The sequence below is a fragment of the Elephas maximus genome, chromosome 5 (assembly GCF_024166365.1).
Source record: "Elephas maximus indicus isolate mEleMax1 chromosome 5, mEleMax1 primary haplotype, whole genome shotgun sequence".
Taxonomy (NCBI): Eukaryota; Metazoa; Chordata; class Mammalia; order Proboscidea; family Elephantidae; genus Elephas; species Elephas maximus.
Window position 1 is genome coordinate 165064951 of NC_064823.1, and position 144179 is coordinate 165209129.

The following is a 144179-nucleotide window of genomic DNA, read 5'->3' on the forward strand; positions in this document are numbered from 1 at the left end:
CAACTCGTCTGGTCTTCGGTCACTAGTGTTCAATGCATAAAATCCATTCTTGAGATGGTCTCTAAATTCAGGTGGGATATACTCAAGGTCGTATTTTGGCTCTCGTGGACTAGTGGTGCATTTATAGAGTTATCTTCTCACAGCCGTCGTCAGGTGCCATCGAGTCAGTTCTGACGCATAACAACCTCATGTACAACTGAACGAGATACTGCCCTGAACAACTCCATGTACAACAGAACCAAAAACCACCCAGTCCTGCGCCATCCTGACGATTGTCGTTATGCTTGAGCCCATTGTTGCAACCACTGTGTCAATCCATCTCATTGAGGGTCTTCCTCTATCTTGCTGACCCTCTACTCTACCAAGCATGATGTCCTTCTCCAGGGACTGGTCCCTCCTGATAACATCTCCAAAGTACTTGAGACAAAGTTTCGCCATCCTCGTTTCTAAGAAGCATTTTGGCTGTACTTCTTCCAAGACGGATTTGTGCATTCTTCTGGCAGTCCATGGTACATATTTAATACCATAAGTCAAAGGCATGAATTCTTCACTCTTCCTTATTCATTGTCCAGCTTTCACATGCATATGAAGTGACTGAAAATACAGATTGGGCCAGGCACACCTTAGTCCTCAAAATGACATCTTTGCTTTCAACACTTTAAACATCTGTTACAGCAGATTTGCCCAATGCAATGTCCTTTGATCTCCTGACTGCTGCTCATACGAGCATTGCTTATAGATCCAAGTGTGATCGTTAAGGTTGTGTGTCAACTTGGCGGGCCATAATCCTCAGAGGTGTGCCAGTTATGATGTCTGGCAGCTGTTGTATGATGATGTGATCACCTCTATGATGGGATCTGCTGTGAGTAGCTAATCAGTGGAAAGGGAGTTTCCTTGGGGGTGTGGCCTGCATCCAATATAGATGGACTCTGGCAAGGCTTGTGGGCTTTTGTTCGCTCTGGACCCTGCAGCTGGCTCCTGTTCATCTGACCTTCCGTCCTTGGGACTTGAGCTAGCAGCTGACCTGCCATCTTGCCTACTGATACTCGCACTCATTGGTCTTTGATGCCTGTGAGCAAGAGCTTGGCACACATCTTTCCAGTCTTTAAAATAGGGCCATGACCCATGGAACTGTAGGGAAGGGAGGAAATCCCAGGACATCATCTTTAACAGCTACAAATGTTCTAGCGACATCTTGGCTCTTTATCAGCTGATTCTTATGTCCCAATCCACCACTCACCATGCCCTGCTCCCAGCCCTGTCTGCCCCCTGCTGCCTCCAATTGAGACACAGACTCGTTCACCACCTCTGAAGCTCCATAAGCTGGTAGCCACCAACGCTCTATCCCACCTCTTCCGATGTACCCATCCCCACCCTGATGAACAAGCTGGGGCCTTCTGAAAGGGCTTGGCTGCCTGGCTTTGGAGGGTGGTCCAAAAAAAAAAAAAAAGCCAAACCTGTTGCTGTGGCATGGAGTCAATTCAGAGTGACCCTATGGGACAGTTCTACTCGTCCTATTGGGTTACTATGAGTCGAGTTAGTTCTCAAGGCTGCAAATCTAAGATCTGCCACACTGGGGCGGAAGGATCCCCAGGAGGGAACCACACCGCCCACGGGGCTGTCTGTAGGGTCTCCTCCAGATAAGAAGTGCAGCTCGCTCCAGTGTAAAATTGCTCATCAGACACTCCTCACCCCAACCTTGGCATGACCTCACCACAGACCAGGCCAGAGCGGGGCCAGCACCTCACCTGCACCATGTCTAAGGAGAAAGGGTATGCACCGTGTGGGCCTCAGTCGTCCCTTCCAATCCCTGAAAGTGAAAATGGCCATAAGGCAGTCTGCAGCAGAGATCCCCAACGTTCATCTAAAGAGATCCCAGGGGAAATTCCTTGTGACATCACGCTGTGTGGGCCTGCCCTAGGGGGAGGGGCCACTTTAGAGGGGGTGCGGTGCTACGGTGAGGGTGGGGTCACTGAGGGCTGGGGGCCTGGTAAAAAGGCTAAGCTTCGTCTGCCATCTAGGGACCAGAAAGGCCGTGTTCTCTGCAAAACTTGGGTAGTAGTTCCAGCATTCGGGTGCGATGTGTGCGTGGTACGTGTGTGTACGTGTTGTGCGTGTACTGGAGGGGTCCACCCATTCTCAGGAGCACCTGCCCGTGAGGAGAGCTGAAGGACCCACGTTTCTATCTTCTGCTCATGCACATGTAAGAGGTGGACATGGTTTTGTAATAAAAGAATACTCTGCTATAATAAGTAAGAACAGACTGCTTTTTAAATTTTTTATTTGGTGTTAACTCCACAAGAAAACAAAAAATCAGTTCCTCTGGTGAAGGTGAAATCGGAAGGACACAGCCTGCTCTGGGCCCGAGGGGGAGCGGGCTCAGGGCTCAGGGCGTGCGATCCCATCATACCACAGCGCAGCTCAGCGTTCTGCCAACTTTTTATAACGCTTTTGCTTTGTGATCATCCATTCACCAAACTAAAAACCACACTTCCAACTCTGTTGCCGAAATCCTCTGAGTTTCAGCCAATGAACTATGAAAACAAATAAATACATTGCGTGTGACTCCCCATCACGCTTACCCCCACCCCCGGAGAGGCGCAGACCCCCCACCCCCCAGGGAGGTGGAGACCTCCCAGCTCCCGTGGGAGTCGCAGATCCCCCCCAGCTCTCGTGGGAGGTGCAGACCCCACAGCCCACCCCCAGGGAGGAGGCTGCCCGGCCCCGGAGCCTCTCTGTGCTGAAGGCCGGTCTGCGTTGAGTTTTGGTCTCTGCTACACAAGCAATGGTTTCCAGGACAGAGTCACTGCAGTGACTTTGGGGACTCACACTCCCGATTCTTTTTTGCTTTGCTGTTAAATTATATTTCAGTGCAGATGCTAGTCAATTTTTAGGAAGCTCCAGAAGAAAGAAAAATACATAGAACTTATCTGAAATCTGTAAATAAATAACAGCAACACAAAACCTCGCACGCACACGTGCACGCGCGCACGCACGCACACACACACACACACAGCCCACTTTAAAGTGTCGAAAGATGTGCTGCACAGAAGCAGCCCCTCACGCGCGGACCCCACAACGCCATAGCCTCTGCTGCCATTTTCTGTGTCGTCAGTGAAGGAAGGGCAACAAAGCCCCATGCTCGCAGCAGATGGTCCATCTCGGGCCAGCCGGCTCCCAGCTGGCGGGCTGCGCCACACGCCCACGGCCCACCAGAGGCCATGTGACGCTGTCAGGTCCAAACTGACTTCCTGTCGTCACTGCCACCCTCAGTCGGCCTCACAGAGCAGGGGGTCTCAGACGAGTTGTTACAACAGGAAAACAAGCTAAAATGTCTAGGTTTCGCAAATACACCCCAGCTCCACCCTGCTGCCCCGTGTCGTGAAGCGCACCCAGGAGCTGGAAGCCCGTCTGCATGGCCTCACACACACGCACGCACGCACAGTCACGGGCCACCCACCCAGCCCCCCACCACACGCAGAACTCACTCACTCTCTCTAACACAAAACGAGACACGAGAGAGACTGTCAGGGCCGCAAGCGCGGCGGCTGCAGCAGCCAGAAGGGCTGAGGGTGGTGAGCACTGCGCGTCAGACACTTCCAGTCACGAGTCTGGGGGTCACAAGAAAAAAATAATTCGCAATCAAGGTCCTCAGCATGTACTGCTCAAATCACCACCCCCAAGGGGGGCTTTGGGGCAGCGGCCCCCTCTCCACTCTGCTGCACGCACTGCCCCACAGCCCATCCTTGGCTTCTTCAGTGAGCGAGAAAGTCACAAGCCACGTATCATCCACGATACTTTAGGGGAAACCCTACAAGAGAAAACGCAGCAGCAGTAAGTCTCCAAAGCATACGCCGTGGCTCCCGCATCCAATGTACATGAGAGCTGGCTGGACGGAGACCGTGGACGAGCCCCACAGTCCCCGAGGCCCGGCCCCGAGAACAGAGCCTGCGTGTTCCGCAGCACAGTGAGTCTTGAACAGCAGGAGTGGCCGCCGCGGCCGCCGCGGGCTAAGAGGCAGAGAGCTGCAGATGCGGAAAGCAGCGATGCTCCTAAGACAAGCACATGCACACCCACTCCGGAGCGGACAACACAGTCTAGTCTACTTCAAATAGCCAAGAATTAACAGCTTGAAAAAAATCTTCAACAGGATAGCTGTCCTCAACTCTAAAACAAGCAAGAAGAGAAAGAGAATTACTGATGGGGACCAGTGACTCCAAGAAGAAACCTAAGTGCTGCTCTAGATAACAGGTCTCATAAAAGGTAATTTCCCTTCGCGCATGGTTTTCAGAACACCACGTGCACTACTCGCAGGTTCAGAGATGAGTTCGAGAAAAGAGCTCCTCTTCGCCGGGGCCCGCCCATCCGCCCCCGCCCTCCGAGCCGCTGTCCTGGGAGCCGGTGTCGTCCGCGGCCGAGCTGGTGCCGGAGCCCACCTTTCTGCGGAAGCTGTGTGCCTGTGCTCCCGAGAGCCTCTCCCCGGTGCACCTGGCTTCGTACACTGAGGACACCTGGGGCAGAAGAGACAACCCCTGACAGGTCAGGAACAGCTCTGTGAGACTTCACACAGACCAACAGCGGGGCTGGTCTCCTGTGGAGAGCCACAGAGACGCAGCCTCGCTGTCTCAGCAAAGCAAGACCACCTGCCCCGTCGGGAGGGACCCCACCCCAATTCTACATGCTCAGTCTCTTGGAGGACACTGGCTGTGGTAGGGTTGGGAAAAATACTGCTTTCACTTTCAATGAATCTGAGTGGCGGTCGAGGGGGCCGGGCAGGGCAGAGCAGACTGGCTGTACCCTCCTGTGGCTCGGTTCCTAGGAGCAAAGTTTCTGGTTGCAGGGACAAATGGGGAGGGAGAGCGCCCCAGCCACACCCCAGAGGCTGAGGAGCTTGTGTGAGTACAAGACCATTAGCCAACCCTTCTGTCCTGGATTGGGTCCCCGGCTCAGTGCTTCCGAGAACACATTTGTTGTGTGGGGTGACTCCACACCACAGGAGCCCTGGTGGCACAGAGGTTAAGTGCTTGGCTGCTAACTAAAAACTTGGCACCTTGAACCTATCCAGCAGCTCTGTGGGAGAAAGGCCTAGTGATCTGCTCTGGGAAAGACTACAGCCAAGAAAACCCTACAAGCAGTTCCACTCTGTCCTACAGGGTCACCATGAATCGGAATTGACTTGATGGCACCCAAAAACAAGCTAGGCAAAGGCATCATAGACGGACCCAGGCCAGGGGCAGACGAGCCCAGCATGCAGGCCCAGCAGGGGTGTAGGTTCTACAGCAGCACAACCGTGAGAGGACCTTGTGGTCAAGGGTGTAGGTCCTGGATCCCACAGCTGCCCACCCAGCAGGGTCTGCACTCAGGGAGCATGGCCCTGAGACACACATCTCTCTCCAAGTCCCTGTGTGCACCTGCAGTCTGTACTGGGAGGGGAGCAGCAGCAGGGCTCTCTCTCGGCCACAGGAGGATCACAGAAGGAGATACTATAGGGCCAGCCCTTGTGGAGAGGAGACTGGGGTCGGGGGAGGGTGGTGGAAGGAGAAGACCCAAAGATCACGCTGCCCATGAGGATGGATGCCAACCTACGGGCATGGGGCTGTAGGTGGGCAGCAGGTACCACTGACTGAGACAGGTGCCTGCTGGGGTCCAGCTGGGGTCCACCAGGTGCTGTGTCTCGGCATCAGTACATGGGTATCAGCACCCCAGGATGTGAATAAGCCTGGCAGCCTCTCCTGGGCAGGACAGCAGTGGGGCAGGCACGGGGGCGGGGCAGCAGGGGGGCAGGCACCAGGGAAGGGCAGCAGGGGAGGGGACACGGCCCCGGGGAGGAGCAGCAAGGGCGCAAGGGCAGGGGGCGCAGAACAAGGCCCAGCCTGCAGGTCCAAGGGAAGTGAAGGAGCCCCGGCCCACATACAGAGCTCTCCTCTAGCAGCAGCTTGAAGGGGGAGGTCATCCAGAAAGCTTCCATGGAACGTGGGAAAGAGAACATGCCCAGAACTGGGGAGCCACAGGAGGGGACGGATGCACTGGCATTTTTGAGTATCAAGGGCTAGGGGCCATTCAGCACGTGAAGGAGGACAGACCACTCACCCTATTGAAGTCCAGCAGGTGCTCGTCGCTGGGCATGTCTTTAATATCTGGGTATTCTTCTAGACCGTTCTCTCCCTTGGCATTCGTGTAACACTCTTAATCATCATGAACAGAGAAAATAAGAGAGGGAGGGAAAGTCCATTATGACACAGCTTTGAAGCAAACATCTGTGTCTCATTCTCTCTGAAAGACTCTATCCATCAACCCCCGGCCCTCAGAAATGAAGGGATCACTGACAGTGGGAAGCCGTGTGTCACAGCCAGGTACATGCCAGCTCGGAGAGCCCTGCAACAGACTTTTTATCTGTTTTTAAAAAACAAAGAAGCACAGCCCTTCACCCGTAACCCCACAAGATGCCCACTCAGCAGACCAGGTGTTGACACTGCAGTGACAGGCCACGCCCACAGAGCCGACACCGTGCAGACCAGGTGTTGACACAGCAGTGACAGGCCACGCCCACAGAGCCGACACCGTGCAGACCAGGTGTTGACACTGCAGCGACAGGCCACGCCCACAGAGCCGACACCGTGCAGACCAGGTGTTGACACTGCAGCGACAGGCCACGCCCACAGAGCCGACACCGTGCAGACCGGGTGTTGACACTGCAGTGACAGGCCACGCCCACAGAGCCGACACCGTGCAGACCGGGTGTTGACACTGCAGCGACAGGCCACGCCCACAGAGCCGACACCGTGCAGACCGGGTGTTGACACTGCAGCGACAGGCCACGCCCACAGAGCCGACACCGTGCAGACCGGGTGTTGACACTGCAGTGACAGGCCACGCCCACACAGCCGACACCGTGCAGACCGGGTGTTGACACTGCAGTGACAGGCCACGCCCACAGAGCCGACACCGTGCAGACCGGGTGTTGACACTGCAGTGACAGGCCACGCCCACAGCTGACACTGTGCAGACCAGGTGTTGACACTGCAGCGACAGGCCACGCCCACACAGCCGACACCGTGCAGACCGGGTGTTGACACTGCAGTGACAGGCCACGCCCACAGAGCCGACACCGTGCAGACCGGGTGTTGACACTGCAGTGACAGGCCACGCCCACAGCTGACACTGTGCAGACCAGGTGTTGACACTGCAGCGACAGGCCACGCCCACAGAGCCGACACTGTGCAGACCAGGTGTTCACATTGCAGTGTGACAGACATGTCCACAAGAGCTGACACTGTGCACAGACCAGGTGTTCACACTGCCGTGTGACAGGCCACACCCACAAGAGCTGACATTTGTGGGTATACACAAATAGGGGGTCCCTCACAAAGAGAGAAAACTGTGCCTGTCCTTCCTCAACTCTAAGGCAAGCCACACCGCACACTGTGTTGTTGAGCAGGGACAAGAAGGGGGGCCGTTTTGGCTGGGTGAGTGCCCACAGAGCAGATGGGGCTGAGTCGAGAGTGGAAGCAGCTGAAAATCCTCAGCCCAGGGTGCCCAGGAGCACAGGGCAGGAGCCCAGACCCACCACAGCCTGCCTGTGCCGCTCGAAGGCAAGGCTACCGAAAAAGGCCCCGAAGCCACTCTCGGGCACAGCCGGGCCTGAGAACAGCGGGCGGCGGGAAGTCAAGAAGAGGTCCTAGGTGGCCGGCATGAGGGCTGGCTCGTACGGCTGCTTCACTTCTTTGAGTGGCTTTTTCCTCAAAGCGGGTGCCACCCCTGCCCCTACCTAATACAGGCACCCTGAGGGCTTGATGAGCTGATGGGCCAGGTGACAGATGGGACAAGGCCGGCGCTCAGTGAACGCAACAGGAAGCAATGGCAGCTGAGCCTGCTCTGCTGGACACAACTGAGGAAGCATCACAGCTGTCCCTTTTCCTTGCTGTGCACTAGGCCCAGCTCTGGGAGTGGACAGACCTGAGTTCAATTCCTTGCTCTGCTATTTATCACATTTTTACACAAATAACGCATTTTTGCCAAACACGCCAACCTCCCCCCCCACTACTTTCATAAGTGAGCTATGCCATATGTTGTGTGCAGGTGCACTGTGAAAAATACTGTACTTGAGATGTAACTTGAGACAAACTATATAACCTCTGAGCCCCAGCTCTTTGTCTTAGGGGTTATCAGCCCTGCCCTCAGGGTTCTGTGCTAGAGGGGGGAAGGGGCACTCAAAACACCTGCTATGACCACAAGAGGCCAGAGCAGTCGACTGGCATCTCAGCTGACCATTACAGGCCAGAGCTGCAAGCTCAGCTGACCAGGACAAGCCAGAGCTGTGGACTGGGGGCTTGGCTGACCAGGACAGGCCAGAGCTGTGGACTGGGGTCTCACCTGACCAGGACAGGCCAGAGCTGTGGACTGGGGTTTCACCTGACCGTGACAGGCCAGAGCTGCGGGCTCAGCTGACCAGGACAGGCCAGAGTTGTGGGCTGGGGGCTCACCTGACCAGGACAGGCCAGAGTTGTGGACTGGGGTCTCACCTGACCGTGACAGGCCAGAGCTGTGGGCTCAGCTGACCAGGACAGGCCAGAGCTGTGGACTGGGGTCTCACCTGACCATGACAGGCCAGAGCTGTGGACTGGGGTTTCACCTGACCGTGACAGGCCAGAGCTGCAAGCTCAGCTGACCAGGACAGGCCAGAGTTGTGGGCTGGGGGCTCAGCTGACCAGGACAGGCCAGAGCTGTGGACTGGGGTCTCACCTGACCAGGACAGGCCAGAGTTGTGGACTGGGATCTCACCTGACCGTGACAGGCCAGAGCTGTGGGCTCAGCTGACGAGGACAGGCCAGAGCTGTGGGCTAGGGGCTCAGCTGGGAGGACGATCTGCCCCACTGAGGCCGGGGAGACCTCTGTTCATCTCTCCTGGTGGTCACTCCCTCCACCAGCCCCTGCCAGGTTACTACTTATCCCAGGTGAGGCAGGCGGGGACCCACAGTGGCTTCCTTCACAAGCTATGCTCACAAGCTGAGGTCAAGCCTGTGCCTCCTCACGCTCTGGGGTCCTGCAAGGGTGCCAGGCCAGGCTTGGGAAGGACTGTGAGCACAGCTCCCATGTCCAATTCTGACAGGCCACTGGCTGCTGTCTCCACAACCACCCGTGAAGGGTGCTACCTTCGCCCCACTACTCAGGTAAAGGAAGCAGACCCCATGGCCCAGTGCCGGTAGTGCCACCCGACTCCCGTGGGCTCTGGGAGATGGCATCTGGATTCTTGTTTCTCGGCTGACCTTCTCCTGAGACCAGACGCCCCAACCTGTCAGCTCAGAAATGATGCTTCAGGACATCACTGCAAAGGCCACCATGTGGGGACTTAGCTCAAAGACTGGTTCGCGGGGCTCTTTCTGCACCCACCACGGGCTATGCAGGTTACAGGGATCTGGGCCAGGGTCAGGATTCCTCACTAACTAGTGCCAGGTGCCAATCAAGAGTACCTTCAACACAGCGAGCATGAACTCGATGTCTGAAAGTCTTACCGGGTTTACCGATGCCTGGCCCCGTGGCCCCAGGTGGCTCTCAGCTGCACAGCCCATGGGCACATGGCACGGCCATCTGGCACTCCCTCTAACTGTGTCCCCAACCCAAACTGAGCAGCCTGGACGGCGACATCAGAGCTGCTGTCACCAGGCGTCCATCCATGCCTGGCAGGCACCTGCTGTAGACCACGAAGAAGATGGACAGACAGACAACCTCACTCACACCCCAGCTCACCTGCTACTGCGTGATTTGGGGCAAATGACTAAAGTCAAGGTTTTGCTTCCTCACCTGAAAACCAGGGGTGGCGCCTCACAGGGTTTTGTGAAGGTTTGTGAAGGGAACGATGACGAGGACTAGCGAGTCACAGCTCAGCCACGCAGCACCGACTGCCCAGGCTGCCCTCGCTCTGCCCAGGCTGCCCGTCTCACAGTACCCTCTGCGACACACGGCCCAGGCCCCCGGTTCCTTTCCAGCCTCAGCCACCTGTAGCCGAGTCAGTGAGCCCGTCTCCCTTGGCTGAGGACACTCTTCTGAGAAGCCCCTCCCCTGCCCTACCCTCTTGGTCCCGCCCTCACTTAAGCCCAGCTTTCATGTCTTTCACACCTGCCTTCCCCCTCCCTGGCCAGGTTCAGCCCATGTTCCTCTGGGTCCCCAGACATGACACTGTGCCAGCCACACGGAAACCTCTCAGTAAATTCTTCCTAGACTGCTACTCCCAGCAGGACGATCATTGCTCTTCATGAGAATGAACGAATGAGTGAGCGAGTGACTGAATGAGTGGACCAATGTGGTGTCCTTACCTTCACACTCGGACGCAGGAAAGAGAGGAGAGAACAGGGCTTTTCCCCACCAGGTCGGCTTCTCCTGATGTCTCCTCGTTCCCTGCATGTCCGCGTTCAACACAGGAAACTGGATTAAAGCAAACACAGGGAGGGTTAACAGGTGACCAAGGTAAGCATCCAACCACTATGAATTACATACTACAAAACAGGACTTTAAGCTAACGCGTTTTTTCGCTGTTCTGGGTAAGGTGAATTAAAAAACTTTACGTGCTCAGAGCACAAAGGAAGTGTCCCTGAAAAGTACTTACACTGGAACTGGAATGAAAATGTTAAAAACAAATGAACAAAAAACACCATCCTTACAAGGCAAAAACTATAATAAGAAACCTGCCAGGTGATGGAAATGCTAGATTTCCAACGTCCAGAGAGACGAGAGGTCTATGGTGTGGGGGCTCTGGGGTGCTACCTCTAGGGCTCAGGCAGGAGGAGAAGCAGGGAAGAGAAAGACATTCTCACAGGTGAAGTTACCACCCACATATGACACACATGACACAAATATAACAGAATTCTGTGAGGTTAGAAGAGGAAAGAGCAGCCTGGGGGAGTGGAAGGATGAGATGACGCCTTGGGGTAACACTCGCGTGGGTCACCCAGCACGGGCCCACAGGCTCAAGGTGACACGTGTGAATACAGGGCCGCCGTCCGCTCACAGCAGGGACCCCAACAGAACCATGCTGCCTTAATGTGTCCCCACGGACACACACTGGTGGTCACGTGTGGTTGTAGGTGTGTCCCCTGGACTGGGGTCAGGGCAGCCCCTTTGCACACCTCCACCAGGCTACGGTGGCCCCAGCCCCTACCCACACTCAGCAGTCTGCTCCACGGCAGCCTCTCAACACCACACATGCCTTACTTCTTTAGAAGACATTTCTTCCTGTGTTCAAGTTTAAAACCTGAATTGTTCTGGCAACTAGTGACCGTCAATTCCCTAACAGGATCTTTTCTTCTTTAGTTTTTATTGTACTTTAAGTTTACAAATCAAGTCAGTCTCTAACACAAAAACTTATATAGACCTTGCTATATACCCCTAGTTGCCCTCCCCCTAATGAGACAGCGCACTTCTCCTCTCCACCCTGTATTCCCATGTCCATTCAGCCAGCTCCTGTCCCCTCTGCCTTCTCATCTCCCCTCCAGACAGAAGCTGCCCACAGTCTCATGTGTCTACTTGAGTCAAGAAGCTCACTCCTCATCAGTATCATTTTCTATCTTATAGGTCAGTCCAATCCCTGTCTGAAGAGCTGGCTTTGGGAATGGTTCCAGTCTTGGGCTAACAGAAGGTCTGGGGACCATGACCTCTGGAGTCCTTCTAGTCTTAGTCAGACCATTAAGTCTAGTCTTTTTACGGGAATTTGGGGTCTGCACCCCACCACTCTCCTGCTCCCTCAGGGGTTCTCTGTTGTGTTCCCTGTCAGGGCAGTCATCGGTTGTAGCCGAGTACCACCTAGTTCTTCTGGTCTCAGGCTGATGTAGTCTCTGGCTTATGTGCCCCTTCTGTCTCCTGGGCTCATGATTACCTTGTGTCTTTGGTGTCCTTCTTTCTCCTTTGCTCCAGGTGGGTTGAGACTAATTGATGCATCTTAGATGGCCACTTGCTAGCATTTAAGACCCCAGATGCCACTCTCAAAAGTGGGATACAGAATGTTATCTTAATAGATTTTATTATGCCAATTGACTTAGATGTCCCCTGAAACGATGATCCCGAAACCCCTACCCCTGCTACACTGGTCTTCGAAGCATTGTTTATTCAGGAAACTTCTCTGCTTTTGGTTTAGTCCAGTTGTGCTGACCTCTCCTGTATTGTCTTTCCCTCCAGCTAAAACAGTTTTTGTCTACTGATTAACGAAAACCCCTTTCCCTCCCTCCATCCCCACTCTCATAACCATCAAAGAATATTTTCTTCTCTGTTTAAACTATTTCTTGAGTTCTTATAATAGTGCTCTCACACCGTATTTGTCCTTTTGCAACTGACTTCATTCAGCATGTCTTCCAGATTCCTCCATGTTATGAAATGTTTCACAGATTCATCACTATTCTTTATCGATGTGTAGTATTCCACTGTGTGAATATACCATAATTTATTCACCCATTCATCCGTTGATGGGCACCTTGGTTGCTTCCATCTTTTTGCTATTGTAAACAGTGCTGCAATGAACATGGGTGTGCATATATCTGTTCGTGTAAAGGCTCTTCTCTAGGATATATTCCAAGGAGTGGGACTGCTGGATCGTATGGCAGTTCTATTTCTAGCTTTTTAAGGAAGCGCCACATCAGTTTCTGAAGTGGTTGTACCATTATACAATCCCACCAGCAGCGTCTAAGTGTTCCAGTCTCTCCACAACCTCTCCAACATTATTTTGTGTTTTTTGGATTAATGCCAGCCTTGCTGGAGTAAGACGGAATCTCATTGTAGTTCTGATTTGCATTTCTCTAATGGCTAATGATCGTGCGCATTTCCTCATGTGTGTGTCAGCTCCCTGAACGTCTTCTTTAGTGAGGTGCCTGTTCATATCCTTGCCCGTTTTTTAATCGGGTTATTTGTCCTTTTGTAGTTCAGTTTCTGCAGTATCACACAGATCTTAGAGGTCAGACGCTAATCGGAAATGTCATAGCTGAAAACTTTTTCCCAGTCCCTAACAGGATTTTTTACACATTAAACTGTACATTACTTTATGGGTCTAAAACGTGGTCATTCAGGAATGCAATTTTTTTTATTATGCCACTAAATGGGAAACCCACTTCAGACTCCCATTTCCACATAACTTTGCAGAAATACTCTAAAGTTAAAGACTGAAGGAGAACTGTACTGTCTGCCCATCTTCCCCAGAGGCTTACCCGAACAAGGAGAATCAGTGTGGACGGTTGGCAAGAGACGCCAGGCCATGGAGACGGCAAGGCTAGGCTTGACGCCAGCCTGCCAGCAGCCTGCGAGGCCGGCACAGGCTCGAGTGACCAGCAGCCCCTGGCCCTTGACTCACAGCCCTGACAATCCCCCAAAAAGACCTCGCCTCTCTCCGAGGACCCACCCTTCGGAAAATTATTAAATGCCACTTGGGGAGCAAGGAAGGCCACGCCCAGAATGCCCCTTCCCTACTGCTGCAGAGAGAATTGAGAAGAGGGGACCTGTTCCAGCTTGGGGTGGGCTGGGGAGTGACTGGCATGTGATGCGTGCAGTATACTCACACGGTGTTCCCTAGTCCTCTGCTGACGCTCTGTGGGTGGGCGGGGGGGGGACAGGGCAGGGATGCTAAGAAGCAATGGTTTGCTGTGGGGGTGGGTGTAGTGGGAAGAACAGGGTTATGTGGACAGGCACACAGAGCGTTTGGTCAGCAGGAACCAGGAGGGCCTGGGGCGTGCATGGCAGACGCTCAACATCTGCAGGAGCACTTCCCACCAGGCTTAACGTCACTTGTCGCGGGCAGGTGCTCCCTCAGATGCCACTGTGAGATGCACGCTTCATGGCCTCTTTCCTTCCTTCCATTCAGCTGGCTCCAACTTTCAGGCTACACCTCGACATGCTTCACACTCCCCTAATATCTGCATGATGCACTAACTTCTGGTTTTAATTACCAATGAAAAAAATGAAGGAAAATGGAAATAAAATAAAGCACAACGCACAGCTGAAGCCGGGGCACCGTCCCACTCAGCGCCACTGCCGGCCTCCCCTGGACCACCCCTCTCTCCTCCTCATCTGCATCCCAGAGTGCCCTGACCTACTCAGCCTACTCAGTGTACTGAGTGGCTGCGCCATGAATGAAGGGCCGTCTGCCTGTCACTCACACTAGCACTCAGTGGGCCCTGAACAGTACCTGGTGAACAGTGAAGAGAGAGAGAAGAGGGCTGACCCGGAAGTGCTGTCAGCAACACGTCGTGCCCAGGAGAGGCAGGCCTTCAGCTGAACCCACCAGGAAGTCCCACGTCTGTGTGAACGGAGGCACCTGGCCCAGCTCAAGTCAGACTCCCCAAGTCTCGCTCTGGCAACTGTTCCCCCTTGCCACAATCAACTCCCAGCTACGTGGGTCACAAAAGGATAGGACACCCTTCCGTAAGCCTTGTTCTTTACCCTTCACTCAGAGATGGGGCAGGGCTAGGGAAGAACCGTGGGCAGTCATTCTGCCCCTGAACCTATATCCTTCCCAACCAAGCAGGGGAACAAAGCTGCCCACTGAGCCAGCATTAACCCACGTGGAGCTGTGTGTGGTGGCCTCAGGGCTGGGCACCTGCTCCACACTGCTCACCAAGTCCCCTGGCGGTATCTGTGGCATGAGCCACCTCTCCTGAACTGGACTGTAGGTCCCCGAAGACATGGGCCATCTCCTGCTCTTTTCTGAACTTCTGGGCATTAACAGCCAGCAAAGAGCCAACACAGAGCCCATGTTTCCCAGCATGTGCACAGACAGGACCCTGCCTCTGCCACGTCACCCCACCTCCAACTGTGCCCGGTGACCAGCACAGAGGTGGCACCCTGCCTCCACAACGCCACCCCACCTCCACTGTACCAAGTGACCAGCACGGATGGCACCCTGCCTCCGCCACGCCACCCCACCTCCACTGTGCCTGGTGACCGGCAGACAGCACCGTGCCTCTGCCACGCCACCCCACCTCCACTGTACCTGGTAACCAGCACAGACGGGACCCTGCCTGCCTGCACATCACCCCACCTCCACTGTACTCAGTGACCATCACAGATGGCACCCTGCCTCTACCTATCACCCCACCTCCACTTGTACCTGGTGACTAGCACAGATGGCACCCTGCCTGCCTGCATGTCACCCCACCTCCACTGTACCCGGTGATCATCATAGATGGCACCCTGCCTCTACCACATCACCCCACCTCCACTGTACTGGTGACCAGCACAGACAGCAGGTACCTCCACCACGCCACCCCACCTCCACTGTACCCGGTGACTAGGGCAGACGACACCTGCCTCCACCACACCACATGACCTCCACTGTACCTGGCGACTAAAACGCCCACAACCCCTGCGCACACACGTTCTCTGACCTTGCTGAGGCTGCTCCGTCTGCCGTGGGTACTTAGGCAAGCATGGAAGCCAACTCACACAGGCTGTGGGAGTTCCCACAGCACCGGTGCTCATCCCACCCAGTTGCCAAAACCCACATTTACCCAGACTCCTTCAGAGCTGAGGGACTGGACAGGAAAATGATGCGTGTTGTACAGTAAGTGCAATGCAGGAAAAAAGGATGGGTGACAACAATAAACAGAAAACACATGTACCCGTACATACACTTATTTATCACAAGTAAGAGCAAACAAGCGGACATGTGTGAACGCGGGTCGGCTCCCATGGGCTGACAGGTCGGGGAGGCAGCACAGACAGACTAGCGTCTTTTCCCTGATCTCCATTCTCTTCTAAACCCTGAATTTTGAACCATAGTCTGTTTACACTGAAATGGGGCACTTGTCCACAGTCAAGGACCAGGACTAGTCTGCCCGGCGACGTTTGCAAAACTGTGGTGTAACTGTGGGAAAAAACACGACTCCTCCCACGCTCCTGGGTCTGCTGGCTCACTCACTGCACAGATGGGCAATGGCTGGCCTTCACAAAGGGGCTCCTGGCTGCCCTCTGTGTAGACTCCTGGGAAAAGGGGCACAAGAGCCCTCTTGTGAGCTTGCAGACACTGACCAGGCGGTGGCAGACAGGAAAACGCAGGGCTGGTCCCAACCGGCCCTACTGTGCTACCTCAGGCCATTCGCCCCTTTCGAGACCTCGGGGTTATCTGCAGAGTGAGCGCCCACGCAGCTCTAAGCTGAAAGGTAGCTGCAGACGGGAGAGATCAGAGCATGCTGCAGGCGGGACCACCAACCCCTAGACTACTAAGTAACCCCCAAAATGTCCTTGGGAATTTTACTGGACCCTCAGAGCTTTCAAGAAAACCCTGAATTCTGATAACACGTAAACACATCAACATACTAGAAGGCCAAGGAATGTGGTGCAGAATCTTGCTTCCTTCCTCTTTTTCTTTCTTCCCAATCTGGAGCCAGGTGAAATACAGAGTCCAAAAAGGGGTGCTGAAGGATGAGGTCCAGGGCAGTAAGATGCAAACAAAGGCTAACAACACCGCTGTTCAGATCTCAGACCCCCACGGGGATCCCAGCCCCGTCCCTCAGGGCCTCTGGGCTGACACAGGTGTTCTCTGGTTACCTGGGGCCGCAGCAGCTTCGCCAGGGAGTTCCCTGAACCCCAGCACTCGGCTCCACCCCAGGGCCTCTGACACGTAAGGCCAATCCAGGCAGGGAGGAAGCAGGTAAATAATGCAGGGAAAAATGGAAACACACGAAAACACACACACACACACACACACACACACAAGGGGGAGAAAAGTGTAAGAAAACTGAGAAGGGAAAAATTACCTCTGATGCCGGGCGGGGGTGGAGCAGGGTGTGAAGGGGGCGGGGGAGCCAGCACGGACAGAGGATGGAGGCACCACCACGGCGGCGTGACTTCTGAACCCTACACCTGTCTCTCCCTGAGCTGCTCCCAGGGGAAGCTGAGCACTGCTGCTCCAACCACAGCAGCAAACGGGCAACTGCACTCCCGTGTGCAACAGGGCCTCAGGTTTCACCTCTCATATAGGTGTTTAACCTCAAAACACTTCTCAGGAATACACTCAAGGGGCACAGTGACTCCCACTAATGAAAACTCACCCAACAGGCTCAACGCACAGCTCACAGGCCTCAGGGGCCAGCACTGTGTGCACGGCCAGCTGCGGCCACACAGGCTCCGCAGAGGCCACTTCCCTGCATCTGGATGGCGGGTTATTTTTCACACGTACCACCATGCATTTATAGAACCCTACGCGGATGCAACATCCTACATGTACAATCCACATCTTAATAAACTGATCCATGTTTCCAAGGCAGTGAGGTGGGCCTGGTGCTTAAGGGGACCCTGTGCTGCAATTTCTGAAAAGTAAAGGCTCCAGTGAAGAGGAAACAGCCACTCCCTGGCTCACCAACTCGGAAAGCAGGAAGGTGTATACGCTCGGTTTTCCTGAGGCACAGTACAAGTTCATTAAGACAGAACCTGAGAAATCTAAGATCCTGTGATTTATTTAAAGACGCCTTTTCTCCCCAGGGAATGTCTACTGTCTACCTTAAATTTATCAACATCAAGTCCTCTTCTAATTATTAAATGTAAAATCTCAAAAACGATCAATTTTCAGACACTTCAGATAACTCCCCCGATGCATCTATCAGTGTATTGTCCTTTGGGGACCTGGCGTGTTGCTGTGATGCTGGAAGCTATGCCACCGGTATTCAGATACCAGCAGGGTCACCCATGGAGGACAGGTTTCAGCTGAGCTTCCAGACTAAGACAGACTAGGAAGAAGGACCCGGCAGTCTACTTCTGAAAAGCATCAGCCAGTGAAAACCTTATGAATAGCAGCGGAACACTGCCTGACATAGTGCTGGAAGATGAGCCCCCCACATTGGGAGGCACTCTAAAGATGACTGGGGAAGAGCTGCCTCCTCAAAGTAGAGTCGCCCTTCATGACGTGGATGGAGTCAAGCTTTTGGGACCTTCATATGCTGATGCGGCACGACTCAAAATGAGAAGAAACAGCTGCAAACATCCATTAATAATCGGAACCTAGAATGTACAAAGTATGAATCTATGAAAGTTGGAAATCATCAAAAATGAAGTGGAATGTATAAACATTGATATCCTAGGCTTTTAGTAAGTTGAAATGGACTGGTATTGGCCATTCTCAATAAGACAATCATACGGTCTACTATGCTGGGAATGACAACTCAAAGAGGAATGGTGTTGCATTAATCATCAAAAAGAACATTTCAAGATCTATCGGGAAGTACAACGCTGTCAGTGATAGGATAATATCCATAGGCCTACAAGGAAGACCAGTTAATACGACTATTATCCAAATTAACCCACCAACCACTAAGGCCAAAGATGAAGAAATTGAAGATTTTTACCAACTTCTGCAGTCTGAAATTGATCGAACATGCAATCAGGATGCATTGATAATTACTGGCGACTAGAATGTGAGGCTGGAAACAAAGAAGAAAGATCAGCTGTTGGAAAACATGGTTTTGGTGACAGAAACCATGTCAGACATCAAATGATAGAATTTTGCAAAACCAACTACTACTTCATTGGAAATACCATTTTTCAACAACATAAATGGTGACAATACACGTGGACCTCACCAAATTGAATGAATACATAGGAATCAAACCGGCTACATCTGTAGAAAGAGACGATGGAAAAGCTCAATATCATCAGTCAGAGCAAGGCCAGAGGCTGACTGTGGAACAGACCATCAATTACATATGCAAGTTCAAGCTGAAGCTGACGGAAATTAGAACAAGTCCACAAGAGGCAAAGAACAACCTAGAGTATATTCCATCTAAATTTAAAGACCACCTCAAGAAAAGATTTGACGCTTTGAACACTAATGACTGAAGACCAGACGAGCTGTGGAACATCAAGGACGCCGTACATGAAGAAACCAAGAGGTCATTAAAAAGACAGAAAAGAAAGAAAAGTCCAAAATGGATGTCAGAAGAGACTCTGAAACTTGCTCTTCAATGTCGAGTAGCTAAACCAAATGGAAGAAATGATGAAGTCAAAAAGCTGAACAGATTTCAAAGGGTAACTTAAGGAAACAAAGTAAAGCGTTATAATGACACGTGCAAAGACCTGGAGATAGAAAACCAAAAGGGAAGAACACACTCGGCATTTCTCAAGATGAAAGACCTGAAAAAAATTCAAGCCTCAAGTTGCAATACTGAAGGATTCTACAGGGAAAATATTAAACAGAGGAAGCGTCAAAAGATGGAAGGAACACGCACAGTCACTGTACCAGAAAAGAAATGGTCTATTTTCAATCACTGAAGGAGGAAGCAGATGATCAGGAACCAACGGTTCTGAAGGGAGAAGTCCAAGCTGCACTGAAGGCACTGGTGACAAACACGGCCCAGGAGCTGACGGGACACCAACTGAGGTGTTTCGACAAACGGATGCAGCACTGGAAGTGCTCACTCATCAATGCCAGTAAATTTGGAAGACAGCTACCCGGCCAACAAACGGGAAGAGATCCATATTTATGCTTATTTCAAAGAAAGGTGAACCAACCGAACGTGGAAATCATAGAACAATACCATTGATATAACACGACAGTCAAATCCTGTTGAAGATCATTCAAAAGCAGCTGCAGCAGTGTATCCACAGGGAGCTGCCCGGAATTCAGGCCGGATCCAGAAGAGGACGTGGAGCCAGGGATGTCACTGCTGATGTCAGGTGGATCCTGGCTGAAAGCAGAGAATACCTGAAGGAGGTTTACCTGTGTTTTATCGACTATGAAAAGGTATTCGACTGTGTGGATCATAACAAATTATGGATAAGATTGGGAAAAATGGGAATTCCAGAACACTTAACTGTGCTTATGATGAATGTGTACATAGATCAAGACCCTGAAGGTGTAGCGGTTTCAAGAGCTATAGCTGCTAACCAAAAGGTTAGCAGTTCAAATCCACCAGGTGCTCCTTGGGAACCCTATGAGGCAGTTCTACTCTGTCCTATAGAGTTGCTATGAGTCGGAATCGACTCGATGGCAATGGGTAATGGGTACATAGATCAAGCGGTGGTCATTCGACCATAGTAAGGGGATACTGCGTGGTTTAAAATCAAGAAAGGTGTGTGTCAAGGCTGTATCTTTTCACCATACCTATTCAATCTGTATGCTGAGCAAATAATCCAAGAAGATGGACTATATGAAAAAGAACAGGGAACCAGGATTGGAGAAGACTCATTAACAATCTGCATTATGCAGATGACACAACCTTGCTTCCTGAAAGTGAAGAGGACTTGAAGCACTTACTGATGAAGATCAAAGACCACAGCCTTCAGTATGGATTACACCTCAACATAAAACAAAAATCCTCACAACTGGACCAATAACCAACGTCATGATAAACAGAAAAAAGAGTGAGGTTGTCAAGGATTTCATTTTACTTGGATCCACAAACAACACCCATGGAAGCCACAGTCAAGAAATCAAATGACGCGTCGCACTGGGCAAATCTGCTGCAAAAGACCTCTTAAAAGTGTTAAAAAGCAAAGATGTCACCTTGAAGACTAAGGTGCGCCTGACCCAAGCCATGGTGTTTTCAATGGCCTCACGTGCGTCCAAAAGCTGGACTATGAAAAAGGAAGACCAAAGAAGAACCGACGCCTATGAATTGTGGTGTTGGTGAAGAATATTAAATATATTATGGGCTGTCAAAATAACAAATCTGTCTTGGAAAGACATCGAGAACACTCCTTAGAAGCAAGAATGCCGGAACTTCGTCTCACATACTTTGAACATGTTATCAGGAGTGACCACTCCCTGCAGAAGGATATCAATGCTTAGTAAAGTAGAGGGTCAGTGAAAAAGAGGAAAACCCTCAACAAGATGGACTGACACAGTGGCTGCAACAACGGGCTCAAGCATGACAACGACTGCGAGGATGGCACAGGGCCGGGCAGTGTTTCGTTCTGTTGTGCATACGGTCGCTATGAGTTGGAACTGACTCGATGGCACCTAACAACAAGACAATTCCCAGTGACATACACCTATTTCTCACCGCCCAACGTTACTATTGGTGGGTTGAAGCCTGACCACATCCTTAACCAAATGTAAACACACACGTTCGCATACCTCGTCCAGCTCCCCTGAAGACACCCGATTATCTTCACAAGCAGGAAACTGACAACCTGCTTTACAACTGCAAAAATGACTAATTTCTTCTTCGCACTGTGCCATTATTTTGCAATTTGCTTCTGAGCTTCCTAAGCCTATCTGCAGGGTCTCGCTTGAGCTGCACCCCACACATGGACTCGGTTTTCCTGCTGGCAGGACACCGGCTGCCTCTTCCTGGGAATCCAGGGATGTCTGTGCACTCTTCTCCATCCCGGACTTTTTTAGCCTGGGGAGGAATTTTCCGGACTCGAGCTCCGACTTCCCGTAGTAATGGCCTTCTTTCTCTGCATCTTCTTCAAGAGGCTTGAGGTCCGCCTGTGGGTCCTGGAAGGCGTCCACCTGAGGAGGGATGGGGATACTCACTTCCTCTTTCTCAGACTCAGACTCGGACTCACTCCCCCCTCCCGGGGACAGCTCAGATGCTGATATGGGGCGAAAGTGGGTCCGGGGAGAGATGCGGATGGCCCTGTACTGAGTCCTGTCGACGCCGCACGTCCTGGGGTGGAACACCTCGCCGTCCGAGTCGGAGCAGAGGATGGACTTGGGCTTAAAACCAGGGCTGAACGAGGCAATCCCTTCGGGCTCAAAGGAGCACTCGACGTGGAGGACCTGTGAGAGCGGACTGCTCAGGCCCAAGGAGGAGAATGGACACTCCAGCCCAGGGTCCTCAACTGGAAAGTTGCCACACGCACCCAGCAAGTCTTCATGGAAGATGAAAGAAAACCCCTTATTCCACCCACTCTCCCTGCTCTTGGGAGGGTCGTTCTGTTCAAAGGACACCAAGGGCCTCCACAGCTGCCTGTGGCCTGGAGCAAAGCTGTTTCCGGGCGTCATGAAGACATCAGTGCCGGCAATGGTCACAACATCAGAGGCGGCACACTGCAGCAGGCTGCCCCTGGAGGGGCCAGGCGGCACCACGGCCCACTCCCCCTCACTGCTGAAGGTCTTGAGCTCCCCATAGACGCCCCCCAGGATGAAGGCACTCTCCTTCTCCTGGACCGCATCCCATGGCCTCGAGGGCATTGTGTAGTCACCCCCGTCCACCTCTGCTGGCTCGCTGGGGACAAACGCGCGTTTCTCCAGGCCCCCCTTCTGCCCCTCCCACAGACGGTACTCCGACCTCTGCACGGCCTTGCTGGCTTCCCGGAGGGCTTCTGTTTCTGCCTCAGCGTCCAGACAGCAGCAGTAGCTATTTACGTCTGCAGAGAACGGCTCACCGTCCATCTTTTCTGTGTCCAGCGTGGCCACTGGGGTTCCCCCCGCCACATGTGTCCAGATACCCTTCATGGCCCCTGAGTGGTAGCTGTCCACAGGTGGGCTGCCTCCGCCACACACATGTGCAGTCTCAAAGTCTCTGCCTTCCGGTTTGTGTTCTAACTGAATTCCGCAGACAGATTCTAATTTAGATTTCTTTTTGAAAAGTACTGTAGGAATTTCTCCCAAAGTTCTACTGTTTTGCTGGCAAGCTTCACCTTGCAAAAAATCTAGGAGTTCTTCATCTACGTAATTTGACGAGACTCTAGGGACGACATAATTAATATCCTCTGCACTAAACTGCGTGGACTCTTCAAACTGGACACTTAGCGTCTCATTGTCTGAACGTGTCTCTTCTGAATGGGACCAGGGACTACACGTTCTCGTTGAAAGATTGGAACAGTGTTCGTTTTCTTCAAAGGCACTATTTTTGGTCCATATTAGCAATCTAGATTGTGTTTTCCCAAGCACATTACCGCTAAAATCTGTATCTTCGTTTCCCAAGTTGAGTGTTTCAAAAGAAAAGGGTAGAACAGAATCACTGCATTGCACTTCAAACACTGAAAAACAGGAGTTGACACTAGATCCTTCATGAACGTCTGAGAAGAGCTCGTGATTGCCGGTCAGCAAGTCTGAGTTATGCATCGCGCCATCCAAGAGCGGGGAGAGCCGGATGGGAGAGTCTCCCCCGAAGCTCTCGGCGTCGGCGTCGCCAGAGCTGGACGAGCAGCCGTCCCAGAACTGAGCCAGGTTCCCAGCGCCTGCCTGCAGCAGCAGGCCCTCGGCACCCCCCGCGCTGGCGGGGTCTGTCCATATTGCACGCTCCCCTTGCAACTCCATCCCATCTAACACTATGCAACATTCTGCCTCAAAACCCGTCCTCTCACTGCCTTTCTGCCGAATCAAGTTCAAGATCCGACTTTCTCCTCGCACTGTTTCTGAGGCACCAGGATCCAACATGGATTGATCGATATCCACTTCATAGAAGTGTGTGAGTTCTGACAGATGAATGTCATCCAGGTATTTGTTGTCCTCCGGCGGAGAACAGAACGAGGTCCCAGGGAGGTCAGCAGCCTCACCAACTGCAGGCATTTCTACAAAATGACCATCGATGAAGGTGCCTGCCGTGAGGTATGTTTTGTGGGTGCTGCTGCTGACACACAGGCCATGCGCTGCTTCTGACAGCTCCCCGCCGGCTTCCGGCGTCAGCGCACTCAGCTCCGGCCTGTGGCGGTACGTGGTCTCCAGCTTGCTCTTTCTGCTCGAGGGAATGAAGTACTCGGCAATGGGCTCGGTATACCACAGTGGCTCCTCTTTGTACTCCCTGTCACTCCTGCTCTCCACACACAGGTCCTTTCCTTCTGTGCCACCAGAGTCTCTCCTCCCCGGCTCCTTGAGCGGCCTCTTCCCCCGTTTGCACAGCTGCTTGATGGAACCCCCACCGCTGCTGCTGCTGCTCCCAGTGCGGACGCCTCTCTCTGCCTTCTCGCCACTCTTTGCCGGAAACCGGCTCTGCCCGCTGCGTCCCTTCTTGTTTCGTGCCTCCCGTGCCCTGTGCCTCACTTTGACACACTTGGTGGGCACCCTCGGCTCTCCCTGGGTGCCACTGGAGCTTGAGCCAGCCTCACTGGAGCCCGAAGACCAGGAGCGAGGGCGGGCCTTCCCCTCTGGCCTGTGCCGGGCCTGCTTCTTGTAGGATGCGGGCAGCTCTTCAGGCATGCCGCCGCTGAGCTTGCTCTCCTTCTCGCTCCAACTCCTGCCTGGGGCCGTCTCATGTGCGCTGCAGGGTGCTCCCCTGCCCCTTTCCCTGGCGGCCTCACTCTCACTGTGGCCATCCTTGGGAGAGGACGTGTCTGTGCTGGCTGGTGGGGCTGTGGATGATGAAGAAGAGCTAGAGTGAGAACAGACTTTGGACTTGTTCCACACGGTCATGATTTCTTGCAGGCAAACTGGTTTCTCAGAAAGTGGTGGAAATGCTTCGTAGTACCTAGAAAACAGAATAAATGTTCAAAGGTGAGCGCTTAAACATGTCAGGTATTGCAAGACAACATCACCAATCAGACAGATGGGGTACTCATTTTAACAACAACATTTACAACACCCACAAATTATTAACTTTTAAATAACTTCTAACAGAGTAAAATACTACTGTAACAGCCCTATGTATCAGGTGCTTTTAGGCTCAGCACTGTAATAAGCACTACAGCCTCAGATTAAAAACAAGATAGAGAATATCCAGAAAATAAGATGATTGCTTTGGGCTTCAAAGTTTAAGTTTTCACTGAGAAATTAAAAATGACAACTAAAACGTAGCAGACAGAATCGAGTCTTCTGATCTAAGAAACATCTGCATGTGAATCTCAGATCAGAATCCTGGCTCAGCCACTTACTAGCTGGGTGACCTTCTGCAAGTTGCTTAACCTTTCTGCGGCACAGTCCCCATCGACAGATGGGGTGATAGCAGTCTACCTCAGAGTTGCTGTGAGGACGAAAGGGATTGGTATGTGAAAAAGAGCAGCACCTGGAGTGACGGCTACTGTCGTCGTGATTTGCCCTCAAGAGGCTTGTGCAATGCCCAGCGTGAAGCAGGCCCTAGGACGTGGCAGGGGTGATTATACCAAGTGCTTAGAAAAGAGGACACCAGTGAGGCCCAGAATAGACTGGGCTGCAGCGAGCCTTGAGGAAGCTCCAGAAATGCAGCCAATCAATGATGCCGACTGTGAGGCTGTGAGCAATCGGGCGCGCACACCGTGCTCCCAGGAGGGAGTCTGCTTGGACCCACCAGACCTGAGCATGCAGCGCAGGACAACCACTGGCTGCTCAAGGCCTCAGAGCAGGACAGACTGCCAACGGGGATCTAGAGTCAGGCTGGGAAGCTACCAGGGAGATGCCGTTCTGCTGGAGACAGTGAAGGTCTATACGCAATGGCTAAGGTCCTTGCATCAAAGGACCAGCCTTGGCTCTCCTCCTCAGTATACACAGAGCTGAGAAGCAGAGAAAACCCTGGGAGTCTCCTATGCAGTTTGAATATTCTAGTTCTGACATTAAGAGTAAAAACATTAAAAAAGAGTAAAAAATTAAGTCCAGTAATACATTTAACCCAGTGTATCAAAAACACTATTTCTAACAGTTCGTTTCAACACGTCATCAACATTTTAAGAATGATGAGTGTAGTGTTTTACATCTTCTACACTAAGTCCTGGGAATCGGTGAGTGTGCGGCACTCCTTACAGCACGTCTCCACCTGGACGGGCCGAGGCTTGGCTGCTCACCAGCACACGGCCGCCACGCCGGGCAGTGCAGGGCTGCAAAACCACTGAACACCGTCTGCTTAGTCCTCAGAGTTTCAGAAGATTCACATAACATGTACAGTGAGGGACTCTGCTTGTAATACAGCTGACTCCAATACAAACTATGCATGGAGAAGGAGCCCTGGTGGCACAGTGGTTAAAGCTCTGGGCTGCAAATCAGAAGGTCCGCAGTCCGAGCCCACCAGCGACTCTGCAGGAAGATGTGGCAGTCTGCTTCCATAAGGATTTACAGCCTTGGAGACCCCATAGGGCAGTTCTGCTCTGTTCCATGAAGTCGCTATGAGGCAGAATCAACTCGGTGGCAGCGGGTTTGGCTTGGTTTTTATTCATAAAGAATGAACTACAGGTGCTTTTAGAAGGCAGGTTTGGCAAGGGCAGGGGTTTGCCCGTGTTCCCCTGGTTGTAAGCAGTGAGAACTCAGTTTCCTTGTTTGTACGACAAGAACAACCATGCTCTGTTGCAGCTGCCTCCAAGGACAGCCTGAATTTCCAAGGTGACAGTACAGGAACAGGCCCAGTAAACACCACCCTGCCTGCTGCATAGACCGTCTCACTCAGGGGTAAGCACACCTGTGCTCAATGCGTTTCCTGAATTACAAGACACGGAAACAAGCGAGTGACCAACAGGCGCCACGAGCCGTGCCGCAGCTGTGAGCCTCACCCTCACAAGGCACGCCCTGCCGCTGCACACCGTCATACATACATTTCCACCTGATCCCTCGCTGTGGGGGACGTTTCTGCCTCCGGGGAGGGGGACCCCTCCAGCTTCTTGTGAATCTTCTCTTCTGTTACGAAACAAAAATTCAGAAAGATTTGTCTTATATCTAGTTAATTAACGCCCATGTTTTTCAAAGCTTCTCAAGTAACAATCAGAAGTCTAATAGGCTTTTGTGGCTCAAAAAGTGAACTCTATACCACTTTGTCTTTTTAATAAAAATCCATTTCTTCGTTCTGTGTGCCAGAGGGCCTCTGCCCAGCCACGTGAGCGTCTGCACAAGCAAGTCGCCTGGCTCCTCACTGACACGGAGCGCACACACTCGTACTGACAGGTAAGCATACACGCAGACATGCATGCACACACAGCACACACATGCTCACTCGTACTCACAGGTAAGCAAGCACACACATCCAGACACGTGCACATACTCATATGCACCCACGTAAGCATACACAGACACACGCACACACAAGCATACACACAGACACATCACACATGTACTCATACACGCAGTCAGTCACACACACTCAGACGTGTGCACACACACTCACATGCACAAATGCAGACACACGCCTGCATGCACACGGCCTGGTGGGCAGCAAAATGGCCATGAACAGGCAAGGGAAATCTGGATCCTGACACTGTAGCCGTAGGTCTGATTTAGGGCTGGCAGAAAAGCCAGGGAAGAAGCTTTGGGGGTCCATGAATGAGAATGACTCCATGAGCTCATCAAGTCTGCCTTTCCACAAACTCCTAGAACCAAGCAGAAGTTCCTTTCCAACTGTAAGAGTCTGTATCGACACACTTGGAGGTAGGTGTTGGTGGGGAGAGATGAGCTCCCATTTGCAGACAGTGAGAGGCCTCCAGGCCACAGGGACAGGAGTGGAGGAGGCCACCCCTGGGGAACAGGACCGCTACCACTGACAGCTGAAAACCGGGACTGAACACACAGACAGGGTCCCTTGTCGATCTCCTTCTTTTGATGGTTCTAAGATGTGCTCAGCAGGGACTCCTCGGTGGCGGGGTCCCGCGCGTGCCCAGCCCAGCCAGTGGGGCTCTCACCTTGCTCACTCTGCAGGTCCCTCAGCCTGGAGCACAGCTCCTCCACTAGAGTCTCGATGCCCGAGCTCTGCACAAGAACAAAACAGACGTCAGTCCACTGCCAGGTACACAGAGACCACGTCTCTGAACACCCGTGTCTTAAAAAGTCTGTGTTTTAAAAAGTCAGTCGCCACGGAAAGCATCAGCAGACATCTAGGCGAGCCAGGCCTCATGCCAGGCTCAGTACAGAGACATTCACAAAACTTCACACTGGTCCTCCAAGAGCTCAGCCTGAAGAAAACAGGGCAGCACCTTCCTTTATTAACTGAACCCCCAGGACTGCGACAGAGTAGCAGCCAGGACTGAGGTGGCTGTGGGCACGCCGTTCTACTCTGGGGCCAGGAGCGGTGCCTAGAGTCCCACACAAGAGTGGGGCAAACGTGAAGGACCGTGCCTGGGAGGGTCTGCAACCAGAGCCCACAAAGTAAAGAGCCAGCCTCTGGAGAAGAATCAGTGTTGGGCCTTTCAAAAGGTATCTAACATTTAATTCTTTCTTAAGGCACGAGAAAAATCTTTTACAACGGACAAAAAAGCAAACGCATGTCTTAGCAGCTCAGGTTTATTCAGTGAACTAAAGTTCCATGTAAGTAGGAGACGAGCCGTCCCGGAAGCCACAGCACAAAGCAGCCCAGAGAGGACAGGGTGCTCCGCTGGCCCTGCCCTCGCCAGGCCTTGCGGGGCTAAAAATAGAAGCCAGCCATTCACTCAACAGGAATGACTCAGCACAGAGCCGCAGACATCTCCACAAGGACCCGCGGCCACACCGTATGAGCAGCACAGGAGGACGGCGGTGCGGCCGTTAGCTGTGAACACCAACACTGACTTTCCATTCCAGCCTCTCAGGCGTTCACAGGAAGGTGGCCCGTGAGGAAAGGGGACAAACCAGACAAGGCGCCCCTCCCCAGGGACACTTCTACCGACCGTGGCAGAATCAGTCACGGACACCACTCTGACTACACAGCCCCAGGAGCAAGCGGCTGCTTACCACAACGTGCAGGGGGCGACCAGGACAGCAACTGCGCGCCATTCCCTCCGACCAGGACAGCCACACTGGGGTCAGCTGACCACTCTGTGGGCGCAGCAAGCCACCCTGCCTGCGTCCGTACACCGAGTGCTGGTCTCAGAGAGAACGCCAGCCTCTGGGGACAGCTCGCCGACTTCTCAGGACTGAAGCGGCTGCACTAAGCACACCACCTGAGTGACCACTACAACTTGGTAACTGGACGCTGCTTTCTGCGCTCTGTCTTGGAAAAGACCTCCACACAGCAGTGAAATGCAGTTGTCTGGATGGTAATGTGGCTGTAAGTGTGTGTGTATGTGTGTACACATACATGCATGTATACGTAAGTGTACACACACACATAAACAGCAGAAGGAATAATGACTGCTGAGACACATGCGGGGCGCCAGCAGTGGCCACGGCCCCCTGTTGTCCCCTGGCAGGGATTCTAATGTAAGGCCGCGGTGGCACCCACTGCCCAGGACACCATCAATAGGTACAACAACCACTGAAGTAAAAAGACAGAGCTAAAAGCGTGAAAGAGAAAGGGAGCTCACTCAGGCAACTATGATCTCAACTCTCAGACACCTGAGTGATCAGATTTTGATCACGCATCATGTTCGTAAGGGCATTCGAGAGTGTTCAAAGAGTCTACAGTGTCCGAAGGAAAGACAGACTCAGCGTTTGGTGACATTTCCAGGAGACACAGGAACATGACCCCCTTACCCGCACAGCTCGCACGCTGCCTTCCTGGATGCTGGATGAGCGGCCCACCCTCCTTGGGGGAAGCACACACATACACAAAGTGCCCCATGCACTGACAGCCTCTGAGATTCGAGTGACAGCACCCAGAGCCAAGCACGGGGACCCCACAGGGCAACCAGCAGTTTCAGGAGACGTTCCCACGGAGAGAGACGGGCAGCCTATGAACACGCAGCCCTCCCAGGCCTCGCGCTCACCCATGCCTGCAGCGGCCTCCGTGTGCAGGCAGGCTGCATGGAGAGGCCCTGCCCTAACGGAGCTTCGTTCCACTGGCTCTTCCTTCTCGGAGATGGGCCTAGGTCTGGACTCCTGCCCTGCCACCTGCCCACAAAGACGGTGTGGCCCACTGTCCCAGGGCCCCAGATGCCCCCCGCAATCAAGCATCTTGAGGGTAAGCCAGGACGACATCATGTGAGACCCTCGAGTGCCCGTCCACCCAGGATGACATCGCGTGAGGCCCCCAAGTACCCGTCTACCCAGGACAACATCGCGTGAGACTCCCGAGTGCCCATCCACCTAGGACGACATCATGAGGGCCCCCGGTGCCCGACCACCCAGGACGACATCGCATGAGGCCCCCGAGTGCCCGTCCACCCAGGACAATATCGCATGAGGCCCCCGAGTGCCCGTCCACCCAGGACGACATCACAAGGGCCCCCAGTGCCCATCCACGCAGGACGACATCGTGTGAGGCCCCCAAGTGCCCGTCCACCCAGGACAACGTTGTGTGAGGCCCCCGGATGCCCGTCCACCAAGGACGACACTGTGTGAGGCCCACAAGTGCCCATCCACCCAGGACGACATGTGTGAGGCCCCCGAGTGCCCGTCCACCAGGACATCGTGTGAGGCCCCCCAGTGCCCATCCACCCAGGATGACGTTGTGTGAGGCCCCCCAGTGCCCGTCCACCCAGGACGACGCTGTGTGAGGCCCCCAAGTGCCCGTCCACCCAGGACGACGCTGTGTGATGCCCCCAGTGCCCGTCCACCCAGGACGACGCTGTGTGAGGCCCCCAGTGCCCGTCCACCCAGGACGACGCTGTGTGAAGCCCCCAGTGCCCGTCCATGGGTCCTAGCCATGTCAGTACCCGAGCCTACCCCCACCCCAGACTCATTTAAAATGCCGCTCATGTTGCTGCGACCCAAGTATGAGGCAAGGGCTGTCAGGAAGACGGTGCAACTAGGACCACCCCTGGATCCTTGCTGCTGCCACCCCCACCTCACCGCAGCAGAGCTAGAACGGTCAGACCTGGCTGCCCACAAGGGCCTCTCGCCCCACCCTTCGCGTCTCCAGGACGCCTCCTCCCTCCCCACATTGACACCTGTTCCACCACCATCCTCCTCTTACTCGCCCTTCACCTCAAAGACAGCTCTTCCATGGCAAGCTCGCGTGGGCCGGACAGCCCTTGATGCTGGCCCTGTGGGCATGAGCCTACAGGATGCTCAGCTGCACTGGGCTGCCTGAGCCACCCACGGACACCAGGGGGTCCTAGGGACGGTCAAAGAGGCCTGCGTTTGAGTTTCATGCAGATTAGCCCCGTTACCCCACTGAACATCCAAGTCTCAGTCTCCACATCTGTGAAGTGGGAATAACACACTGACACACTTCCTGTCAGCCAGTTATAAGACTCCCAGGGTTGCCCCCAATTTCTATTCCTTCCCATCTACCATTTCTTTGTCTTTTTGCTCTACCTTCTGTGTGATTTCCTCAGCTATATCGTCCAACTGTTCTATTCAACCTGGTGTTGCAATGGTTAAGCACTTGGCTGCTAACCAAAGGATGGTGGTTTGAACCCACCAGCCACCCCATGGAAGAAAGATGTGGCAGTCTGCTCCTGTAAAGATTACAACCTTAGAAACCCTATGGGGCAGTTCTATTCTGGCCAGTAGGGTCACTATGAGTTGAAATCAACTCGACGGCAATGGATTTTTTGAGTATGTCATGCTTATAATTTTCAAGAGATATTCTTGTTCCTTAAACGTTCCTTCTTTAGAACGACCTTTTCTTTGATGAGAAATCACCCAATCTATCTTTGGACTGTAAACCCACCTGTCCACGTTTTGGTAGCCGGGTGGGATAGAGAAAGGGTGGCTCAATGATCAACCTGTTGACTTTCTGTAACTTCAGCTTTATTATGGCATCTCATGATAAACGGAGAAAAGACTGAAGTTGTCAAGGATTTCATTTGACTTGGATCCACAATCAACAGCCACGGAAGGAGCAAACAATCAAAAGACGCATCGCATTGGGTAGATCTGCTACAAAGGACCTCTTTAAAGTGCTGAAGAGCAGGGATGTCACCTTGAAGACTAAGGTGCGCCTGACCCAAGCCATGGTATTTTCAATTGCATCATATGCACGTGAAAGCTGGACAATGAATAAGGAAGACCGAAGAAGAATTGACGCCTTTGAATTGTGGTGTTGGCAAAGAACACTGAACATACCATGGACTGCCAAAAGAACGAACAAATCTGTCTTGGAAGAGGTACAACCAGAGTGCTCCTTAGAGGCAAGGATGGCGAGACTGCGTCTTACATACTTTGGACATGTTGTCAGGAGGGATCAGTCCCTGGAGAAGGACATCATGCTTGGCAGAGTACAGGGTCAGCGGAAAAGAGGAAGACCTTCAACGAGGTGGACTGACACAGTGGCTGCAACAATGAGCTCAAGCATAACAACGATTGTAAGGATGGCTCAGGACCGGGCACTGTTTCGTTCTGTGGTACACAGGGTCATTATGGGTCGTAACTGACTCAACGGCACCTAACAACAACATGCGCTGACTTTTCTAACCCCAGCTTTTATTATGGCATCTCGTGTGCCGACTTTCTGCAACCCCAGCTATTATTATGGCATCTCATGTTTTTCCTCGGGGAGGGGCTGGTGCCCCTGTGAACCATGCTTCCTGGTATCCCCCCAGTGTCAGCCCCCCAGTGCCTCTCCGCTTGTCTAGTGGGACACCAGCAATTGTGACAGAAGATGAGCCCGAGAAGCACCTGCAGATAGCCTTGTCCCCTGGGGCACCGGCTCTGGGGATCCTGCCCATTCCAGCCCATGCCAGCCCAGCCGTGTGAAGAGGACAGAGCCGCCGTCTCCCAGCCATTCCTGCGGAGGGCCAGACAAAGCAGGCAGAGCAACCCTGGTGTCCCAGCTCCAGCCACCACTGGCCGCGCCTGCATGAGACCTGCATGAAAGCAGCACCAGAAGCTCCCCTGAGCCCACACTCACTCACAGGACCCTGAGCAAGCAAGATGCCGGTGCCGAATGCCCCCCACTCTAGGGCACTTCACAGCAACAACCCAGAACCAACTTCCAACCTCTCCTCCTGCTTCCTGCTTCCCGGCAGCCTGGAGCTCCTCTGGGCTCTCTAGATCACAGACTGGAGTCAGCCCCACCAGACACGGATGAGATGACGACTAGCGATCACATACAGGAGAGCAAAGGATTACCTCCATTCCTTAAATGACTAGGTGCTTTTAAATTTTCAACTAAACTGACTTTAAACTGACAGACAAGATAGCACAAGTGACAGGCCTGAGAGCAGAGGGTAGGGCTCACAAGCAACTGCCTGCCTCCCGTCTGGCCTGGGTGCCCCCGCAGGGCTTGCAGGCCTGGCACACACACCGCCATCTACACCCAGGCACCCACTGCACAGGGGCTGCGTTCCCACGCTTGGACACGAGAGGGTGGGCAGCAATGTGCTCACCACCTGCCTCCAGCTCCTGCACTTGCTCTCTAGAATGTGAACAGAGGTGGAGAGAAGAACCCCATGTGGCGTACGATGGAGGACTCTTACGTGCCAGGAGGAAGAGGGGGCACGGAGTATGTCCTTGGAATGACAGAGAAAAGACACTGACCTGCTTTGTTAACTATCACGTAACTTGACTGATCAGAGAAGCCTTAGAGAAGGTACCTGTGCTTCCATTGCTCTAGTGGGGTGATGTAATGCACAGAAGACAACCTGGGTTCGTCACACAGGTGTGCTCAGGAAGCTGGACAAGGGACCTGACGCTCCTGGGCCTGATCTCGTCTACAAAAGAGGGGCCAGCTTCACCCTGGACTAAGCCACCAGGAGGCATGGGGACCTGCTCTAAGCCTTCTCTGATGGCCAGTTTCTTAGCTGGTCTCTCTCTTTCCTCTGTCCAGCCTCAACACAGCAACCAGCGTGATCACACTAACATCTAAGTCAGATCACATGACTCCTCTGCTTGCAATCTCCTCAGAGAAAAAGCCCAAGACCTATCTATCTATAACGGCCCACAACTTTCCGTAAATGCCTCCAGGTCCATCCACACACAGGAGACAAGGCCTGGATATCCTGGGCAGGGCGGTGGTGACAACCCAGTGGTGTGCGTATCTTCAGCTTCTTAGTCACCAGAGGCTTCTCGGGGAGCCTGACCCGGAGGACAGTGTCATCTCTCACAATGTGTATAAAGCACCTGGATCGTCACCCTGCATGTTCTCAGTGGTCAACACACATTTCCTAGCATTGTTTTGGTGTTATTACCAAGAAAGAGTCAAGTTCAGAAGTCAGTGTTCAAAGAAACAATTAATACAAATGGCCAATATTAACCTTGAAAGCAAACCACAATGAATACTGTCCATGATTTTGTACACACAACAGGTGGGCTTAGCTGGGTACAAGAAGACAACCAAATGACACGCTGAGGCCCCCACACCTGGGGCCCAAACCCTGGCCAGGTTCTCTCTCAATGACACAGTGAGGCCCCTGTACCCGGGGCCCAAATCCTCGGTGTGCTCACTCTCTCTCTCTCAGTGACCTAGAGCTGGCCAGTAACCAGGGCAAGCCCTGCTTCTTACAAAACTAACTGCACTAAACCGTTATCACTGTATTCTACTTCACTTACACCCAACCAGGGCCTCATTAAGCCTCCAATCTTCTAACCACCTCCCAAAATGGGAGATGAAATACTAGCTTTGATTCAGTTTTAAGTGGCTCAATAAAAATAAAGATGAATTATAACTAATTATCAAAAACAAAACAAATATAAAAAAAACACCTAACTCTGGGGATAGAGAAATAAGACCGGGTAAACTTGCGGATTCCAAACAACAATGGCTGGAGCAGTTCAAAATTCTGTTTCCTGTTTCTTACAGGGGGAGGGAAGAGAGGCGTGAGACCAGTGAACCTGACAGTACGTGCCGTGTCCGCCGACAACAAAACCAGACAGCTCAGGGTCTCATCACTCAATGAAAAATAGGAATATAGGGAGGGTCTGAGCCCAGGCTTCTCATTAGCCTGGCTGCCTAAGTCCCAGTGTTCTCTCCTCCTCAGCGGAGCCCTTACTAACTATAACCAAAGCAAACGCACAATATGTCACAAAAAACAGGGACCAGAGAACCGCCGTCTGTGCATCCCAGAGGCCACACCACCTGTGGGGCTATTATTTGAAGAAATATACACTAAAAGGAATAAACACAACCTAATATCAAGAGCAGATTACAGAATGTTAAATGGAAAGAAAGGATACGAAAATCTGTGTACTCTGATTACAACAACAGTACATAGAACTCTGTATACATGTTACGTTACAGTGGGAAGATGAGTAAGTTGTTACGCCTGTAAATTTCAGAAGCACCCCTTCTGCCTTTTCCTCTCAGTACCAGATGACAAATACAAACTTACCTCATCAGATGCAGATCGAAGACACTGGACAGCAGCCTGCTTTTTCATTTCTTCCAGAGTTAGGTCTGAACACTTTTTCTTGCTCTTTCCCCATTTCTTGTAAGCTCCTTTCTCCCAGCCCAGGAAGATGTCATTCTCCTACGACAAGATTGGACAAGGCTGGATGAGCACGGCAAAAACGAGCTTCACGCACAGCTATTTCCACGTGCTAACACGCACCCTCTCCCATTGAGGGCACACACTCACCAGCACTCAGAGTCAGACACCACACAACATCACGGCACTTCCGAGCTGTCCAGCTCTTTCTGGTGTAGTGAGAATTTAGATTATTATTAATATAAGTAGTCATTTAAGTTTCAATATAAATTCAACTTCATATACACAACTCAATGTCCTCCCTGCTGTACTCCCTCACTCTTTTCTGTAAAGAGTGTTCCTGCTATTATCACATTTTAACGTTTGTCAGTTAAAGCTGAGTCCCTCTCTTCCGTATCTTGTAGTCTAAAAGACAATAGATGGAATACACATAAAAGTGTTTTATGTTAGCATTTTAAGTTTATTTTCCCCAATTGCATATGCCCATTATAAAAATCTGAAGAACATTTGAAAATCAGGACAAAGGGAGGAAACAGTCAGCCACAACCCACCGCCCAGTGAAAGCTAGCAGTGTGGTTGGCATCACTAAGTCTTTTCTATAGACTTTAAAAAGCACAGCTGATTGTTCAAGGCGAGCTCATGGAAGCGCCACAGACACATTCAAACTCCCTGAGGGACCAAATGACTGAGTTGAGGGCTGTGGGGACCATGGTCTTGGGGGACATCTAGCTCAACGAGCATAACATAGCTTATAAAGAAAACGTTCTACATCCTACTTTGGTGAGCAGCGTCTGGGGTCTTAAAATCTTGTGAGTGATCATCTAAGATACAATACTGGTCTCACCCCATCTGGAGCAAGGAAGATTGAAAACCAAAGACACAAGGGAAAGATTAGTCCAGAGGACTAATGAATGGACCACAACTACCACAGCCTCCACCAGACTGAGTCCAGCACAACTAGATGGTACCCTGCCACCACCACCAACTGCAGTGACAGAGATCACAACAGAGGGTCCTGGACAGAGCTGGAGAAAAATGTAGAACAAAATTCTACCTCACACACACAAAAAAGACCAGACTTACTGGTCTGTCAGAGACTGAAGAAACCCTGAGAGTATGGCCCCTAGACACCCATCTAACTCAATAATGAAGTGATTCCTGAGGTTCACCCTTCAGACAAAGATTAGACAGGCCCATAAGACAAAACAAGACTAAATGGGCACATCAGCCCAAGGACAAGGACTAGAAGACAGAAGGGGACAGGAAAACTAGCAACAGGGAACCCAAGGTCGAGAAGGGGAGAGTGTTGACATTTCATGGGGTTGGCAACATATATATTGTCTAATGAGAAACTAGTTTGTCCTGTAAACCTTCATCTAAAGTACAATCAAAAAAAAAAAAAAAAAAAGGGCACAGGTGCATTGGTACTTCTTATTCCCCTTTGTGGAAACCCTGGTGGTATAGTGGTATAGTATACGGCTGCTACCGAAGAGGTCGGCAGTTCAAATCCACTAGGCGCTCCTTGGAAACTCTGTGGGGCAGTTTACTCTGTCCTACAGGGTCGCTATGAGTCAGAATCAACTCGATGGCAGTGGGTTTGGTTTTTTTGGTATTCCCCTTTGTATCTGCTATCATTTAGGAAGCTGTAAACATCATCTCCACGCTACTAAAAATGGCTTGGCTACAAGATATTCCAGGAGGAGGTTTATGAACGCTCTGCACTGGAACCTTAGGTTCTATTTTTAATTGCTTTGCTGCTTTTCTCTGCCTTTTGAGTCTTTTCCTTTTATAAATTATGACTTAAACCAATGGACAGACAGCAAAAATAAAAGACTAGAAAAAACTCTAATATTAAGACGACTAACTGTAAGAGCGCTTGGCCTGCAGTGGCCACTAAGGAAGCAGATAATGAATGAATGCATGAATGAACGAACGAACGAGACATGATAAAGGAAAAGCTCCATCATAGTAACACGCTTAAAATCGGTTCTACCTTGTCAACTACCTAATTTTTACTTTGATCCAACATATAAAAAGTGGGAGAAAAGATAGGAGTGAGAGAAAGATCCCTCCTGCCACACATCCTAATTAGCACATTTTAAGCTGATTTTCTTGGCTTTTTTTTTTTTCAGACCTTATGAACCTGGAAAACTTACTTTCAGCTGAGTGGTGTTACTTCCATTTTTCAAGAGAAAACGTGCCTGGCTACCCAAGAACCATCAGTAAACTTTCACAAGTCATTTTTCTACCTTCCTTGTTTTCAACACCATGAAAAACAGGATATTAGAACATTCCTCTCTGCCTTCAGAAGCTTAGACTAGCCTCCCTCCCTATAAAGAACAATCCCTATCTGCAGAAGGTGTCATTGATAAGAAATACCAGGTTTAAGGTAAGATAAATGGAAGAACATTCCCATTTAAATCTAAGAGTTCTTTATCTATTCTGGATAATGACCCTTAGTACATGATTTGCAAACATTATCTCCCCTGAATGTCCAGTAGCTAAAGGGAATGGAAGAAATGATGGAGTAAAAGAGGAGAAATGTTTCTTGTCTTTTCACTTTCTGGTTGTCCTCTGAAACACAAGTTTTTATATTCATGAAGTCCAGTTTCCTTATTTCTTCTGTGGTTGCTTGTGTTTCTGGTGTCATACCTAAGAAAAAACCAAACCTATTGCCATCGAGTCAATTACAACTCATAGCGACCCATTGGGTTTGTAACGCTGTAAATCTTTATGGTTTTCCCATCCTTGATGGAGACGATGGAAAAGCTCAATATCATCAGTCAAAACAAGGTCAGGGGCCGACTCTGGAACAGACCATCAATAGCTCATATGCAAGTTCAAGTTGAAGCTGAAGAAAATTAAAGCAAGACCACAACAGCCAAAGTGCAACCTGGAGTATAGCCCATCTGAATTTGGAGACCATCTCAAGAAAAGATTTGATGCACTGAACGCTAATGACTGAAGATCAGACGAGTTGTGGAATGACTTCAGGGACATCATACGTAAAGCAAGTAAGCAGTGGTTATAAAGACAGGAAAGAAAGAAACGACAAAAATGGATGTCAGAAGAGACTCAAACTTGCTCTTCAATGTTGAGTAGCTACAGTGAATGAAAGAAATGATGAAGTAAAAAAACTTGAACAGAAGGTTTCAAAGGGTGGCTAGAGAAAACAAAGTCAAGTGTAATAACGGCATGTGTAAAGACCTGGAGTTAGAAAAACAAAAGGAAGAACACAGTCAGTGTTTCTCAGGTTAAAAGAACTGAAAAAAAAAAAAAAAAAATTCAAGCCTTGAGTGGCAATACTGAAGTATGGGCAAAATACTGAACGACACAGGAAGCATCAAATAAAGATGAAAGGAATACAGAGTCACTACACCAAAAAGAACTGCTCCATGTTCAACCATTTCAGTAGGGAGCATACCATTTTAAGAACCAACGGTACTGAAGGAAGAAGTCCAAGTCTCACTGAAGACACTGGCGAAACACAGGTTCCAGGAAATGACGGAATATCAATGGAGATGTCTCAGCAGACGGATGCAGCACTGGACGTGCTCACTCATCTATGCCAAGAAATTTGAAAGACATCTACCTGGCCAACAGACTGGAACAGATCCATATTTATGCCTATTCCCAGGAAAGGTGATCCAACCGAATGCGGAAGCTATAGAATATCACACAGAAGTAAAATGTTGCTGAAGATCCTTCAAAAGTGGCTGCAGCAGTATATCAACAGGGAACTGCCAGAAATTCAGGCTGGATTCAAAGAGGACGTGGAACCAGGGATATCACTGCTGACATCAGATGGACCCTGACTGAAAGCAGAGAACACCAGAAAGATTATTTACCTGTGTTTTATTGACTATGCAAAGGCATTCGACTGTGTGGATCATAACAAACTATGGATAACACTGGGAAAATGGGAATTCCAGAACACTTAATTGTGCTCATGAGAAACATGTACATAGATGAAGTAGCAGTCATTCAAACGGAAAAAGGGAATACTGTGTGGTTTAAAGTCAGGAAAGGTGTGCCTCAAGATTGTATCCTTTCACTGTATTTACTCAATCTCTATGTTGAGCAAATCATCCAAGAAAATGGACTCTATGAAGAAGAACGGGGCATCAGGATTGGAGGAAGACTCATTAAGAACCTCCATCATGCAGATGACACAACCTTGCTTGCTGAAAGTGAAGAGAACCTGACGCACTTACTGATGAAGATCAGAGACCACAGCCTTAGGTGTGCATTACACCTCAACGTAAAGAAAACAAAAATCCCCACAACTGGACCAATGAGCAACATTATCCATCAAAAGTGGTGTGTTGAAGGCTCCTACTATTACTGTAGAGCTCTCTCTCTTTTCAATGCTGCTAGAGTTTGTTTTATGTATTCTGGAGCCCTGATGTTGGGTGCATGAATTTAATATAGTTATATCCTGCTGGTATATTGACAGTTTAGTCATTATATAGTATCCTTCCTTATCCTTTCTGGTGGATTTTAAAGTATATTTTGTCAGAAATTAATATTGCCACTCCTGCTCTTTTTTAATTGGTGTTTGCTTGATATATTTTTTTCCATCCTTTGACTTTTAGTTTGTTTGTGTCTTTCAGCCTAAGGTGTGTCTCTTGTAGGCTGCACATAGATGGACTGTGTTTTTTTAATCCGTTCTGCCACGCTCTCTTTATTGGTACATTTAGTCCATTTACATTCAAAATAATTATTCATAGGTATGAGTTTCCTGCTTTCATTTTCATGTCTTTTTTTTTTTGCATGGTTGACAGTTTCTTTCCTCTACTTAATTTTCTGTGCTGAGTAGTTTTTCTTTACATGTTGTCTTTTCCTCTTTTTCACTGTTGCAGCTTTTGTACCTGCTGAGTCTTGCTTTTGTATTTTGATGTGTACGTCTGTCAGTTTCCTTTGCGGTTACCTTAATATCTACCCCTATTTTTCTAACTTTAAGCCAATCTTTATTTCTTTATATCGCCTCAACGTCCTCTCCATATGGAAGATCTATGACTACATTTTTTAGTCCCTTTTTTCTGATTCAGTGTTGTGATCTTTTACATAATGACGTCTCTGTTTCCCTGTTTTCAGCCTTTTAGTTTTCATTTATTTTTGTGATCTCCCTATCCGGGTTCTTATCTGGTTGCTCTGTCCTGTGTTCTAGTCTTGGATTGTTATCTGATATTGTTACTTTTCTCTCCCTTCAGTATTTCTTTTTTTTTTTTTTAATTTTTATTGTGCTTCTAAGTGAAAGTTTACAAATCAAGTCAGTCTCTCACACAAAAACCCATATACACCTTGTTACACACTCCCACTTACTCTCCCCCTAATGAGACAGCCTGCTCTCTCCCTCCACTCTCTCTTTTCGTGTCCTTTTCACCAGCTTCTAACCTCCTCCACCCTCTCATCTCCCCTCCAGGCAGGAGAGGCCAACATAGTCTCAAGTGTCCCCCTGATCCAAGAAGCTCACTCCTCACCAGCATCCCTCTCCAACCCTTTGTACAGTCCAATCCCTGTCTGAAGAGTTGGCTTCGGGAAAGGTTCCTGTCCTGGGGCAACAGGAGGACTGGGGGCCATGCCCAATGGGGTCCTCCTAGTCTCAGTCAGAACATTAAGTCTGGTCTTATCAGAATTACGGGTCTGCATCCCACTGCTCCCCTGCTCCCTCAGGGGTTCTCTGTTGTGTTCCCTGTCAGGGCAGTCATCGGTTGTGGCCAGGCACCATCTAGTTCTTCTGATCTCAGGATGATGTAGTCTCTGGTTCATGTGGCCCTTTCTGTCTCTTGGGCTCAAAATCTCCTTGTGTCCTTGGTGTTCTTCATTCTCCTTTGATCCACGTGGGTTCAGACCAATTGATGCATCTTAGATGGCTGCTTGCTAGAGTTCAAGACCCTAGATGCCACTCTTCAAAGTGGGATGCAGAGTATTTTGTTAATAGATTTTATTATGTCAACTGACTTAGATGTCCCCTGAAACCATGGTCCCCAGGCCCCTGCCCCTGCTACGCTGGCCTTCGAAGCATTCAGTTTATTCAGGAAACTTCTTTGCTTTTGCTTTAGTCCAATTGTGCTGACCTCCCCTGTATCATGTGCTGTCTTTCCCTTCACCTAAAGTACTTCTTATCTACTATCTAATTAGTGAATGTTCCTCTCCCACCCTCCCTCCCTCCCCCCTCTCGTACCCACAAAAGAATGTTTTCTTCTCAGTTTAAACTATTTCTCAAGTTCTTATAATAGTGGTCTTATATAATATTTGTCCTTTTGCAACTGACTAATTTCACTCAGCATAATGCCTTCCAGGTTCCTCCATTTTATGAAATCTTTCACAGATTCCTCACTGTTCTTTATCGATGCATAGTATTCCATTGTGTGAATATACCATGATTTATTTATCCATTTATCCACTGATGGGCACCTTGGTTGCTTCCATCTTTTTGCTACTGTAAACAGTGCTGCACTGAACATGGATGTGCATGTATCTGTTCATGTAAAGGCTGTTATTTCTCTAGGATATATTCCAAGGACTGGGGTTGCTGAATCATATGGTAGTTCTATTTCTAGCTTTTTAAGGAAGTGCCAAATCGATTTCGGAAGTGGTTGTACCATTTGACATTCCCACCAGCAGTGTAGAAGTGTTCCAATCTCTCCACAGCCTCTCCAACATTTATTGTTTTGTGTTTTTTGGGTTAATGCCAGCCTTGTTGGAGTGCGATGAAATCTCAGTGTAGTTTTGATCTGTGTTTCTCCAATGGCTAATGATCGTGAGCATTTCCTCATGTATCTGTTAGCTACCTGAATGTCTTCTTTGGTGAAGTGTCTATTCATATCTTTTGCCCATTTTTTAATTGGGTTATTTGTCTTTTTGCAGTTGAATTTTTGCAGCGTCATGTAGATTTTAGAGATCAGGCGCTGATTAGAAATGTCATAGCTAAAAACTTTTTCCCAGTCTGTAGGTAGTCTTTTTACTCTTTTGCTGAAGTCTTTGGATGAGCATAAGTGTTTGATTTTTAGGAGCTCCCAGTTATCTAGTTTCTCTTCTATGTTCTTTATAGTGTTTTCTATACTGTTTATGCCATGTATTAGGGCTCCTAACGTTTTCCCTGTTTTTTCTTCCATGATCTTTATCGTTTTAGATTTTATATTGAGGTCTTTGATCCATTTTGAGTGAGTTTTTGAGCATGGATTGAGGTATGGGTCTTGTTTCATTGTTTTGCAGATGGATATCTAGTTATGCCAGCACCATTTGTTACAAAGACTGTCTTTTCCCTATTTAACTGTTTTGAGGCCTTTGTCAAATATCAACTGCTCATATGTGGATGGATTTATGTCTGGATTCTCAATTCTGTTCCATTGGTCCATGTATCTGTTGTTGTACCAGTACCAGGCTGTTTTGACTACTGCGGCAGTAGGCTCTAAAATCAGGTAGAGTAAGGCCTCCCACTTTGTTCTTCTTTTTCAGTAATGCCTTATTTATCCGGGGCCTCTTTCCCTTCCATATGAAATGGGTGATTTGTTTCTCCACCGCATTAAAGAATGTCCTTGGGATTTGGATAGGAATTGTGTTAAATGTATAGATCGCTTTTGGTAGAATAGACATTTTTATAATGTTAAGTCTTCCTATCCACGAGCAAGGTATGTTCTTCCACTTATGTAAGTCCCTTTTGGTTTCTTGCAGAAGTGTACTGTAGTTTTCTTTGCATAAGTCTTTTACATCTCTGGTAAGATTTATTCCTAAGTATTTTATCTTCTTGGGGGCTACTGTAAATGGCATTGATTTGGTGATTTCCTCTTTGAAGTTCTTTTTGTTGGTGTAGAGGAATCCAACTGATTTTTGTATGTTTATCTTGTATCCCGATACTCTGCTGAGCTCTTCTATTAGTTTCCTGGAGGATTCCTTAGGGTTTTCTGTGTATAAGATCATGTCATCTGCAAATACAGATACTTTTACTTCTTCCTTGCCAATCTGGATGCCCTTTATTTCTTTGTCTAGCCTAATTGCTCTGGCTAGGACCTCCAGCACAATGTTGAATAAGAGTGGTGATAAAGGGCATCCTTGTCTGGTTCCCGATCTCAGTGAGAATGTTTTCAGGCTCTCTCCATTTAGGGTGATGTCGGCTTTTTATAAATGCCCTTTATTATATTGAAAAATTTTTCCTTCTATTCCTATTTTGCTGAGAGTTTTTATCATGAATGAGTGTTGAACTCTGTCAAATGCCTTTTCTGCATCAATTGATAAAATCATGTGATTCTTGTCTTTTGTTTTATTTACGTGGTGGATTACATTAATTGTTTTTCCAATGCTGAACCATCCCTGCATACCTGGTATGAATCCCACTTGGTTGTGGTGAATTTTTTTTTTATATGTTGTTGAATTGTATTGGCTAGAATTTTGTTGAGGATTTTTGCATCTACATTCATGAGGGATATAGGTCTATAATTTTCTTTTCTTCTGGTCTCTTTACCTGGTTTTGGTATCAGGGATATGCTGGCTTCATAGAATAAGTTTGGTAGTATTCCATCCTTTTCTATGCTCTGAAATACCTTTAGTAGTAGTGGTGTTAACTCATCTCTGAAAGTTTGGTAGAACTCTGCAGTGAAGCCGTCCAGACCAGAGCTTTTTTTTGTTGGGAGTTTTTTGATTACCTTTTCAATCTCTTCTTTTGCTATGGGTCTATTTAGTTGTTCTACCTCTGTTTGTGTTAGTTTAGGTAGGTAGTGTTTCTAGGAATTCATCCATTTCTTCCAGGTTTTCAAATTTGAGTATAGTTTTTCATAGTAATCTGATATGATTCTTTTAATTTCAGTTGGGTCTGTTGTAATATCGCCCATCTCATTTCTTATTTGGGTTATTTGCTTCCTCTCCTGTTTTTCTTTTGTCAGTTTGGCCAGTGGTTTATCAATTTTGTTGAGTTTTTCAAAAAAACAGCTTTTGGTCTTGTTATTTCTTTCAATTGTTTTTCTGTTTTCTATTTCATTTAGTTCAGCTCTAATTTTTATTATTTGTTTTCTTCTGGTGCCTGAGGGTTTCTTTTGTTGCTCTCTTTCTATTTGTTCAAGTTGCAGGGATAGTTCTTTGATTTTGGCCCTTTCTTCTTTTTGGATGTGTGCATTTACTGATATAAATTGGCCTCTGAGCACCGCTTTTGCTGTGTCCCAAAGGTTCTGATAGAAGTGTTTTTGTTCTCATTGGATTCTATGAATTTCTTTACTCCATCCTTAATGTCTATAAACTAGTCTTTTTTGAGTAGGGTATTGTTCGGTTTCCAAGTGTTTGATTTCTTTTCCCTGCTTTTCCTGTTATTGATTTCCACTTTTATGGCCTTATGGTCAGAGAAGATGCTTTGTAATATTTCAGTGTCTTAGATTCTGCTAAGGCTTGCTTTATGACCTAATAATGTGGTCTATTCTACAGAATGTTCCATGTGCACTAGGAAAAAAACGTATAGTTGGCTGCTGTTGGGTGGAGTGTTCTGTATATGTCTACGAGTTGGTTGATTTTGGCATGTAGATCTTCCATGTCTTTATTGAGCTTCTTTCTGGATGTCCTGTCCTTCACCGAAAGTGGTGTGTTGAAGTCTCCTAGTAGTATTGTGTAGCTATCTATCTCACTTTTCAATGCTGATAGTTTGTTTTACGTATCTTGCAGCCCTGTCATTGGGTGCATAAATATTTAATATGGTTATATCTTCTTGGTGTATTGTCCCTTTAATCATTATATAGCGTCCTTCCTTCTCCTTTCTGATGGATTTAACTTTAAAGTCTATTTTGTCAGAAATTAATATTGCCACTCTTGCTCTTTTTTGGTTGGTGTTTGCTTGATATATTTTTTTCCATCCTTTGAGTTTTAATTTGTTTATGTCTCTAAGTCTAAGGTGTATCTCTTGCAGGCAGCATATAGACGAATCCTGTTTTTTAATCCATTCTGCCACTGTCTATTGGTGCATTTAGTCCATTTACAGTCAGGGTAATTATGGATAGGTATGAATTTAGTGCTACCATTTTGATATCTTTTTTTGTGTGTTGACAGCTTCTTTTTCCCACTTGATTTTACGTGCTGAGTAGATTTTCTTTATATATTGTCCTTTCCTCATAATTGTTGTTGATTTTGTTTCTGCCGAGTCTGAATTTTTCCCTTGTATTTTATTTTGATGAGTAGGATAGTTTGTCTCCTTTGTGGTTACCTTATTATTTACCTAATTTCTAAATTTATAACTAACTTTTATTTCTTTGTATCGCTGTATCTTCCTCTCCACATGGAAGGTGTATGATTACATTTCTTAGTCTCTCTTTACTATTTTAATGTTGTCTTCTTTTACATAATAACATTGCCGTTACCCTGTGTTGGGTTTTTTTTTGGAGGGGGGTTTCCCTGTCTGGGTTGACTTCTGGTTGCTCTGCCCAGTGTTCTAGTCTCGGGTCGATACCTGATATTATTGATTTTCTAACCAAAGAACTCCCTTTAGTATTTCTTGTAGTTTTGGTTTGGTTTTTACGAATTCCCTCAACTTGTGTTTATCTGGAAATGTCTTAATTTCACCTTCATATTTAAGAGACCGTTTTGATGGATACATGATTCTTGGCAGGCAATTTTTTTCCTTCAATTTTTTAAATATGTCATCGTATTGCCTTCTTGCCTGCATGGTTTCTGCCGAGTAGTCCGAGCTTATTCTTATTGGCTCTCCCTTGTAGGTGACTTTTCTTCTATCCCTTGCTGCTCTTATAATTGTCTCTTTATCTTTGGTTTTGTTAAGCTTGATTATAATATGTCTTGGTGACTTTAAGATCTACCTTACATGGAGTTCGACGAGCATCTTGGATAGGTATCTTCTCATCTTTCACATATCAGGGAAGTTTCCTGCCAACAAATCCTCAACAATTTTCCCTGAATTTTCTGTTATCCCTCCCTGTTCTGGTACTCCAATCACTTGTAGGTTATTTCTCTTGATAGAGTCCCACATGATTCTTAAAGTTTCTTCATTTTTTAAAATTCTTTTATCTGATTTTTCTTCAAATATATTAGTGTGAAGTGATTTATCTTCAAGTTCAGAAATTCAAGCTTCTACTTGCTCAATTCTGCTCCTCTGACTTTCTACTGAGTTATCTAATTCTGTAATTTTATTGTTAATCTTCTGAATTTCTGATTGCTGTCTGTCTCTGGATTTTTCCAGCTTATTAAACTTTTCATTATGTTCCTGAATAATCTTTCTAATTTCTTCAGTTGCTTTATCTGTGTGTTCCTTGGCTTGTTCTGCGTATTGCCTCATTTCCTTCCCGATGTCTTGAAGGGTTCTGTATATTAAACTTTTGTATTCTATATCTGGTAATTCCAGGAATGCACTTTCATCTAAAAGATCCCTGGATTCTTTGTTTTGAGAGCCTGTTGAGGTGTCATGGCCTGTTTCTTTATGTAACTTGATATTGACTGTTGTCTCCGAGCCATCTATAAGTTATTGTATTAGTTTATGCTTGCTTACTGTGTCGTAGCTGCTTGTTTTTTTTGTGTGTGCTGGTATACCCCTATGGGTTGCTTGAGTGAGCTAGCCTGATTATTCTCGCGTTTGGAGCTCTGGTGTCCTGTCCCCAGCTGGCTAGAGCTGTTACCAGGTATATCAGTCTAGGAGTCCATTCAGTTTTCTTGTAGGAATTCAGCTCAGGTTTCCAGGTAGCTGATATCAAGTGTGTGGTACAGGCTCTGTCCTACAGTCTTAGAGGGACAGGGGTGATTGGCGTATATACCGGTATCTGATTGCAGCAGGGGGTCATGCTCTGAACAAGGCAGGGGGCTGAGAACTGACCCCCAAGTGTCTCTGAGGAAAACGCGTCTCTGTTCCCTAGAGCGTGCTGGTCTGGTGGGTGGGCTCTGCACAGGGACCATGGGCACCTAAAGTTTTTGTTGTAAGGACTGGGAGGTACCAGTTATCCCTGGACCTGTCGCAGGTGGCTGGGCGACCCAAGTGGAGCCACCAGTCCTTAGGTCCCTGTTGTGGGTAGGTGAGGACCTTGTTTAATAGGCAAAGCAATGTCAAACATCAAACACCCACCTCTCCGCTGCACAGCTGAAATGGTTGCAGTTTGCCAACAAGGGCCTATTCTCCCGAAATAGGCCCAAACAGGTCCATGCAGAAGGGAAAGGTGCTCAAGGGCCATGGACGGTTTATGCCTGGACAGGGGCTGCTTCTGTCCTGAGCTCCCCCAGTTAGTGGAGCTGGCAAATCATCTTTTCCACCCAGTTGCAAATTTTTTTCTTCCCCAAGGCCGGGGGGACGGCTCCAGGTGCTCACCAGGGTCTATCTCAGGCCTAGGGATTCAGCCGCTGAAGCTGGGTTGGCGGGGGGTGGCGCAGTAAAATATACACAAGTACTTAGCTTTTGCCAAGAGCACCCTTCTGCTCAGGTTCTGGAGGTGTGAGTGGGCTGTGTGGCTGCTGCTTCTCCAAGGAAACTGTGGCCGAACGCTAGGACCAACCCACCGCCCCCGCTGCTCCAGGAACAGTGCCTGAGGGCTCCCCGCGATTCAGGTCCGTAACTCCTCTCCACTTCTGAACGGTCCCTTCCTTCCTGCCCCTCATTTCATTGTCTAAGCTTGCCTTTGATGCTCAGGGCTCCCGGCTCGTCACAAATATACTCGTTTCACTTGTTTTTTCGGGTCTTTGTTATAAAGAGGGCTCGACTGAAGCATCTCTCTGGTCCGCCATCTTGGCTCCGTCTCCCCTTTAGAATTGCTTATAGTTTTGGTTTGGTTTTTAGAAATTCCCTAAACTTCTGTTTATCTGGAAATATTCTAATTTTGCCTTCATATTTGAGAGGCAGTTTTACTGAATATATAATTCTCGGCAGGCAGTTTTTTTCATTCAAGGCTTTACATATGTCATCCCATTGCCTTCTTGCCTGCGTGGTTTCTGCTGAGCAGTCCAAGCTTAGTCTTACTGACCCTCCCAATAAGCAACATCATAATGATAAACGGAGAAAAGACTGAAGCTGTCAAGAATTTTATTTTCATTGGATCCACAAACAATCCCCATGGCAGCAGCAGTCAAAAAATCAAACAATTCATTTCATTGGACAGATCTGCTGCCCAGGATCTCCCTAGAGTGTTGAAAAGCAAAGACCCCATTTTGAGGACTAGGGTTTGCCTGACCCAAGCCATGACGGTTTCAATCGCCTCACATGCATGTGAAAGCTGGACAATGAATTAGACCGAAGAAGAACTGATACCTTGGAATTAGGGTGGTGGAGAACACTGAATATACCATGGACTACCAGAAGAACGAACAAATCTGTCTTGGAAGAAGTACAGACAGAATGCTCCTTAGAAGCAAGGATGGCAAGGCTTTGTCTCACATGCTTTTGACACATTATCAGGAGGGACCAGTCCCTAGAGAAGGACATCATGCTTGGTAAAGTAGAGGGTCAGAGAAAAAGAGGACAACTCTCAACGAGAGGGACTGACACAGTGGCTGCAACAAGGGGCTCAAGCACAGCAAGGATCAGGGGGACGGCGCAGGACGGGGCAGGTTTCACTCTGTTGAACACGTGGTTGCTGTGAGTGGGAACCGACTCACTGGCACCTATCAACAACAACCATCTTTATGGAAGCAGACTGTCACGTCTTTCTCCCACACAGCCGCTGGCAAATTCAAACTGTCATAGGTGTTCCATGGGGGCTACTCAAAGAGGCTTCAAACCCTACAGAGCCTCCTCGAATAAGCAAATACCACGGAGTGGTTTCATTAACATCTGTTACCTCGTTTGCCTGGCGTCTTAACTGATGATTGATGCTGCTTCCAGTGTCCTCAACTCTCAGAACGACTGTTCTCACCAAAAGGCTAATAGTCTTAAGCACATTTAGATACGTTTCTTCAGCTGCCACTCTCACACCGATTTAATTAATTCACCATCAGTAAACGGCTTTCCTTGCCTGGCTAGCAAATGAGCCACTCCGGAATTTACTTTGGTTGAAGACTCATTTTCGTTTTTGTGAAGAAATTTCTGGGATGAAGTATTGCTTTTTAAATTTTCTGATGTGTCTAACTGCTGCCTTCCTGGGCGATGGAAATGTTGTTATAAGTGTTTGGTCCAGCAATGTTGACCATATTATCTAATTCGTTAACAAAGTAATCCACACTCTACTGTGTCTTACACGTGAGAGCTCAAGTCTACTTTTCCTGTGTTACATGATGGGTGTGTGCTGGTAATACAATAAAATGTTGCAATGTGGTGCAGTGCACATGTAGCACCTGAAGCACTGCCAAGTCACACAGCATCACTGTGAATAACGACATGCAGCATACAGACTTCATGGCCACTATACAACTCTGCTGAGGTCATGCAAGAGCAGCCAGGGACAATACATGTGCAAAGGGCCAGGTTGTGTACCAATAAAACTTTATTTATAGACACTGAAGCTTACATTTCATATAGTTTTCCTGTGCCACAAGATGTACGTCTTCAATTTTTTCAGGCACTTGTAAATGTAAAAGTCATCCTTAGCTTGCGGGCTGTACACAAGAGGCAGTGGGCCATATCTGGCCTGTAGGCTGTAGTATGGCGAATCCCGTGCTAACGTGTAGAGTGAAGAAAGGTCATGGTGGTTAAATTTGGGAAGGGGAAAGCAGAAGGTGGGGAAGAGTTAAGAGCTACTGATGAGCTGAAACTCCGACCGTACAGTGTTATTTAGAAGTGAATTACGCATTCTCCCCCATGACTGCCTCACAGCGACACACTATCTTTAGTGAACACAGCTGTCTCAAATAAACCCTTCGTTCTCAACGGAAATCAGACCCCACAGGTAGAAGGAAAGCAGTTTTATCTTATTCCTTCAGATGTTTCCTTCCCTCTTGCAAAGGAACATCTGAGCACCTTCAACGTGCAAGATGCTACGCAACCGATACGACTGGTGTCCTCGCAAGACGCAGGGGAAAGGGGCCACATGAAGACCAAGCACAGGCTCGAGTGACACTGCCACAAGCCAAGGGATGCCTGGGGCCACTGGAAGCTGGGAGAAACAAGAGAGCATCCTCCCCTAGAGCCTCCAGCGAGAGCATGCCCCTGCCAACACCCTGCTTTTGGACTTCTGGCCTTCTCAGCTGTGAGGGAAGCTCCTGTTGTTTTAAGCCCCCAGTTTCTGGTGCTCTGTTACAGCAGCCCTGGGACTCAGACAGCTGTACACTCCTGTCCCACCCCCACCACTGCCACCTAGTGCAGAAGCTAGAAACCAAGAAGGATCAGTAGTTGGAAAATAAGGCCTTAGTGACAGAAACAACGCCAGAGAATGCACGACAGAATTTTGCAAGACCAATGATTTCTTCACTGCAGATACCACTTTCAAGAATATAAACGAGCAACTATAAACACAGACCTCACTGGATGGAATACACACAGGGATCAAATCGACTACACCTATAGAAAGAGATGATGCTCAATATTATCAGTCAGAACAAGGCCAGAAGGTGACTGCAAAATAGACCATCAAATGCTCTTACACAAGTTCAAGTTGAAGCTGCAGAAAATCACAAGTCCACGAAAGCCAAGGTATGACCTTGAGTATATCCCACCTGAATTTAGAGACCATCTCAAGAATAGATTTGACGCATTGAACACTAATGACCCAGTGAGATCAGGTGAGTTGTGGGATGACATCAAGGACATCATACATGAAGAAAGCATAAAGGTCATTAAAAAGACAGGAAAGAAAGAAAAGACCAAAATGGATGTCAGAAGAGACTCTGAACTTGCTTGTTAACATTGAGTAGCTAAAGCATCGAACAAAGAACATGCGTACTTTGTGGTAAATATATTTACCGGTATTGATTAAATATTCTAACACTAAGAAATAACAAATCTTAGTAAAATCCCCTATGAGAATGTTTATAACTGAAGTACTATATATTTGAAGTATGAGAAATAGCTTCCTTATACCTGGGAATAAAAACTCTTCCACGCTTGTAGATCCAACATTTTACTTGCCCCTTCCCCCAAACTAGTGTATCTTACATTTACTGTAAAGATGACGTTAAACAATGGAGACTTGGTAACAGCATCATATGGAACACTACCACCTGGGGCCCAGTGGAGCAGTAGTTAAGGGCACAGCTGCTAACCAAAAGTTTGGCAGCTCTTATCCGCCAGCCCCTCCTTGGAAACCCTATGGGCAGTTTGACTCTGTCCTGTAGGGTCGCTACGAGTTGGCATCGACTCAACGACAACAGGTTTGGATTGGCTTTTTGGACTGACCACCAGAACAACACACTTTCTGATTATTAGGTTTATATCAATCCCCTCAAAATGGCACTTTACCAGATTTCCACCAGCCATGGCTGTAAGGGACGTGGAAGCAAGGAATGCAGTCACACCAGCTGGAGGTGCTGAAGAACGCCGCGGCGAGAACACAGGCTCCGCGCAACTGACGCATGAGGAATGTTAAACGTCTTGGTGAGATCCTGTGTGTATTTACAGGACTTTGCGGCTCAAAGCCAGTTTCTTCTGTCAATGAACTCGTTTGCTTTCAGTGGTAGTAACAATGGTTTAAGACAATAACAACAAAGCATGCCCAGAGAACACCCCCTCTTCCCATCAAAGGCCTATGCAAGCCAAAGGATCTGATGTGGACCGTCCCGTGGAGGAGCCTGGCGCCCGGCAGGCGGTCTGCTGGTGACGGCCCTGCTGGCAGGCCCAACGCTGCGGCTCAGCACCAGTATCTCCTCTTGGAAAGTGAGACTGAGGCTGAGATTTCTTTCAAGAGCCTAGATTTGGCTGGCTTCTCACTGTAAACTCAGCACCTAGGTCAAATAAAACGTGTACTGGCTGACTGACAAGGCAGTGACTGACAAGGTGGTCTGCAGTGACTTAGGGCAAAGTTATGTGCTTGACTGAATCTGAGTTGGTTGATTTGTAAAGCACACTTTGATCAACACACAATTTAACATCATTCTTGCCTAACCCAAAACCAGTGCCATCGAGTTGATTCCAGCTCATAGCAACCCTACACGACAGAGCAGAACTGTCCCAAAGGGTTTCCAAGGCTGTAAATCTTTGCGGAACCAGACTGCCACATCTTTCTCCCACGAAGCAGCTGGTGTTTCGAACTACTGATATTCTAGAGAGCAGCCGAGTGCTTAACCACTGCACCACCGGGGCCCCTATCATTCTTGCAGGTAAGGTAAAATAGACACGATGATTAAAATGTCTAGTCACAGCTATGTACACAAAAGCCCTGAAGCAACAGGCACGGACATCGATGTGCACCGCAGCACTGTTCACAACAGCCAAGGGTGTCCACCAACACACGTGTGTACACTGACGTTCACTGCAGCACTGTTCACAACAGCCAAGGGCGTCCCCAACAGACACGTGGACACTGACGTTCACTGCAGCACTGTTCACAACAGCCAAGAGTGTCCCCAACAGACACGTGAACACTGACGTTCACTGCAGCACTGTTCACAACAGCCAAGGGCGTCCCCAACAGACACGTGTACATCGACGTTCACTGCAGCACTGTTCACAACAGCCAAGGGCGTCCCCAACAGACACGTGGACACTGACGTTCACTGCAGCACTGTTCACAACAGCCAAGGGCGTTCCCAACAGACACGTGTACACTGACGTTCACTGCAGCACTGTTCACAACGGCCAAGAGTGTCCACCAACACACGTGTGTACATCGATGTTCACTGCAACACTGTTCACAACAGCCAAGGGCGTCCACCAACAGACACGTGTACGTTGACGTTCACTGCAGCACTGTTCACAACAGCCAAGAGTGTCCACCAACAGACACGTATACATCTATGTGCAGTGCAGCACTGTTCACAACAGCCAAGAGTGTCCACCAACAGACACGTATACATCTATGTGCAGTGCAGCACTGTTCACAACAGCCAAGCGTCCACCAGCAGACACGTGTACATCGAAGTTCACCACAGCACTGTTGACAACAGCCAAGAGTGTCCACCAACAGACACGTGTACATTGACGTGCACCGCAGCGCTGTTCACAACAGCCAAGTGTCCACCAACAGACACGTGTACATCGATGTTCACCACAGTGCTGTTCACAACAGCCAAGAGTGTCCACCAACAGACACGTATACATCTATGTGCACTGCAGCACTGTTCACAACAGCCAAGAGTGTCCACCAACAGACACGTATACATCTATGTGCACTGCAGCACTGTTCACAACAGCCAAGAGTGTCCACCAACAGACACGTATACATCTATGTGCACTGCAGCACTGTTCACAACAGCCAAGAGTGTCCACCAACAGACACGTATACATCTATGTGCACTGCAGCACTGTTCACAACAGCCAAGAGTGTCCACCAACAGACACGTATACATCTATGTGCACTGCAGCACTGTTCACAACAGCCAAGAGTGTCCACCAACAGACACGTATACATCTATGTGCACTGCAGCACTGTTCACAACAGCCAAGAGTGTCCACCAACAGACACGTGTACATCGATGTTCACCACAGTGCTGTTCACAACAGCCAAGAGTGTCCACCAACAGACACGTATACATCTATGTGCACTGCAGCACTGTTCACAACAGCCAAGAGCATCCACCAACAAGAATGAATACACAGAACATGGTCCATCTACAGAACAGGTTGTTCAGCCATAGAGAAATGAAGTCCTGATACACGCCACCACATGGATGAACCTTGAAAACATGCAGAGTGGAAGAAGCCAGACAGAAAGGACAGATATTGTATGCTCCCACTTACACGAAACACCTAGACAGGACAGTGCTTTGTTCTGTTACACACAGGGTCACTATGAGTCGGAGCCAACGCGTGGCATCTGACGACTACAGACTAGGTCAATGCGCGGAGACAGAAAGCGGATCAGTGGCTACCAGGGGTGGATGGGAGGGAAAAACGGGGACTTACTGCTTAAGGTGTCCTGAGTTTCTCTTAGGGGTGAGGGAAAAAAACCTGATAATGAACAGTGATGATGGGTGCACAGCGCTGTGGTGGCAACATCACTGCACTGGGCACATAAAACCGGATGAAACAACAAATGTTTTGTTATGTATATTTTAGCAAAGTAATAATAATAAAAAAAAAAAATCTAGTCATAATGGATGATTTTCTTAAATAGTAGAAATCAACATTCCAGAACAGTGCTACTTAAAGTAGAGGGTTGCTAAACTGTTCCCAGTCTATGACAAGACCAGAAGTCTGAGCCAGAATGAAACCAGCTACTGCTTCCTTCACTGAGAAAGTCTATTGTTGTTGTGCGCCATCAAGTCGATTTCGACTCAGAGACCCTACAGCACAGAGCAGAACTGCCCCACAGTACTTCCAAGGCTGTAACTTTTACAGAAGCAGGCTGCCGCACTTTCGTGGAGCAGCTGGTGGGTTCGAACCACCTTTCAGTCAGCAGCTGAGCACTTAACCACTGCGCCACGAGGGCTCATTTGAGAAAGTCTAGTAGGAATAAAAGAGCTGCACTCAACAGTGTGCTGGCGACATAGCTGACTCACACGCTGGTGCCAACTCTGTACTCGTGACTACTGACTGGTGAAAAGCTGTGGACCCGGGCAGGCTACAGGCCACAGTCCCAAGGCACCCTTTAAAGAAGGCACACACACGGACACGATCATCCACCGGCCCTCCCTCACGAGACGCAACAGCACGCACCTGTTCCTGCAGGTCGTAGTCATAGCTGTCCTGAAGCAGCAGACTGAGGACATACCGAGTGTAAATCACAGCGTCGATGCCACATTTCTCGAGCTCCTGTCCCAGCCAGGTCTGCACGGGACCCAAGGCGTGAAGCAGAGACATTTCCGAGACAGACCCGGGGCCTGGGTGAGAGCTGGAGGCGCTTCCAGGTGGCAGACCAGCCACGACGACGGTGAGGACGGGGCGCATGGGCTTAGGTTGCTGTCAGCAGTGCGGCACAAAGCATCTTCTGCAGTGGATGTTCCCGTGGAGTCTGGAGGGGCCTTCACTCCAGGGGGAGAGTGAGCTACCTGGCATCCAGGAGGGTCCTGTGTTTTTGCCGGCAGTGGGCATCTAGAGCAGGATGTCCCTTTTCAGGCAGGGCCAGTGGGTCACCATCCCGAGAGCAGCATGCAGGTGAGTGTGATTCCTCCTTTAACTTCACATCGAGGTCAAGCAGTGTCTCCGGCAGAACCTACAAGAATGAGAGAAGAAAAAAGTGTACGTACGCACACACATAAATTGTCTATTTAAAAAATAAAATGAAATGAAATCCAAATGATTTTTTAAAATGTCTCTGGCATCTCAGAACACTGATTTATCTTAGAACACTGATTTTCCCTGTGATCTACATTTACAACTAAGTGGTAGCATTTTAAAAGCTTACTATTGCCTAAAAGAAAGGAAAATTCAGAAACTGAATTTCTCCTCCTTGTGTTCAATTATATCACTATTCATGTTGCTATCTCAGAGAACAAATGGACCAGCAAAATGCTAGCTATTTGTAGTGCTGAAAGAATTTACCTGGAGACAGATCACTAGTCCATGCTTCACTATAAGTAGCTGAAAAGTAATTTCATTGAAACACTGGCAAAAACTCAATACTTTAAAATTTAAGTTTTTTGCAGGTAATCAATTATTTTGAATGGCTAAAAGCTTTAGAGTTGATCATCAACTTATTTTACAAAAGTTAAGGTGAAATACATATTTGTCTTATAGCCACACCAGGCTATACATGACGTGTGCTATAAGTTTTCTTCTTATACACATGGGCTGACTTGGGGATTACCAAAAACCAAACCTGTTGCCATAAAGTTGATTCTGACTAACAGTGGTCCTATGGGACAGAGCAGAACTGCCCCATCAGGTTTCCAAGCAGCGGCTGGTAGATTCGAACTGCCAACCTTTTGGTTAGCAGCCAAGCTCGTAACCACTGCGCCACTAGGGTTCCAGCTTGCTGGTTCCAGTCTTTTAACAGCTCCCTCTTAAATTATCATTCCCTCAGTGTCAAACTAATCTAACAATGCCTTTAATAAATCAGAATATTCTTTATGATGGAGTTCTGATTAACTTATACCACCAGAAAATGAAACTAACACAGTGATAGGTCAATCTCACCAGCTCAACTTTTGCATGAATTGTAGCAGGCAATAAGAGAGCTACCAAACAGGGCTTTTAAAGCAGAAATAATTCTTGTTAGAAAAAGCATCTAGCCAGGAAGACAAAATCTCCTCCACAATGATTTACGACTTAGTTTCTTACATTTCATCTATGACTACACAGTAAATTTTATGTACATTAAAAAATAAAAATTTTTACGCCCCCATAGGACTAAGTCACTAGACCAATGTGGCAATAAGGCCACTCGCTGGAAAAGGACATCACAGCTGGTAAAGTACAGGGTCGGTGAAAACCAGGGAAGCCCTCAGTGAGATGGGCTGACACAGTAGACCCAACAATGCACTCAAACATACCGACAGCTGTGAAGATGGCACAGGACCGGCGATGTCTCACTCCGCGGTGCGCCAAGCCGCCGTGAGCCAGAGCCACCTCGACAGCAACTACAATAGATATTCTGCTATTTTCAAAAATCCTCTCTACCTTCCTATCTTTTCTGAATTATGGAAATTAGATAAATCAAAGCAAAGATGTTCTATAACTCTCAGCAATTTTCCAGGTGACTGTTTAATCTGTTTCGGTGCTGGGGTGTTGATTGCCAAGAAATGGTATGCTCGATTCCGGGTGTTACTTGAAGCAGGTCAACTGATCACACTGGTTAGCGGGGAGCACGGGATGGTGGAGTGACGGAGCAGTGGCTGCAGGGCAGCTGAAGGAGCGACCTGGGGGAGATGGCCGCTGTCCTCAAACACCTAAAGGACTGTCACATGGGAGCGCAAAACAAAAGCTAACAGTCCAAGTGTCTGAAGACAAAACCAGCCCCACAGGACGTGCTGAGCAGAGACTAAAACAAAACCCCTCATGGAGGGATGCCCTGTGGAAGTCGCCCTTTATCCTGTGGAGAATGATGCACCCCTGAGAACCAAGGAAAGCTGAGAGCCTGCCCCAGACAAACACGGACCACCCACTGATGTGTGTAGAAACCATCTTATGCCACTCTGGGATGTAAAAAACCAGAAAATCTGTCTAAAGGAGTTTAAGAAGAGAAATGAATGAGCTGAGTTTACGAGATCTGGAGAGAAGTAGGGGCACAAAGGGAATGGAAGTTCATCCCCGGGGCTTTGTGGTCAGAAAGGAGCTCCTTGACGCAGATCAAGGATGTCAGAGAGAAGTGTTAGACATCAGATGGAGTTTAGAGGACGTGAACTTGACAAAACGACCTGGGTCAACTTTAAACAACCTGAAGTGAGTCTAAGAGGAGAAAGAAGAGGGAACAGAGGAAAAAAAGAAAGAAAAAAAATAATGGCTGAAACTTTCCAAAACTGATGAAAACTAAAATCTACAGATCCAAGAAGCTCCATGAACTCTAAGCACAGGACACACAAAATGAACACCGAGGCACACCACAGTAACACTGCTCTTTCTGGATGAGGACACACAAAGTGAACGACACCCAGGCACACCACAGTAACACTGCTCATTCTGGATGAGGACACACAAAGTGAACGACACCCAGGCACACCACAGTAACACTGCTCATTCTGGACGAGGACACACAATGTGAACGACACCCAGGCACACCACAGTAACACTGCTCATTCTGGACAAGGACACACAATGTGAACGACACCCAGGCACACCACAGTAACACTGCTCATTCTGGATGAGGATACACAAAGTCAACAACACCCAGGCACACCACAGTAAAACTGCTCGTTTTGAATGAGGACACACAAATGGTGGCACAACGTGAAAGATGTCATCAAGGTCACTGAGCTGTAAATGTGAAAGTTGTTTTGTTGGCAGACGTCTAGGTATGTATGTTTTCACTACAAAAGAAAGAGAGAAAAAAAATGTTCAAAACCGGTGATAAAGAGAAACATCTTAAAGTAGCAGGGGCGGGGGCGGGGGACACTAAAATAGAGAGGAACAAAGATAAGAACGACATCAGATCTCTTGTCAGGAACCGTGAAAGTGAGAAGACGATGGAGCAACAACTTTAAAGCACTAAAAACAAAAACAAAAAAAAACCGTCATCCTAGAATTCTACAGAGAGCAAAAATACTACTCAAAACAAAGGTGAAACAAAGACTTCTTCAGACACGCAAAAGCGGAAAGAACTCATCAACAGCAGACCTGCCCTACAAGAAACTTAAGTGAGCTCCTTCAGGCAGAAGAAAACATCTCAGGAGAAAATGGGGATGCACCCAAGGTCCAAAGAACACCAAAAGCAGTAAACATGTACAGCTGTTTTCTTATTGTTTAAATATCTTTAAAAGATAACTGTTTATACAAAAACAGTAACCATGCATTGTGAGGCTTATAACATATGTATACTTAAAAGCACGAAAACAACAGAAAAAAGGCTGTGAGTGGAGAGATGGAAGAACACTATTATGAGGTATTTATAATTGAAAACCCTACTGAAGTAGCGGTGAAGCACTCATCAGCTAACCGAAAGGTTGGTGGTTCGAACCCACCAGCCACCCCACAGGAAAAAGATGTGGCAGTCTGCTTTTGTAAAGATGACAGCCTTGGAAATCTATGGGGCAGTTCTACTTTGTCCTAGAGGGTCACCGTGAGTTAGAATTGACTTGATGGCAACGGGTATATTCTAAGTGAAATGGTGTAATATCACTTGAAGGTGAACTGTGATAAGATAAAGATATGTGCTATAAAATGCTAGTTACAGGGTTATAACTAATACAACAGCAATGGAGATAAAATGGAATTAAAAAAAAAAATCCAACAGGTTAAAGGAAAAAGGGAACTTAGAACACATGTAACAAAGAAAACAAACACCAAAACGTTAAAGATTTAATCCTAAATCTAAACAAATGTAAATGGTCTAAACACTCCCAACTGAAAGGCAGAGATAATCAAACTGAGTTTTAAAACAACGAAACCCAATTATACGCTGCCTACAAAAAATTCACTTTAAAGATAAAGACACAAAAAAGTTAAATGTAAAAGGATGAAAAATATATATATACCATGCTGACGCTAATGAAAACAAAGCTGTGGTGGTTACATGAATATCTGACAAATTAGATTTCAGAAATGTCATACACCTAATTAACAGTCTCAAAATACCAAAAAAAAAAAAAACCCCAAACCCAGTGCCGTCGAGTCGATTCTGACTCATAGCGACCCTATAGGACAGAGTAGAACTGCCCCACAGAGTTTCTAAGGAACGCCTGGCGGATTTGAACTGCCGACCCTTTGGTTAGCGCTGTAGTGCTTAACCACTAAGCCACCAGGGTTTCCAGTCTCAAAATACATGAAGCATAAAACTGATAGAACTTCAAGGAAAAACAAATTCGTAAGTATACTAGAAGATTTCAATACCTCTCTCTCAGTAACTGAAAGAATAATTAGATTAAAAAAAAAAAAGAAGAAATGATATAGAACAATCAAACAACACTGTCAACCAACTCGACCTAGCTGACATTTACAGAACACTCCACCCAACAGCAGCAGAATATGCATTCTTTTCAAGTCTATACGAAATATTTCTGAAGACTGTATTTAGGCTATAAAGCAAGTCTCAACAAACATAAAAGGATTCGAGTCATATAAGATATGGTCTCTGACCACATGGAATTATATTACAAATAAATAACCAAAAGATGTCTGGAGAAAAAACCCAAATACTTGGATTCTAAAAGAACATATTTCTAGATAATCAATAGGGCAGAAAAAAAAATCAAAGAGGAGATTAGAAATTATTTCAAACTGATTGAAAATGAAAAATAAAATCAAAATCTGTAGGATGCAGTTAAAACACTGTTGTTGCTGTTAGGTGCTGTTGAGTAGTTTCCAACCCCGCGCACAACAGAACGAAACACTGCCTGGTCCTGCACCATCCTCACAATCATGGTTATGCTTGAGCCCATTGTTGCAGCCACTGTGTCGGCCCATCTCATTGAGGGAGTTAAAGCAGTACTTAGAGGGAAATTTATAGCACCAAGTACCTGTACTAGAAAAAGTCTCAAATTAATGGTCTCAGTTTCTACCTTAAGAAACTAGAAAAATAAAAAATGAAACATAAAGTAAGCAGAAAAATAGGAAATAACAGATCAGAGCAAAAATCAAGGAAATAGAAAACAAAAAATATAGAAAAATTAATAAAACCAAAAGCTGGTTTTTTAAGACAATAAAACTGATAAACCTCTTACCAGACTGATTAGGAAAGAGAAGACATAAATTACCAACATCAGAAATAAGAAAGGTGACAACACTACAGATGTATTAAAAAAATAGTGAGAAAATATTAGAAAACTTTACACCAATAAATTCAACAACTTCGATGAGATGGAAAAATCCAATGAAAGATGCAAACTGCCAAAGCTAGGCCAAGAAGAAATAGCCTGAATAGTCCTGTATGTATAAAAGAAATTGAATTCGTAGTTTAAATTTTCACTTGAACAAATTTCCAGACCCAGATGTCTTTAAGGGTGAAGTCAACCAAGTATTTAAGGAAAAAACAATCCTAATCCCATACAAACTCTTCCAGAAAACTGAAGAACAGAGAATACTTCCTAAATCATTTTAAGAGGCCAGCCTGATACCAAAACCAGACAAAGTCATTACAAGAAAAGAAAACTACAGACCAATATCCTTCATAAACATTGGTGCAAAATTGCTAAACAAAATTTTAGGAAATTAAATTCAACAACATACGTCAGAAGTACAGAATATAAGGCTATCAGAAGAATGTCCTCGTGAGTAACCACCTAAGATACATGCACTGGTCCCACTCCGTCTGCAGCGAGGGAGAATGAAGGAAACCAAAGACACAAGGGAAAGATACGCCCAAGGGACTAACGGACCACATCAACCACGCCTCCACCAGACTGAGTCCAGCACAACTCGACGAGGCCCGGCTACCACCACCGACTGCTCTGACACGGATCACAATAGAGGGTCTCGGACAGAGCTGCAGAAAAACATGAAACAAAATTCAAACTCACAAAAAAAAAGATCAGTCTTACTCCTGTAACAGAGATGGGAGAAATCCCAAGACTATAGCCCTCAGACACCTTTTTAACTGGGTACTGAAGTCACTCCTGAGGTTGACCCTTCAACCAAAGATTAGACAAGCCTATAAAAAAAACAATAACACATGTAGTTCAATCATGTATACAACACTAAATGGGCACGACAGCCCAGATAAAAGGATAAGCCAAGAGGGGACAGAAAAGCTGGATGAATGGAAATGGGGAACCCAAGGTCAAGAAGGGGAGAGGGTTGACACGTTGTGGGATTGGCAACCAACGTCACAAAACAGGATGTGTATTGTTTTAATGAGAAACCAATTTACTCTGTAAACTTTCACCTAGAGCACAATAAAAAAAATTTTTTAAAGAAGAATGTCTGTGGTGTGATTGATTACTTTTGTGTGGTCTTTCTAGCCATAGTCTCGTAACTTCTACCCAGGTGATTGGGGAGGACTGTGTGATAGGGTAATTGTGGCCCACCAAGGGGATCAGTCGCTTCTGCCTTAAAACAGAGCTACTCTCAGAGCAGAGAGAAGGAACCTACCGCCACCAACGAAGAACAGTCAGGACCTGAGGGCAAGTCCTTTGAACCTAGGATCCCTGTACTAAGCAGCTTCCTGGAAGCAGGAGACAGATAGAGTGCAAGCAAGTTGTAATCCTGAAGACAGTGAGAAGTGGTGGCAAGAGAGACATGGCAGCATAGACCCAGGAGCGGGAGACAGCTCGGCGGGCTTCCCTATCCGTGGAGAGACAAACCCAAGTGCCTCTGGGGAGGGGCCTAGGGCCAGAGAGAGGCATGCCTGTGAGCATGAGCATGGCTGGGAAGAGGCTGCCCTGGTGGGAGAACTGTACCCTGCGTGTTCCTGAGGCTGAACTGTCATCTCTTACTTCCCTAATAAACCCCGTAACTGTTGAATATTGTTGAGTTGTGTGTGGCCACTGCAATGAATTATTGAACCTAGCAGAGCAGTAGAGAGTGCTGTGTGTAAGGGATGGTTGGTGTCAGAATTAGTAAAGATGGTGGAGAGCGGAGGCTTGTCTGGTCTCTACCTCATGGATGGGAGTTAGCCTTGCACTGCTAATCTTGGTTCTCCTTCCCCCTTGTGGAGTTGGAAGAGGTCAGACACTGGCCCCAACGCTTATAATGTCCTTAAAAAAAAATCCACATAATTGTCTTTCCCATAGAATCTCCAAAATATTAGTTTCGCTGTGAAACACTTAGTATACACTCTTTTTCTCTTTATTTAAGTACAAAGGCATCAAAAATCCACAATGGGAAAGACTTCACTATAAAAGACTGACATAGAAATACAGTTTTAGTTTTTATTATGTTTACTTCAAAACATTAACAGTATCAACCAAACCACAGGATTCTCTCTGACGTCATCAAGAAATTTCTCTTTTCTTTAGCTATGAGAGGATTCAAGGATATGAGAAAGAAATCAGCACACTGAGTCCCTACGATCTTATCAAAGCTGGTCAAAACCATCACTTGTATTATTACCCTGAACTCTTCCTCTATCTGGTTCAATAACTGATTCCATAATTTTTTTAATATTTGACCATATCTCTAGGGTCACTCGTGATCCTAATGTGCTTGTACTCTCTATATAATGCAGACTGCAGAGCACCAAACAAAGTAAAAGGCTGATAAGTCTGGTAGCCTCAGGCTCCTCTCTAAGCACCTATGTAGTACCTGTAAATGGATACGAACAAGTGGGGCTCTGAGCACAGGAGTACCACAAGACCGCTTTCTTCCCACATCAGAAGGACGGCTCTAAGTGTTCTTAGACCTAAAAAGTATCCATTCTCCTTGCTTTGAACCTCAAACTATTATCAGGTTCACCAAGTACAGAACACTAAGCACTGTTTTCTCTCTACCTAAGCAGCCAGGTTTTGGTATTTCGCCAAATTAGAGACTATTTCTAGCTCTGAACTCAAAGAAGGCAAGTCATAGGCATGGCGGTTCAACAGTTACCTGTTTATTTAATTACTGGCGATTAGCATGCAAACGTTGGAAACGAAGAAAGATCTTGGTAATAGAAACACCAGAGATTGCATGACAGAACTCTGCAAGACCAACGACTTACTCATCAGAAATACTTTTCAACAACACAACTGACAACCATACATGTGGTCACTGCCAGAAGGATTACAGAGACATCAAATCAATGACACGTATGAAGAAAAGAGACGATGAAGAAACTCAACAGCATTAGTCAACATAAAGGCAGGAGCCGAATGCAGAACAGACCATCAACTGCTCCTACGCAAGTTAAAGGTGAAGTTGAAGAAAATCAAAGTGAATCGATGAGAGCTAAAGTCAAACCTAGAACACACCCTGCCTGAATTTAGAGACCACCTCAAGGATAGATTTGACGGACTGAACACTAATGACCAAAGGCCGGAAGAGTTGCGGGATGACACCAAGGACGTCATACACGAAGAATGCAAAAGGACATTAAAAAGACAGAAGGAAAAGACCAAAATAGAAGACAGAGGAGACACTGAAACTCCTGTCAAGCACAGAGCTGCTAAAGCAAATGGGAAGAAATAAGTAAAGAACAGATGATTTCAAAGGGCAGCTGGATAAGGTAAGGTAAGGTGTCAGGATGACATATGCGAAGACCAGGAGTTAGAAAACTAAAAGGCAAGACCAAGGTCAGCATTTCTCAATATGAAAGAACTGAAGAGAAAATTCAGGCCTTGAGTTGCAATACTGAAGGAGTCTACGGGCAAAAAACTGAATGACACAGGAAGCATCAAAAGACGGAAGAAACACAGAGAGAGTCACTGTACCAAAAAGAATTTGCTGCCATGAATTTCAGTAAGTAGTATACGATCAAGAACTGCTCATGACGAAGGAAGAAGTTCAGGCTGCACTGAAGGCGCTGGCAAGAAACAAGGCTCTGGGAATTGATGGAATACCAGCTGGGATGCTCTGACAAACAGATGCTGAAAGTGCTTCCTCAGACATGTCAGGGAATCTGGAAGACAGCTATTTGGCCAACCAACTGAAAAAGACCCATATTCCAAAGAAAGGTCATCAAATGGAATGCAGAAATTATCAAACATCATTAATATCACATGCTACCAAAATCTTGCTGAAGGTAATCCAAAAAGGACTGAAGCTGTACATCAAAAGGAAACTGCCAGAAGTCCAAGCTGGATTCAGAAAAAGACGTGGAACAAGGGGTATCACTGCTGATGTCAGATGGATCTTGGCCAAAAGCAGAGAATATCAGAAAGATGATTACCTGTGTTCTATTAACTACGCAAAGGCATTCGACTGTGTGGGTCGTAACATTATGAAGAATGGGAATTCCAAAACACTTAATTGTGCTCACATCCAATCTGTACATAGACGAAAAAGTAGTCATTCAAACAGAACAAGGGGATATTGCGTGGTTCAAAATTGGAAAAGGTGTGTGCTGCAGGGGCTGCACCCTTTTACCATTCTTCTCCAATCTGCACAGTGAACAAATAATCCCAGAAACTAGACTGTATGAAGAACACAGCATCAGGATTACAGGAAGATGCATCAACAACCTACGATATGCAGATGACACAATTTTGTTTGCTGAAAGTGAAGAGGACTTGAAACACTTACTGATGAAGATCAAAAACTACAGCCTTCAGTACAGATTGCATTCGAATGTGACGAAAACAAAAATTCTCACAATTGGACCAATAAACATCATGATAAATGGAGAAAAAATGGAGATTGTCAAGGATTTTATTCTACTTGGATGATCAAAGCCCATGGAAACGACAGTCAAGAAATTAAATGACGTACTGCATCTGGCAACTGCAAAAGACCTCTCTAAAGTTTTAAGAAGCAAACATGTCACTTTGAGGACTAAGGTGCACCTGACCCATGTCATGGTCTTTTCAATTGCCTCATATGCTTGCGACGCTGGACAATGAAAAAGGAAGATACAGGAACAGATGCGTTCAAACTGTAGTACTGGTGAAGATACTGAATGACCACAGGCTGCCAGAAAAACAAATCAGTCTTAGAAGAAATACAAGCAAAATGCTCCTTAGAAGCAAGGATGGCAAGACTTTGGCTCACTTACTTTGGACACGTCATCAGGGAAGACCTATTGCTAGAAGAGACGTCATGGTTGATAAAGTGGAGGGTCAGTGAAAATGAGGGAAACCTTCAATGAGATGGAATGGAACAACAGCCACAACGATGGGCTCAAACCCATGAAGGTGGTGCAGGACCCGGTGACGTTTCGTTCTGTTGTACACACAGTCATCATGAGCAGGAGCCAACTTGATGGCAACTAGCAACAACACTGGAAACTTATTTCAGGTATGGTTCACCAGTGACTCTTTTCCATTAGTGGTCAGAATAATGCAGGGATCTGACAAACTCATTCTCATTCGCCTGGCAAGTTGAAGAATCTAGCTGACACAAAGACCAAAACTCTGTCTATTCGTTATTTTTTATTCATTTTGAATGTGAGATGTAGTCATCATGAAGCTAAATTTAATTCTAGCTTATATTCTCTAAAGATGTATTAGAGAAAAAGCGCCACTATATATGCTCAAAAAAATTTTTTAACATTCTCTTCTTCAAATGTTTGCCTCAAAAGGAAAAAAAAAGTTGCCACTGAGTCAATTTTGACTCAATAGGACAGAGTAGTACTGCCCCATAGGGCTTCCAAGGAGCACCTGTGGATTTCGAACTGCTGATCTTTGTTAGCAGCTGAGCTCTTTAACCACTGTGCCACCAGGGCTCCACCCCCATAAGACCTTCCAGTTATCCTGAGAATCTTTCTCCCACACAGAATTAACCCAAATGATCCCGCAAAACAAAACACACTTGCTGTTAAGTCAATTCCAACCCACGGTGACCTCACGTGTGAGAGTGCAACTGTGTCACACAGTTTTTCAATGACTGATTTTTTGGAAGCAGATCACCAGGCATTTCTTCCCAATCTCCTCTGGGTGGCCTGGAACCATGAGCCTTTCAGCTTCAGCTGGCAGCTGAACGCTCGTTTGCAGAACCACGGCTTCATCCGAAAGATAAACCCACTGCCGCTGAGTCTATCTGGACTCACAGACCCTACAGAACAACGGAGAACTGCCCACAGGGCCTCCACAGAGTAATCTCCACGGAAGCAGACTGCCACATCTTTCTCCTGAGAACCGCTGGTGGGTTCAAACCGCTGACCCTTTGAGTGCTCAACCACTGTGCCAGCAGGGCTCCTTATCCTAAAGATATGGCTATATAAATGATGATTTAAAAGGTCCCACACATCTAAGCCAATTGGCAAAATAAATTGTATTAAGAAAACATTCTGCATCCCACTTTGAAGTGTGGCGTCTGGGGTCTTAAATGCTAACAAGCGGCCATCTAAGATGCATCAATTGGTCTCAACCCACCTGGATCAAAGGAGAATGAAGAACACCAAGGTCACAAGATAAGTAGGACCCAAGAGACAGAAAGGGCCACAGGAACCAGAGACCTACATCATCCTGAGACCAGAAGAACTAGTTGGTGCCCGGCCACAACCGATGACTGCCCTGACAGGGAGCACAACAGAGAACCCCTGAGGGAGCAGGAGATCAGTGGGATGCAGACCCCAAATTCTCATAAAAAGACCAGACTTAATGGTCTGACTGAGACTAGAGGAATCCCAGCGGTCATGGTCCCCAAACCTTCTGTTGGCCCAGGACAGGAACCATTCCCGAAGACAACTCATCAGACATGGAATGGACTGGACAATGGGTTGGAGACAGAGGCTAATGAGGAGTGAGCTACTTTATCAGGTGGACACTTAAGACTGTGTTGGCATCTCCTGTGTGGAGGGGAGATGGGAGGGTAGACAGGGTTAGAAACTGGCAAAACAGTCACAAAAGGAGAGACTGGAAGGAGGGAGTGGGCTGACTTATTAGGAGGAGAGTAAGTGGGAGTATGCAGTAAGGTGTATATAAGTTTGTATGTGAAAGACTGACTTGATTTGTGAACTTTCACTTAAAGCACAATAAAAATTATTAAAAAAAAAAAAGTCCCACAACGATTACACTTATGTTAGAATTTTTTTTATTTTTAATTTTAAGTAGTTTTATTAAGGACACAAAAACAATATAGTTAATTAAATGCCCATTACAGTATTTACATAGCAATTGAGTAATCCTTAATTCATGAAGTGGTATGGGAGAGAGACCATCTCAAGAATAGATTTGACAGGTTGAACACTAATGATGGGAGACGAGTTGTGGAATGACATCAAGGACACCATACATGAAGAAAGCAAGAGGTCATTAAAAAGACAGGAGAGAAAGAAGAGACCTAAATGGATGTCAGAAGAGATTCATAAACTTGCTCTTGAACGTCGAGTAGCTAAAGCAAAAGGAAAGATCAAGTCAAAGAGCTGGATGGAAGATTTCAAAGGGCCCCTCGAGAAGACAAATTATTATAACTACATGTGCAAAGAGCTGCAGATACAAAACCAAAAGGGAAAAACACGCTCAGCATTTCTCAAGCTGAAAGAACTGAAGACAAAATTCAAGCCTCAAGCTGTAACAGTAAAGGATTCTATGGGGAAAATATTAAACAATGCAGGTAGTATCAAAAGAATATGGAAGGAATACACAGAGTCATTATACCAAAAAGAATTAGTTGATGTTCAACCATTTCAAGAGGTGGCATATGATCAGGAACCGATGGTACTGAAGGAAGAAGTCCAAGCTGCTCTGAAGGCATTGGCGAAAAACAAGGCCCCAGAATTGACGGAATACCAATTGAGATGTTTCAACAAACAGATGCAGCACGGAAGTGCTCACTCGTTTATGCCAAAAAATTTGGAAGACAGCTTCCTGGCCAACAGACTGGAAGAGATTCGTATTTACGCCCACTCCCAAGAAAGGTGATCCAACCAAATGTAGAAATTACCAAACAATATCATTAATAGCAAATGCAAGTAAAATTTTGCTGAAGATCACTCAAAAGTGGCTGCAGCAGTATATTGACAGGGAACTGTCAGAAATTCAAGCCGGAGTCAGAAGAGGACATGGAACCAGGGATATAACTGATGTCAGATGGATCCTGGTTGAAAGCAGATAATACCACAAAGATGTTTACCTATGTTTTATCGACTATGCAAAGGCATTCTACTGTGTAGATCATACAAATTATGGATAACACTGCAAAGAATGGGAATTTGGGAACACTTAATTGTACTCACGAGGAACCTGTACATAAATCAAGAGGCAGTCCTTCAAACAGAACAAGGAGATACCGCGTGGTTTAAAGTCCGGAAAGGTGTGCGCCGGGGTTGTATCCTTTCAACATACTTATTCAATCTGTATGCTGAGCAAATAATCCAAGAACACCGTCATGGACTGAATTGTGTCCCCTCAAAATATGTCAACTTGGCTAGGTTATGATTCCCAGTATTGTATGACTGTCTACCGTTTTGTCATCTGATGTGATTTCCCTATGTTATAAATCCCATCACTAGGATGTACTGAGATGGATTGGTGGCAGTTGTATTGATGAGATCTACAAGATTAGATAGTGTTTAAGCCAATTCCTTTTGAGATATAAGAGAAGCGAGCAGTGAGACATGGGGAACTCATACCACCAAGAAAGCAACACCGGGAGCAAAGTACATCCTTTGGACCTGAGGTTCCTGTGCTGAGATGCTCTCAGACCAAGGGAAGACTAATGACAAGGACCTTCCTCCAGAGCAGAGAGAGAGAAAAGGCCTTCCCCTGGAGCTGGCACCCTGAATTCGGACTCCTAGCCTACTGGGCTGTACGAGAATAAACTTCCCTTTGTTAAAGACATCCACTTGTGGTATTTCAGTTGTAGCAACAGTAGTTGACTAAGACAAAGCTGGACTATATGAAGAAGAACCTGGCATCAGGGTTGGAGGAAGACTCATTAACAACCTGCATTATGCAGATGACACAACCTTGCTTGCTGAAAGTAAGGAGGACTTGAAGTACTTACTGATGAAGATCAAAGACCACATTCTTCAGTGTGGATTACACCTCAACATAAAGAAAACGGAAATCCTCACAACTGGACCAACTGGACCAATAAGCCACACCATGATAAACAGAGAAAAGACTGAAGTTTTCAAGGATTTCTTTTTTACTTGAATCCACAACAAACACCCACGGAAGCAGCAGACCACCTTAAAGTATTCAAAAGCAATGATGTCACCTTGAAGACTAAGGTGTGCCTGACTCAAGCCATGGTGTTTTCAATCACGTCATATGCACACAAAAGCTGTACAATGAATAACGCAGACTGAGAAGAGATGACGCATTTGAATCGTGGTGCTGGCGAAGAATACTGAATACACCACGGACTGCCAAAAGAATGAACAAATCTGTTGTGGAAGAAGTACAACCAGAATGCTCCTTAGAAGCACAGATGGCAAGACTACGTCTTACATACTTTGGGCATGTCATCAGGAGGGATCAATCCCTGCAGAAGGACATCATGCTTGGTAAAGTGGAAGATTATAGAAAAAGAGCAAGACCCTCAGCAAAATGGATTGACACAGTGGATGCAACAATGGGTTTAAGCATAACAACCACGAGGATGGCATAGGACCAGGTAGTCTTTTGTTCTATTGAACATGGCATTGCTACAAATCAGCACCAACTCAAGGGCACCTAACAACAACATGGAAGAGGGGAAAGTACACTACTTCAGGAGTCTCAACACCTAGGCTTTACAGTCCGACCTAGCTCTGCTACTTAATAGCTGGGCCAGCTATGGTGCTTTTGTTTTCTCATCCGCAAAACAGAAATACAAATACTGGGTCTGCCTACCTCCTACAAGCAAATGAGAAGGTCTTCTATGTATTTTGTGGCCTTCCATTACACAGAATGTCACACAAATGGATGGTATTATTAAAAACTGCCCCCTTAAATTGTTTATATTTGCTTAACCTTACAGATTCCTTTGCTAATAGGATTATCTGAAGAATAGTAGTTATTATTTAAAGTACATTAGCCTTTTGGGACAAAAAATACTCAATGTTCTCAATGCTTAAGAAATTAATAAACCATGAAATCATATTCATTTATAATAATCTAGTTCTAATCATATCAAAGCCTCTCCTCATTAGGTACACTTTAGTTCTCTGCTTCCAAGTTCAAACAGCGCTGCAGAGAAGCCGAGGCGCGCGAAAGCGCGAGGATAAACACAGATGTCAGCACACAATGGGCATTCTTTGCTGCCTAGTTCTATATTCGTTTTGGAATGTGGACATTTAACCCTACTCTGCCCAAACAGTCAAAATTCTTCTGCTGCTTAGGGTACAATTTCAAGACATTCTAAAGACCTTCAGATTAAAAACAGCCCTGGTGGTAGTGCAAATTATCTTCCAACTGTATTCAAGTTGGTGGTGATGTGTGCTCACCCCAGGATGGTACCCCAGGAAACCTGGGACTGAGTTTAGGTACACACCACCCTAGGTCTCCCGGAGTCAGTGCCCAGGGTCTGTGCCCAACGTAACACCCAGGGTTTTAAATATGAGAGCACCGATTCCCTAACAATCTAGTCTGTGTGCTGTCAGGGCGACATAATAGCTCCAAATGGTCTGTCAATTAAGGAAAAAGAAAACAGACCTAAGTACTTATGTTGCTGCATAAGCAAATCCTTTTTCAACAAAGAGATAAGATGCGGTAATATCACAAATTTCAAATGAGTAATTTAATAATGAAGGGCTTTGGCGGGGGAGGGGTCATTCTGAAGTTCACTATCTTCCAAAATCTCGCCCCTTACGTGACAATGTTCTAAGACACAGGTGCCCTCTCTCACGCCCTTAGCAACAGCACGTGTGCAACTGTGGATAGCGACTCCAAGTTTCAGCCCCTCACAAGGCCCCTTAGACGGCTGCAGGAGTGCCCGGGGCCAACACGCCAGCCACCGCCTGCCCGTTCAGGAAGAGCGGGCGTGGCCAACCTGATGTAAATGTTAGGGAGTTTCCCTCTTTCTGTTGTAATCCACTGTAAATATTTTTAGGCTTTATCACATGAAAATTATTTCAGAAAGCGTAATTTCTTTCTCACAGAGTATATAAACACTGCTGGTGGAATACTCCCTCAATTTGCCTGTGTGGCAGCACAGCTGGTCACCAAGGGCGCTAGGCAGTGACAGCGAAAGGTCGGGCTTTTCTGGGCAAATGAACAACGTGGGGCTCCTGGGGAGCCTGGCCGCGCTGTCAGCCCGGGAGTTCTCCAGCTGAAGCATTCTACTAGGCTCCAAGCACTTCTCTTTTCTGCTCAAGTTTATTACAAAGGAAAAAAAAAAACAAAAAAACACTGCCGTCAATTGTGACGCATAGCAACCTATAGGACAGAGTAGTACTGCCCCATGTGGCTTCCAAGGAGTGCCTGGTGAATCTGAACTGCAGACCTCTTGGTTAGCAGCTGCGGCTCTTAACCACTATGCCACCAGGATTTCCCAAGTTTATTATACATACCCTACTTACCAAAGTGTTTTTTTTTTTTTAAAGTATTTTAAAGAACACAGAAAAAAGAGCACACACACACAAATCTTACCACTCTGCCATCGCTCAGTGTCAGCATTTTGGTGTGCTTATTACAGATTTTTTTTTCCTTTGCATGGATTTTTTTTTCCTTTGCATAGGACTTTAAAATGTTTTATTATTTCTAATATACACACATTTGTACTTTGCTGGGTTCACCCAACATTCTATCACCCCATGTTGTTCTAGGGTCTCCCCGTACCATCCCACATGGTAGCCACTCTCCACGTGTGGCTATTTAAATTTCAATCCCGTGGCCATCAGTTGCTCAGCCACGATGGCCACCTGCAGGGCAGATACAGGGCATTCCCATCCTGCCTCTGACTGTCTCCAGCGATGACAAAGGCGGCTGGACTCAACAACGACGTGCTAGTTCTTCCCAACGGGAATTCATCTGCCCCTTTCCCATGTACCTGCAGACTTCACAAAATGCTCTTCCTCATACCTAGAAGATGGGTGATAATCAGGGCTATTCTGAGATTTGAGAAAATACCAATCTTTCTGCTTGGCAGGTCTCAACATTCAGCAGCTGAAAGCGAACACGGGCGATTTCACAAAGAAGCTGGACTGCATGGAATGAGAAAAGATGAAGGCCACGGACAAAGCAAAGACAGAACTGAGCATACTAGGCAAGGGTGCCAAGTGACAACATCTGGGAGGAAAGGTTTTTAGTCAGGATGTGCTGGGTTATGCTGCAGAAAACACACAAGCCCAAACCTCAGAGCCTAACACACGGCACGTCCATGCCGAGCTGTCAGGTGCTCTCTCAAGGCCGCGGGCAGGCGGCCTCGGCTGGAGCCCAACTGGTACAGAGGACTAGGGAGCTCTGTGCCTCGGCCGCAGCAGTGCTCCAACAGCCCTCCTGGAGCCAGAGCAAGTCTGGCAGCTGCACTTCACCTCGGCAGGGTGGGTGGCAGGGGAAAGGGACACTGGCAACAGCCTAGTGACTACTCCAAGGGACAGAGCATCAAAGCAAGATACGGCCCTTAATCAGGTGGCTTTAAACGTACAGTTCATAGCAGTAACTTCAAAGCAGGAAAACAATCCATTCAGTGAAGACAAAGAGCACTCAGGTTTCACAAAGCATGAGAGCTGCGGGATTGTTAACACCTAAACAGCAAGAGACCCACCCTTGCCCACCTCTTCTAAAATACCTTCTCTAACCACCTACGGCTCCCTGCCCTCTTCTTCCAACACTGGGCATATCCCTGTCCTCATGGCCTCTGCCTCCCAAGGACACCCGTTCCCGCTGGTCTGGACTGTTTCCTGTGTGTAGGCTCCTCCACACACGGGGCTCGAAGTCCTCCAGGGCCAAAGGCGACACATCTCATGCACCGCACAGCAGAATGCTTAGGCCTCAGCATGTGCTCAAACCCACAATAAACTAAATACAGCCTGTGATGCTTAATTTGTGTGTCACCTTGGCCAGGCTGATTCTCAGTGTTCTGGCCAAACGCTAGACTAGCTGCTGTAATGTAATGTAACAATTTTCCATAATGTAATTAGCCCATCAGTTGAAAGGGGAGTTTCCTTTGGGTGTGGTCTGTCTCCAGACTATAAACAGGTATTTGGCAGATCTCTCTCTCAACTCTGCACTCTTCCCATCACCCGACCAGATCTTGGGATGCAAGCCTGCAGAAGTCCCCAGCCTGCTGCCCGACCTACAGATTCTGGACTTGCCAGCCGCCATAACTGCATTAGCCATTTCCTTGAAGTAAATCATCTGCCTGCCCGTCTACCTACGTGTATCTCATTGATTCTATCTCTCTACAGAACACTGACTGAGACATGTCCCAAATCTACACAAGGGGGACAGGTGCTGAAAAGGAGAGGCCCGGGAAATGAAATGACAGTCACAGGACCAGAAGCTGAAAAGGAGGGGCCCGGGAAATGAAAACGACAGTCACAGGACCAGATGCTGAAAACGAGAGGACCGGGAAATGAAACGACAGTCACAGGACCAGAAGCTGAAAAGGAGGGGCCCGGGAAATGAAACGACAGTCACAGGACCAGACGCTGAAAGGAGAGGACTGGGAAACGAAACGACAGCCAGAGGACCAGATGCTGAAAAGGAGAGGACCAGGAAATGAAACGACAGTCACAGGACCAGATGCTGAAAAAGAGAGGCCCGGGAAATGAAACGACAGTCACAGAACCAGACGCTGAAAAGGAGAGGACTGGGAAACGAAACGACAGTCAGAGGACCAGATGCTGAAAAGGAGAGGACCAGGAAATGAAACGACAGTCAGAGGACCAGATGCTGAAAAGGAGAGGACCAGGAAATGAAACGACAGTCACAGGACCAGATGCTGAAAAAGAGAGGCCCGGGAAATGAAACGACAGTCACAGAACCAGACGCTGAAAAGGAGAGGACCGGGAAATGAAATGACAGTCACAGGACCAGACGCTGAAAGGAGAGGACCGGGAAACGAAACGACAGTCAGAGGACCAGATGCTGAAAAGGAGAGGACCAGGAAATGAAACGACAGTCACAGGACCAGATGCTGAAAAAGAGAGGCCCGGGAAATGAAACGACAGTCACAGAACCAGACGCTGAAAAGGAGAGGACCGGGAAATGAAACGACAGTCACAGGACCAGACGCTGAAAGGAGAGGACCGGGAAACGAAACGACAGTCAGAGGACCAGACGCTGAAAGGAGAGGACTGGGAAACGAAACGACAGTCAGAGGACCAGATGCTGAAAAGGAGAGGACCAGGAAATGAAACGACAGTAAGAGGATCAGGTGCTGAATAGGAGAGGACCGGGAAACGAAACGACAGTCACAGGACCAGAGGCTGAAAAGGAGGGGCCTGGGAAATGAAACGACAGTCAGAGGACCAAACGCTGAAAAGGAGAGGACCGGGAAACGAAACGACAGTCACAGGACCAGACGCTGAAAGGAGAGGACCGGGAAACGAAACGAGTCAGAGGACCAGATGCTGAAAAGGAGAGGACCAGGAAATGAAACGACAGTCACAGGACCAGATGCTGAAAAAGAGAGGCCCGGGAAATGAAACGACAGTCACAGAACCAGACGCTGAAAAGGAGAGGACCGGGAAATGAAACGACAGTCACAGGACCAGACGCTGAAAGGAGAGGACCGGGAAACGAAACGACAGTCAGAGGACCAGACGCTGAAAGGAGAGGACTGGGAAACGAAACGACAGTCAGAGGACCAGATGCTGAAAAGGAGAGGACCAGGAAATGAAACGACAGTAAGAGGATCAGGTGTTGAATAGGAGAGGACCGGTAAACAAAACGACAGTCACAGGACCAGAGGCTGAAAAGGAGGGGCCTGGGAAATGAAACGACAGTCAGAGGACCAGATGCTGAAAAGGAGAGGCCCGGGAAATGAAACGACAGTCAGAGGACCAGCTGTGGTAAAAACCCCAACTGTAGTCAGGTTCTGGGCCCACAGGGGCTCCAGTTCATTCTTTCACACGCACGCATGCGCACACACACACAACGGGGGCTTCCTGTGTACCAGGTCCTGATGTGGCATTAGTGAAGCAAAGACGAGGACCCGCAGGCTTGTTCCTTCCGCATTTACCAGCCTGTGTAAGTGGGCCTTGGTCTTTGTCCCTGAGCAAACTAACTGGTGCTTCTTCCCCCTGAAGCCCGCTGCCACCCCTCCCCATGATGACACTTCTGCAACCTGCATCTTTCCTCTCACTCTACATTTGTGACTGGCCCTCCTTCACTCCAGACTTCTCCGGAAGCTTGTTGAAGTGCTCTGCACTCAAGTCTGCACAATCTACAATCGTCTTTTCAGAGTTAACCCCCTTTTGGGTGTCTACAGGGTTCTCGTGCAAAGAAACGTCTTAAAGGGGAAGGAGTAAAGGACGTGAGATAGAACAAAAAACAGAAAAGAAAACAGATGTCTGAAACTAAGATTCTGGCTTTTAGATTCTACGACTTATCACCATTGTCCTAAATAATATTTGCCTGGCAAACCAGCAAGTACAAACACGTAACGAGGTAGTTATGCATTTATAAATAATTCTTCCCTGTTATTTTATGATCTCAGTGCATCCATTTGGAACAGAAGGGGTTGTTTATTTTTAGTAGGTAGACTGGCTTCAATGCCAATCTATGGTTAGATGAGAAAATCCATAAAGCACCTGCCCCCTAAACTGGTACTCTATCACTGAAGAAAGGAACCAAGGGGTAAAGGCTGACCATGTAAGCCTGTTTACTGCAGGTATCTGAAAAAAAATGTAGAAATGGACAACCAGACCTGCAGTTTTCTGCCCCCTTTCTAGCAGCGGTTCAGGATAAAAGAAGGCTCCTTCGTAAGGTATCATAGAAAACTAGCTGAGATCTGAGTACTTTCTATGCAAAGAGGAAGAACTACGTAAAGATGAATAAATTCAACTTTTACTAGCCAAGTTATCAGAAATGAACTGATACGCATCTATTCTCCAATGACAATTAAAATGAATTCTTTTGGAACAACCAGGTCAACTTGTATAATTCATGACGATAATGTCCTACCAGCCTGGAGCAAAGGAGAGTGAAGGCAACCAAAGGCTCAGGGAAGCAATCAGTCCACAGGATTAACAGTCCACATGAACCACAGCCTCTTCCTGCCTCCTGAGACCAGAAGAACTAGATGGTGCCCAGCTACTACCACGCCCGTTCAAACAGGGACACAACAGAAGGTCCCAGATAGAAGGGGAGAAAAATAGAGGAAAAAATTCAAACTCTTGGCCCATAAAATAAACACCCATGAGGAATGTGCTCCTTTAAACAACTGACTATATGAGACCAAATAACCAACATTTACAGAAAAGCAAAGACGAGAAGGCGAGGCAGGGCAGGGAGGATGGATGGATGGGAACAGGGCAGGCGGGGTAGAAATGGTGCGACTGCTGACACCTTACAGTGACGGTAGCCAACGTCACAGAACAACCTGTGTATGGCCTGTTGACGGGGATCTAATCTGCCGTGTAAACTTTCACCTGAAACACAGTATTTTTTTTAAATAATAATAAAATTGTTTTCCTGAATGTAAAATTGTTCTTACAGACAAGACAGTAATATAGGAACTATTAAATATCTTAATTACAGATACACAACCAAAAACCCATTGCCATCAAGTCTACTCCGACTCAAAGCAACCCTATAGGACAGAGCAGAACTGCCCCACAGGGTTTCCAGGAAGTGGCTGGTGGATTCGAACTGCCAACCTTTTGGCTCTTCACCACCATGCCATCAGGGCTGCAGATACGTAATAGGCCTGGCTAGTATCCATGTTTAAAATATAAGAATGAAAAACATAATGACTGAGTACTGGCTCAGTGGTTGAGGGCTCGGCTGCTAACCAAAAGGTCGGCAGTTTGAATCCACCAGCCGCTCCTTGGAAACCATGTGGGGCAGTTCTGCTCTGTCCTATAAGGTCGCTGTGAGTTGGAATCGACTCGACAGCAACTGGTTTGGTTTGGTTTGTTTTGGGGGAGACAGGTGGAAGCTGTCAATTCTACGTAGAATTGGAAGTACTAAACAAACTATTGTTAGAGCAAAACAAGTGAGATCCAGCTCAAGTGGTAACGAGGTTAAATGAGAACCACCTCGCATTAACGAGCCCATCGTAAAGGGACATTTGGGCTGTGTGCCTCTACCAGCCGTCTTATAGATGGCCCCTGGCACACACTTCCCTGAGGCATATACCTAGGAATCGGACGGCCAAGCTACAGGATCTACAAACGGTGACCTGGCGCGACAGTGTAAATCATCACCCACAAGGGTTGTACCCACTGATGCTCCCATCAGCCATTTGTGGAAGTTGTACCCGTCACACACATGCCCTCAATACTCAGCACTGAGAGACTGGTGACTTTCTGTCAATGTGGTGCATCTAAAAAAAAAAAAAAAAAAAAAAGCTTCACTGGAGATATAACTGGCATTTCCCTGATCACTAAAGATGCAGAGCAACTTTTCATATGTTTATCGGATGTACATGTTTCCTCTTCTCTGAACTACCTACCTGCTCATGGTTTTACTCAGTTTTCTTTTGAGAGTCTTCCTTTTTAAATTATTTTTTTATTGTGATTTAGGTGAAACTTTACAGGGTACATCAGTTTCTCGTTGAACAGTTAATGCACAAGTTATTTTGTGACATTGGTTGCTAACCCATCAACGTGTCAACACTCTCCCCTTCCCCATCCCAGGTTCCTTGTTTCCATTCATCCAGTTTTCCTGCCCCTCCCTGCCTTCTTGCCCTTGCTTTTGGGCTGGTGTGCCCACCAGTCTCGTATACGTGATTGAACTATGAAACGCAACCCTCAAGTGTGCTATTGTTAGACCTGTGGACCCGTCTGATCTTTGGCTTGTTTCTGGTATTTTCTGCTTTCAGCCAGGGTCCATCTGACATCAGCAATGATATCCCTTGTTCCACATCCTCTTCTGAATCTGGCTTGAATTTTTGGCAGTTCCCTATCAATGCACTGCTGCAAAAGCTTATGAACAATCTTCAGCTAAATCTTACTAGCATGTGATATTAACGACATTGTTTGATAATTTCTGCATTCAGTTGGGATCACCTCTCTTTGGAATAGGCATAAACATGGATCTTTTCCAGTCGGTTGGCCAGATAGCTGTCTTCCAAATTTCTTGGCATAGAGAAGTGAGCACTTCCAGAGCTGCACCCATTTGCTGAAAACATTTAAATTAGTATTCCATCAATTCCTGGGGCCTTGTTTTTCACCAATGTCTTCAGCGCAGCTTGGAATTTTTCCTTCAATACCATTAGTTCTTGATCATATGCTACCTCCTGAAATGGCTGAACATCAACCAATTCACCTTGGTACAGAAATGCTTGAACATCGCCAAATTCTCTTCAGTACAGTGACTCCATGTATTCCTTCTATCCGCTTTTGGTGCTTCCTGGATCATTCAGTATTTTGCTCATAGAATCCTTTTCAATTTTGCCATCCCACTTTGGCTTGAAATGAGCCACCCCAGGCACAGGAAAGAAGAGAACCCCACCACACTAGTGAAGAACAGCCAGCAGCCAGCACGCCCTTTGAATCGAAGATTCCTGCACTGAGAAGTTCACAGGAGACAGAGACAGAGCTCAAGAAGCAGCAGCAGAGACCCGGCAGCAGGAGAAGGTCCACAGAAAGGAAAGGCTGAGCGCCTTTGGGCAGAAGCCTAGAACCAGGAAGCAGAGTGCTTGTGAGCACAGCTGGGAAGAGGCTGTCCTGATGGAAGACCTGTATTCTGAGTGTTTCTGAGCCTGAATCGTACCTCTTACTTCTCTAATAAACCCCATAACCATGAGTATGGTCTGTGAGTTGTATGTGACCACTGCAATCAATTACTGAACCCAGCAGAGAAGTGGAGTGTGCTGGAGCAGGAACGGTTGGTGTCAGAATTGGTAAAGATGGTGGAGAGAGGAGGAATGTCTGACCCCTACCTCACAGGAATCAGCCTTGGGCTGTTTACCTTGTTTCTTCTTCCCCCTTGGGAAGTTAGAGGAGATCAGACACTGCCCCCATTCCGTTTTCACATCCTTCAATACTGCAACTCAAGACTTGAATTTTTTCTTCAGTTTCTTCAGCTTCAGATCCGGCAGTGTTTCATTCTGTTGTACACAGGGTCACTATGAGGTGGAACCGACTCGACAGCACCTAACAACAACAATAATCTTTGGCTGCAGGGTGAACCTCAGGAGTGACTACAGTACTGAGCTAAAAGGGTGTCTGAGGGCCACACTTTTGGGGTTTCTCTAGTCTCTGTTAGACCAGCAAGCCTGGTCTCGTGTGTGTGTGTGTGCGCGCGCGCGTGCGTGTGCATGTGTGTGTGAATTCGGATTTTGTTCTACATTTTTTTCACTCTGTCCGGGACCCTCTATTGTGATACCTGCCAGAGCAGTCAGTGTGGTAAATAGGAACCATCTAGTTGTTCTGGACTAGTCTGGTGGAGGATGTGGTACTTGGGGTCCATGAGTCCTTTGGCCTAATCTATCCCTTGCGCCTTTGGTCTTCTTCATTCTCCTTTGCTCCAACCAGGATGGGACCAGTACACGTATCTTAGACGGCTGCTTTTAAGACCTTAGCTGGACATAAAACTTTTTTTTTTTATAGATTATGTTACACCAATTGAGCTAGATGTCCCCGGAGACCACGGTCCCCAGTCCTCAGCCCAGTACCTCGGTCTCTCAGGGCATTTGGCTGTGAAGCTCCTGTGACTTTGCCCTAGTCGACATGTGGTGACTTCCCCAGTATTGTGCACTGTCTTACCCTTCACCAAAGTTACCAGTTACCTACCATCTAGTGTCCTCCTCCGCCCCGCCCCCTCCCCCGCCAATAACCATCAAAGATTGTTTCTGTGTGGAAACATTTTCATAATAGTGGTCCTCATACGGTATTTGTCCTTTAGTGACTGACTCCAGATTCATCCATACTGTGAGGTGTTTCACAGATTCATCATTGTTATGCTCCATTTTTATGATTTGTAAACCAGCTGCCATCAAGTCAATTCCAACTCATGGTTGTCAGAGCAAAACTGCTCCATGGAGATTTCAATGGCTAATTTTTCCCCAGTGGGCCACCAAGGCTTTCTTCTGAGGCACATCTGGGCAGATCCAAACCCTCAACTTCATGGTTAGCACCCGATGGTGTTCACTATTTGCACTACCCAGGGACTACACTGAATTGTAGCAGCTCTTTATGTGTGGACACTGGTCCTTTGTCCTGTACACACACACCTATGTATGTAGTTCTCAGTCATAACCATTTCTCCCAGAGTGTGGCTCATCGTTTTATCTTCTTCCTGCTGTCTCTAAAGCATCATAGTTGTAACGCACTGAGTTTATCGTTCTCTTCCTTTTACTGCTGGCACTTTTTGTGTTTGAGACTTTGAGATTCAAATTATGGTCTAGGGTCATCTGGGAGCTTGTAAGAAATGCAGAATCTTGGCCTTCGCCCCAGATTCACAGAATCAGAACCTGCATTTTATCAAGATTCCAGGTGACGTACTTTGAAGACTGAGAACGCTGTCTTAAGACATCCTTCCCTACCCCAATATCAGAATAATCTTCTATATTGTCTTCTAAAAAGTATTCAAGTTTCTCTTCTCACATCTGGGGTGGACTGAGTTACTGTTCCCAGCTATCCTCCGGCCCCTTTGCAAGGCGTGCCCCTGTAACTGCCGTGGGACCCCAGCTATCCTCCCGGCCCCTCTGCACGGCATGCCTCTCCTGGCAGGTAAACCACAGTGCCTGTGCTGTCCGGGTGGCTGACTCTGGCCCATGCACGCAGGGGGTGACTGTGTGGCCCAGCCTCCTGTCCTCCTCCGTGTCAAGGACAGCATGTTCTCAACAGGGCAGTCCCCTGAGCCTGGGTCCCAGGCTGACGCAGACACGTGGAACAGGGCCACGTAGCTGACTTGCCACTGCCAGTATATGACGTGAGCCAGAAAGAAACGTTTGGCGTTTAAGCCACTGAGAGTTGAGGGGTTTGTGACCACAGTACAAGCAAGTAAAAGCTAACCAAACGCTGCAGTCCTTAATCCAGCTGGTATCAGGAAAAGAGCTGATTTTGTTTTCTTCTGTGTGGAAAACCAGTTGTCCCAGAATCACTCGTCAGCCTCCCCCAATCTGTAACACCACTTCTCTCACATATCCATGTTCCATAGAACCACACGTCTGTCTGGGGCCCTTTGCTCTAATGCCACACTGTCTCAATTACTAGAACTCTACATGAAGTCTTTAGATGGGTCTTCAGGACAGTCTTCTCTGCCCTCAGCCCTTGATCTTTTTGTAATTTTACAATCAGCTCATCACATCTTATGAAAGTCCCTGTTGGAATTTTCATGGGAACTGCACTAAATATAAAGACCAGCTTGAAGACAACTGACTTCTTTACAGTATTGAGCCTTCCCATTCGCCACCAAGGGCCATCTCTCACGTGTTTAGGTCTCCTTTCCTACCTTTCAAATAAGTTTCAATTTTCTGACATCCAGACCTTGAGTGTTACTTTAGTCCTAGATAGGACCACCGAGTCTCTTAGGTTTTCTATGCAATCTTCATCTACAAATGACAGTAGCTTTCTGTTTCCAGCATTTCCATCCAGGCTACTCTCTGTGTTGGCTGGAACCAAGGAGCAGGCTGAAGAAGTGGTGTCAGTGGGGTGCCCTATGTCTGGTACCTGATCACATAGGAAATGTTTCCTTCCACACATCCCATGAAAATTGATGTTTTCTGTATTCCTACTACACCCCACTTAACAGGCAGTTTGTAAAGGTTTGCGGAATCAAATAAACCCTACTGAGCCTGCCTGCCCTCCTTAACCAGCTCTTGATAACAACCCACCACTTAACCCTTTCCCCTTTCACACAGGGATAAGCACATGAGGTCAGGCTCTATCATCACCACTTAACCCTTTCACATAGCGATGAGCACATGAGGTCGGGCTCTATCATCTCCACCACCTAAACCTTTCACGTAGCGATGAGCACACGAGGTTAGGCTCCAACCTGGTCCTGCATCTTCAATAGGTGACTGGAAACTTCACAAAATTTTCCTAAATGGCATTTCTGCCTCATCTGTCTGATTCAACAAGTGTAACAGACAAGCTGTTTTCCTCCAAAATTTCAAATACAAAATTAGACTACATCAACAGGGAAGCAGAACACATATAAACCGAAAATCAAACAAAGTCATTTCAAAGCAAAAACCAGGTATGTGAAGAGTCAATTCCAGTCTCCACAGCGGTCTTTCTAATAGTCACATGGTGTAAGTCTATGCCCTCTACCCAGCCTGGGGCCTAACAGGATATTTTCTATTAGGTGTCAATTTTTTTTCTAACCCCAACTCCTCTGCCAGATCTGACTATCAAGAGATGGGTTTGGGAAGCGAGTCCCGATTCACACGGACAAGTCGCCCCAACTGCACTTCTCTCCTGCATCTCATTGGACTGTGCTGGTTCTCCTGCAACTCCCATCTCAGTAAATAGCACACGGGGACGCGGAGGTGAGGAAATAGTGGTGGCCAGTGTTAGACACCACCTCATCCTGACTCAGCCCTGAAGTAGCCAAGCTCTCAAGAATTTATTCATGCAATAATTATTTGAGCACCACCCTGTGTGGGGCACTGCCCTCACAGAAAACATATGGAGCTAAGCCAAACCCCCCATCCATGGTTGAAGAAACTGAACCACATATTCAGGGTCCCACACCGAGTCACGGCCAGGCCTGCCATCCCCGAGCTCCAAAGCTGGTGCCCTTTCCATCACACTATCTGCTTCAGCTAACATGTAGACCTTCTTATGTACAGTTTGAAGAATTAAAGCAAAGCCTTTTTACTTTGCATTCAGCCTATCCTTTTTAACCAAAGTTGTTAGCTTGGCCATGCCTGCCAACCAAAGGTCACTGTCCCCACATGCCTGGAGGCATTCTGAGACACTGACAGGCCTGAGCCCAGAGCCAAAGAGAAAAGTGAGAACAGTTCTGACCCCACTTCAGCCCATGGCCAACTGCAGGGTGTGACCTGATCCTCTCCAGTGGAATCTTCCACCACCTGGCAAGACTGAGCAAGTTCCACCCAGAGTCTCTGTTTCCATGACAGTCTCTATCTCACGGCAAGGGGACAGGCTGTTAGGAACACTACTCTTCCTCAGTGTGCAAGTGCCATTTTTTGGAAATGGGAGAATGAAAAGCAGAGGAAGAGACTATAATGCTTGAAGATAAAAAAAAAAAACACTTGTCTGATACTATACTGCTAGAGTTTCCAACATACCAAGAAGACCGGGACTCTATCAAAATCCCAACAGCCTTCTTTACAGAAACAGAAAAGCCAATCCTCAAATTTATATGGAAGGGCAAGAGACCCCAAATAGCTAAAGCAACCTTTGAAAAGAAGAATAAGGTAGGAGGAAACACACTTCCTGATTTTAAATCACACTGTAAAGCCACCCCCCACGTGTCTGTCAGTTTCTCATATTGTGGGGGCTTGTGCCTTGCTGTGAAGTTGGAAGCTATGCCACCGGTATTCAAATACTAGCAGGGTCACCCATGGAGGACAGGTTTCAGCTGAGCTTCCAGACTAAGACAGACTAGGAAGAAGGACCCAGCAGTCTACTTCTGAAAAGCATTAGCCAGTGAAAACCTTATGAATAGCAGCAGAACATTGCTGGAAGATGAGCCCCTCAGGTTGGAAGGCACTCAAAAGATGACTGGGGAGGAGCTGTCTCCTCAAAGTAGAGTCGACCTTAATGACGTGGATGGAGTAAAGCTTTCGGGACCTTCATTGGCTGATGTGGCATGACTCAAAATGAGAAGAAACAGCTGCAAAGAGCCATTAATAATCGGAACCTGGAACGTATGAAGTATGAATCTAGGAAAATTGGAAATCGTCAAAAATGAAATGGAACACATAAACATCGATATCGTAGGCATTAGTGAGCTGAAATGGACTGGTATTGGCCATTTTGAATCGGACAATCATATAGTCTACTATGCTGGGAATGACAACTCGAAGAGGAGGAATGGTGTTGCATTCATCATCAAAAAGAATGTTTCAAGATCTATCCTGAACTACAACGCTGTCAGTGATAGGGTAATATCCATACACCTACAAGGAAGACCAGTTAATTCAACTATTATTCAAATATACACACCAACCACTAGAGCCAAAGATGAAGAAATTGAAGATTTTTATCAGCTGCTGCAGTCTGAAATTGATCGAACATGCAATCAAGATGCATTTATAATTACTGGCGATTGGAATGCGAAAGTTGGAAACAAAGAAGAAGGATCAGTAGTTGGAAAATATGGCCTTGGTGATAGAAACAATGCCAGAGATCGAATGATAGAATTTTGCAAGACCAACGACTTCTTCACTGCAAATACCTTCTTTCACCAACATAAACGGTGACCTTGCCAGTTGGAATGCACAGAAATCAAACTGATTACATCTGTGGAAAGAGATGGTGGAAAAGCTCAATATCATCAGTCAGAACAAGGCCAGGGGCCGACTGTGGAACAGACCATCAATTGCTCATATGCAAGTTCAGGCTGAAACTGAAGAAAATCAGAGCAAGTTCACGAGAGCCAAAATATGACCTTGAATATATCCCACCTGAATTTAGAGACCATCTCAAGAACAGATTTGACGCACTGAACGCTAGTGACCAAAGATCAGACGAGTTGTGGAATGACATCAAGGACATCATACATGAAGAAAGCAAGAGGTCACTGAAAAGAGAGGAAAGAAAGAAAAAACCAAGATGGATGTCAGAGGAGACTCTGAAACTTGCTCTCGAACATCGAGCAGCTAAAGCAAAAGGAAGAATTGATGAAGTAAAAGAACTGTACAGAAGAATCCAAAGGGCCTCTGGAAAAGACAAAGTGTTATAATAACGTGTGCAAAGAGCTGGAGAAGGAAAACCAAAAGGGAAGAACACGCTCGGCGTTTCTCAAGCTGAAAGAATTGAAGAAAAATTCAAGCCCAGAGTTGCAGTAGTGAAGGATTCCATGGGGAAAATATTAAACGACGCAGGAAGCATCCGAAGAAGATGGAGGGAATACACAGAGTCATCGTAACAAAAAGAATTAGTCGATGTTCAACCATTTCAAGAGGTGGCATATGATCAGGAACCGATGGTACTGAAGGAAGAAGTCCAAGCTCCTCTGCAGGCATTGGCGAAAAACAAGACTCCAGGAATTGATGGAATATCAATTGAGATGTTTCAACAAACAGATGCAGCGCTGGGGGTACTCACTCGTGTATGCCAAGAAATATGGAAGACAGCTTTCTGGACAACTGACTAGAAGAGATCCATATTTATGCCTATTCACAAGAAAGGTGATCCAACCGAATGTGGAAATTATAGAACAATATCATTAATATCACACACAAGCAAAATTTTGCTGAAGATCATTCAAAAGTGGCTGCAGCAGTATATCGACAGGGAACTGCCAGAAACTCAGGCCAGTTTCAGAAGAGGACATGGAACCAGGGATATCATTGCTGATGTCAGATAGGTCCTGGCTGAAAGCAGAGAATACCAGAAGGATGTTTACCTGTGTTTTATTGACTATGCAAAGTCATTCCACTGTGTGGATCATAACAAACTATGGATAACACTGCGAAGAATGGGAATTCCAGAACACTTAATTGTGCTCATGAGGAACCTTTACATAGATCAAGAGGCGGTTGTTCGTACAGAACAAGGGGATACTGATTGGTTTAAAGTCAGGAAAGGTGTGCATCAAGGTTGTATTCTTTCACCATACCTACTCAATCTGTATACTGAGCAAACAATCAGAGAAGCTGGACTATATTAAGAAGAACGGGGCATCAGGATTGGAGGAAGACTCATTAACAACCTGTGTTATGCAGATGACACAACCCTGCTTGCTGAAAGTAAAGAGGACTTGAAGCACTTACTAATGAAGATCAAAGACCACAGCCTTCAGTATGGATTGCACCTCAACATAAAGAAAACAAAGATCCTCACAACTGGACCAATGAGCAACATCATGGTAAACGGAGAAAAGATTGAAGTTGTCAAGGATTTCATTTGACTTGGATCCACAATCAACAGCCATGGAAGCAGCAGTCAAGAAATCAAAAGACGCATTGCATCGGGCAAATCTGCTGCAAAGGACCTCTGCAAAGTGTTGAAGAGCAAAGATGTCACCTTCAAGAATAAGGTGCACCTGACTGGAGCCATGGTATTTTCAATCAGATCACATGCATGTGAAAGCTGGACAATAAATATGGAAGGCTGAAGAAGAACTGACGCCTATGAATTGTGGTGTTGGTGAAGAATACTGAATATACCATGGACTGCCAAAAGAATAAACAAATCTGTCTTGGAAGAAATACAGCCAGAATGCTCCTTAGGAGCAAGGATGGCGAGACTGCGTCTTACATACTTTGGACATGTTGTCAGGAAGGATCAGTCCCTGGAGAAGGACATCATGCTTGGCAGAGTACAGGGTCAGCGGAAAAGAGGAAGACCCTCAATGAGGTGGATTGACACAGTGGCTGCAACAATGAGCTCAAGCATAACAATGATATTGTAAGGATGGTGCAGGACCAAACAGTGTTTCGTTCTGTTGTGCACAGGGTCGCTGAGTCGGAACCAACTCAACGGCACCTAACAACAACAACAACATAAAGCCACAGTAACTAAAACAGTCTGGTACGGGTATAATAACAGACATACAGACCAACGAAATAGAATCAAGGGTCCAGAAATAAACCCATACATCTGTCGTCAACTGATTTTCGACAAGGGTGCTAAGTCCATTCAATGGGGAAGGAAGAATACAGGGTGCTGGGAAAACTGGATTTCCACATAAAGAAGAAGGAGTCAGGATCCATACCTCTCACTATACACAAAAACTAACTGAAAATGGATTAAGGACCTAAATGTAAAACTAAAACCACAAAATTCTTATAAGAAAACATAGGAGCAAGGTTGTAGAACCTACTCATTAGTGATGTATTATCAGACGTGACAACAAAAGCACGAGCAGCTTTTAACAAAATATATAAATGAGACCTCATAAAAATTAAGTCCTTTTGTTCATCAAAGGGAAACCCTGGTGGCCTAGTGGTTAAGTGTTTCGGCTGCTAACCAAAGGGTTGGCAGTTCAAATCCACCAGGCGCTCCTTGGAAACTCTGTGGGGCAGTTCTACTCTGTCCTACAGGGTTGCTATCAGTCAGAATGGACTCAAGGGCACTGGGTTTGGTTTTGGTTCATCAAAGAACTTTATCAACAAAATAACTTGATTTGTAACCTTTCACTTAAAGCACAACTAAAAAAAAAAAAAAAAAATGGGCACAGGACCTGAAAAGACATTTCACCAAAGAACATATTCTAACGGCCAATAAGCATGTGAAAAGATGTTCAGTGTCATTAGCCATCAAAAAAAACATTAGCCATTAACTAAAAAAAAAAAACTTTTTTAGGGAGATGCAAATCAAAACCGCAAGGAGATACGACCTCAAGGAGATACCACCTCACCCCTTTAGGAACGGCAGAGATAAAAAACAAAACAAAAGCCGAAAACATGTGTGGGTGAGGCTGTGGAGGAAATGCCACCTCACCAGTTGCTGGTGGGAGTGTAAAACAGTGCAGCCGGTATAGAAAACAGTTTGGCGGTTCCCCAAAAAAACTGACCATAGAATTACCATGTGACCCAGCAATCCCAGTCCTAGGTATATACCCCGAAGAAGTGAAAGCAGGAACGCAAACAGAAGCCTGTACACCAATGTTCACTGTACCTGTTTCCATAACAGTCGAAAGCTGCAAACAACAGAAACGTCCATAAGCAGACAAGTGGTCTATCCACACAATGGGATATTACACAACCATAACGAGAAATGAAATCTTGATGCACGCCACAACACAGATGAACCTTGACAACATCATGCTAAGCAAAATAAGTCACTCGCAAAAAGACAAATCTTGTACGATCTCACTGATATGAAATAAGCAAATATATAGAAACCAAAGATTATCAGCAGTTGCCAGAGGTGAGGAGCTTTGACTCAGGGTTATTTCTGTTAACAGCGGTGGGATGATTCGGAAAAGGGCAGTGAGAACAGCTGCAAGACCCACAGAACGTGATCAACATCACTGAGTTCTACAGGCAGAAATTGTTGAACCGTATTATGTTTTGTTAAGTATATTTTCCCCACAATAAAGTTTAAAAAAAAAAAAAAACACAGCCACCAGCTGCACAGGAAGGTTCTGGCCGAGCACTGTCAGTGTGGGGCCTAAGTCTGTCCGCAGTTCTGTCCCTCTGTGAGGTGACCAGACCAGGTGGGCCGAGGGAGCCAAAGGACGCTGCTCCAGCACTCCAGGGCCCAGTGCGTACACCAGAAATCATATCCAGGTTTATATGATGGAGAGCAACAACTCCTCCCCACTGGGGCATCCAATATGCCCCCTCAAGGACCTCAGGAGCATCAAAACGTGCCTCCGGGAGTTCAGAATTAGAGGGGGGAACGAAGACATTCTTAAGGTTGCCACATCATAAGAATGTAAGATGAAAGAGGGCCTCTCTTTTCTGTGACCTTGAGGGGTCACTAGAATCAGCTTCTTGCATTAACTAGGCCAAAACTTGTAATTACTCATGTGACAGATTTCTCAGGAAGGCTGCATTACAGCTTTTTCTGAACGGGTTGTATTCTTGTCATGATGAAGCTCACTTAAAAAAAAAAAAAGACAGTGCAGGAAGATATCCGATCCCACAGACTGGCTCACTTTCTGAAATAATCTATCTCATCTATTACATACAGATTATGCCCACTTTCCTTTTACCTGAGGTCTAGAGAAATCTCCTGAAGCTCGTTCACTCCCAGTGGCCACCACACCTGGCTGGCCACCTCCCCAACAGGCCCAGGGCTCCCACTTCTCCACCTATACTCCTTCCTCCATCAGCACGTCCAGTAGAGAAGCAACAGGAGCCACTTCCTCAATCTTAAATTTTCCAGTAGCCATGTCAAAAAAGAAACAGGTGGAATTAAATTTAATATAGATTTTATCTAACCCAATAGATCCAAAATATGATGATTTTGAATAGGATGACATATTCAAAATCATCATTCCAAATGTAATCAATATAAAAGATCATTAAGGAGACACTTCTACATTTTTTCTAAGTCTTTGAAATCTGGGATGTACTGGTATGGAAACCAAAAAACCAAACCCACTGCCGTTGAGTCGATTCTGACTCATAGCAACCCTATAGGACAGAGTAGAACTGCCCCATAGAGTTTCCAAAGAGCGCCTGGCTGATTTGAACTGCCGACCTTTTGGTTAGCAGCCGTAGCTCTTAACCTCTACGCCACCAGGGTTTCCGCTGGTACTGAAAGCTCGTCTGAATCTTTCCAAACCAAGCAATATAAAAAGCCACTGCTGACGAGTCAATTCCAACACAGAGAACCCTACAGGACAGGGCACAGCTGCCACATAGAGTTCCCAACGCTGTCAATCTTCACAGAAGCAGACTGCCACATCTTTCTCCCTTGGAGGACCTGGTGGGTTTGAACCGCCGACCTCCCAGTTAGCAGCCAAGCACTTTAAGCAGTGCGCCACCAGGGCTCCATAATCGGTACAAAATATTATTAAGGAGACACTGAGCAACAGGCTCCCACTGCTGTGCCTGGACAGCCACCACAGCGTGGACACCAGCCACACGCCCTGGGGACACAGACCAACTATTCTTGCCTGACACAGGACGCAAGTTCAACAAATACTCTGTACAGCTAACTTTTTTCAGAGTCTTTTTTTTATTTTAATTTAAAGTGTAGCTTTCTAGACCAATTATCGAGCTCTTCAAGAAAACACACACTAACTTTGCAGGGACTTCAGTGTGGTAGTTTTTTCAAAAAGACCCAAGCATGGGTGTGCACGCGCGCATGTGCGCGCACGCGCATTTTTAAGTCTCCATGTGCATAAACCAACTACTAAGGGCAGTCACGCACTCACAGAAACAGGCGTTCTACATCTTACGTTTAAGAAGTCTCTAGGGCCAGCTACCTGATTTGTGGGGCCCAGAGCAAAATGAGAACCTGTGAACCCTTCTTAAGGATAAGATTAAGAGCCCCAAGACAGCGACAGTGAGCAGGAAACCAAAGTGGGGTCCTGGGTGATTACCCATGAAGTCACTGTAATTTTTATTAGCCTAAAACTCAATGTTAACACTCAATGTGCAATGCAAGGGATCTGTGCTTCTAGAACACTGCAAAATGATATCCAACAGAACCCCTTGAGAGAAGATAATATCAAGTCTAATGTCCAAAATTATAATCCAGTGATAATCCAGAGGTTAGAGCCTTGTTGGGTCAATGCTGTTACGGCTGCTTAGTCAGGAAACTGTGAATCACAGAAGTTCACTGCGACACCGTGCTCGAGGGTCCACCGTGACGCCGTGCCACCGTCACTTAAGCGGGAGCCCCAGCCCATCCGCTGGCCCTTCACAGTGGAAGCCATGGCACCAGAAACGAAAGCAGGTAAGGTGGGGTGGATTGTGCTGATGAGGACTGAGTCCCAGACACAGAGCTGAGTGGGATTTTAACCATGGCACATTTTTCAGAAGTATATGCATAATTTTTTTCTGTGATATTGGACAAACTTATCAGTAGCTTTCGAGGGGAGATGAGTACAGGAACAGAAGGGGGTGAAGGAAGGGACTCATTTTTCATCTTGCAACTTATGGCATTTGTGTTTTTTTTTTTTTTTTTTAATAAACAACATGAAACATACTTTAATGGGTTTTACTTCATATTTAAAGTTTATAGAGACAACTTCCTGAGAGGGTAACAGCAAAAGACTATTAACAAAAACACACTCAGCACCCTGCTACCTACAGGGGCCAAGGAAAGCGGTAACGCGTCACGAAAGATCAAAAACGTGTCTGTTCCGCTTCAACTTTCTCTTCATTAAAAAGACGCTAACAAGGAGCAAAATGCTGCTTGGTCGGTGAACGGCAGGACAACACTCAATACAGGCAAGGTCAACAACTGGACCAAACCAAAAGCAAAGAAGTTTCCTGAATAAGCTGAATGCTTCGAAGGCCAGCGTAGCAGGGGCAGGGGTCTGGGGACCATGGTTTCAGGGGACATCTAAGTCAACTGGCAAAATAAAATCTATTATGAAAACATTCTGCATCCACTTTGAAGAGTGGCGTCTGGGGTCTTAAACGCCAGCAAGTGGCCATCTAAGATGCATCAATGAGTCTCAACCCACCTGGATCAAAGGAGAATGAAGAACACCAAGGACACAAGATAATTACAAGCCCAAGAGACAGAAGGGGCCACGTGAACCAGTGACTACATCATCCTGAGACCAGAAGAACTAGGTGGTGCCCAGCCACAACCGATGACTGCCCCGACAGGGAACACAACAGAGAACCCCTGAGGGAGCAGGACAGCAGTGGGATACAGATCCTAAATTCTCATAAAAAGACCAGACAGTGGTCTGACTGAGGCTAGGAGGACCCTGGCGGTCATGGTCCCCAAACCTTGTTAGCCCAAGACACGAACCATTCCCAGAGCCAACTCTTCAGACATAGATTGGACTGGACAATGAGTTGGAGGGGGATGCTGGTGAAGAGTGAGCTACTTGCATCAGGTGGACACTTGAGACTATGTTGGTATCTCCTGTCTGGAGGGTAGTTGAGAGGACAGAGGGGGTTAGAAGCTGGCGAAATGAACACGAAAACAGACAGCTGAAGAAGGGAGCGGGCTGACTCATTAGGAGCAGAGTAAATGGGAGTATGTAGTTAGGTGTACATACATTTTTATGTGAGAGACTGACTTGATTTATAAACTTTCACTTAAAGCACAATAAAAATTATTTGAAAAAAAAAAAGCTGCTTGGTCACCTCAGAGGTTAGCAGGTGGAAAAAAAATGAAAGGCTTGGGCAAATCTCCAAACTGGACAATTCTGGAATAGTTAGGTACTGGCCATTAAGATTCCAGAGGTACTGGAACCGGATTCAGGTAGAACACCTGGCTGTAAAGAAAAATAAATCCCCCCAAATCTCTACCCAGCACCCACCATGAGGTAACAACCACATCACCAAACATCAGAAAATGCTAAGAGGCAGATCTCCTCCCACTTACCTTCCCCGCAAACTTCACTGGCTAATTTCATTCAAGTATCTGTTGAGCAACTGCTAGCACGCATCAGGCAACATAAAGACTGTGGTACTCAGAGCCATGCTCCCGGTTACTAGAGAGACATACACACGCACCCCGGGCCGTACTCACAGCACTCTCTAACACACTCTAGCTACAGGTATACGCGTGTGCACACACACACACCAGGAACTATAAAGACTACGGCACTCAGAGCCTGGCTCCCAGTTCCTGGAGACACACACATACCCCAGGCTGCACTCACAGCACTCATTCTTACACACTCTAACTAGAGGCACATGTGTGCACACACACGCACGTAAACACACACACACAGCCTGTATTCCGAAAGTTCACGTTCTTACACCCTAGCTAGAAACATGCACACACACACCCCCAGGCCTGCACTCACAGCGCTCACTCTTACACACTCTAGCTAGAGGCACATGTGTGCACACAGACATGCACATGCAAAGCCTGTATTCCCGAAGTTCACATTCTTACACACTCTAGTTAGAAACATGCACACACACACAGAGCAACACATTTTCAAGCATAGTTACAACCATCGCCTTCTAACTGTCCTAAACCAAAAACCAAACCCATTGCCATCGAGTGGACTCCGACGCATAGCAACCCTATAGAACGGAGTAGAACTGCCCTACAGGGTTTCTTTTTAAGGAGCTGCTGGACAATCTGAACTGCAGACCTTTGGGTTAGCAGCAGAACTCTTAACCACTGCGCCTCCAGGGCTCCTCTAACGGTCCTACCGCCTGTCATTTCTAATACAGACACTAGAGATATTGACCACTTCATCCAGTGGGTAGGCCTATCATCCCCACATCTTTGGGACAGGTCTCTAACAGACTTGTTAGGAAGACAAAGATTTCTAAAGATTATAAAAAACTTCGTAATTACATTCAATGCAAGTCAAATATTGACATATAATTCCTATGTTCCTGCAAGCCAGGGAATCCCAAATTATTGAAAAACAGATGTCACTTTTAAAAGTTTCTGGATACTACCTGTCAGCCAGTAATGCTTATATACATAAAAATACTTAAATGCTTACAAGTAGTAACTAAATAAATACCTAATAAAAACAGTTTCAAGATTACCACTGTTTTTTCTCATCTACCTTCTCCGTGTCCAATCAGGGAGCAAGACTGCTGACAAGGCCAAGGAAGAGAGAGGGTGACGGAGAAAGCCCAGTGACAGGAAAAAGCCTTGGAGATGATAACGTCGAGCCCAGAACTTCAGTCATTCCAAATATGAAGGAGAGGGATTCTGTTGCCAAATGAGTAATTATAAGATGTAACATCAAAGTGAAAACTTTTCATCTTATCAAGTCTTTATTAAGTTCTTCAAGTTCTTCTTTTACTGAAAAGTATAGTGTAGGGGTCCCTGGGTGGTGCAAACAATTACACACTCAGCTGCTAAACAAAAGGTTGGAAGTTTGAGCCCAGACGAGCCTTGGAAGAAAGGCCAGGCAATCTACTTCCAAAAACTCAGCCACAGAAAACCCTATGGAGTACCTGGAGCAACAGAGGAAGGAGGAGATCCAGGAATCAGAGAAGGAAACCGTCTGCAGGTTAATTGCCTCCAAGAACTACTACCTCCCTTGTCAGGAGACCAGAAGAAATGGAAGGTGCCTGGCTACATCAGGGGCCCAACAGGCGGATCTTGATCAAGAGGAGGGAAATTGAGGATGGGAACTTGAACTTCCTCCTGGAAACCAGACTTCCTGGACACACTGAGACTGGAGGGACCCCCGAATCTAACTTTTGAAACTTGAGCCGAAACCATCAGTGAAGTCATCTTTAAACTAAACAACACCAGCTCACTAAACCAAGAATGTCTGCCTTGAGCACTGCGCCCTGCTGAATTACCTGTATGAGACTCAGATGACAACAGTAGCTCTAAGGACAGGTGAGAACTCTGAGGGGCAGAGAGGCTAAGTCAACGTGGTGAAGCAACAGGGGTGGAGACAGGAACAGTGACACAATGTGAAGAAGGTAACCTTCGTCAATGGCCTGGACATTAAAAATTGTTGAACTCAACAGTAAATGGTAGTGATAATAGAACGTACAGTGTAAAATTTGACAATTTTGGCCACTCACTTCCTTGAGCCACATGCAAAAGCCCATTCACCTCCCAAGAGAGGCCCTGTCTCCACCACCCTACAGAGGGTAGAAGGCCCCTCAGGATCACCACGACGCTGCTTGGAAAGAGCCTCCTCTAACCAAATTCCCTACTTTCTATTATTCCTCGAATGATGAAAGAGCAGAGGTGCAGTTGGAGAGGCCGACCACGTGAGTTTTCTCTTACAGACATGAGCCAAAAATAAATATGTGAACACTGTCACAACAAACCAGCACACACAATCAACCAACCCACCCAGCCACCAGTATACTCCGCACCTGTCCCAAGTAACAGCTAAAAGCTGCCACTTACGAAGTGTGTCACACGGGGATGCAAAGTGCTCAGACAAATCCCCGCAAGCCCTACCCCCCTCTGCTGAAATCAGAGTTTGTATGCGCTGAGTCAGTTTAGTCAAACATCTAATAGTAAGTACTGTGCAAAGGCCACGTTACACACCAGAGGGAGTCAGAGATGAGGGAGATGTCCCTTCCTCCCCTCGAGGAGTTTATAAGCCAGCAAACACCACCACGTAAATAAACCACACAGTCACAAGGAAGGAATCGCCCAGCAAAGCCACCAGTCAGGCTTCCTGAAGGAGACAAGGATGAGCTGGTTCTGAGGATCAGCAAAGCTTCTTTCACAGTATCTGCAGCACTGAAGTCAAGACAAAGGATTGTGATAGCAAGAGAAGGGTGGAAAGGACATTCCAGAGTAAAGGAATCATACAATCATGGAAACGCCCAGAGGGCTAGTGCTGAAATACACGGCTAAGAAACATACAAGAAAAGATGAAGCTGTGAGTTAGACAGTGGGCAGATGAGACAAGTCTCAGAACGACTTTCTCGCCTGTCAACGCTAACTCCCACCTGGGAGATGGCAGTACTGACCACTCATTCTCCCCTCAGCGGGGACACAATGGGGGACATGGGTCGGCGTTTGTGATTTTATTTATTCATTAAGTAATTCTAGTAACAACGAGGGAGGACCAGAGAGACTAGAGAAAGGGAGGCCACTTTGGAGGCTACATAAAAACTCACCTAAGGAATGCTAAAGGAGCCCTGGCTGCGCAGTGGTTAAGTGCCCGACTGCTAACCCAAAGGTCAGCAGCATGAAACCACCAGAGGCTCCAGAGGAGAAAGAAGTCGCAGTCTGCTTCCATAGAGATTTCCAGCCTTGGAAACCCTACAGGGGTCGCTATGAGTCAGAAGCCACTTGAGGGCAGTGGAGTTAAAGAATGTTAAGAGTCAACAAGGGTGGGCCCAGAAGAAACAAACAGAAAGACTGCTGGAGCAGGCTGCTGGAGGTGGCCCTGGTAAAAGCCTTGCTGTAAGAAAAGGGAAGACTCAAAAGGCTTCCAGCCTGTGTGATGAGGGCAGCTGTGCAGTTAACCAAGCCATCTGACTGCACTGCATTTGTCCATCTGACAAAGTACAGCCTCTGTGAGTGACACTGAGGAGCAAAGACAGCAGCACCAGACTCTTCTCCCTTCACAGAATAAAGAATCAGAGGTCCCGAAAAAGCAGACCCACCAGGCCAGGGTGGCCTGCGTCTTTGAAATTCAGGACAAATGTTCTTTTAATATACCCACTGCCATCGAGTCGATTTCAACTCACAGCGGCCCTACAGGACAGGGGAGAACTGCTGCACGGGGCTTCCAAGGCCGTAATTTTTACGGAAGCAGATCACCAGGCCCTTCTTCCATGGCACTGCTGGATGCATTTGAACAGCCAACCTTTTGGTTAGCAACCATGCACTGAACCACTGCAACACCAGGGTGCCTTTGCTTTAATACAAACCCCCCCTAAAAAACAAACTATTTTTTATAATGAGTATTGAAAAAAAGTTAGGTAAAATGTGTGTAATCTGCTGGGAACAAAATCCTGTTTCAAATATAAACAGTATTTTAAACACGTGCTCTTGTTTCCCTCCACACAAGGGACACCTGAAGCATCTCCTGCAAAGGCAGGAAGGGGCAGGGACCTGTCAGTGGTGCAGGCTCTGGATACAGTTTGTTACACCCTGAAAGTTTAGATGCTGGCAGAGAAGTGATTGCTTTCACTCTGTGTTATGGATTGAATTATGACCCCAAAAATACATGCTGTAAATCCTAATCTCTACGCCTGTGGTTATAATCCCACTTTGGGAATGGGTTGTCCCTGTTATATTAATGAGACAAGATTAGTATAGAGTGTGTCTTCCTTCAGTCATTTTCTTTTGCGATATAAAACAAAACTTCAGGATGTGAAAAAATCTGTTGTATAAACTAAGAACACGTGTCTTACAATGTTCACCGAAGACGCGGCTACACAATGTTTTTTGTTAGAGAGATGAAGCCTCTGACTGATGGATCTAACCAACTACCACAGCAGAAAACCCATCAGCTTAGACCGAAGGGGACAGAGAAAGAACGAAAGGAAAGAATGCTGTCTGCCTCTTGGAACTGTACTGGCAGGAAAGAGGCCACGAAAAGAAAGGGACCATCCCTAGAGCAGCTCAGAGATCAGGAGAACTGTTGGAAAGAGCACTGCAAGCAGAGCCTTCTCAGTTTCAAAGGGTGGGGCCACAGCCTCCTAGGTTTCAGAGTTGGATCTTTCCCAAATTGGCTCTGGAGTGCAGGGATGTTGTTAAGGTATGCCAGAGGGATGGAGCTGCCACTCAAGGGGCAGAAGAACAAGGCCTGCCAAGGCTGAGAGGGTGGGGTAGCTCCTCCGATGGACTAGGAAAATGGGGTTGTCCAATGTGGAGGGAGGACAGTTGCCATCCCACTGGGCCTGGAAGGCAGAACTGAAGCCCAGGGCTGAAGGGCCTCCCCCCCAAATGCAGAGGGCATGGCCAGCACCCAGAGTATGGAGAGCAGGGCCATTGCCCAAATGGTCCTGGAGAACAAAGGATTATTTTCAAGCCTTGAAAGCTAATGTAATTTGTTCTGCTGGGCTCTGGACTTGCTTGATGTCTGTTATCCCTTCTGTCCCTCCAATTCCTCCCATTTGTAATGGAAATGTCTACCTTGTGCCTGTTCTACCATTGTACTCTGGAAGCAGGTAATTTGTAGTCTAGACTTCAAGGTTCACAGATGAAGAGGAATTTTGACCCGGGATGGAATAATATGCCAAAAGTCTCACTTATATTTGACTTAGACGATTCAGAAAATAAGATTTTGAACTTGGAGTTGATGTAAGACTTTTGGGATGATGTGATGGGGTAAATGTCTTCTGCATGTAAAAGGGACATGAATGCGGGTGCCAAAAGGTGGAACATTATGGATTGAATTGTGTCCCCCAAAAATATGTAAATCCTAACCTCTAAGCCTATGGTTATAATCCCATTTTGGGAATGGGTTGTCCCCGTTATGTTAATGGGGCAAGATTAGTGTCAGGTGTGTTTTGAATCGATCTCTTTTGAGATATAGAAGAAATTAAACGAGCAAGCCAGAGAAGCAGAGATGGGGGAAAAGAGATGGCAAGCCACATGAAGACTGCCCAGGAGCAGAAGCTCAAAGAGACAAGGACCATCTTCCAGGGCTGACAGAGAAAAAAAGCCTTCCCCTAAAGGTGGCACCCTGAATGTGGACTTCTAACCTCCTAAGCTGTAAGAAATTTCTGTTTGTTAAAGCCACCCACTTGTGGTATTTCTCCTACACCAGGTATCTAAGACAAAAGCTCAAAGATACTATATAAAGATACTGAGTGAGACCGAAAATAATTAAAAAAAAAAATATTCTAAATACTCTTAACTACCTTTGACACAGCAAAAGTACATTTCTAACATCGTGGTTTTCACTGTTGGCAGCAACGCTTTATGACAGTAATACGCTAACTCTCTTTAGCAAACATCTGAGCACTTGGAATGTTCAAGAGGCTAAGCACACACAGTATGGGGTCACCTCGGTCAGAGTTCAAGACACACAGCTTACATAGGATGTGAGATAGGCAGTAACACAAGTAAAAATAGAGGATTAAGATAGCAAAAAGGAAGGAATTACTCATTCTGAGAGAATTCTGACTTAAAAATTGAAGGAGTAAGGGAAGACAGGGCACCCCGATCAGAAAAAAGAGCAGAAGCAAAGAGGGACTGAAGAGCTGAGCTCAGAGCACCAAGCAGCCTCCCCTGACTGGGCTGTGTGGAGAGGAGTAAGGGGGACAAGGCAAAGGATGGGGGGTGACTTGGGCCCAGATGGTGAAGGGCCCTGAGTGAGATGCTAGTGGGTCAGGATCCTATTCTCTTCTCAACAAGTGGTCGTAAGAAGCTTTTGGAGCCAGAGACTGGCAAGATAAGATCCATGTTTAGGAAAGACGACTCTGGCAGGTAGGCAAAGTATGGATGTGAAGGGGTTGGTGGAGCTGGAGATAAGCTAAGAGCAAACTGTGGAAACCTAGCAAAGGAATCGCAGGCTTGCACAACAAGGGCAAAATTTGACATTTTAAAAGGGTTTGAGTGTCACAGAATTACTTCCCATCTTTCCTTGTTTGATCATCCCACCTACCCTAAGACAGGTCCTCCTTCCCATTTCACAGACAAGAAAATTGGCTCAGAGGCCATTAAGTGCTCCAAGACAAATACTGCTAAAACAGGAACAAACCCAGGCTCAGTACTTTCCCACAACAACACAAAGTGAAAACAACCCTGCTGCTTTGAAAGCAGGGCTGTAAAATAAGGCACAGAGCGCTCTCTATGCCTTAGAGAAACAATGAGTTTCCATTTAATTTCCTTAAATTCTTACAACTTGTATAAGATTAATAGTTACAGATTCCCTTTATGTTAACACCACAGTAAAAACCTATACTTTTTATCTAAAATAAAACAAATGGAAAACTTTGTACCCCTAACTCCATTTCCTATGGAATTAAATGCTTAAGAGCAATATTCTCTCTTCATGTTTCAGCGGCCAAATTGGCATTTCATTGATGAAATAGGCTTAGTAAAATTCACTATACATGTGCCCAAATTGAAGCAGTAAACTACATCAGGAATTATTTATTTAAAATGCATTATTTAGGAGGACAACTCAGTTACTGGGTAAAACACAGTTCATAAAAATAATGCCCTACATCCTAGTTTGGCGAGTAGCATCTGGGGTCTTAAAAGCTTTCGAGCAGCCATCTAAATACAACTTGCTGGTCTCTACTCACATGGAGCAAAAAAGAATGAAAAAGTCAAAAGCTCAAAGAAGCAACTAGTCCACTGGACTAAGAGCCCACATGAACCACCGCCTCTTCGAACCTGGAACTGGAAGAACTAGATAGTGCCCAGCTACCAATACCGACTGTTCTGACCTGAGACACAATACAAGGTCCCAGATAGAATGGAAGAAAAATGAAGAACAAAACTCAAATTGCTAGAAAGGCCAGACCTACTGAACCAACAGAGGCTCTAGAGGGACCCCTCCCTCCCCCTCATTATTGCCTTAAGACACCTTTTGAACTTGGAATTGAAGCTATTCCTGCAGGCCACCTTTCGGCCAAATAGACTGCTTACAAAATAAACATCACCTGTGTAATGTGCTCCCTCAAACAATTAACTACATGAGACCAAACCGTCAACAGTAACCCAAGAGCAAAGATGAGAAGCCAAGAAGGGAAGCTAGATCAATGGAAACAGAACGGAAATAGTGAGAATGCTGACACATTGTGAAAACTGTAACCAATGCACGCAACATTTTGTATAAAAATTGTTAAAGGGGAACCTAATTTGTTGTGTAGACTTTCGCCTAAAACACAACAAAATGTTATTTTAAAAACTGCATTATTCAGCACGCACAGCGATGAACCCAGGCTCTGAGAGCAGTGAGTCAGGAGCCCTCCCTCTGGGTGTGCGGAGGCCCAAGCTCGGAAACCTCGGTTTTTGTCACAAGAAGCCAAACGAGGACCCCGAGACCCACTTAAAGCGGCCCGCTCGGCATCCCTGCCGCGAGGGTCTGTGACCTCCGGGGCGCAGAGCAGCGGCCCCTTCCCTTCCTTCAGCTCCAGGTCTGCGAGCCGGTGGGGGGCTCCGGGACCGCCCGGGGTGTCGGCCGCCCCGTCGCGGTGCCCGGTGCCGATCCCCCCCCCCGCCGCCCGCCGGCCCGGTGCCGACCCCCCCGCCGCCCGCCGGCCCGGTGCCGACTCCCCCGCCGCCCGCCGGCCCGGTGCCGATCCCCCCCCCGCCGCCCGCCGGCCCGGTGCCGACCCCCCCGCCGCCTACCGGCCCGTCGGAAGCGCAGGCCCCGGGCGGGAGCAGCCCAGCCGGCACCGGGCGACAGGTCGCTGCGCCCCCCGCCTGCTCGCCGCCCGGCCACGTCCAGGAACGGACCCCGAGGCCCGGCGCCCGGCCGCACTCCCGTGGAGCAGGCGGGGAGAGCGCCGACGACGGCCCGGGCCAGCAGGCCTGTCACCCGCGCGCGCCCCGACCTCGGGGCGGAGGGTCCAGCCGCCGCACGCCCCCGCCCGCCGGGTCACTTCTGCATTCGGGTAACCTTCGCCGAACCTTGCACCGCCCGCCCGCCAGGCCCGCCCCGCACCGCCATAGGCTGCCGCGCCCGTCAGTCACCGCCGCGCCCGCCCGCCAGGCCCGCCCCGCGCCGCCATAGGCTGCCGCGCCCGTCAGTCACCGCCGCGCCCGCCCCGCCCCGCCCCGCCATAGGCTGCCGCGCCCGTCAGTCAGCGCGCACCGCCCGGCCCGCCCTGCCCGCGGCTCTCCCCTCGCGGGCCCCTAAAAGACAAAGCTGGGGGCCCGACCACGCCGGGGCCTGGGGGCCGCCGCCGCCGCCGCCGCCCGACACCCAGCCTGGCTCCCGCCCGCGCAGCGCGCCGCCCGCCTGAGCAGCGCTCCCAGCGCGGCGCCCGCTGCAGGCCGGCCCATTGTGCGGACTCACGCCGCCCCGCCCCGCCCGCGCCCGGCCTCACCTCAGGCGCCCGGGCTCCCCCGCCGCCCCCGGACCCCGGCGGACCCCGCCGCCCGCGCCCGGCCCCCCGACCCGTCCCCAGTCCGTACCTGCCGCGGCGGCCGGGCGCCTCGCGCGGAGGGCTCCGACGCTGCCGAGCCCGGGCGGCCCAGCCTGCGCCTGACGTAGAGCGGCGGCGGAGGGCGGGCGGCCGCCGTTACCCGGCAACTGGCCGCAGCGCCGTCGGGCCGCGCTCCGTATCCTTCCGCTGGCGTCGTGACGTCACCAGTCCCGCCCCCCGGGCGGGCCGCGAGAGCGACGGGGGGGCCCGAGGAAACCCTGGCCGAGGGGGACGCTGCGGGGCGGGGGCTGGGGAGGACCCGAGCGCGGGGGGGTGAGGGGCTTGGCCGGGAGGGGCGGGGGCGGAGAGGACGGAGGGAGGGAGCAGACTGGATGGAGGTGGGCAGATCCGGGGGCAAAGAGGACTCGGGGGCCGGTCGGCTGGTTGTGGGCGGGGGGTGTGGTGGCAAGGCCGGGGGCAGCCGGGACTGGGGGGCAGAGAGGACTGGGGGAGCAGAGGGGGCGGGGGGGCAGCAGAGGGGACCGGGGGGCGGCAGAGGGGACCGGGGGGGACAGCAGAGGGGACCGGGGGGCAGCAGAGGGGACCGAGGGGGGGCAGCAGGGGGGCGGGGGGAGGGCAGCAGAGGGGACTGAGGGGGGCAGCAGGGGGCAGGGGGGCAGCAGAGGGGACCGAGGGGGCAGCAGAGGGGACCGAGGGGGGGCAGCAGGGGAGCGGGGGGGCAGCAGAGGGGACCGGGGGGGAGCAGAGAGAGCAGCTGGGACTGGGGGCGCAGAGGAGACCGGGAGCGGGCCGAGGACGAGGGGCCGGGGTCGAGCGGGGAAGCGGGAGCCATCCGAAGTGCGGAGACGCCAGCTGCGGACGGACGCGTAGGGGCTGCCCTTTGCAGAAGCCCCCAGACTCCGCCGTTGTCCCTCGTCTCAGCCGCTCGGTCCCCAGGAGCCCGCGGCCCGACCCGGCCCCCCGGGGGGAAGTGGGGTTCGCCCTGCAGGGCCCCGCCTTCCCGGCGCGCGCTCCACCTGTCTGCACCGCGTCCTCGGATGGCTGCAGTGGGCGGCTTAATATACTTTTTTTTTTTATTGAAGAAACCCTGTTGAGTGGCTCTTTGTATTAAGTAGGCAAAAATAAAAGAAATTCTGGAAGACTCAGAAGTGAGAACCAAAAATGTGCACTAACCTTTTCATCAGACTGTTCACACCCACCTTCCCTGTTATTCCTAGACCTGTCCCAAAAAAGCAAATAATTGAATATCAGAGACACCAAGAGGAAGGAGCCTTGGAGAGTACCTAGCTACAAAGGGGACAGGGCCCAGAGGGCGGACTCCTAGGGTCACTTGCTGGAGAATTCACCCCTGGAGCCACTACCCATGCAGGCGCTGCTGCGGGGTTAAGGTCCCCCCCAGGAGCTCAGGGCAAGGGGAGAAGCGGCTTTGAACCCAGGTAGCCACTCGGTGACACGAACCGCCCTGCGTGCTGAGGGGAGCCCTGGTGGCGCAGTGGTTAAGAGCTCCGCGGCTAGCCAAAGCCTCGGCAGCTGGAATCCACCAGCCGCTCCTTGGAAACTATGGGGCAGTTCCACTCTGTTCTGTAGGGTCGCTGTGAGTTGGAATCGACTCAGCGGCAACGGTCTTGGTTTGGGTGCTGAGGGAGGGGCCTGGAAGAGCACAGTGTGTTTCTGCCGACCTTTCCGTTGCCCCTCAGGGGAATCCTGTGTTTTATCCTTATTTCACTGGTGAGGAAGTCGAGGCTCCGAGAAAGACAGTGATTCCACCCAGGCCCTGCTGCTGGCCACTGGGGGCGGTCTCTGACTCCCCTGAGCTACACTGCCCCCTGCAGGAGGCAGGATTTGAACCCAGGCCCTCAGCTCTGATGTCTGGGATGTTTTCCTGTCTAGAGTTCTCTCCCTTCACCAGCCTGCTCCCAGGTGTGTATCCTAAGTCACAGCAGGTTCCCCCAGTCAGTATTTTCCTGTTCTCAGCCTGGCTTCCTGCCAGCAGGGGCGGTCCCACCCTCTTGAACTTGACCACGGAGAGAGTGTGGGGAAGGAGAGTACTCTGGGAGCCTGGAGTCTAGTTCCCAGCTGCCCCTCAACAAGACACACGGTTTATTGACCTTATTTTTCTCATTTTGCCACAGACCAGTTTTTATGAGCGGTAATCTAGTGGTCCTGAAGGCTTCTTGCAGGACGGAGTATTTAAACTGAGTAGGATTGGTTGGCCCAAGTGGTTAAGCCCTTGACTACTAACCAAAAGGCTGGCAGTTCAAACCTACCCAGAAGCACCTCAGAGAAAAGGCCTGGCAACCTACTTCCAAAAGTTCGCAGCCATGAAAACCCTATGGAACACAGTTGAAGTCTGACACATGTGGGCCACCGTGAGTTGGAACCCACTTGATGGCTACTGGTTTTGTTTTTGTTTGTTTATTTGTTTTAGTAGGATTTCAGAGTGCAAAGGGAGACTACAGATTAGGGAAAGAAAGAGTCTGGGTTACTTTGTTTCCTTAACAAAACAGACCTCTGTCCTTCTGATTGTTGGTTTTGATAAAAGTCCTAGAAGACCCTGGCTGACTCCAGCCCCAGGGCCTTTGCACTTGATCCGCCCCTCTTCCTGGAACACTCCTCCCCCAGGTCTTTGCAGAGCTGGCTCAGCTGATCCCCGGTGAGAGCAGCCAACGTGCCCAGTCCCTGCTTTGTCTCTATTCACAGCTCTTGTCTGGAATTACATGGTTTATGTATTTGTTTACTCCATAGTGTAAGCCTCCCCCACAGAGTTTCCTCCCAGAGAGCAGACACCTTGTCTATGGTGCTCCCCTCTGGATGCCCAGGGACCCACCAGCTTGGCTGGTTTGTAGGCGAGTGACCGGAAGGTCATTTGTAATGAGGTCAGAGTGGACATCCCAAGAAAAAACAATTTTGCATTCACACAATCCATCAGAAACATGGTTCTCCAGGCCAAGTCCCGGCCATCTAGAATACTGCCCTTCCTTCTCACTCCTGGGGGGTGGTTAGAGGAGTTAGACAGTGGCGCTCCTGCCCCTGTGAGTGAAGGTCCCAGGGAGCCAAAGGAGACCAGAGGCACCCCTTAAAGCAGAGCCTGTGTGGAAGCAGGACTTCCCCTCCATCATTTCTGGAGAGAAACCCTCTCAGAGTCTTGTGTGTCTCCCCACCATTCCATCCCTCCAGTCCTGAGACCACATGCCACAGAGGGCACAGCCCGGGGCGGGGCAGAGGGGCACGACGGCTCCCATGACCTTTGACTTGGATGTTCCCAAAGCCAGTGAGGAGTCCAGCTGACGCCAGCCAGGGCAGTGGTTTTGTAACACCAGCAACAGTGGGGAGGAGGCTAGTAAATATCGCACAGACACTCTGACCCACTGAGGCAGGTGCCAGGCCTCCCGGCGCTCCGTGCCCTCAGGTAAATTCTCCCTCTCTGGGCCTCTGTGTCCCAGTCTGCAAGGCAATGTACTAGGGCAGGAAGGTTTCCAATGGCCTCTTCTGTTCTTTTTTTTTTTTTTTCCTGTGAACTCTGGAAACAAAATTCCACCAAAGCTATTGTTGAGTGGGATCTATTTTCAATTTATGGTGACCCTGAATGACAGAGTAGAACTGCCCTGTAGGCTTTTCTAGGCTGTAATCATTACAGCAAATCTGTTGCAAAAGACCTCTTTAAAGTGTTAAAAAGCAAAGATGTCACCTTGAAGTCTAAGGTGTGCCTGACCCAAGCCATGATGTTTTCAATCACATCGTATGCATGTGAAAGCTGGACGGTGAATGAGACTGAAAAAGAATTGACGCCTTTGAATTGTGGTGTTGACAAAGAATGTTGATATACCATGGACTGCCAAAAGAACAAATCTGTATAGAACAAGTACAACCAGAATGCTTAGAGACAAGGATGGCAAGAATGCGTCTTACATACTTTGGACACGTTGTCAGGAGGGATTAGTCCCGGGAGAAGGACATCATCCTTGGTAAAGTACAGGATCAGCAAAAAAGAGGAAGACCCTCAACGAGATGGATTGACACAGTGGCTGCAACGATGGACTTAAGCATAACAACGATTGTGAGCATGGTGCAGGACCGGGCAGTGTTATGTTCTGTTGTACATAGGGTCGCTATGAGTCGGAACCAACCCGATGGCACCTGACGACAACAATCTTTATAGTAGCAGATAGCCAGCCCTTTCTTCCACAGTGCCACTGGCTGGTTCGAACCATGGACCTTTCAGTTAGCAGCTGAGCACTTAACTGCTGCACCTCCAGGGTGCCTCCCACAGAGGCTACATTTCCGTAAAAGAATACAGACGAACTTGAGGTCGCATCCAACACTAAGACGGGGCTCTACATAGAGCCATTTTTTTCTTAGCCTTGAGACAGCCTCTCACTCAGCCCATTTCCTGGAGTTCTTTTCCTCCTCAGGACCTCCTAGAAGAGAAACAGCCGAGAAAAAAAAAGCCGAGGGCTGGCAAAAAATGACTAAAACTAGTCCTGCCCCCTCTCTTGGCACTCCAGGTGACCTTTAGCTCATTAACTGCTTCACGATGGTAAATTCTCTGCCCCTGGGTGGAGATCTAACACGCTAATGAACAAAAATGGCTAACTTCCTCCTGCGCAGGGAATTGAACCCAGGTCTTAGAAAATGTTTACTCATTCTGAAACGCTCTTCACCTGCGTGCACATCAGTTTGTATTCTGAAACTGATACTGCCTGTATAAACCAGCCTCAACAACTGCCTGTGAGCAGTCTTGGAAGGCACTTAGGCCCGACTGTCTCCTTACTTGGCCAACCAGTAAAGCTGCCTTTTGTTCTCCCCAACTCGGTCTCTGTCTTTTGGCCCCAGTGGAGTCACGCAGAGCAGGACCCAGAGTTCCCAGCAACAACACTAGCAGAACCAGCTCCAGGTTACTGACCCCCAGCCATGTGCCCCCTTGGTTACCCACAGTCTCCAACCTCCATAAGCCTGTGGGGCAGGCTCACCCCATTTAACGTCACAGACTGGGAGGCTCTAGGGGTGGGAGACCTGCCGCAGGCCACGTTGCTACTGTGTGTCAGAGCCAGACTTCAGTGCAATTCTCCTTGCTACTGTACCACACCATTTATTACCAGCCTGAGTCAGCGCTTGGGTCAAAGGTACCCAGATAGACCCGCCACCAGATAAGGTCCCTATTGCCCCCCGTGGGGACCGGCACCCTCATTTAGGATTCCAGCCGAGCCTCTCAGCTTGGACGCTGTCATCACACAAGGTGGTTGGCCAGTGCCTCCTTTGTGGCCTTCTGTCTCACTCTCCCCAGCCGCCAGCCCTCCCCACCACTGCTCATAGCCCTCTGTTCCCCTTCCTGTCAGCTGCCGTCTCATGGCAACCCCGTGTGTAACAGAGGGAAACTTTGCCCGGTCCTTCACCGTCTTCTGGTGGTTGGTGTGTTTAAATCCATTGTTGCAAGGAGGAAATTACCCAGGAAAAACTCAGGCTTCCTTGTGCGTATTTATTAATCTGAATTTGGTTGCTATGGATTAGTAAATACGCACAAGAAAGCCCGTGCTTACCTTGCTTACTGGTTGTCTTAGTCACCTAGTGCTGCTATGACAGAAACACCACAAGAGGACGGCTTTAACCAAGAAAAGTTTATTCTCTCACGGTCCAGTAGGCTAGAAGTCCGAATTCAGGGCGCCAGCTCCAGGGGAAGGCTTTCTCTCTCTGTCGGCTCTGGAGGAAGGTCCTTGTCATCAGCCTTCCCTTGGTCTGGGAGCTTCTCAGCACAGGAACCTCAGGTCCAAAGGACTCACTCTGTTCCAGGCACTGCTTTCTTGGTGGTTTGAGGTCCCTGTGTTTCTCTGCTCGCTTCTCACTTTTATATCTCAAAAGAGATTGGCTTAAGACACTATCTAATCTTGTAGGTATCATCAATACAACTGCCAATAGTCCACCTTACTGGATCATAGTGATGGGATTTACAACACATAGGAAAATCACATAAAATTGTGGACAATCACATAATACTGGGACTCATGGCCCACCTAAGTTGACAGATATTTTGGGGGGACACAATTCAATCCATGACACTGGGTAAACAATCCCTGTCAGGGATTGTGAATTTGAAAAGAGGCTTTGATTCTGTAGGAAGATGCTGTGGGTTTGGGAGAGAGAAATATGTCAACAATGCCTGGAAGCAGAATATTTGATGTGGTGAAAAATTGTGAAATTGATCACTACTGGTGACCTGGTGAAGAAGGTAAGCACCGTGCTTACCTTGCCTATTGAGTAGTCTGCCCCTGGTTGTTCCAGCCAGTGTGTCAATCCACCTCACTGAGGGTGTCCCTCATTCTTGCTGGCCCTCTACTTTACCAAACATGATGTCCTTTCCTAGAGATCGGACTTTGCTCATGACGTGTTCAAAGTAAATAAGTCAAAGTCTTGTCATGCTCACATCCAAGGAGCTTTCTGGTTGTATTTCTTCTAAGACTCACGTGTTCCTCCTTCTGGCAGGCCATGGTGCGTTCAACATCTTCAGCAAGCTACCGTTCCTCTGTTGTTGTTGAGTGCCCTGGAGTTGATTCCATCCCAGCGTCTGAGGAGCTGGGGTCACACCTCCGGTGCATCCTCGGGGGGACCTTGGGCAGTTCTCTGACCTCGGCTGGGCTTCCATCGCCTGGGCCCCGACCTGCTCATCCACGTTGAGGCTGGGGCTGGAGGGCATCAGAGGTGTGGCTGTCCTCTGCAGACGCTAAGATACAACATAGAGTGACGCTTCGTCATTTTTCTTCCACACCTGTTCCATGGAAGTAGGCTCTCCCTCCCTCCTGATCCCACTCTGTCCACAGAGAACTCTCAAAGCGTTCACCAGCCACTGCCCAATCAAGAGGTGGGGTACATATGGGTGAGCGCGCCACCACCTGTGAGCTCCCTGGCGCGTGAAGTTTCTTAGCCTCCTGTGCCCCTGTTTCCTCATTTGTAAAATGGGCATAATAATAACAGCATCGAGCTCAGAGGGTTTTGTGGGGGATAGGTGAGCCCATAAGAAGAGTTTGGAACAGCGCCGGCTCACGGCAAACGCTCAGTAAACACCAGCCCAGCTCCTGGGGCTCCTGCCTCTGTGAGGATGGTACTGGACCAGGCAGCGTTTCACTCTGTTGTACGTAGGGCCGATATGAGTCAGGACAGACTCGAAGGCACCTAACAGCAACAACGTATCATAAACTACAGGCTTATAAACTCCAGGTGCATAAACAGAGCTGTATTGTAAACTACAAGTATATGAACTACATCAACAGCTAGAGCCATAACATAAACGACGATAGAGCCCGAGAAGGAGGAAGGTAAGCCAGCGTTTGTTGAGTGCCTGGCTGCACGCATTACACACGTTGTCTCATTTGATCCTTGAACAAAGGGAGGATTAATTACTAGGAAAAATTACTACCATTGCCTTATAGATTGGGAAACCGAGGCTCAGAGAATTGAAGTAATTTTCACAGGTTCACAGTTCAACTAGGACGTGCTAGAGCCAGAAAACCAAGCCAGGTCTGCCACCCCCAGACCCTATTTTCTTCCCATCCATCCTCCCATCCGGTCATTCGACAAACCTTCACTGAGTGTGCACAGCGTGGCAGGTGCAGTGCTGGGCTCTTAGTACCAGCCCAGCTGTAATCAGGTGGACTCCTGCTCATGGTGACCCCACGTGTGTCAGAGTAGAACTGTGCCCCACTAAGGTTCTCAATGGCTGATATTTTGGAAGTAGACCACTAGGCCTTTTTTCCTAGGTGCCTCTGGGTGGACTCAAACTGCCTCCCTTTTGGTTAGTTTTTGAGCACATTAATAGTTTGTACCACCCAGGGACTGCAGAATCATGGTAGACATAGGTAAACAAAGCAAGCATGGCCCCATGGAACTCACAATCTAAGGATGCAGATGGACTTTTAAAAAAAAGACGTCTATCATGACAAACTGTGCTAAACACTACAAGGGAAGCAAACAGGAATCGAGCCATCGAGTCCACTCAAGGATTCTCCAGCAGGTTAAGGATTGAGAGAAGCACCCAGCCCTTTGTGATTAGAGGGGAGAGCAGGCTGAGGGGAACGTTACAGGAAGACAACAGCACATGCAAAGGTCCTGAGGTCGGAAGGGTCTCCATGCACTGAGAACTGAAAACAGACGACATGGCTAGAGGACTCCAGGTGACACTGGAGAGGTGGCAGGTGTGTGTGTGTGAACAGGGTGTAGATTCAGCCAAGCCTGTGGGCTACGCAAGGAGTTGGGGATTTATTCACAGCGTAGATGGGAACGTGGGGCAAATCATTCACCCACTCTGCAGTTGGGACTGAGCACGTCTGAGGTGCCTCGCGCTCTGCCAGCTCAAAGCTGAGGGAGACTAGTTCTCAGCCTGGAGGTGTGGTGGCCTACCCTCAGGAGTGAGCCTTGGCTATCTGAGGGGCACCGCGTGGGAGAACAGGGCCAGGGCTCTGCGTGCGTCTCCCTTGCCGGATGACCCTGGCTGGTTGCAGCCCACCTGGGGAGCCAGCCGCAGCCCTTGCAAGCCATCCGTGCTGTGTGCATTCCCAGAGCCCTAATGGAGGGAGAGAGAGAGAAAGACCCCGCTGGTGACCCCCCGCCCTTTACTTCTCACAGTATCTCGGGTACATGTGACTCCGCAGGTTTGTATAGTGGCAAGAGCCAGACTCTGGCTGAAGCTGCCTGACTTTGGGTTTCGTCGTCTGTAAAACGGCATCAATGTCATACCTCGGGCGAGGATGAAGGTGCCTGCCGTCTGCGAAGCCTGTGTGCTTTGGCACCATCTGCAGCGAATGCCTGCTGTGGGCAGTGCTGCCCTGAGGACTGTGTTCTTCTATCCCACCCTCGCCACCACCTGCGTGTCCCTGTCTTACAGGTGAGGACATGGAGGGACGCAGAGATGACGTGCCCTGCTCATGGTCCCTCAGCCCAGCATTGGAGTCTGGCCGTCCCACCCCTGGTGCTTGTTGTGCCTCAAACAGCGGTCACCCTCCAGAGGCGGGTCGTACCTCCTCGTCTAGGGAGTGTGTGCACGAGGCCTGGGTGGTCACTTAGCTGAGATCCCACAGCAGATGCACCAAGACAGTCTTGCCAAGGGGACCGCCAAGGCTCCCTCGGCCCAGCAAGGACTGGAGGGTGGCTGGAGCTCGTGCATTCCCTAAGACGCATGGGTGGTTATAAGTGGACTCTGATCCTGGGTCCAGGTCACTGTGGGCCATGCCAGGGGCCTGAGATTGAGCCATGCCAGGATGGATCGCGCACTGACCCTCCTGTCCTGGCTTGGCCTCCTGCAGGCCACAGTGAAAGCCCACGTGAACACACTCACCAGACTTCACCGTTTGGTCCAGTTCAGGCTGCGTTCACTCATCACCCCAGTTCAGAGACTGGCTCCACCCCTCATCAGCTGCAGAGCACAGGCAAACCCCAGCCCTGCAGCCTCAGCTGTGTTATCCGTGAAGTAGGTGTGAGGTGTGGAGAGTTTGGAGGAGACAGATAACCTCCGTAAAATGCTTGCTCACCCTCTGGCACAAAATCCCGCCCCTGAGAGGAGCTGGAAAAGAGACTGTGGGTAATGATAATCACAAGGACCCCGAGTCATTTCCTGGGGCTCCTGGGACTCCGTCTCTGTTTTGTTTGGCTATTTAGAGATAGACGGAGAGAGAGACAGACAGAGAAAAAGAGACAGACAAGGAAAGACAGAGGCAGAGAGAGGCAGGGTGAGAGAGAAAGAGCTGGCAGCCCTGTGGGAACTGCATCCAGAGAGGAGCCACCTGGCTGCCAGGTGGTCTTCTGTTTTCCCACCAAACCCGCAGTAAATAGGCGAGCTTGACAATGAACTGGACTTGACTTTGGAAGTGTACAAAGTCGGCCTGCCCCCACCCCTTCAGTCTGCTCTCAGCCCAGCAGCCAGAGCCATCTGACCACTGGTATCTGGAGATCGTGTTACTCTCCCACCCCAGACCCTACAAGGTTTCCCATGCCCTGCAGCCCCCACAGGCCTGGCGTGGCCCGACCCCCTCTGACCTGCTCTCACACCCCCACCCCAGCAGTAGCTGCACTGGCTTTCGCTGTCCCTCAGCCTGTCCAGGGCAGTCAGCCCCAGGGCCTTGGCATCTGCTGTAACCTCGGCCAGGAGCTCTTCTCCCTTTCTACTTGGTTCCCTCCTCACTCTCCTCATGAGCAGCTCAGAAGTCGAGTCTCTGAAAACCTTGCGTGATCACAAGGTGTGGTAATCACACCACCATACAGCACTAACCGTCGAATGTGGTGCAGCGCCAGGCAGTTTCGTCCTCTGGTACAAGAGGTCGCTGCGAGTTGGAGCTGGCTCAATGCAACTAACAACCACCACTACCTTCGAGTGCTTCGTCGAACATTTATCTATCTGTGGCCTTTCTTCCCTCCAGACTAGGAGCTCCCAAAGGACAGGCAGGTCACGAAGCACCGCAGCCCCAGAGCAGGGCCTCACACACAGCAGGTTTCTGAGACAGACATTTATTGAATGGAATATGTGGAGATTTTTTAAAAAATCATGGCGACCCCACTTGGAGTGCCTGGATGGTGCAAACGGTTAAGCCCTCAACCGTTAACCGAGAGCTGGAGGCTAGGATCCACCCCAGGGATGCCTCACGTGAAAGGCCTGAGATATACGTCTAAAACATCAGCCATTGAAAACTCTATGGAGAACAGTTCTACTCTGACACACACAGGGTCATCATACAGAGATCAGAGGGTGCCAACGAGTCACAGCCCTTCACGTGGAAGACAGAACTGCTGATAATGGCTAGTGCCTCTGAGAGTTTACGGGCAGATGGGTATAGTTGAAGCTCACTCAGTGGACTGTGTGTTTGTGTTTGCAATGCATCCTTATTTCATAGTCAATGACAAGATGGAAGTGTCCTTCTCAGGAAGCTGGCTTCTTTCAGAAAGAAGTGATCTTAACAGAGTCAGGACTTAATCCATCCCTTTGAGAATGCAACTCAGCCCAGCTCACCTTCCCTTCACACCCTTGTCAGTTCAGCCCAGCTCACCTTCCCTTCACACCCTTGTCAGTTCAGCCCAGCTCACCTTCCCTCATGCCCTCATCAGTGGCAAGAGTTATCCTTTCCTCAGTGCTGTCCCCCCCAGGAGCAAGTGGCTCACGGCTGTGTGGCCCGATCCCAGCCCACATGTAACTGCCTCAGCATCTCACCTGTGGTAGGTGCTCCGTCAGGAAGGGTTGAACAAATGGCTGGAGGAGAAAGTGCGTGTTGTGTTTGAAGAAGGGCTGAGTGGGTGTGGGAGGGAAAGGGTGTTGACAAGTGGGGTGCCCAAGGACGCGAGGACAGGGCTGGCTCCAGAGCCACCTGTCCAGGGTGGCTGGGGCACTGAGCCCCCACCTCCCAGGCACCTGGCTAGCAAAGGAGACAGAAGCTCAGGCAGGAGCTCAGTACTGCCCAAAGGATGCCAGTTCCCTGACGAGGTGGCTCAGTCGTCAGCACGTGAGGGGGAGGATGGCAACCGGTGAGTGTGTGCGTGTGAGTGCATAAATGTGTGTGCACATGGGTCAGAGTGTGTACATGTGGGTGTGTGTAAGTGTGTATAAATTGTGAGTGAGTGTGTGGGTCTGTGGTATGTGTGTGAGACGGCGGGTGGGCATGCGTGTGTACAGGTTTGTTGTGTATGTTTGTGTGTGTTTGCAGTGTGTATATGTGTGTTTGTGATGTGTCTATGTTTGCAGATGTGTGCGCATACACTATGTGTGCTGGGTGCATGTGTGAGCATGCAGATGTGTGCTGTGAGTGTGCACATGTGTGTGGGTTTATGGTCTGAACGTGTGTGGATGTGTGTGCGCATGGGTTTGTGATGTGTTTGTGTGAGCCTGTGCTGTGTGTGTTTGTGTATGAGTGTATGTGAGCATGTATACACATGTGTGGGTTGTGGTGTGTGCACATGTGTAAATGTGCATGTGTGCACACACGTGTGTGTTGCGTGTGGGTATGTGTGACTGTATGTGTGTGTGTGCATCTGCACTGTGGACGTGTGCAGGGTAGGCCAGACTGGGAGGTGGGTCACCCTGCTGCTGTCCTCCTTTCCGAGATCCCCCACATCCATCCTCGTCCGGCCCAGTTTGGGGGACAGGAACCAGTTGCCATCCCGCCACCAGCCCAGCAAGTGCTGCTGTGCCAGGCAGACCCACACCTGCCCAAGCCTGGTGCTCCTCCCCCTGCTTGGCCTTGGAGTTCCTCTCATCCAGGAAGCAGCCTGCCCTTTGTGAATCGGGGCCTCGAGGACCCGCCACATCCTCGCTGACCGCTGCATCCCCTCACGGCTGTGAGGCCCCCAGTGCATCTCTGCAGCAGGACAATGGGGTCGCTGCCCAGACACGGGCAGGAGGGGACAAGTGCGAGGAGCCACCAGGGCCCCAGTGACACTGAGTGGCCACCGGCCTTGAGGACAAGGCAGCTTTTGTCCTCAGAGCTGGTGATGTGCGCCCTTCCACGCCTGCTGCTTGCCATGGGAGGGTCGCAGTCTCCCCGTTCAAGGGCGTGGCAGGCGGGGTCATGCTGGCAGGGGGGTGGGTGTGGGACAGTGGACCTCAGACCAGGACCCTGACCACACCCAGCTCAGAGAAGAGTGGTGCCCTCACTGTCCCGGCCCCCAGGAGTCCAGTCTCCTTGTTCTGCTGAGGGGGGATCAGAGGCCCAGACAGAACCCACCATTGAGGGTCACACCAGTCAGTGGTGAGCACAGGCTGGAGCCCAGGCTTCCTAATGCCTGTCCCGTCCACACTGAGGATCTGCTCCATTTGGCTGTGGTCACTGTTGCCACCCACTACTTGGGGCCGAGAGCAGGGCTGGGGGCTGGAGCAGGGTGGGTCACAGGGAGTGTGAGACATGAGGATGTGCTGCCTGGGGGCCTTGCCCTGCTGGAATCCTGACAACCTGACAACTCAGTGAGGCACAGACAGGCTGTCACCTCAGGTCTCAGATGTGGCGAGGGCAGGCTGGGACCACTCACAGGCAGAGGGTGGATGAGGTGTACAGGGCTCGATGACATGTTCCAGGTGACATCATTGAGGTGCCTGTTCAGGGTGAGGTGGGCGGGAGGTGGGGCTGGAGGGAGAACGTGGCCCTTAGGGCAGGGAGCCATGGGCGATTCTAAGCACAGGAGACAGCATCAGGCTTGGAGAGGCCCTGCTGTTGGCTGGGAGCAGGATGAAGTGGGAGAGAGAAAGCAGAAACTGGAGATGTCAGGAGGCCTGTGCAAGGGCTGGTGAGGGTGAGGGTGAGGGCAGAGTTATGCTGGGGTTAGGGTAGGGTTAGGGAAGGATTAAGGCAGAGTTAGGGTGAGGGGTAAGGTTAAGGTAGGGAGAAGGACTTCATGCTGGTAAAGCAGGTCAGTGAAAAAGAGGAAGACCCTCAACCAGATGGATTGACACAGTGGCTGCAATGATGGGCTCAAACATAGCAAGGTTGTGAGGGTGCTGTAGGTCTGGGCAGTGTTTTCTTCTGTCGTACATAGGGTCACCGTGGATGGGAAGTGATTCGATGGCACCTAACAACAACCACAGGGTAGGGCTAGGGCTAAAGTTAGGATTAATACGAGGTTATTTTGGGGCTAGGGTTAGAGTTAGTATGAGGATTGGGGTTAGGATTAGAGAGGGATTAATTGAGGACTAGTGGTAGGGTTAGTATGAGTGTTAGGGTTAGTATAAGAATTAGAATTAGGGTTAGGGTCCCAGCCAGGGCAGTAGCCTTGGCAATAGGCAATAAGGGGCACACACGAGGGATCATCAGCAGTGGCCTTAGCAGGAAGTGGTGATTGCCTGAACTTGGGGGTTTTAATTTAGGGATGACATCCAAGTTCTGCTGAGACAGCAACTGCAGAGGAGGAGTAGGCTGGGGGACGGTTATCCGCAGGGGAGCTGTGTCTGAGGTGTGAAGAGTGGGGGAGCAACTCGAGTGCCCAGGGGAGGTCTGGGCTGTGGGAGAGACCAGGGGCCTCACCCACCCATCCTCACAGCTGAGGACACTTAGGGTAGGGCCTGCTCCCTCGATCAGCCAGCTGCTCAGCGGTCCCTCCAACTCTAAGAAGTCCTGCGACAGCTGCCTCCAGGGTGCGTGCTCCAGGGGGTACATGGGCATAGAGGGCTAGGACTCAAAGTCTGGGCCCAGAGGAGTGTCCTCTTCCAGAGGCTGCTGTCAGGGCACTGCCTCTTCCCCAGCTACCCTCGCTTGTACAGCCTCCCCGACTTCTCGTCCGTCCAGATCGAGTCCACATCCCAGTGTTGCAGACCCTCGTAGCACAGCAGAGATGGCTCCCACGTCTCTGTCTCATGCGGTTCCCGGGAAGGCAGAGCTGGGAACGAGCAGGGCTGGGGCATGTGTTGAGGTGTTCGGAGTTCAGGTGCATAGCGGCAGAGTGAGAACTTACTGCGTGTTCACTGAACATGACCCTTCATCCCCTGCCGTCCTGTAGGAGAGAAGCAAAGAGCTCCTAGCTCCGTGAGAAAGACAGAGGTGGAACACCTCAGCCTGGTTCCTCATCCACCTATGGTTTATCCCAGAATTCACAGAGGGTGGTCACCAAGATGGGCAGATGCTGACACCTCTGTATGAATGGAAAGATGAAGCCAGGCTTTTCCCAAGAGGAAGCTTATCTGATTGGCCTATTGGTTTGACCATGAAGACTGGCTTTGCCAATTGGTTACATGGTGGAATTTTCCATTGATCAAATGACCTAAATCTCTAGCCCCCCCAATTTTTTTTTTTTATTGTACTTTAGGTGAAGGTTTACAGAGCAAACTAGTTTCTCGTTGAACAGTTAGTACACATATTGTTTTATGACATTGGTTAACAACCCCACGACATGCCAACGCTCTGCCTTCTCAGCCTTGGGTTCCCTATCACCAGCTTTCCTGTCCCCTCCTGCCTTCTCGTCCTTGTCCCTGGCTTGGTGCACCCCTTTAGTCTCATTTTGTTTAATGGGCCTGTCTAATCTTTGGCTGAGGGCTGAACATCAGGAGTGACTTCATTACTGAGCTAAAAGGGTGTCCGGAGTCCATACTCTTGGGGTTTCTCCAGTCTCTGTCAGGCCACTAAGTCTGGTACTTTTTGTGAGTTAGAATTTTGTTCTACATTTTTCTCCAGCTCTGTCTGTTATCCCAGTCAGCCTAGCTCTGAAGTTTTGATGAAAATACACATAAAGCACATAACAAAAACCAGTTGCTGTCCAGTGGACTTTGACTCACGGTGACCTCACGTGTGTCCGAGCAGAGCTGTGCTCCACGGGGCTTTCAGTGGCTGATTTTTCAGAAGTAGATCACCAGGCCTCTCTTCTGAGGAGCCTCTGGGTGGACTCGAACCTCTGACCTTTCTGTTAGTGGCCGAGTACGTTGACTGCACCACCCAGGGACTCCAAACCATATGGTAAGAGTATTTAAAAATTGTTTGACGAGAGGTGTACTAAATTAACAACGTTCTTCTTTTCCCAGTTCTCTCTGAGCACGTCAGGTTAAACAAAGAGGCCTTATGGGAAACAGTAACGGGTATAATTATCAGCTTAGCGTAGCTCTTCCCCGGGACAGGGAAGGACTTGGTAACAAATACCTGTGCAAGTCGGGTGCTTTCCAATTTTTTACTCTCATCACACGGATGGAGATCGTAATCATGCTGTTAGCTGACAGATCGAAAAAAATAATTTAGATGACGAATCATCATGATGTGATCTTCTTGCCACATACCTCTGAAGGTTTTCAAGGAATTAAGTGACATTTCTATAACAAAAAGTTTTGCATTCCCATCTACAGTTTTATATGAACACCTTTTCCTCCATGCTTATACCTATAAAGACAAAAAAGCTGACTAAAATCTGTCCTCAACCATGTCTCATTCTAGCTATAAGGAGTACTCGTCTGTGGATGCTGTGGTTGTTAGTTGCCGTCCAGTCAGCTCCAACATATGGCGACCTTGCGTATAAGAGAATGAAACATTGCCGCGTCCTGCGCCATCGTCACGTTCCTTGTGGTTTGAGCCCACAATGTTTGTGTGCTATATTTGTTGCGGCCACCGTGTCAGTCCATTTCATTGAGGGTTTTCCTCTTTTTGGCTGACCCTCTACTTTACCAAGCATGATGTTCTTCCCCAGTGATTGGTCTCTCCTGAAAACATGTCCGAAGTATGCGAGACAAGGTCTTTCCATCCTCACGTCTAAGAAGCATTCTGTACTATCTTCAGGACAGAGTTGTTCCTTCTTCCAGCAATCCACGATATATTCAACATTCTCTATCCACACCACCATTCAAATGCGTCAATTCTTCTTCTGTCTTCCTCCTTCGTCGTCCAGCTTTCACATGTGTATGATGAGATTGAAAATACCATGGCTTGGGTCAGGTACACCTTACTCCTCAAAGTGACATCTTTACTTTAGAGAGGTCTTTTGCAGCAGATTGGCTCAATGCAATACGTCATTTGATTTCTTGACTATTTCTTCCATGGACATTGATCGTTGATCCAAGTAGAATAAAATCCTTGGCAACTTCAATTTCTTCACCACCTCCTTGGATGTTGTTGTTAGGTCCCATTGAGTCGATTCTGACTCATAGCAACCCCACGTGACAGAGTAGAACTGCCCAAAACGGTTTCTTAGCCTATAACTTTTATGGAGCAGATCACCTGGTCTTTCTCCCATGGAGCAGCTGGTGGGTTCAAACAGCTAACCTTTCAGTTAGTAGTTGAGCACTTAGCCATTGTGCCACCAGGGCTCCTTATGTCCGTGGATGCCATAACTAATTCAGAAAATGAGGCCTGTCCTGTCGTTAGTGACACCCCTCCTTTCAGGACTGTAGTTTGTCCTTGTTTGTTTGAAGGCCTGGTAATTGATGTTTGCCACTGGGGAGGGTCAGCAGAGACCTTGTCCAGCTGCCGAGTGCAGGGGAGGTGGGGGGTCAGTCTGCTCAGGCTGGAGGCTGCTGGCCAGTGGGCGAAAGGCCTGGAGCCCAGCCAGGTGCTGCCCTGGGGAACTTACTGAGGCCCGGCTTCTCTAGGTAGAATTGGGGTGTGATGGGAAGGTCACAGGTAAAGGACATAAACACCCAAACCCACCCCTGCAATACACCACCCACACCAACAATCATTATTATGAAGTGTGGCCTCCTACCAGGCACCAGCCTAGGTGTCTTCTGTATACGCCAGCACTTTGCCTTCAAACAGGCTTACAAGTAAGGAGCAATTAGTAACCCAGGCAGCCTGGTGCAAAGCCAGATCAGGGTTGAGGTGCTGGTGGGGACACAGGCAACTTTTAGTCTCCGGAGAGCTGAACTTGAGACTTGCTCTTCCACTTACAAGCCTGTGACCTTGGGTAAGGCATTCCACTGCTCTCTCAGTTTTCTCACGTGCGAAATGGGCTGAGAAAAGCTGTCTGCCTGGGCCTTCGGGCCCCAAAGCTTTCGAGCCAGGGAAGGCTTCGGCTATCCTTGCAAAGCTTTGCTCCCAAGTTTAGGAGGCTGAAATCTCAGCTTGGCAGTGCCAGGTAAGGTAACCTGTGAGCCCATCCACCCTTCCTCTCAGGGCTTTGCAGGTGTCTCTGCCGTGTGTGAAGCCACCATTCCAGAGGAGGGCCTTCTGTTTGCCATACCTGGACGTTCCCACCTGCCAGCTGGGGCCCCACAACCTTTCCTCCTGAACCTCAGAAGCTGCAGCAGCTGCACACAGCTGGAGGCCATTTGGAGGGTTCCCAGATGGCCCCTTCTGGACATTTCTGGTATGCACGTGGAGCTGTGTCCCCACAGCCAAGAGAGTGCTGTGTGGCCTAGAGGAGGCGGGTGTGGCAGGGATGGTGGAGTTGGAGCCCAGAGAACCAGTCCCCACCCTGCACAACCACATACAGTTGGCTTTACTGCCCTGAGCCTCATTCCTTTTTCAGGTGGGCCTGGGCACTCAGGGAGGAGTGGACAGGCCACGCCTCGAGCTGCTCCCAGTCCAGTGGGGGAGGCAACAAGTCAGCAGGTGGTGACAGGTGGTGGTCCCTTCTGGGGCAAGACAAACATTGTGCCTGGGCCCCAGGAGGACTCCCTGGAGGAGGTGAGACCTGCACGCCATTTTCTTCTTTGATTGACTTTGGGAATGGAGCCCTGGGGGTACAGGGATTGAGAGCTCAGCTGCTAACCCAAAGGTCGGCAGTTTGAATCCACCAGCTGCTCCTTGGAAACCCTATGGGGCAGTTCTACTCTGTCCTATAGGGTCGCTATGAGTTGGAATCGACTCCATGGTAGTGGGTAACTTTTAATTTTAGAATGTGATTTTATTTTAAACTACCATTTGTTATGAAAATAATAAATGCTCTTGGTGAAAACTTTCCACGGAACAGAAAGATTTGAAGTAAAGTCTCCTGCTCTCTCCCGGCCCGGGAGCAGCTAACTTCTGTCCGCGGTTCTTCAAGTTGCCTGGACATGTGTGCGGGTAAACCCTAGAAGTGCAAGTAACTAACACTGACCATGACAGTTCGCCAGGCTCCAGCAGCACCGCTCTGACGTCGCAGTGTGTCTGGGACGTATTTATAGGTCACTTTTCAAGATGCTGTTTGGGTAGACCGCTGCTGCTGAGTCACCGCCACCTCAGCCCCCGACTCACGGGGACCCCGACTCATGGGGACCCCACCCACAACAGAATAAATAAGCCCCGCCCTGCACCGTCCCTGTGACTGGTTGTGGATCAGAGGTGTTGTGGCCCCTAGAGTGCTCATGGGCTGATTTTCAGAAGTGGATCACCAGACTTTTCTTCCTAGTCTGTCTTAGTGTGGAAGCTGTCTGAAACTTATGCATCATCACAGCGACCCGCAAGCCTCCACTGACAGACGAGGTGCCCTGGCCGGGAACTGAACCTGGGTCCCCCATATGGAAGGCGAGAATTCTACCACAGAACCACCACCGCTCCCTCGTGTATTAGGGGCAGCAAACAGGTGATTTCCCAGCACAGTCCTCGGATGATGCCAGCCCCCAGCACAGGGCCTTGTACCCCTGTTGTCCCGTTTAACCCCTCTGTGTCCAGATGAGCACCAAGGCTCAGAGGCTGCACAGTGACACTGGCAGGAACTAGCCACAGAGGCTTTTCAAGATCACCCCCTCCTAAAGACCTGATTTCTGGAAGTGAGCGGGCAGGCAGGAGGTGGTGTTAAAAACTCACAAGAACAGAGCCAAAGGGCAGCCCGTCCCCCATACGGGCTCTGAGAGCTGCACTGACCGGTCCCTCAGGACTGGGGCGCCTGCCTACTGGAGCCCATTCAGGGTTAGGTCCAGCCTTGGCTGTGTCTCCACGTGCAGCCGGCACATTTGACCCTGTGACCCACCTCTGGAAACTGGGGTTCTATGAGGGCTCGGAGCTCAGCAAGTCATGGGCCCTGCAGCGGGGGCTGGGGGCCATGGGGGAGGTGGCCTGGAAGCTGGCAGAGGATCACAACGGCCATCTGGGTGAGTGAATGAGTTAGTGAGTAAATGGATGAGTGAGTGAATGGGTGTGTGAGTGAGTGAATGAGTGAATGGACAAGTGAGTGAAGGGATGAATGAGTGAATGGGTGAGTGAGTGAATGGGTGAGTGAGTGAGCGAGTGGATGAATGAATGAAAAGAGGAGGAGAACATCGTATTATCTTTAGACCTGGCTTCAGAAAACTTCTGAACAGACCCTGACTCTGGAAAAGGCCTTAGCTGAGGGCTGAGGTGGTGATGGCAGTGTAGGGGACACTTGGTGACAATGGGGGACAGCCCTCTGGCTCCAGGTGTGTGGTCCAGCTCCCCCTCCCAAGACCTCTTCTGCACAGGCACTGAGTGGGGGCTCCCTCCAGCCTGGACTGCCAAGGTCAGTCCTGCTGGGTAAGTTCAAGCCTCAGGTTCCCTGCCGACCCTCCCTGTGCCTCAGCGGTCCCATTGATGAGATGGGGTCGTTTCTGCTATCTGCCCAGGGCTCTGCCTGGGAGTCCAGGTGTGGGGGGCCTAGCAGATAGGGAAGGCTGCACCAAGGACCCGGCTCTCTGGAGTCTCCGGGCAGTCAGGAAGTCTCTGTTGGGGTGGCTGTTTGCAGGGGGGTATACTGCCGGGGCAGGCTCCATGGGGCACTGGACAGGTAGCTCCCTCTGATACTGCTCCAGGGAACCCCTCCTGTCGGTGGCTGGCCCCACCCCTCTGTAATTGCCTGTCTGTCTAGACACCCTGAAACCTGGGGCCAGCCTGAGTGCACTCATTAAGGCCCCATAAAACAGATGACAGTGGGCCTTGTTAGAGCCAGGAGAGGCTCCCTGGAGTCCCTCAAGGGACGGCTGTGGCTTCCAGGGACAGGGCTGTATGTGCCAGAAAGGCCAGCAGGCCCAGGGCCAGAGCCCTTCCTTGGCAGGGAATGAATAAGGGAGAGACAGGCAGAGAGACAGGGAAGACAGGTGGGGAGATACAGAGGTCACAGGGCCACGGACCCAGAGACACAAAGAGAAATGGGGAGACAGATGGGAAGAAATGGAGGTCACAGGGCCACAGACCAGGGGAGAGAGAGAAATGGGGAGACAGAGAGCCCCAAGGGCAGGCACAAGGGGAAGCGGGGAGGTGTGTGGGGAGAGGCCAGGGAGGGGATATCTCTGAGAGGTAGGCTGCACAGGGCAGCTCTGTCCGGGACTCGACCCCTCGGCCTGGCAGCCAGGGCACACGCAGCCTTGGCTGGTGGGGCTGGACACAGCAGCTGGCCAGCTTGGAAGGCCTCCGGCTGCCACCACCAACCCCTCTCCCCATCCCCATCGGTGACAGCCAATGTACCCCCCACTCCCAGTCAGATGTGCCCGCTCACGCACACACGCACACGTCCACACACGTGCATACCTTTGTGCACACACACCACACACTCTCACATTTGCCCATTCGTCTGTTGAGCACTTGGGTTGTCTCCAACGGCTTTTTAAGCATTTAAAATATGCCCTTTAGGCCACATAAATCAGAGACTCCATCAGCCTGAAGAACTAGGTGGTACCCGGCTACAATCGATGACTGCCCTGACAGGGAACACGACAAAGAATCCCTGAGGGAGCAGGAGAACAGTGGGATGCAGACCCCAAATTCTCGTAAAAAGACCAGACTTAATGGTCTGACTGAGACTAGAAGGACCCCAGAGGTCATGGTCCCCCAGACCTTCTCTTAGCCCAAGACAGGAGCCATTCCCAAAGCCAACTCTTCAGACAGGGCTTGGGCTGGACTACGGGATAGAAAACGATACTGGTGAGGAGTGAGCTTGGATCAAGTAGACACTTGGGACTATGTGGGCAGCTTCCGTCTGGAGGGGAGATGAGAGGGTGGAGGGGAACAGAAGCTGGCTGAATGGACGCGAAAATAGAGAGTGGAGGGAAGGAGTGTGCTGTCTCATTAGGGGTGAGCAACTAGGAGTACATAGCAACGTGTATATAAATTTTTGTATGAGAAACTGACTTGATTTGTAAACTTTCACTTAAAGCACAGTAAAAATTAAAAAAAAAAAGTTAAAAAAAACTGAAATCCAGCTCTCCACTATTTACGAGGAAGAGGAAAGTTCAGACGGAGGAATGGGAACCCCTCGCCTGCCAGTCTTTCCCGTTGTGGTGTTGCGTGTCAGCCTCGCCTGCCCTTCAATGATCCCAGGCAACTGCGTGCTGAAGCCATGTTTTGGGAGGATATGGGACGGAGCTCTGCCATTTTCTGTTAAGTCAAAGGCTCAGAATCCTCTCCCTTCTCAAACTCCCCCTTAGAAACTGTCCCAGAAACTTCACTGTACGCTACACATTCATAGTCTCTCTCACAACAAGAGCTTTAAAAAACGCTAGACCAGAAATGTGTGGCCTATGGGTAAATAAACTTTTGAAATATTCTCACATTGCACATTTTTTCCCAGATATCTTCAATTTGTTAACAGATTATACCAAAATGTGTGTGTTCAGGCTATTAGCATACCAAAAAAACCCAAACCACTGCCATGGAGTCAGTTCTGACTCACAGCGACCCTGTAGGGCAGAGTAGAACTGCCCCTAAAACATGTCCTTTACGACATGAATTTGGAATCATGAGCATGCAGTTGACAACTATCGTTTCTCGTTATTGTCCCCGTCTTGAGATTAAGTCCTGATGTTTGAATATTCCTTCTTCTAAGAAACAACAGTGACCCTAGATTTTATTTTTTAATAAAATGCCGTTGGTGGGGGAAAACGAGTTGGCAACCCGAACTTGTCCCCACAACCCTTCTCTAGTCCTCAGGTCTCGCACCATGGGGCTTGTGACCTGGCAGGGTGTGACCAGCTGCGACATTACACAGATGGCTAAAGGCAGGTGCCTGCACCTGTAATTAGGGCTCACCACCAAGGTATGTGCAGGCATCTGCATCTTAATGGAGCAGGAGGTGCCTTCCAGCCTGTGGGAAACAGACATTCTTTGGGTACCTCCTCACCACAGCTCTGGCCCTCCTCACCCCGGGGGCAGCTCTGTGTAGTGGAGGTACAGGCAGAGGGGGGCAGGACACCTGCTCGCTGGGCGTCCAGTCCACTGAGTCAGAAAGGTGTGGGAGGGCCAGTCTCCTGCAGCCAGCTGTCTGGTTTCACCTGTGTGCCTCACTCCCTGCTGTTGGCTCAGAAGCCAGGCAGGTTTGGGGCCCTGCCCCCTGGGAAATGAACTGAAAAGTCACAGTTCAAACCCACCAGCTGCTCCCCGGGGACAAACATGGGGCAGTCTGGTTCTGTAAAGATTGCAGCCTTGGAAACCCTAAGGGGCAGTTCTACCCTGACCTATAGGACCGCTATGAGTCGGGATCAATCCTACGGCAATGGGTATAGCCTGGGTATAGAACAGACAAATGCTTAGAGACAGAAGCTTATTAGTTACCGGGGACGGAGGTTGGGGGGTGGGAGGGGAGACGGGATTTACTGCTGAAGAGGTACCCAGTTTCTCTTCAGGGTGATGAAAAATTTTATCACTGAATTGTACACTAAAAAATGGTTAAGATGGCAAATTTTTGTTAGATATATTTTACCACAAGAAAAATGACCCGAAATCACCATCCTTTTGACCTGAGACTGAAAGCCAAATTTTTGTTAGATATATTTTACCACAAGAAAAATGACCCGAAATCACCATCCTTTTGACCTGAGACTGAAAGCCAAGCACAGCTTTATTAGACACACACAAGAGAATGAAGAAGCGGAACAGAAGCAAAAGAAGCCCCCGGACTTCGTTTTGCCAAATAGTCTTGAGATCATGAGCCACCATCAGACCCTCTGGGGGCAGAGAAGCCCCCTGCGGGTCAGGGTAAGATGTTCTCCCACTGGACAGGGGTAGAAGACACAGCCTCGAGGGCTCATACGCAGGTGAGGTGCGGAGGGTGGACACAGACCCGTCTGACAGCAGACGGCCGATGCGCCACTGGGCAATTCACAGGAAAGCATGTCCTCGGCGCCCTGGGGACTGTGAGTGTCAATTTCACGTGTCAACCTGGCTGGCTTCCCCTGGTCTGGAGGAGGCCCGGCGGCAGGCCTAGCTGCCTGGGGAAGGAGAGTCTGGGAACACCCCAGCAGCCTGACGCCTTGTTACCCTGATAAATGTGGGGCTGCACACCCAAAGGAGGCCATAAAACAGCCTCCTGGGGGGTGGTTTAGGGTGGCTACTGAGAAACTGGAAGTTATCTTCTCCCCAAAGGAAATCCTGGCCACCAGGGACATTCAGAGAAGTCCCACACCACCCAGTGTGGCTTTAAAAACTCATTTCTGGGGCTCAGCCAAGGAAGCAGTTACTACTGTCTTTTACCTGATATAATTCTGTTTTTCTTAAAATTTTTGCCCATTACAAACATAATGCATGTTTACTGTAGGCAGTATGGAAAACGTAGGTCAACAGGAAGAAGGAAACAAAAACTATGTTTAATTCTGTCAGGAACAATCACGTTAACATTTCGACGTCCCTCCCCTCCCCTCCCCTCCCCTCCCCTCCCCTCCCCTCCCCTCCCCTCCCCTCCCCTCCCCTCCCCTCCCCTCCCCTCCCCTCCCCTCCCCTCCCCTCCCCTCCTCCCTCTTCTTTCTTGTCTCTCCCCTTCACTTCTCTTTGTCTCTCTTCTCTCTCCCCGTCTCTCTCTGTCTGTCTCTATCTCTGTCTCCCGCCCCCCTCCCCCGCCCCTGGGCTTCTCTCAACAATCACCAAGATTGCGTTGTATCCCTGGGACCAACCAGGTCTGAAGACAGAGGAGGCCAGCCACCTGGAGCTCAGGAGACAGGAAAGAGATGGCCCAGTAGGCAGGCAGGCTGTTTCCAGTCCTCTCTTACCACTGATGGGTGCTCACGGTAGACTGCGTTAGGGTAGCTTCCTGGAAGTGGAATTTCTGAGACAGGACTTTTTCCACTACAGAAATCCCTGCAGGTCATCTGTATGCATATTGTATTAACATTATGCTGATATTATTGAATCAATGCCTCCTCCGGCTGCATTAGATAATGTCCAGTTATCGACCTATCAGCTCTCTGGATTAGACGGTTCTGCAGCTTCCCTGTCTAGGCTAACCCCCTCCCTCTGCAGCATCTCAGCTTACATAACTCCAGGAACTGAGAGCTCACTCCTTCAGAGGCAGCTCACTCCATCTGGATGGCTCTGCTGCAGGGAGCCGGCCACGTGTTGGCTGAACAGGGACCTGTTCCTGAGCCAACCCACCAGGGAGGCGCAGGCCTCATTCCGGGAGTCTGTTGAGCCCCTCCAGGACTGCCCCCAGGCCTCCCCCGCCAGAGCTCCGATTCCTCTCCCAGGGCCCCACTTGGGGCTGCCTTCCCCCAAGGAGACCTCCCTGACCTCACCCCGATTCCCTGGCCTCTTTTGCACCCCTGCCAGGTCCTCTCTCTACCTCCTGACACGCTCACTGGGCTGTAACCCATGTCAGGTCCATCTCTGCGCCAGGAGAGACTGATAAAGAAGTGCAGGACCAGACTCAGGTGCTTGTACTCTCTCTGATGGACCTGTGACTTCAGGCTGTGTAGGATCAGGCCCACGCCTAGGGTGGGGACCATCCGTTGAGTCGGGGCCACGTGTAGGATCGGGGTGTGCTTCACGTGTGATGCACCTGTCAGATAGGGCCACGCATCAGGTCAGGGCCACGAGTCAGGGCGGGGTCACATGTCAGGTTAAGACAGGGAACAAAGGCCCTGAGACCTGAGGGTACCTGTTTGAGAAATAGTGAAGAGACTGGTGTGGTTAGAGGAGAAGCAAGTAAAAGAGAAATAGGCTATATTATAAAGGGAGGTTAATAGGGGGTTGAGTGTGGAACCTAGAGATTCAGTAAGAGGAGGAGCAGAGGGGCCCCCAAATCTGCAAACAAAGTAACAAGAAATGGGCCAGGGTGCGGAAACAAAGCCATTCCCCAGAACAATGAGGCAGGGTATCTAAAAATAGCCCACGAACTTCATTAAAGTTGCCTTTCAGAAGCAGCTGGAGAAAACCAGGCCCAGGGACATGCGCGGAACATACACCTGTGACCGCTGTGTGACCTTCCACCAGGGGCAGCGAGGGGCTACAGCCCCAGCTGGGGAATGGAACCCTGGGAGCGGGAGACTGCGCAGGCGCGACACCCCATAATAAGCCCCGCTACGGTTCCCAGAGCCCTCTGGGACAGGAGCCATCTTGGAAAGCTGCTGCGGGGGCACCTTAGTTAACATATCCCCGCCTGTGTCTATGAATAAACATGAATCTTTTTCCACCCAAGAGCTTTTAAAAACTCAGGCCTGTCTTTTGACTTGTGAGATGAGGGTAAGCCTTGCAGTAGGCCCTCCTTGTCTCCGCCTGCGAGCCTCTTCAATAAAGCTTTGCTCGTGTGGAAAACTATGTGCCTTACCTGCTCATTCTTGACCAGTGAGAGCCAAGAACTTTATTCCAGTTAACAAGGTCCTTACACTCTCCTGGAAGAAGACAAACAATACACAATTTGGGAAAATCAAAGCGGCAATGAGCAGTGAAGGGTCTTCAGCTTTAGGTTCCTGTCCAAGGGCGAGCCACTTAAACTTAGGCTCCAATGATAAGCAGAACCCCTCGAGAATCAGACAGCAGCCGTCATGCCTGAGGCTGGCGGGGGTCCTGCATCTCTCTCAGAGGGAGCTGAGCAGCCACCTGGCCTGTTGAACACGCATCTGCTGGTAACAAGTCACCCCGATTAGAAGAGGCTACCGACAAAGAGGGGCCCCAGGCACCAGCCACTTCAGTGTGGGTCTTCCGAGAACCAGCCCCTCCCCTACCACCACAGCCTCTCCAGAGTTGGCCCCAAGGGGTGGGTGGTGGGAGGACAGGGCTACATTATGAGAGCCTACAGGACTGCCGTGGGAGACAGAAGGCCCCAGTGTATCCAAGGAGGGCAGGCCAGGGGCTCAGAATAGCTCCCGCAGTGGCAGGGCCCAGTGTGAAGCCAGGAAGAAACAGGGCTTTATTACAGGGAGGGCAGGCACAGCCTGGAACGGAGGACACGCTGGTGCCCATTTGGACCTACGGGAGGCTGGTCAGACGGGCAGGGCTCCTGCAGACACTGTGCCCTAGGAGGTTCCTCAGGCCTGTGCCCTAGGAGGTTCCTCAGGCCTGTACCCAGGCGTGCACATGTGCAAAAATGTCACCATGATATGTGCACATTAGTGTACATGTTTATATTCCAGAAAGCAATAACAGAACAAAGCCTCTATGTGTGCCTCTCATTGCTGCACAGCCCGGGACAGGCCCACACGTGACCGATGGGGAAACTGAGGCCCAGAGCAGAGCAGAGAATTGTCTGTGGCCACATTCAACATCATACCAAGGCTCCCAACCACAGCACTCTTTCTCCAGCTCAGCACTCCCCATATTTTATAACAATCAACGTCCATTGAAGCAGCAGTCAAGAAATTAAACAATGTATTATTGCATTTGGCAAATCTGCTGCAAAAGACCTCGTTAAAGTTATAGAGAGCAAAGACATTACTTTGAGGACTAAGGTATGCCTGACCCAAGCCATGGTCTTTTCAATCATCTCATATGAAGTGAAAGACAATAAAAAAGAAAGACTGACAAGGAACTGATGTCTTTAAATTATGGTGTTGGCGAAGAATATTGAATATACCATGGTCTGCCAGAAGAATGAACAAATCCATCTTAGAAGAAATACAACCAAAAAGTTCCTTAGAAGTGAGGATGGAGAGACTTCAGCTCACTTACTTTGGACACGTCATCAGGAAAGACCAATCACTAGAAAAGGACATTATGGTTGGTAAAGCGGGAAGCCAGTGAAAACGGGGGAACCCTCCATGAGATGGGTTGATACAATAGCTGCAAAAATGGGCTCAGACATGCCAAAAATCGTGAAACTGATGCATGACCAGGCAACGTTAGTTCTGCTATACGTAGGTCACTCTGAGTTGAAGCCAACTCAACGGCAACTAACTTTCGAGGTGTGGCTGAAATGCATGGACAAGAGCTAGCAGGCCAGCTTGGTCCTGAGGTGCTCCTGCGTAGGAGGACCCTGAGGCCCAGAGGGCGAGTTTGCTGCCTGAGCCCACTTGGTAGGAGCCCACTCAGCCCGTAGGTGGGGGAATGGGATTCAGACCAGACTGGCGGTCCCAGCTGTGTCCCAAACACACCCGGGACGGCTGGGTCCTCGCTGTCCCTGTTCACTCATCCACAGATAGGCCTCCAGCGCCTACTCCAACCCAGATGCCCTGCAGCTGCAAGGGACTCAGGGTGGACAGAACAGACAACAGCTGGGACCCCCACTTGTGGGGTCACGGACCAGCCACATGCAGACACTTGAACGGCTACGCATGCCGGGTCGGGGGGAAGAGCCACAAGGATGGCAAATGGGGTAACGGGGTGGGGTGTAAAGGCCTCTCTGGGAGGTGACGTGATGCTGATGCCAAATGGGGACAGAGGGTGGGAGATACAGAGCAAGCTTCCGGGCTCCACATACAGCACTCAGGATCCTGCGTGGGGACTGTGCCCACCGCCCCCACCACCTTGGGTGCCCCCAAGTTAGCCATGCCCCCTCCCTCCCTGTACCCTGCTCTCCTTCCCCTCCACCCCTCCAGCCCCCCAGGAGCAGCCACGTGTGCCCTGGCCCCATGTCCACACGTGAGCCCAGCAGGCAGGACAGGCCTGCTGGCTCTGAACCTGCAGCCAGGGTCCAGGCCCTGCGCAGCAGCTGGGAGTCTCCCGGGGCTGGGCTGGACCAGCAGTTTCCAGGCTGCCCTTTGCCACTCCGGGCGCCCCCTGATGAGCAGACATCAGCTCTGCAGCCTCCCTGTGAGGCCAGCAGGTGTCCAGGAGGGCTGCGGGACATCCATCCTGACAGGTGGGCCACACACGGAGCCCACCACCTCCCCACAGTGACGATTGGAGGTCAGAACCTGTCGTTCTGAAATGCGTCCCCTTCTCTGTTATCCGGCTGATATAGGTCCCCAGAAAGTTTTTTTTTTATTTAACGTGCTTTAGATGAAAGCTTACAAATCAAGTCAGTCTCTCATACAAAAGCAATAGACACCCCGCCGTGCACTCCCAGGTGCTCTCCCCTTAATGACACAGCACACTTCTCCTCTCCACACTGTATTCCCCGAGTCCATTCAGCCAGCTCCTGTCCCCTCTGCCTTCTCATCTCGCCTCCAGACAGGAGCTGCCCACATAGTCTCATGTGTCTACTTGAGCCAAGAAGCACACTCTTCACCAGCATCATCGTCTATCTCATAGTCCAGGCCAATCCCTGTCTGTAGAGTTGGTTTCGGGAATGGCTGCAATCTTGAGCTATCAAAGGGTCTGGGGATTGTGACTGTCAGGGTCCCTCTGGTCTCAGTCAGACCATTAAGCCTGGTCTTTTTACGAGAATTTAAGATCTCCATCCCACTGTTCTCCAGCTCCATCAGGGATTCTCTGTTGTGTTCCTGGTCAGGGCAGAGATCAGTGGTAACTGATTACCATCTAGTTCTTCTGGTCTCAGGTTGATGGAGTCCCCCAGAAAATTTTTGCTTTTTTTTTTTTTAATTGTGGTAAAATATACAACAAAAAATTTGCCATTTTAACCATGTTTAAGTGTACAATTCAGTGTCACTAATTACACTCACCATGGTGTATAACCATTACCACTGTTTCAAAGTTTTCATTGCCCCAAACAGAAACCCTGTACCCCTTAGCAGTGAGCCTCCCCTCTCCCCCAGCCTGTGGTAACCTCTACTTTTGTTTCTATGCATTTGTTTGTTTTGGATAGTTCATGTGGGGGGGGGGTCACACAATATTTGTCCTTTTGTGTCTGACTTATTCACTCACTATGTTTTCAAGGTTCGTCCATGTTGTAGCATGTATCACAACTTCGTATCTCTTTATGGCTGAGTAATACTCCATTCTGTGGTGTTGGCAAGGCATATTGAGTACGCTGTGGACTGCCAGAAAAAATGAACAAACTTTTCCTGGAAGAAGTACAGCCAGAACGCTCCTTGGAAGCCAGGATGACAAGACTTGGTCTCACATACTTTGGACATGTTATCAGGAGGGATCAGTCCCTGGAGAAGGACATCACGCTTGGTAAAGTAGAGGGTCAGCGAAAAAGAGTAAGACCCTCAACGAGATGGACTGACACAGTGGCTGCAACAATGGGCTCAAATAGCAATGACAGTGAGGATGGCGCAGGACCAGGCAATGTTTCATTCTGTTGTACACAGGGTTGCTATAACTCAGAATCAACTTGATGGCACCTGACAACATGGATGGACCATATTTTGTTGATGGACAGTTGGGTTGTATCCACCTCTTTGACTATTGTGAACAGTGCTGTAATGAACATTGGTATGTAAGCATCTGTTCGAGTCCCTGCTTTCAGTTCTTTTGGGTACGTATCTACCAGGCAATTGGCGGGTCATATGGTAATTTTAATTTTTTGAGGAACCACCAAACTGCTTTCTGCAGCAGCTGTACCGTTTTACATTCTCACCAGCAACGCTCGAGGGTTCCGATTTCACCACATCCTTGCCAACACTTGTTGTTTTGCATTTTTTGTTTGTTTTTGATAATAGACATCTTAGTGGGAATGAATACTGGAAAAGGCTCTTAAAGAGATTATTTTAATCTTTTCACATGTAAAATGAATCTCCTTCGGAAGGTAGTTCCAAAGGTTTATATCAACATCCATGCAGCATGGTGAAGGAGGTCCCCTTTGAGCCCACAGGAATGCTAATGCCCACACTGTCTTTAACAAGGTCAGTCCCTGAACCTGGGATGGACTAGGTTGTGGCCTGGTCTTCTGCTCACCACCCCCAAGCTCCTGGGAGCAGGAACACTCTTATTTTTCTGTGTGTCCCTAGCCCTCCTTTGTTGCTTGTTCTCAGCAGGCATTTGTTTGATTGAATTTCTGTATTTGCCTTTATATCCCTCCCCCACTCCTGACAGAGCACGTGGTTTTGTCCAGTTGTTCACCCACTTGGCCACCCTGAATCATTCCTGCACCAGGTTCCTGAGAGGGCTGGCTCAGTGCCACCTTCAGAGCCCAAAGCCCAGAGGTGGGAGGCAGGCTGCCGCTAGACAGTTACAAACGCCTTCCACAGGAGTTGGAGTAAGTGCTGCGAAGGAGACCTGCTGCGAAGGAGACCTACTTGGCTTCCCCGGGATCAAGGAGGCCAGAGAGGGAGGGAGTGAGTGACGGAAGGGTTGTCAGGGAGCAAGAAGGTCAGGGCGGGGTGGTGGGAGCCCTACAATGGAAACCAGGTTTCATTCTAATGTAACAAGAAGCTAATAGGACCCAACATGCTACAGTTTTTAAAGACTGCTGTGGCTGCTCTGTCCCATGTGGAGGGTGACTTGCAGGGGAGGTACACTGAGGGCCACTTAAGATGATGTTGAGTGGACCCAGTGAGATAACAGTGGCGAGACTGGGCAAGATGCTGTTTTGGGGGATGGTGCCTGTAGATCTTCCAGAACTGGATACATGAACTTGTTGGTCTCATTCCCAAGGAGAGCTAGCCTCACACTCCTCGTCCTGGGCATCCTGTACCCATCTTTTTTCCTTATTCACCTTCAGCAGCAAAAACAATCTTTGGGACTAACGCCCTCAATCCCCCTTTGTTGCTGCTTCTGACAGCTGTTCAGCTGAGCTACTTTTAGACTTTAAACTCCAGACCATTAGGTTTTCCTCTCATCATGTCTCGTTTCGAGTCCGTCCTCACCTCCTAAGCACCAAGTCCAGCCACTTCTCTTAATCATTCATACAAGGACGCTTCTCAGGGTGTTCACTGCCATCTAGGTCTGAATCTATCTCCCCTGAGCTGCTTCTCCTTGTATCGAAGGCTTTGCCTGCATGTGTGTCTCTCAATTTGTTTTCCAAAAAATCTGAAAGCCTATCTGCTGTCTTTCAGAAATTCTCAGCAATTCAGGTTTTTGTTATTCAACAAAAGATAATTAACACCATACACTGCCTCATGTAATCCTCACTAGAGCCCTATGAGATAGATACAAACATATTTATAAAGTCGTAATCAACTCAACAAAAGTGGGTTTTTTTTTTTTTTTTTGGTATAAACAATTTGTCTTAGAATTTGGGGATCCTCAAAGCACGACCCATGGGCCAGCCATCTGTCCTTTGATGCACAAAGTTTTTAATTGTGATGAAGCCCGATATATTTATTTTGTTGCTTGTGCTTTTGGTGTTATTTCTAAAAAACCATAGCCAAATCCAAGATCATGAAGGCTTACCTCTATTTTCTCCTAGTTGTATGGTTTTAGCTTTTATATTTAGGTGTTTGAACCATTTTGAATTAATTTTTATGGTGTGAGGTAGGGGTTCAACTTCATTGTTTTACATGTGGATACCCAGTTGTCCCAGCACCATTTGTTGAGAAGACTACTTTTGTCCCATTGGTCATGGCACTCTTGTCAAAAATCAGTAGATGTGTAATTTTATTTCTGGACTCTCAATTCTATTCCATTGATCTATGTGTTTGTTCTTATGCTAGTACCACACTGTTTTGATTACTGTAACTGTAGGCAGTTTTGAAATTGGCAATATTTTTTATTTTCAGCCATGTCTTTATAAATAAAGTTTTATTAACACACAGCCACACCTATGTTCTTCCTTATTGTCTATGGTTGTTTTCACACTAGACATATGTTAAGTAGTTGCAAAAAGCCATATAGCCTACAATTCTAAAATATTTACTCCCTGCCCTAGATCACAGCCGGTTCACACCAGTTTGTCTAACTCCAGTATACATGCTCAACGATGGATCTGCCTTCCACATATGGACCAAGACTCATATTCCTGTAAGTTCTGGATTGCGGGAAAAAAACCACAAATTCCATAGCTTATTAGTGTCCAGTTTTATGTATGAGCACAGACTGACTCCTGGTTACCACTATCTTTTACTGTGTTAATATCCTATGCACCTCCTGAAAACTCTCAGCAGTTAATGTGCCCTTGGGTGTGAGAGTTAAATGACGCCAGTGTGACTGATAGGCGGGGCCAACTTTAGTGCCCCCCATGCTTTATTAGACTCCACTCCTATGATGTCAGATGGATCCTGGCTGAAAGCAGAGAATACCAGAAGGATGTTTACCTGTGTTTTACTGACTACGCAAAGGCATTCGACTGTGTAGATCAAAACAAACTATGGATAACACTGCAAAGAACGGGAATTCCGGAACACTTAATTGTGCTCATGGATCAAGAGGCAGTTGTTCGGACAGAACAAGGGGGTACTGATTGGTTTAAAGTCAGGAAAGGTGTACGTCAGGATTGTATCCTTTCACCATACTTACTCAACCTGTATGCTGAGCAAATAATAGGAGAAGCTGGACTATATGAAGAAGAACAGGGCATCAGGATTGGAGGAAGACTCATAAACAACCTGTGTTATGCAGATGACACAACCTTGCTTGCTGAAAGTGAAGAGGACTTGAAGCACTTCAGTATGGATTACATCTCAACATAAAACAAAAATCCTCACAACTGGACCAATGAGCAACATCATGATAAACGGAGAAAAGGTTGAAGTTGTCAAGGATTTCATTTGACTTGGATTCACCATCAACAGCCATGGAAGCAGCAGTCAAGAAATCAAAAGACGCATCGCATTGGGCAAATCTGCTGCAAAGGACCTCTTCAAAGTGTTGAAGAGCAAAGATGTCACCCTGAGGACTAAGGTACATCTGACCCAAGCCATGGTATTTTCAATTACATCATATGCATGTGAAAGCTGGACAATGAATAAGGAAGACCGAAGAAGAGCTGACGCCTATGAATTGTAGTGTTGGCGAAGAATATTAAATATACCATGGACTGCCAAAAGAACGAACAAATCTGTCTTGGAAAAAGTGCGGCCAGAATGCTCCTTAGAAGCAAGGATGGCAAGACTGCGTCTTACATACTTTGGACATGTTGTCAGGAGGGATGAGTCCCTGGTGAAGGACATCATGCTTGGCAGAGTACAGGATCAGCAGAAAAGAGGAAGACCCTCAACGAGGTGGACTGACATGGTGGCTGCAACAATGAGCTCAAGCATAACAACAATTGTGAGGATGGTGCAAGACGGGGCAGTGTTTCGTTCTGTTGTGCATAGGGTCGCTATGAGTTGGAACCAACTCAACGGCACCTAACAAAAACAACAACAACAACAACCTGTCTTCTAGAACATTAGGGGGCTCCAGCCCTCACCAATAGGGATGGCCTGTAGGGTCACCCAGGACAGCTGGGCCTTCCCCACAGCTCCAGGGGTAGGACCCTCCCCAACTTGTTACTGACTTAGGAAGAGGTAGAAGAACCAGTTTTCCAGAACCAGAAGAGCCTCTTGACTCTCCAGTCTGGTCAGGGTTGGGAGAAGTTGCCAGGAAGGGTGAAGATGGCAGTGCCAAGTGGTGGCTGTGCCTGTTCTCAAGATCTCCGTTCTTGAGACAAATGACCATCATATACTATTTAGACCAGCTTCAAGGCCCCACTCCAAACAAGATGGCCCTACACAGAGTTCCACTCAGAAACTAAGAGAATTTTGGAATTCAAGGTCCTTTAGAAATAAGCTGCAGGTGTAATCACGTAATCTATCAGCTGAACCAGGGCTCTTCTTTGTAGCAGTGCCAGAAATTTCTATTTACGTTTAAAAGCTGTTAAGCTGAATTTAACTCTTACTAGTTATTATACCGTTAATCTTCTCAACCCAATTTCTCTTTCACAGATAATAAAAGTAAATATCTAAGCACTATACATTCCTAATTATTTTAATAGTTTTACTTTATAGCACACCTGTTAATGTCTATCTTACGGAATGTAAGATTTCTGTTATACAGATATTAAATCTCAGCTTTAAAATTATTCTAGTTTTTCATAATTTATCCTAATTAAAGAAAACCAAAGCAAACCCACTGCCATCAAGTCAATTCCGACTCACAGCGACCCTATAGGGCAGAGTAGAACTGCCCCATAGTTTCCAAGGAGCATCTGGTGGATTTGAACTACAGACCTCTTGGTTAGCAATCATAGCACTTAACTACTATGTCACCAGGGTTTCCTTATCCTAATTACTTACTCTTAACATTAACCACAAGTTAAAAAACCATCTTAACAGTACAGATACTATGCAGGGAAAAAACGATTTTCATACTCAGCTATGTAAACATATCATTTAGAAGATCAATGAAAACTAATGTATAGGTTGTATTATCAAACTTTTCACAAACAGCTAAAATGAGAACATATTCTATCACCCAAAGATCTATAATGACACACAAAAACAGCTAAACTATATGCTTATTTGGAGTCTGCCACCTAGGAGGGCCACCTTATGAAACTGATTAAAACTAAAACAAAAGCCTGTTGTATCTGAAACAGATCTTTAAGACTTTGGGGCTGTCAGGGTGAAAAAAGAACAAACTACTACTACCAGTCAGTCACACAATGATTTAACTACACATTTTGAAAGGAAAGAAATACACACTGCTGTGTACTAGCTGGTGTCAGTTTTTCACACAAGCCTTCCAAAGACGGTGGTCCCGAAGCCACTCTTCTTTATCCCACTCGCGAATTCACGGGAGCAACCTTTCTATTTTCAAACAAAAAAGGAAATGCGTAAAGCCCTTTTGAGAAGGAAAGCTTTTCCAATACAGTTTTATTAATATTACGAGTCATACACCACCCACCGCATGTACACATCTACTATGTACAAACTGAGACTGTGAGCTATACTTTCAAACACGACTTCAGGATTAGTTGCAATAAATATACTTTCTCAGAAATTGTGTAACTCCCTTCAGTTTACAATCCAAGGCATGGACAGTTGAACATAACGTTAAATAATTTACCACCTGCCTAAAAGTAAGCTACAGAAAAGTGAATTAACTATTAGGATTGAATAAAAAGAAGGCTTTGGTGTTCCAACAGTTTCTCTTAACCTTGAATTAAACATACGTATCTTGACAAGGTAACACTCTTCATTGAATTGTAAAATCTGCAAAAACAATCCCGGCAGAGTTCGCTCATCTTGCTTCACTGATCGGCCCACCAAGGAGCTTTCGGGTTAGAACTGGAAGACGCAGAAAATCACACATTCTACGTGAAATCACGGAGACACGGAGCAGCAGCATTTGTTGGCAATGAACTTAGAAGGAGACACTGAGCAGCAGCATTTCTTGACAATGAACTTAGAAGTTGCGGAGCCCGACACCGCACGGGCACATCCACGGGACCCCGAGGAGCGGCCTCTGGAGCGGCTGTCCCGCAGGCTCACGGCTGCGGTCACTCGCCGCAACAAGGAAAGTGGTCTTCGGTCCGAAAGAGGACGGGGGCTTCGTGCCTCGGGGGAGCCGCCGGCCTGGCGAGGAAGGAGGGCACGCCGACCGCGCGCAGCAGCTTCCTCAGCGCGCCGGGGAAGGCGCCCCGCTCGGCCTCGGCCCGCGCCACCTGCTCCTCCAGCCTGGCCACGCCGCCCCCGACCATGGTCACGAAGGCCTCCAGCCGGTCGATGCGGCCGTACAGGCGCCTCATCTCGGCCGCCCTGGCGTGGATGCGCGGCACGCCCTGGCCCACCACGTGCGCGGAGTCGCCGCGGATCATGTCCAGCATGCCCACGAACTCGTCCACGCGCGCCAGCAGGTCCTCCAGGCCGGCGTCCAGGGCCTCCACGTCGGCCCGGGCCCCGGGCAGCAGGCGGGCGGCGTAGCCGGCGGCCGCGCGGCGCAGCAGCGGCAGGTCGCGGCCAGGCGCGCCGTCCTCCGGGCCCTCGTCCTCCCACGGCCCCGAGGCGCTGCTGTGGCTCTGAGACACGTTGCCGCTGTCGCCGCTGTCGCCGCTGTCCCCGCTCCAGGCGGCGCCTGCAGGCTCGGGGTCCTCGGCCGACTCCTCGCGGCGCAGCGCACCGCACGCCGGGCCGCCCTCCATGGCCGCGGCCGCCGGCGCTCGCGGAGCTCGGCTTCCGCTGTCCGGCGCGCTCACGCGGACGCTCACGCATGCGCTCCCTCTCTGCTTCCGGTCTTCAGCGCGCTCACGCAGACGCCCACGCATGCGCTCCCGCTCTGCTTCCGGTCTTCAGGGCGCTCATGCTCACGCTGACGGCTCGTGCCCGCCCTTCCCGCACACGCACGCGCGCCGCGACCTCTGCCCTCGCGCGGCTCAAACTCAAGCTTCCTGAACTGGGAATGAGGTATAACGTGAATGAAGGTATAACACGAACGTAATAAAGCGCATAGACACCCGGCTGGTGAATTAGAACTGCTAAACTTTTGGTTACCTCCCTGTAGCTCTTAACCACTGTGCTATCAGGGCTCCAATCTAAAGTATAGACCAAAAAAAACCAAACCCAGTGCCAGTCAAGTCGATTCCGACTCATAGCGACCCTATAGGACAGAGTGGAACTGCTCCATAGAGTTTCCAAGCAGCGCCTGGCGGATTTGAACTGCCAACCTTTTGGTTAGCAGCCATAGCACTTAATCACTACGCCACCAGGGTTTCCAGCTTAAGTATACGCACTATTAAACTTTTACATATTCATATAAAAACCCGTTGCCGTGGAGTCGATTCCTACTCATAGCGACCATATAGGACAGAGTAGAACTGCCCCAAAGTGTTTCCAAGAAGAGGCTGGTGGGTTTGAACTGCTGACTTTTTGATTAGAAGCCCTGGCTTACCTTAGCTCTTAACCCTCCTACCACCAGGCTCCCATATTCTACAATGAATAAGTGTTCAAGATCAAGATACAGAACATGTCCGCACCCATGACGGTTCCCTTCCTCTCCCTGTTTTCTTCTTGCTGCTTATACTGAAATGACAGAGAAGAGAGCTAAGCAAAAGGAAGGTCTTTTAGACACGAAAGAACGGAACCTGGATGATTTTGAAAATTCTTGGTCTCTTCAGACAGCAAATGATGCTAAAATGAAGAGATGTCTTTCTAAAAAAAGATCAAACCAGGATACTGCCAGTAATACCAAACATAAAGCTGATGATGTGACTGTAAAATCCTTCTTAAATTTTCTTAACAATCAAAGGTGGTGCCTCAGAGTACCATTCAGTCAGACTCAGGGCTCTTTTAAGAGACTAAGGGTGTGCCTCACAGGTCATCTCAATCAAACAATAGGGTTTCTAGGAAGGTTAAGGGCTTCTCCCTCAGCATTATCTGTAGAAGCCCAATGTACAGATGGGCTTATCTCAAAGGGATTTGTGGGTGTGGCATTTGACCAATAAAATGAAACCCGATGAGATGCACAGGAAACCTACAACGTTTTCGAGAGAGTTATCTTAGAAGAAACACCGCAGCTTGGACTGAAAGGAACAGAGAGTACAAAATGAAGAGTCCTTTGACCCCCCAAAATTTTACAAGCAGGAAACAGGCTGAGAAAGCTATGCATCTGAAAACACATACTATCTTTCATGAAAAAGAAAATATAACCCAGAGGGTGCAACAAAGAGTCCAGAGGATGAAGCTGAGAGCCAGGGAGAATTATTTCTAGACCATTTCAGGATTTCTACGGACCAATGACTCCCTTCTGCTTTCCATCCTGCTCCCCCCACATTTTTTCAACAAAAATGTCCATAATGTTTATCCTACGACTTCCCCACCATTGTATATTGAATGGGGCAGGGAGCAGATAATTTGTCTCTTTAGTTTCACAGGTCTACAGATCAAGGAAAATTGTACTCTAGGAGCTGGACCTAAGGAATTACATTAAGTGAGCTTCATCCACACCTGACCTAATACAGATGACAAAATTCTGGACTTACAGGTTACGCTATAATAAGATGAAACTTTGGGGAACTCTGGGTGGGAATGAGTGCGGTTTGCATGTTGGATGGTCACCAACACTGGCGGCCAGAGAGTAGACTGTGTTAGCCAAACTTCAACATGGTCCCCCTTGTGTTTTCCCTCCTGTTGAGGGTGTATTAGACTTAGTGACTTTTATTGTGAATAGAATAAGGCAGAAGTGATGATGTGACTTGGAGATTAGGTCATAAAAGGCAGAATGGCATACCTTTCTCTCAGATCCACTTGTTCTGGGGGAAGCCAGCTGCCTTGGGAGCATCCTCTGGGAAAGCCCACAAGTCAAGGAATTGAGGCCTTTTAGCAACGGCTATGAGGAACAGCCTCCTTCCTACAACCGCATGAATAAGTCATCTTGGAAGTGGATCCACAGCAGCCAGGAAGTGACTTCAATTCCAGCCAGTGGCTTGACTGCAACCTCATGAGAGCTCCTGAGCCAGCCACTCCTGAAACTAGGTGGAATAATAAATGTTGTTTTAAGTTGCTAAATATTGGGGGCAATTTGTTACGTAGCAATAGATGACTAATACATCATTGAAGGACTATACTGCAATTTATTAACTTATTCTCCCACTCATGGACATTTAGGTTGATTCAATTTTGGAGTTATTATAATAATTTGCTAGGAATATTCTTGTACATGCCTTTTTGTAGACATAGGCATTCAAAATCTCTTGAGTATATACCTAGAAGTCAAATTGCTGGTGGTTGACATATGTTTATCCTTAACAGCTACTGCCAGGAATGGATGAGAGTTCCAGTTGTTCCACATCCTCCACAAGCTTGGTATTGTCAGGGCTTTTAATTTTAGGAATCTTAGTGTGGTACAGTGCCATCTCATTGTGGCTTTAACCTGCACTTCCCTGTTGAATCACAAATGTCTTAGTTATCTAGTGCTGCTGTAACAGAAATACCACAAGTGGATGGCTTTATCAAACAGAAGTTTATTCTCTCACAGTCTAGGAGGTTAGAAGTCTGAATTGAGGGCGCCAGCTCCAGGGGAAGGCTTTCTGTCTCTGTCAGCTCTGGAGGAAGGTCTTTGTCATCAATCTTCAATTGGTCTAGGAGCTTCTCAGTGCAGGGACTGAGGTCCAAAGGACATGCTATTCTCCTAGCTCTTGTTTCTTGGTGGTTTGAGGTCCCCCTGTCTCTCTGCTCGCTTCCCTTTTTTATATCTCAAAAGAGATTGACTTAAGACACAACCTAATCTTGCATATTGAGCCCTGCCTCATTAATATCATAGATGTAGAATTTACAACATATAGGAAAATCGCATCAGATGACATAACGGTGGACAATCACACAATACTGGGAATCATTGCCTAGCCAAGTTAACACACATTTTGGAGGAAACCAATTCAATCCATAACAATGAAGTTGAGCACTTTTTCGTATACTTATTGGCCTTTTGGATATCCTCTTTTGGGGAGTACTGGCTCAAGTCTGTTTTTTATTTTTTGTTCTGAATACAAGTCCTTTGTCATGTATACCTACTGAAAATATCTTCTCCCACTCTGTGGCTTGCCTTTTCACTCTCTGATGGCACAGTGGTTAAGAGTTTGGCTGCTAAACAAAAGGCCAGGAGTTTGAATCCACCAGCCACTCCTTGGAAATCCAATGAGGCAGTTCTACTTTTTCCTATAGGGTCGTTATGAGTCGGAATCAACTGTTCAGGAACAGGTTTGGTTTTTTTTTTTCCAATGGTGTCTTTGATGAACAGAAGTTCATAATTTTAATAAAGCCAATTTACCAAACCAGAAACTTCTGAGAGTGAAAGATGAGACTACTAATATGGCCACCCACTTAGTGATCCTTTTGTCCAATGCCCACCCTACAGTAATAGGGGGAAATTGAGACTCAGTGATGTGTTCGGCTTAATCAGTTTGGTCAAGGCCACAGAGGAAGTAATTGAAGGAAGTAGAAACTAATTCTAAGAGAGCTTGGCTGGGGTAAATGGTTAAGTACTGAGTTACTAACAGAAGGGTTGGTGGTTTGAATCCACCTGGAGGTGCCTCAGAAGAAAGGCCTGCCAATCTATTGCCAAAAGATCACAGCCATTGAAAACTCTACAGAATGCAGCTCTGTTCTGAAACACATGGGGTTGCCATGAGTAGGAATCAACTCGACAACAAGTGGTTTGGTTTTGGTTTGGTCTGTATCTGACTCCAAAACCTTTCGCATCAAACACCTTCACAAATTGCCTGATAATAATTATAATAGCACTACCTCTTATATTTCTTAGTGCTTTGGTGTTTGCAAAACACTTTCATGCACATTGTCTCACTTATGCCTCTTGCCACTGATAGATATTCAGGCTGGGACTGAGGCAGAGGTCCCCAAGCTGTGGAAAGTTCCACTGCCTCAAGCAGCTTTGCATCAGAATCCTGTTTCCTTTGCTTGGCCTGCCCCGTAAAAATCCTGGCAATGCATGAAGTTATATGTATACATGTATGTTATATGTAAACCCCATTGTGCCTGTATAGTATGATTAAGAATGTGGCTGACGTAACTTGTATGAACTCCCTATTTGTATACCCCTTAAAAATAACCTTTTCTCTTGCCCTCACTGAGCGGTATTGGCAGCAGCAGCTCCAACTGCCTCCTTTCCTTGTGCAACAAAATAAAGGTGACCTTTCTGCTCTCTCACCTCGGTCTCTTGTTTATTGTCCAAAACGAGTCACACTGAGCAGAACCTGGGGTTTCCACCTGGTAACAGGACTGCTGGTCTTTATTTATAACACTGGAAGACTGAGCTCTGATTTGTGACAGTTGTGCAAGCAGGATCCTCCCCAATTTATTGCTAGTGTCATAGTGGGTGACCACACCTAGAAATACTTCATCCACTCCACGGTGCACACTGTTGGAGCTCAAAAAAATATTTGTAGATGAATATTATAGTACTATTTACTGAGCCCCTGATATTTTTCAAGTTCTGATGGGTGGTGGGACACAGAGGTGACCAGACCATAACCTGTCCTCAAGGAGTCTACAGCCTGGCAGAATAGGAAAAAATTTATGGAGTAATTCTTTCTCTCTAATACATCGCCTAAGGACCTATGTGATGCCAGGCTGACAGGAGGGGCTGAGGACAGAGCCTCAAGTGACCTTTACCTTGGGGAGCTTACAGTCTGGTGAAGAGTCACTAAGAAGCTGCTGACCATAACAACCCAAGGCAGTGAGAAAGTTCCCCCAGGACAAAAGTACAAAAGAGAAGAAAGGGCTGTTTATACCAGCGGTTTCTGTGGTGAGCAGGGACCCCTGCTAAAAAAAAAAAAAAAACCGTCACGGAGTCAATTCTGATTCATTGTGACCCTATGGGCAGTGATAGTGGACCCAGATTGCTCTGGGTTCAAATTCTGATCATAAGCACTGTTTTTAGCCAGGTTTCCTTTTTTTTTTTTAACATCTGTAATATAGGCCTATCTCGTAAGTTTTCTCCACATGTCTGTCAGTTTGTCGTACTGTGGGGGCTTGCATGTTGCTGTGATGCTGGAAGCTATGCCACTGGTATTTAGATACCAGCAGGGTCACCCATGGTGGACAGGTTTCAGCTGAGCTTTCAGAATAAGACAGACTAGGAAGAAGAACCTGGAAGTCTACTTCTGAAAAGAATTAGCCAGTGAAAATCCTATGAGTAGCAGTGGAACATTGTCTGACATAGTGCTGGAAGATGAGCCCCCCAGGATGGAAAGCACTCAAAAGATGACTGGGGAAGAGCTGCCTCCTCAAAATAGAGTTGACCTTAATGACTTGGACGGAGTCAAGCTTTTGGGACCTCCATTTGCCAATGTGGCATGACTCAAAATGAGAAGAAAGAGCTGGAAAAATCCATTAATAACCAGAATGTGTAATGTATGAAGTGTGAATCTAGGAAAATTGGAAATCATCAAAAATGAAATCGAAAGCAGAAACATCAGTATCCTAGGAATTAGTGAGCTGAAATGGACTGGTGTTGAATCAGACAGTCATATAGTCTACTATGCCAGGAATGACAACTTGAAGAGGAATGGCATTGCGTTCATCGTCAAAAAGAACATTTCAAGATCTATCCTGAAGTACATACAATGCTGTCAGTGATAGAATAATACCCATATGCCTACAAGGATGACCAGTTAGCACGACTATTATTCAAATTTACACACCAACCAGTAAGGCCAAAGATGAAGAAATGGAAGATTTTTACCAGCTTCTGCAGTCTGAAATTGATGCAACATGCAATCAGGATGCATTGATAGTTACTGGTGATTGGAATTTGAAAGTAGGAAACAAAGAAGACGGATTGGTAGTTGGAAAATAGGGCCTTGGTGATAGAGACGATGCCAGAGATTGCATGATAGAATTCTGCAAGACCAACGACTTCTTCAGTGCAAATACCTTTTTTCACCAACAAAATGGCGACTATACACCTGTACCTTGCCAGGTGGAAGACACAGGAATCAAATCAACTACATCTGTGGAAAGAGATGATGGAAAAGCTCAATATCATCAGTCAGAACAAGGCCAGGAGCCGACTGTGGAATAGACCATCAATTGCTCACATGCAAGTTCAAGTTGAAACTGAAGAAAATCAGAACAAGTTGACAAGAACCAAAGTACGACTTTGAGTATATCCCACCTGAATTTAAAAACCGTCTAGAGAATAGATTTGACACGTTGAACAGTAATGACTGAAGACCAGATGATTTGTGGAAT

The 144179-nt window shown here is 48.3% G+C and overlaps 3 protein-coding genes across 13 annotated transcripts; all 3 read right to left on the bottom strand.

The window, feature by feature from the left end:
- Positions 1-1747: 1747 nt before the first annotated feature.
- Positions 1748-101387, bottom strand: KIAA0232 (KIAA0232 ortholog). 8 transcript variants are annotated; one of them, XM_049886783.1, is made up of 10 exons: positions 101292-101387; positions 54626-55121; positions 34876-35013; positions 27430-27496; positions 26353-26434; positions 21044-24326; positions 10314-10422; positions 6091-6185; positions 4437-4511; positions 1748-2534 (listed from the first exon to the last, which is right to left on the bottom strand). In XM_049886783.1, the coding sequence occupies exons 2-10, from the start codon at positions 54854-54856 to the stop codon at positions 2523-2525; spliced, it is 4092 nt and encodes a 1363-aa protein (XP_049742740.1). In that variant the 5' UTR covers positions 54857-55121; positions 101292-101387; the 3' UTR covers positions 1748-2522. The 8 variants fall into 8 exon arrangements, with proteins under 8 accessions (XP_049742740.1, XP_049742742.1, XP_049742743.1 ...); XM_049886784.1 differs by lacking the exon at positions 1748-2534 and adding an exon at positions 2617-4167; XM_049886780.1 differs by lacking the exon at positions 1748-2534 and adding an exon at positions 88858-89016 and having other exon boundaries at positions 2617-4511; positions 101292-101361.
- Positions 6204-10307, bottom strand: LOC126077410 (uncharacterized). Of its 4 annotated transcripts, XM_049886804.1 has the most exons (3): positions 7175-10307; positions 7046-7121; positions 6204-6992 (listed from the first exon to the last, which is right to left on the bottom strand). In XM_049886804.1, exons 1-3 carry the CDS (start codon positions 7254-7256, stop codon positions 6452-6454), a joined length of 699 nt encoding a protein of 232 aa, XP_049742761.1. In that variant the 5' UTR covers positions 7257-10307; the 3' UTR covers positions 6204-6451. The 4 variants fall into 4 exon arrangements, with proteins under 4 accessions (XP_049742761.1, XP_049742760.1, XP_049742762.1 ...); XM_049886803.1 differs by having other exon boundaries at positions 6204-7121; XM_049886805.1 differs by lacking the exon at positions 7046-7121 and having other exon boundaries at positions 7154-10307.
- A 34073-nt stretch (positions 101388-135460) lies between the features above and the next one.
- On the bottom strand, positions 135461-137743 carry BLOC1S4 (biogenesis of lysosomal organelles complex 1 subunit 4). Its single transcript, XM_049886812.1, has one exon. It carries the CDS (start codon positions 137735-137737, stop codon positions 136973-136975), a length of 765 nt encoding a protein of 254 aa, XP_049742769.1. The 5' UTR covers positions 137738-137743; the 3' UTR covers positions 135461-136972.
- Positions 137744-144179: the final 6436 nt, after the last annotated feature.

What these genes read in the sequence shown, in the direction of transcription:
- LOC126077410 (XM_049886803.1), bottom strand. Translation starts at nt 7,256, where the DNA reads ATGTCTGTCACACTGCAATGTGAACACCTGGTCTGCACAGTGTCGGCT. An exon ending in TGTCGCTGCAGTGTCAACAC is followed by an intron (nt 7,122 to 7,174) that starts CTGGTCTGCACA and finishes CAGTGTCAACAC; the next exon opens with CCGGTCTGCACGGTGTCGGC.
- KIAA0232 (XM_049886778.1), bottom strand. Translation starts at nt 54,856, where the DNA reads ATGCGCCCCGTCCTCACCGTCGTCGTGGCTGGTCTGCCACCTGGAAGC. An exon ending in TTCGATCTGCATCTGATGAG is followed by an intron (nt 27,497 to 34,875) that starts GTAAGTTTGTAT and finishes GTTCTTGTGCAG; the next exon opens with AGCTCGGGCATCGAGACTCT. An exon ending in GCGAGGGATCAGGTGGAAAT is followed by an intron (nt 24,327 to 26,352) that starts GTATGTATGACG and finishes TCTGTTTTCTAG; the next exon opens with GTACTACGAAGCATTTCCAC.
- BLOC1S4 (XM_049886812.1), bottom strand. Translation starts at nt 137,737, where the DNA reads ATGCGTGGGCGTCTGCGTGAGCGCGCTGAAGACCGGAAGCAGAGAGGG.